General features: G+C 40.7%; 1 protein-coding gene, 1 long non-coding RNA gene and 1 pseudogene across 3 annotated transcripts; 1 reads left to right on the plus strand and 2 right to left on the minus strand.

Moving 5' to 3' along the window:
- Positions 1-3,248: 3,248 nt before the first annotated feature.
- Positions 3,249-40,542, minus strand: GRPR (gastrin releasing peptide receptor). Of its 2 annotated transcripts, XM_072815408.1 has the most exons (4): positions 38,995-40,542; positions 12,079-12,430; positions 9,638-10,017; positions 3,249-6,063 (listed from the first exon to the last, which is right to left on the minus strand). In XM_072815408.1, exons 1-4 carry the CDS (start codon positions 39,405-39,407, stop codon positions 6,024-6,026), a joined length of 1,185 nt encoding a protein of 394 aa, XP_072671509.1. In that variant the 5' UTR covers positions 39,408-40,542; the 3' UTR covers positions 3,249-6,023. The 2 variants fall into 2 exon arrangements, with proteins under 2 accessions (XP_072671509.1, XP_072671510.1); XM_072815409.1 differs by having other exon boundaries at positions 3,249-10,017.
- Positions 40,543-40,703: 161 nt separating this feature from the next.
- On the minus strand, positions 40,704-52,481 carry LOC140628286 (uncharacterized). Its single transcript, XR_012026596.1, has 3 exons — positions 52,250-52,481; positions 41,537-41,584; positions 40,704-41,266 (listed from the first exon to the last, which is right to left on the minus strand). It is a non-coding gene; the product is annotated as an uncharacterized lncRNA (long non-coding RNA).
- Positions 52,482-95,355: 42,874 nt separating this feature from the next.
- Positions 95,356-97,173, plus strand: LOC140627177 (alpha-enolase pseudogene; annotated as a pseudogene).
- Positions 97,174-128,638: the final 31,465 nt, after the last annotated feature.

Consider the following 128,638-nt stretch of genomic DNA (forward strand, 5'->3'; position numbering starts at 1 on the left):
CTGGCATAGCAAAAGTATCAAGCCCACTCTGGATTTCTTCACAGTAAATGATGTTATCTGTCAGTGGTCACAAATTTATTTATTTATTTTTTAAAAAGATTTTATTTGTTCATAAGAGACACACAGAAAGAGAGAGAGGCAGAGACAGAAGCAGGCTCTGTGTAAGGAGCCTCATGAGGGACTTGATCCTGGATCCTGGGATCACGCCCTGAGCCAACGGCAGACGCCCAACTGCTGAGCCACCCAGGCGTCCCAGTGGTCACAAATTTAATATGCATAGGATTCACTTGGGGATCTGTTAAAATTCTAATACAAGAGTTCTGGGGCAGGGACCAACAGCCTGCAGTTTTTTAAAAAAGATTTTATTTATTTATTTATTTATTTATTTATTTATTTATTTATTTATTTAAGAGAGTGAATGCTCACAGAGGGGCAGGGGCAGATGGAGAGAGACAATCTTAAGCAGACTCTGTGCTGAGCCCAGAGCCCGACAGGGAGCTTGATCTTACAAGCCCGAGATCATGACCTGAGCTGAAATCGAATCCGACACTTAACCCACTGACACCCAGGTGTTCCAAGAGCCTGCACTTTTAACCAGGTGATGTCCATATTGCTGGTCGACTGATGGTACTTTAAGTAGCAATATCCTGGAAACCTCCTCGAGAGTGGACCCATGCACATAGACCGTTCTAGCAAACCGCACGCTGGTGAGTCAGAGCTAGTCTAGTCCCTTGGAGAGGCTCTGAGAAGCTCTGGGCTGTCATGGAAGGTGGGAAGGGACACTGGGAAACATACTGGGTAGATGTCATAGTTAACAAGTGACCTGGAGCCAAATGCTTGACTTCCCTGCTCCCAGCTCTAGGAAGCAGGGTGGGGATGTGTTCTTAAGAATTCATTTTTATAACCTTGAACACAGTTCAGTCCACATTCAAAGGACCAGATGCCTGCTTTTGTGTCATTTTCTTGGTAAGATGTTACCCGATATCTCTTGTATTAGAAGCTAAAGTTTATCAGTGTTGAGCTCAGTGAACAGGAAGGTTCTCTGCCTGATGTATTACCAGGTAGCCCCGAATAGATTTACCTTCCCTCTAGCAGAAGAGCCTGATGAACCTCTCCTCGCCCATGTCATCTGCACGCCAATTGTTTTCATTATTTAAAAGTCTGATGACCATATGGAAACCCAAATCATGACACTTTACTTGACTTCCTCATTTGTGAGATGTGAGATTGTGTCTGGGCATTCTCTGGGGGTATTTTCTAACTTCAGAAATCCAAGACTTTAAAGAGAATATTAAATTCTCAATATTACAATCTGTGCATCAATGAAGCTTCTTTTCTGACATGGTAGGCAGCGTGCTTACAAAGAGTTTAGAGTTTCTGATAAGAAAATTCATCTGGGCTTTGGGTAGAGCTCTCAGCAAGTACCATGGACCAACCTTAAATGTCAATTGGATTTTTATACCCTGCGCGTCTCAGAGATTTTAGTCTGCTTATCTTCCATCTTATCCAGGAACGCTAGAGCTGCAAGGTCTACTGCAGGCACAATCATGAATCACCACTTTTAGCTGTTTAAAACCCTGACACTTTCAGGCACCATTTACAGTTTAACGGTGGGTTATACATCCAGAAAGCCTTCTCCCAAGATGACCCCATGGTGGTGGTTATATACACCCCTGCACTCTGGGGCTTCCTTGGCATGGCTATCAGTGTGCCCCTCAAGGAATTTGTTCACCGTATTTGATAGGCATGCCTGGTTACCTCTTCTCACCTTGAGTGCAGGGACCTTTGACAGCCCCCATTTGCAGCCAGTTGTGTGTTTTTTTTTTTTTAAGATTTTATTTATTTATTCATGAGAGACACAGAGAGAGGCAGAGACACAGGCAGAGGGAGGAGAAGCAGGCTCCATGCGGGAGCCGGATGCAGGACTCGATTCCAGAACTCCAGGATCACGTCCTGAGTCGAAAGCAGACGCTCAACTGCTGAGCCACCCAGGTGCCCCCAGTTGTGTTATTTCCTGCTCTCTGATGGCTATTATTCCAGAAAGCAGAGGTTCTCAAACTTTGGTACTTAAGCCTTAAAGAGAGCAATTTGGAACGACTGTCAAATGACAAAAGTATATGATCTTGGGGATCCCTGGGTGGCTCAGTGGTTTAGTGCCTGCCTTTGGCCCAGAGCACGATCCTGGAGTCCCGGGATCGAGTCCCACGTCAGGCTCCTGACATGGAGCCTGCTTCTCTCTGTCTTTCTCTCTCTCTCTATCATGAATAAATAAATAAATCTTAAAAAAAAGTTTCTATATTTGTTTAAAAAAAAAGTATATGATCTTGATTTCCACCAACTCCACATTTAAGACGTTTTCCTATAGCAACGCTTGCTCATGCAGGAGATTATGGATGTTAATCAGTGCAACACAATTCATTATAGCAAAATACCAGAAACAACCTAAATGTTCATCAACAGGGGACTGAATAAATAAAGTAGGAGATACTGTACAGATATAAGAAAGAATGAGAGAATTTTGTATGATGACACGGAAAGATCTCCAAGGAACGGTATGTAGTGAAGCAAGCAAGGGGCAGAACAATGCATATATGTTACCACTTCTGTAAAATGGTGGTGGGCTGCAGGAAAACACATATTTGTATTTATTTGCGAGAGCGTAAGAAGCGTCCGGTAGCTTTCGCATATAGGAGCGTAGCCACGGTGGTCACTCATGGGAGGGAGTGGTGATGGCTGCTGGGAACTGTGAGGTAGCCTCGTGACTTTTCACTGAATACCTTTTTTATGCTTTCAATTTTGAATCATGAGGAAAGGGAATCCTGGGTGGCGCAGCGGTTTAGCGCCTGCCTTTGGCCCAGCGAGCGATCCTGGAGTCCCGGGATCGAGTCCCACGTCGGGCTCCTGGCATGGAGCCTGCTTCTCCCTCCTCCTGTGTCTCTGCCTCTCTTTCTCTCTATGTCTATCATAAATAAATAAATAAATCTTAAAAAAAAATTGAATCATGAGGAAAGCTTACTTATTCAAAAGCTAAATATATATTTTAAAAGTATGAGACAAACCCCTTGTGTTCTGAGGAGTCACCTGGGGAGCTTGTTTTAAAGTGCCGATTTTTAGGCCAAACCCCTAGATGTTCCCAGTGGATTGGGAATTGGGAGAATCGGCATTTTGCAACAAGCAGCCTGGGTAATTCTAATATAGATGGTTCTGGAACAGAAGAAGAGCCCTGGAACAGATGGCCACCAACTACATCCATGCGACAGCTTTATTTTTATTGAACATTGAATACATGCATCTGTCCATTTAATAAATTATGCCTTATTATATTAAGAAATAAAACACATTTCTTATCTCCTATGACTTAAATATTCAGCTACACAGATTTGACTTAATGTCACACAGACCATGTACAATGTGACAGAAGCATTAGAAACCTCTTGAAAAACAAGAATACAACCAATGAGCACACTTCATAGATAGAATTTCACACGGTCACACAGTTAAGTTTGCACATTTAAAAAAACCTGAATCATTCATATTAATATTGTGAATTTCTTATAAATAATTCATTAGTCTAAGGAGTCTAGGCAAAGCCAAGGCATGACATTATTTATATTAAGTACCACACCTGGAACTTGTTCTGACTTATTTTAACACAGAGCACATTTCTGATGCAATAAATATTTACAGTTAATAGTAACAAGTACAATTATAATTTACAAAATATGAGTCTAATATTTAAAACAAAACAGAAAATGACATAAAGGAGTTTGTGCCAACTATTTTTACAACTCAGACCTTTTCAACCAATTTTATTACCCCAAATTCTGCTGACTTGGATGCAAGAAGGGCTGTGTTTGAGTCTGTTAACTCCAGATTACAGGGGAAAACATTTTTTTAAATCAGTTTCATTTTCTTAATGTCATACATTATTGATATATCAATAGCACTGGCTAAAACTGAAGCAAAGTGATGAAAAAAATTGGATTGACAACAGTCCTAAATTATGTACTGTACTTTGAACACTGAAATCCCGAGGTATACCAAAATTTTCAAGCTTGTCTGGGAATTAATGAGGTGTTGAATGTGTGAAGTTTTACTGTCCATTAAAACGATCCTTTTAAAAAACCATAACATTATGTGAGTCCTTCCATGTCATTATATGGTTCTGGGAATGAATTTTGAATTAGGAGGAAAAAAGGGAAATATCTTCTAGAATGTGAGCTCAGAACGAGCAGAGAGACGATGGTATGGGAGCTTGAAGCAGGGCACCTAGGGCTAGGCACTCAGATACCGGAGTCCACACCTGTGCTCAGAACTTAGTCCAGGACGTATTTTTCTGATAAAGGCTATTCATGTGACCTGGGTCTCCAGGCTTCTGGCTTCTGGAAAACCGCCTGTTCGGGGGCGAGGCTAATCCTAATTCAAAGAAGGCCGCCCGGATGGACTGTTCTCGCTTGGGTCCTCTGTATATGGTTGTTTGCCAGGGGTTCTTTTCTCCTCGGTTAGTCCCAGAACTGGGTGGGAAATTCTTCCCAGGGCTTCCAGTTGCAACTGAAGTGTGTCTCTGGGGGCAGCTGAACTAAGGCACTTCCTTGCCCACCTACTCTGTGCTATATTTCGGCCTCTGCTGCAGCAAGTCCTTCACTTATGTGCTTAGGAACATCATCCATCCCCTTGTGTATGTCCCTCAACCTCCTTGGGAGCTCGTGCCTTAGGGCAGAAGCCACAGTAGGGCATGGGACTGTCAGTTACCGTGAACCTAATTCCTCACATGCGCAGGGTTTGGGAAGCAATGCTGAGCAGTGGAATGGATGGGGTCTTAAGAGATCCGGGGCCACGTTCGGCTGTGCCATGTGACCTTGGGTGAAGTGACCTCCCTGAGCCTCAGCCTCACCAACTGAACTTTTCAAGGTGCTCGTGAACAAGAAGAGAAATGTGCTCAGCACTGCATTTGGCACGTCACTGGTGCTTGGTGAAGTCGGGCCCCTTCCTTTCCAACACTTCTAGAGCCACAGAACTGCACTGAGGTTTCCCACAGATACGATGTGTTCTGTAGCTTGTGTTTCTGCTCCCAAGGATCCCGCCCTTCTTCTCGTAGACTTCCACTTCAGTGTGACATGGACCACTGTTCCCGCTAATAGGCCTCTCTGGGGAAGCCAACAACCACTTGGTTCCCTGCCTTGGGCCGAGTTAAACAGACTCACTTTGTAGGCACAGACCATCCTATAAACTGGGAAAGTGATGACCACACCGTTCTTCAATATCACGGAACGGCCATGAATAGAAATGAAATCAGATTACGTTGGACCATATGAAACCCTTTTGTAGGTCAAATATGGTTCAACATCTGTAGTTTCGTGCTTCAGCCTCACGGTTCCCTGGGTCTCTTAATCTAATCGTAGATGGTCACTAGTAAACGTCATTTACAAATGTCCATAGTAAAGGATGTTAAGCAGCTCTTTGGCCAGCAGGGAAGGCTTGGATTAGACGAGACAATGATATAAAAGTGCTTTATAGACCATGAAGACTAGGTAATGGAAATTATTTTTGGAATTAATCGTGGACATGGAATATTTTAACCCAGGGGCTCTTAAACTTTTACAAAACTAGATAAATTCCACTGAGTGCATTTCTAACGTGATTTCACAAAAGAAAAGTCTGTTTTCAGTGTGCGATTTGTTGATTGCGCTGGATATATTCAGCTGGAGTTCACGCTTGGCCCTCCCTAAAAAAAGGGTGTCTTTGAAGGCCAAAGTCCCGGTAAGAGATTGCTTGATATTAAACTTACTGTATTTGTGTTGAGGGGGTAGGGGGCTGCCAAGGTGGGGGCCGAGAGGAATGACCGTCACATACAGAATAAACTAGAGCTTGTGAGAGCTTCGTTTCTTTGGATAGCTGACACAGCCTGGCCCCAGGAGGGTGAATATTTTCTTTGTTTTCAGCTGTTAATCCATTTTGTGAAAATTCAGCCAAACGTTAGACAAATGTGCAAAATGTGCTCCATTCCTCCCAGCAACCCAGGGTTAGTTCTGAGCCACTCTCCAACAACAGCTCCTCTGGGACCTGGATGTGAAGGGCAGAAATGGCAAGAACGTTTGCCTGTTTCCCATCTCACCACCACAGAAGTGAGTACTATTCATTCAACTCTCATATGGTCAGGGTCCCAGGGCGATCATTTCTATCTGGCTTTTGGGAAAGTGACTTAGCTCCCGTTTAGTCCACGGATTGAGGGTGTCATTCAACTTGTAGTCCCCAAACAAAGCTAATCTCTCTTAGTAGAAGACATCTGGGACATGAACAGACTCTGAAACCAATAACCACCTCGACTTTTGGCATAAACCAAGACTTAGTAACCTCGGTGTGCCTGTGTCCTGTGGACAAGTTCCTTTATTTCGGTCCCGTGTGCATTTTCCTAACAGGCTGAGTTCGGTTCATCTGAAGCAGCCTCTAAATGGTTTATTTACCTACGGGTTCTCCGTCCTTCAAGATGAAACCAAATTGTTTGTGTGGCAAAGAGGGAAATCTGGGGCTTGTTAATGAAGCAGAAGGCCAGGTTCGGTGGCGGAGTGAGGCAGCCAGAAGAACAGGGTTTAGCTATCCACATTTATGGGGACTCATCAAATCACCAACAAGGAGGGGCCTCATCTGCGCCAAGCAGGGAGGATCATCTTGCTGTGGAAGATCGCTCCTAACAGCAGCTGCGCCTTCCCTGCCAGCAGCAGCCGTTGGTGGGAAGACTGCCTGGTTTATTGCTTAATCTATCACTGTTGAGCTGCCTGCCTCAGGGAGGCTCAATTTAAGATAGATTGAAAGGTAGTGTCTGTCAATTGAATAAACACAGATGGTTTTCCACAGCAAAAATTGATTTTTTTTTCCTTGCCAAAGACATAAGCGCTAAACGTGATTATCTCTGGAAGCCAGGCGTGAAATGTCTTAGCTCCAGCCCCTGCCACGCTCTGCCCTAACAGGGAGGTGATCTCACATGGGGCATGGGGTGTCTCTCACTGTAATTTTAGGTTCCTGAGGTGGAATAAGAAGTTGACTTCCCTAGAGAAAGGCCAAGCTAAGTCCATCCCGATAAGAAGGTTTGAACCCATCCATCAGTTGATTCACAGAACAGTTTTACCAGTCCTGGGTCACCGGCTGGCAGTGGCCTTCTCCAATCCTTTCATTTAGGAGTCACAAAGAGGTGATAAGATTTGCCTCAGGACACACAGCTAGACCTAGGCTTCGATCCCCTCACTGTTTGTCCAGAAGCTACGAAGGAGACTGACACAGTCTACGCCGCGATGTTACCTGAAGGAGTCATTAAGATGAGTCCCACTGCCCAAATGTCTTTGAAAGCAGGTAGATCAGAGGTGCTCGAACAAGTCACACTAAGTACCCAGAATGCTAGACACTGTAGCCCCTAACTAGATATGAAGTCACTTACACTCAAGAGTCTTGAAGAAATCCAAGGGTAAAACTGTGGAGTAGGAGTTCAAGGTAACAGGTGCAGGGAGGTTGGAGGTGAGCAAGGAAAAGTACCCTTTGTATAAAGAGGAGATTGAGCAATATGTTTCCTTATGTGTCTTTCAGCTTTAATTCCAAAACATAATAAGCTAATGGGGCATTATTCATGTGGATTATTCCAGTGAGCCCCTGGAAGTGATAGAATCGTCCCTCTTCTTCCATTCCACTACCGTGACCGTGACTGTAGACTGTCCGTTGGAGGATTTCCCAAGAGGAGTTGTTACAAAGGTAGCAGAAGTGGGACAGCTGAGAGCGGGTGGGCTGTATAAACGCTTTAGAGACAGAACTAGAAACAATGACAAGGCTCAGAGGAATTTAGCAGTAGAGGGACCCTAGTCCTGTCCTCTCATTCTAGAGATGAAAAAAATGAGTCTAGAGAAGGGAAGTCGATAGCTAAGCTCACAGCTAGAGACAGAGTTGGGATGTCCAGTTAAAAATCTTGGTTCTTTCAGCTTCACTACCTGTCTTGCTTTTCAGACTGTCCCATGTCATCGTGGACTCCCAGGAAAGCAGGTGGGCACGGTACAGAAGTGCATGCAGCAGGGAGAAGCGAAGAGGTCTCACTCCGGCTAATACAACTGTAAACACGGATCTTTACAACCGTCTTCATCCTAACTTCTAAAGCTCTGTAGACAGAGAGCCCTTCCTTGTATCAAGAGATGAAAGGCCACGTGGAAAAAAGAGAGCTGACAGTTCCTTCTCACTTGGACAGAGAAAACCAGAACTAAAACCGTCTTTGGATGTAAGGGATACACATTAGGGCACGTTTGCAGAATTTGGATTTATCCGAAAGTGGCTTAACATGTTTGCAGTCTCTCAGAATTGGCCTATCCTAGAGTCAAGAAAAACTTGATTCAGGGTTTCTAAAGTAAGAGAAGTCAAATTCCTTTACTGAGAAAAATAAAAAGATTTCAGTCCAGTATTTTTCTGCACTTGGCTATTTCATAAATCCTCCTCTTTAGAAACTTAATGTATCTGTAGCTGTTTTACAGTCAGTTCCTAAAGCTAAGCCCTCTGTAAATTACTTCTACATTTTCAAACAGAAATACATATTACTGAAATTTTATTCATTTCCTCCCACAGACTTTAGGTAAACATATGTTAAATGTAAACATGTTTCTGTTTCCACTCAGATGTGATCTGGTTTTTGTTTTTTTTTCATATGAAATTACTGCTTTAACGTAGCAGACAGGAACAGCCAAATCTAAGTAAATACACTTGGCTGAAAACCTGTATACCAAAAATAAATACTATACTTTATGTACTTATAAGTGATGAATTGAAAACACAATCAGTTCTTCCCAAAAGAATTTCTCTTCTGTGGTAGAGCTAACTATACCATGGATGACTGAAATGGGGTAACACCAAGAAGGATCTCCGCCGAGTTAGAAGTCAGAGTGTGAGCTAATCAATCCACAGGCTCGCATGGATCTTGGTATATGTGTCTATGTGTTTGTTTGTGTTTTTGCCTTAAAATGATGTGTTGAGTGTTTCTCCTGTGTCCCCAGTAACATCTTTTAAAAACAATCAAGACTCAAGGATTTGTTTTAGACTGACTTCCGGTGTTATCAATTTGAGAATGGTCCCTCATACATGGGACTTTGTCATAGGGTTGGCTTTCATGTTTTGAGTGTAAAAACCAGTTTCTTGGTTTGTGATTATAAGTATTCCTAAAAAATGACTCAGATCATATTTTTAAAGCGCTAGTTTCTGCTTAAAGAAATAACAAGGTAGAGTCTTTCACAAAGTGGACATCTAATGTATAATTTTTCTGCTTTATAAATCTGGTTGTTCATATAGTTTCTGTGACTTAATTGGCCATCCTTGTATATCAGCCGCTTGGTGCTTAAAATGATAATTTCTTATTTGTTCCCTTTTCTAAAAAGGGGGAAATTGGCTCTACATCAGAAGAAGCATTCACAAGTTGAAATGGAAAACGTAAGCCTTGATGGGCCTTTCAAACATAAGAGCAATCCATTTGGGCTTCTCTGCAACCTGCCTACACACTCATAGCCTTCCAAGGGGTCGTTGGAGGGTATACAACAGATGTGAGGGTTCTTTACTAGCCAGAAAGTAAAACCAGGGACCCCCTAGGGCGACAGGGTCAAGGTCCCCCTAGACATACCCTTCATGACAGATGTTTCCATTGATGAGGCTGAAGGTGGCCACAGAGGGGTTGGTACTCTTGAAGGAGGTCATGCAGGTCGTGCTTCTGCCGGTGCTGTGAGAGCGGGTCATCAGGCCAGGCCGACAACAGAGGAGCTGGGTGTTGAATTGTTTCCTGAAACTCTTGCTCAGCAGGTAGAGGGCAAATGGGTTCACGCAGGAGTTGGTGAAGGCCAGGAGGCGGGCACAGATGCTGGTGATGAAGTGGAGCATGGAGGTGTCCACCTCGGAGTAGTGGTAGGAGCGGTACAGGTAGATGATGTGGTTGGGGAGCCAGCAGAAGGCAAAGAGGCCCACGAACACCAGCACTGTCTTGGCAAGGCGTTTCCGGGATTCAATCTAAGGAGAGAGTCACACACACAGAGACAGAGGGACCAAGGGACAGTGTGGGATGAATGCAGAGAGACAACGATTCAGACAGAGAAAAAGAAAACAGGGAGAAAGAATTGGGGGGAATAGATGAGCTCACAGAGCCACAGAAAAAGAGTTCAATGGGAGAAGGAGGACAAGAGAAAATCAAATAAAATGAGAGAACAACCGAAACAGATGGAAAAAAGGGGGGAAAGTCAGAAACACAGAAATGGAAAAGTCAGGAAGTAGAAATCCATGAAATGGAATATAGTTAGAACGTGCCACTGAGAACAGATCCTTAAACAAAGTTGATTACATGCTTGAATGGATTGCACAATGAAATTTTGGTAAGTGACCTCTTTTTTCCTCAGGAGAGCACTGGTGCAGTTTATCAGCCATATGACTCCATGTCTTTCTTGGCTCCACAGTTAATAATTTCTTATTTCCTCTGATGCTCAAAAAAAAAAAAAAACCAGCCAGCTTTGTTCTTTCTCATTGGCCAAACCAAAATAACTTCCTATTACTATTTTTTTAATCTCAAGTTCTTTCTGGGCTAAACTATGCAGGAAGCTTTTTAGACACAGTGGGCTGAGGATCTCCTTTCGCTTCCATCACCCTCTGCTACTACTGCAAGGGCAGATATCTTTCTTATTAAAGAATTTTAGGGGGCAGCCCGGTGGCTCAGCGGTTTGGCATCACCTTCAGCCCAGGGCCTGATCCTGGAGACCCGGGATCGAGTCCCACGTTGGGCTCCTTGCATGGAGCCTGCTTCTCCCTCGGCCTGTGTCTCTGCCTTTCTCTGTGTGTGTGTGTGTGTGTGCGTGTCTATCATGCAAAAATAATAAATAAAATCTTTATAAAAAAAGAATTTTAGGTACAATGGATGTTTACTATTGAGCGGTCTTTCAAATACAGAGACAGTTTCACTCAAAACTGCCCCTCTCTCCTCATAATTGAGGAAAGTAAAAAAAAAAACCAACCAATTTTTTTTTTTTTTTTTTTTTTTTACCAACCAACTTTAAAGGGTGAAGCCACCCACTGAATCGGCTGTACATTTAAACGGATGGGGCATCTTTCTGCTTTTTCCGTCATAAATACCACAGGATCTACATTTGGGCTAGAAAGCAAGAACTGACAAAATCGAGAAAGCTGGAGCCCCTGGTTTCTGCTATTCATATTTCAAGTTTGAAATTATGCAGGGGGGCAGCCCTGGTGGTTCAGCGGTTTAGCGCCGCTTGCAGCCCGGGGTGTGATCCTGGAGACCCAGGATCGAGTCCCACATCGGGCTCCCTGCGTGGAGCCTGCTTCTCCCTCTGCCTGCGTCTCTGCCTCTCTCTCTGTCTCTCTTTTAAAAAAAAAGAAATTTTGCAGGGTTATAGGGGATGGGGAAGGGAGTCTAATGCATTTGGAGGGCATTCTGCATAATGGGCACTCTAGGTCACGTATGTGCTCTGGCTTTTAACCTTACAACAGCCTTACAATATAGGGAGCGATCACCCTATATCATGGGTACGAGAACTGAGGCTCAGAAAGAGTAAACGAGTTAGTCATGAAGTCTGGATTTGAACTCAAATCAATGTAAGCCTATCTTAATTGAACTTTTCTGTTTCCTCAACCAGCCTCATTTTCTTGCTCCCTCTGCTTTGTCCTCGTGTGGTAGTCCTCCTCCTCTCCAAACAATGTGACTGGAGTTAAAAGAAGTCACATCCCATTGAGTCTCAACATTTTATTCTGTTAACAATGCTTGTTCAGATATTTCTTAAAAAAAAAAAAAAAAAAAAAAAACCAAAAAACCAAAACCGTACTTCAAATCTTCCAGATTCTCAACGCCTCCCTAGCTTAGGTCTTTAGTAAGAGAGCAAGATTATAAAGGATACCTGAATTCTTGGGCTTCTGTGGCTAGAAGTTTCCATTTCCCATCTGCCTGCAGATTACCCACCTCCTTTAATTGCAGAATCAGGTGACATGACCACCTAAATACTACCTGTCAGTGGGGTGCAAAAGGGATCAAATCCCTAAAGAGGAAACGAATCAATTCTAAGCACCCACCTGCTTCTTGACGTGTATATTCCCTTCCACAGGCAGATTGTAAGCACTCTGGATCAGATTTCGAGCAATGAAGTAGTAGTAGACAGAGATAATTGACAGTGGGATGATGTAGAAGACCAGGAAGGAAGCCATGGAGTGGATTTTGGGGTGCAGCTCGTTAGAGTGTGGGTATGGGGCACAGCTGATGAAGGTCTGGTTGGTGCTTTCCTCATGGAAGGGATGTAGATCAGAGAACACAGCCTCCGGGATGGCCAGAAGCATGGAGATAACCCAGATCAATGCAGCTTTGAGGCAGATCTTCATCAGAGCATGAGAGGCCTGGATATCCATTGGCCGGACGATGGCTTTGTACCTGGGGCAGGAAAAAGCGAATGTTGTGCGTAAATTGCCTAATATTATTATGGATGTCAGGGCAGGGACTAGGGTGAGGCAAGCCAGGCACCTGGGTACAATATTTGAGGAGGTGCTCACTCCCAGGTTCATGCAAGTGCGGACTCTACTTACACAACCATAACAGCGAGTGCCTCCCTAAATGTTATACCTGAGGGACGCCTGGGTGGCTCAGTGGTTGAGCATCTGCCTTTGGCTCAGGGCGTGATCCCAGAGTCCCGGGATCGAGTCCCAAGTCGGGCTCCCTGCATGGAGCCTGCTTCTCCCTCTGCCTGTGTCTCTGCCTCTCTATGTCTCTCATGAATAAATAAATAAAATCTTTAAAAAAAAAATGTTATACCTGAGTACCTCGCCCTCCTTATCCTAGTCCTGGCTCTGAAGGATGTCACGTGCTCCTGGTTCTTCACCCACAATCTCTCTTAATTGTAAGGATACTTCTCAGAAAAGCTAAAGTGCCTTTCATTTTTCTTCTTGGGCCATAGAAACTAATAACAAGCATGATTAAAGACGGACATGGTGGGTGGGTGGGGTGCCTGGGTGGCTTAGTGGGTTAAGCGTCAGATCCTTGGTTTTAGCAGGTCATGATCTCAGGGTCATGGTATCAAGTCCCATGTCAGGCTCTGTGCTCAGCACAAGGTCTGCTTGAGATTCTCTCTCTCTCTCTCTGCCCCCCCCCCCCCCGCCGTACTCTATCTTTCTCTAAAAGAAATAAATAAAAATCTTTTTTAAAAAAGGACACAGGGACAAGAGGGACAAGAAGGTTACCTTTTTAAAAAAGATTTTATTTATTTATTCATGAGAGACACAGAGAGAGAAAGAGGCAGGCAGAGACACCGGCAGAGGGAGAAGCAGGCTCCACGCAGGGAGCCCAACATGGGACTCAATCCCGGGTCTCCAGGATCAGACCCTGGGCTGAAGGTGGTGCTAAACTGCTGAGCCACCAGGGCGCCCTGTTTGTTTGTTTTTGGCAAAGCCTTCAATTTGGGTATTCAAATGCAGTTTAAGGAACCTGAAGTCATTGAGTATTTACATTTCCCTCTTCTCTTTTCCAAAGGGTGCAGAACAAATAGCCCACTGAAAAAGCATGCCTGTGATTGTCAAATTAGTTTTCCCCTGCCTTCCTTCTCTCCTTCAGCCTCATCTTCTCTTGCAGTATTTGGGTCCCTCCTGGATTCTGAGCATTATGCGCCCCTGTGTTGGGCTGAGTGCTCTAGGAAGCAGACACTGACATGAAACCAGGAGGACAAGAAGTCTATTGGGGAGTAATACCTGTGAAAGGCAAAAGGGAAGGAAGCAAGATTGGATGGAGGGGAGCTGTCACACGCTGATGCAGACCTGAAAGTGACAAAACCATCCTAATTTGTCTGGAGATTCCCCAACTTTAGCACTGAAGGTCCTCCATCCTAGGAAGTAGCTCAGTCCCAGCAAACCGGGACAGCTAGTCACCCTCTACCAGCCTAATGGGAGGCTTTGGTAATTTGTTACCAATCTTTGGTAACAAAGATTGCCCAACAGAGGAGTCCTGTCCTGGGTGGAAATAGTCAGGCCCTTCTATCACCAGCTGCAGGAACTGTCCAAGATGATCATGACCGTAGCTCGAAAGCTGAAGTGGACCCTGAAGGAACCTACAGCTGGAGGCTATCAGCTCACCACAGTCCCTGCAGCTGGATAGTGAATCTTTTCTTCAAGGGAGGTCTGAGCAGAGCATCCCAATGTCTGCCACAACTCCCCGTACAACACCTAGTGCAGTGGGGTGCACACCTGTTTTGTGTGTGTACTTGTCTGAGAACCCACTAGAGGATGGGCCTCTGGTAGACAAAGAGTGTCTTCCATCTTGGCATCTGCCAGCACTGTGATCTGCACACACTTGACAAATATTTGTTCAGTTGAACGTGAGCTGCGATAGTGTGGAAGTTGATGTGAGTTGGGACCAACTAAATGTGAGGGTGTTCATTGTTGAAATGCTCTGTTAAAACTGGCTCCACCATTGATACTCTTTTATACGATGGACTTCAGTGATGGGAGAACACTTATTCCCACTTGCTTCCATGTTGATTAAACTGCCACTGAATTACCACTCTTTGCTGCACCCCGATTCCTCACTCACTTTCTGCCTCTCTCCAGGGAAAGAGTGTGAGTTATTAAGAGGCGAGTTTGAGAAAAAGAACCCAGCGTGTGCACTGGGCTCACAGAAACCTATGGTTGTCTAATTGTCCCTGACTAGGGGACTAGCACATGTAATAGAGGAGATCAGGTGTTTGCAAGTTCATTATTGCTGTGGACCGAAGTCACATTTTCCAAATAGCTTTACCAGGCATAGAAGAAATCATTTTTTATTGTTCTAGATTTCTTTAATTAGCTGTTCCCAGCTCAGGTAGAGAAAGGAGGGCTCTTATTTAATGGACATTCCCAGCACTCCAGCACAATGCTATAGTCCGGCTTCAGTGTACTTCAGTTTGCTTTTCCATCCATAAACTATATTAGTTCATTTTAAACAATTACTGAAAAACATAAAAATTTCGAAGGCAGTGTTATTTTCTTCTGGCACTTTCTCTACGCACTAGTCGTCTCAAACATTTTCATTTCTAGTTTCGAATGTAGGCGAGGAATTTATATCTTTAATTAAAGGTATGTGAACATATATGGCCAAAGATGTATTTCTGATAGCCAAAGCTATCTCTGATAAATCGATTACAGATAAAGTAGTAATTATGACTTTTATCTGCGTTTTCTGGCAGAGAACAGTCATAAGTACCATTAACACTCCAAGTGAAGGTGATTCACTCCTGCATGAGTGACTCACTTCTGCGTGAGGCAGAAACCAGAGTGAATGGCTTACCTCCTTGTCTCTTGGGAATCTTGTACTCCTAAGTGCAAAATACCATGGGAACTGTTGAGCTGCTATTTCAAATTCACAACTTTTGAAATATTTAAGATAGTATGAAAACATTACTTTTATAGTCTTGCCAGAAAAATAATTTTAATCTAAATAAGCTTCTAGATCTATGTACCAGTTTTCAGGAAATGTGGGGAATAAAAGAATCTGCTAAATGATGCCAGGAAGATTCAGTCAAATCCTGAATTGGAAAATTCTACGGGAATGACTCCATTTTTTCCCAACAAATATATGGCATAAAAAAGGGAAAAGATATTTAAAAAAAAAAAAAAAAGGAGAATGGTTATAGACTTACTGAGATGTGTGACATACTAAGTGTAATGTGTAGGCTCCTTTTGGATTTTGATTCAAACCAAACAACCATAAAAAGATATTTTTGAGACTATTGAGGAAAATCAAATACATATTTAGAACTGGTGATATTAAGGAATTATTTTTAATATACTGGGTATGATTATGGTATTGTGGGTCTGTCTTTTTAAAAAGACTCTATTTATTAAAAACATGCCCTAAAATACTTACCATGAGTATATTTACAGTGAAATAATATAGTGTCCGGGAATTGCTTTTAAATATTCAGATACATTCATATATCACTTGTGCAATTAAAAAATAAGTGAAAATGCACTGCAAACAATTTTCTGTTATGGAATATTCATACAAAATCAAAGTAATTAAAGAAATCCCATTTACTAAGCTCTTGCTTTGTGCCAAGCAGAGAATTACATCTACATTATCTAATTTATGTTCCAGACAACAGATAGGTGCGATTATCCTCATTCTACAGGTGACAAATTGAAATTCAATTTCAGAGGTGGGGGGAATTAGCATGCAATTGAGGACCAACTCCTTTCAGGATATCATAGCTCAAAAGACAACTCTGGGTAAATCCTTCTTAGAAGCAGAGAAATAGGAGCACTTGGGTGGCTCAGTGGTTGAGCATCTGCCTTTGGCTCAAGTCATGATCCCAGGGTCCTAGGATCGAGCCTGCCTCTCCCTCTGCCTGTGTCTCTGCCTCTGTCTCTGTGTGTCTCATGAATAAATAAAATCTTAAAAAAAAAAAAAAGGGAGAGAGAGAGAAACAGACCAGAAGTTTCCCAAATGTGTCTGGAACACACCAAATGTCCCCTGGAAGTCTAGCGGTTCTACAGAGCATGGAACATGTCAGTCCATTTCTTCTTCTGGTTTAGACAGCTCTCCCTGGAGCTCCCAATGCAGGGGGTCGCCACTGGGGGTTCTTGTTTAGGAGTGATGGCTAGTTGGACTGGGGTGGATACCTGATCTGAGACCAGCCAGTGAACTGCCTGACCAGCAACTAAAGAGCTTACGCATTTAAACTGAAAAAATTGAGAGGATGTAGTTAGTTGATAACAGATGCTGGAAATAAGATTTTGATGTCAAAGAAGGGATTGGGCATATTTTAACCACGTACAAAATGAATAAGCAGAGTAGGTGGATTGAGAGAAAGAGAAAGAATGAGGCACACGTACAAGAGTAAGCTGATGGGGCGCCTGAGTGGCTCAGTTGATTAAGCATCTGACTCTTGATTTCGGCTCAGGTCATGATCTAAGGGTCATGAGATCAACCATGAGATCAAACGCTGCAGTTGCATCGGGCTCCATGCTCAGCATGGAGTCTGCCTGAGGCTCTCTCTCTGCCCCTCTCCCCTTTCTCCCTCTCTAAAAAAAGAAAAGAAAAAGAAAAAAAAAAAAAAAAAAGAGGATGAGATGATGTGGCCTTGAGTGAAACAGAGGGTCCTTGGTTCCTGGCCCACGAACTGCTTTTGAATGTACAAGAGGTCTCCTGTTACAATCTCACAGTTCTCCCATTCCCTTTTCACTTGAGTTCGAGTGGCTTCTGTTCTTTGTCAACAAAAGAGCCTTATCTAGAATAGTTAGACGAGATGGACATTTAAAGTTATCATCAGATTTATTTCCAGCATCATTCTGCATATGTCATCTCCTACTTGCTGCCCTCTGAAAGAATGAGCCATCGACTTTATTTATTTATTTTATTTATTTATTTTTTTCATCGACTTTAATTGTACTCAAGGGACAAAGAGTCTGTGGTCTGTTCCTAAATTCTCCATTACTTTCCTGCCTTCCTCCTTCCTTTCTGCCCAGTCCCAGAGTCTCCATTCACCTGAATCCCGTCCTTCCAAATTCTAGTTGATAAGTATCATCTTGATGAAGCATTTGCTGCCCAATCTAGGCTTCCGTGATTCCTGTTCTTTCTCCTAACCTGTCTAATTTTATGACAGGATTATCGATGCTTTTCATTTAATGTCTACTGTGCACCATCTTGAATTGTCTGCTAGCTTCCCATGGGTATGTCTTTTCTACCCGACTTCCTAATAAATGTCCTGAGGTTAGAAGCTTACATCTGTTCCTCTTCTCTTCTTTCTGTATCACTGAAACTGCTCCAAGTCTCTCGTTCTGCATGTCACTTACTTCAAAGTAGAGGCTCAGTGCATACTTGCTAATTAATTAATAATATGTGGCGTGCAGGTGTGTCTCTTACTCCCAACTTCTCAAAAATGAGAGTAAATTTTCTTTTACATATTTAGTAAGAATCATCCTTCCGTAGACTGACAAATTCACTCCTCTGATACTATGGGGCTCAAGACAATTGCCTCCCACTCCTGAAAACATCTGTGCTTCATTTTTCTTATGCAAACATTGGAAAGGTCAGAAACATTCTGTGTAATAAGATTAATGTCTCAAAGAGTTTTTTGGCAAATAGAAGTAGCAGACTCCCACTCTCAGGGTTGGAAAACTTTGCCCACAGAAAAGTATGTCTTTTATTCAAATATGGGCAGTTTGTTTTTAAGGATCCAGCATTTCGGCCCTCATTTGTCCATAATTACCTACTGAAGTCTGTAGGAACTGTTGAACCACAGTATTTTAAAAGCTCCTGATGCACACTACCTGGAGTGGGCTGAGGTGAAGAGAAAGTGAAAGGAATGAAACGGTCTCTAGGTAATTGGCACATTGTTGGCATTTAAATGAGAATCCTAACACCTAATCAGTTTTGACGAGGCTCTTAAACATCAGCTTGATTTTCCTCTGGAAATAACACCAGGAACTTTTCTGAAGAAACATGAGGGGATTATTAGCTGATTTGTAAAATGACTGTAATCCCGAGGAATGGGATCTTACTACCTCCCTTTGAGCTATTACTCTGCCAGTGGAGAATTCGGTGGTCCTTGGTACGAATCCGTTATCTTTAAGTGTGTAACAGATTACAGTTACTCTTTTCTGTTCTCTCCAGGCCAAATAACTCCAATGCTCCTTTTCACTCCTTCTTGATATACTCTGGTTTTCTCTGGGCTTTAATGTGGACTTGGGAGCAGAGATCTGGTTCCTAATGGTGATTCTACCCATTAGATTTATGGTCTTAGACATAAATCTAAGGGACTCTGCACTTCAGTATTCTCAACCCTCCAAAGCAGATAATAACTGCAGTCCTCGATGTAAGAAATGATTCTGGCAAGAATGATAAAACCACCGAGGGAGAGGTTTTAGGGGAACAGGATATTCATATAGTCTCAAAGAGTCTCCCCATAGACTACTATCTAATTGCAAAGAGGAAAAATGTACCTTTATGTTGGGGAGATCCAGAAGTCACCCCTTTAACCAGATGGTCAAACCCAGGGTGAACTTCTCCACTAGTTAGAGTAGGCACAAGGTCTATGGCCCATGATACTTTTAGGGATTTAGAAAAGGGTTTCAGTTTCTTTTAAAATGAGAAGAAAAAAATGAATATAATCCATCTTGGATTATATTTATCTTTATGCTGATATAATTATAAAATATAATTCTTAATTTTTTTTTAATGGAGAAAGGGTCCCATAAAGGTAAAAGTGCCAAGGGCCCATGAAACTCATAATTTGGCCCCGATTAAATTTAGCATCACCAATACTGGGACCATCTGAAATCATTTATGTGCCTCCTGATAAAATGCAGTGGGAAGAACACAACATTGCCTATGCAGTCGTCTTGCCCAAAAATTTTAACCTGAATCTATATATGAGGAAACAATCAGACAAATCCAATTCTGGAATATTCTATGAGATAACTGGCTTAGATTCATCAAAACAGTCAACATCATTTTTTAAGAAGAATATAGGAGAGCTACTGTTACACCTTAAAGGAGATAAAAGAGATGTAACAAGTAATCCTTTTCACAATATGTACATATAACAAATCATTATGTTATGCATCTTAAACTTATACAATGTTATGTATCACTTATAACTCAATAAAACTGGAAAAAAAAGAACCAAATCTAATGCATATGCCTTAATTTTATCCTGGATTTTTTTTTAAGTAATGAATTAAATTTTTTTTTGGAAAATGGGGGAAATGTGACTACATATCAGATGGTATTAAGGAATTATTGTGAATTTCATTAAGTGTGCTAATGATACTGGGGTTGTGCAGAAGAATGTCCATGTTCTTAGGGAATATACACTGAAATAGGAGTGAAAGGTTAAGATATTTGCACTTTACTTTGCAGAGTTCAACAAAATAAAACAAATGTGTATGTATATACACACATACACACACATACACACAGAGCAAGAACAAAGTCTAGGAAATGAATTGTTGAATGTGGGTGGGTATTATATAGAAGTTCATAAACAAGAGAGAAAACATGCTAAAATATAGAATTTTAAAAAGATAAACTAAAGAAAGAGATAAACTAACAGTAAAATAACATAAAATAATGTGTTAGGGGCACCTGGGTGGCCCAGCTCAGGTCTTGATCGCAGGGTTGTGAGTTCAAGCCTGCACTGGGCTCCATGCTGAGTGTGGAGCCTACTTATAAAAAGAATAAAATAAAAAATATGTTCTATAGTTTATTCTCTTTTATTAACTGTAAACCTGTTTGTCATCGGAAAAACTTTCTTATAATTCTAACATGATTGAATGTGTCATATCTGATTAGTGCCTATACCAGGAATGAGGGAACTTTGTTATAGTCACATTGTTCCCTTGGGCTTGCAATTTTAGTATCATTTACAATCTGTGGGGTTTTGTTTAGCTCTGTTTTGTAGGAATATTTTCAAGCCACTTGTCCACTTGGGGACATTAATTTAGTTAAAACTAGATCATACCAAAACACAGCATTCTGCAGAACCTCTCCAAAACCTGAAAAGTGGAGGGAAGAATGAGGTGCCATTGTTGAGTCTCCTTGAACATGATGAGGGATCCTCTGCTGTGGACTCAGGGAGAGACTGAGCTTCAATTTGGACACTGCATATTACTAACGTTTAATTCATCTTTATTTTTAAATAAAAATCAATATAAATAGAAATTTTTATATTTTCCTCCCTTACCTGTTAGACCAGGTTGCACCTCTTCGGGAGGGCATGAACCCCACTTTGCAGTCCTTACAGATGGAAATTTCCCTTGTAAATGGCTCTTACAAAAGGGCACCTTTGGTTAGGATTTTCAGAACTTGTCCTGTCTCTGCTGTTTCTTAAGAAATAACCAGCCTAAAATCATCCTTATGCCAAAGTGGCACATTTTGGGGTGGCAAATTCTGCCCCCCTTTGGCTGGCATTGAAATTAAGGGAGAAAAGCAAAAAAAGTATTAGATGTCTGTTTCCCACCTGCTCCATCCATCGTGAAAATGCTATGTTTCTAGGCAGACACAAAATTCACTTCTTTGACTCTGTTATACTGAATCTCCTGCCTTTTTTACTGCTGTATACACACCCTGAAGTTCCCTGTGGCCTGGGCCTAGAGTAAGGTCCGAGCTCTTTCATAAATTCAGAGGCGTCAGGGCCAAAAGAGGCCGTCCAAATGAGACATGGGAGCCAAGTTGAAAATGGCATCAGGGAAGATCTAGAGTCTGGCACGGGAGAAGGTTCAGAAGTGCAGGTGCTATTTCTGGGCTATGAGTGATGCAGAAGCCGGGCATAAGATGGAGAGAGATGCAAGCAATTGTTGGACATCTTATGGTGCCCTGGCAGAAGGAGTTGGGCAAACACTGACCTTTGGGCCCCAAATGGGTTTCAGCAGGGTGACCTTATTCCAAAGCTCAGAGCTAATCTGATAAGGGAATTTGTCAGAAGGAGTATAACCAGGAGGAAATACTACAGTTCCCAGTGGGTATGTTTAAAATGACAAAGGAGAGCAGAAACCCAGTTAAATTTCAGTAGGTGTGCACACATCCTGGTACAAGTTGTTCGTAGGCCATTCCTCAAAGATGTTATGGAGGGAAGAACATATATTTATAACTTGTTAGGCTTTTTTAGCAATTTATGAGCCAAAAAGTTTGAAGAACATTTATAAATCCCACTTGCAAGTTGTAGTTGGACGTGGCCTGCATTTACTCCACCGAGTAACACAGAAGATAGAGAATGGAGGAAAATCACAAAGACAGATAAAAATCACCCATGCTTTAGGGCGGAAGATAAAATAGACTCGGGGTAATAAATTGTCTTTATAAATTGTCATTCACCACCCAACAGACTCGGAGACAAGGATTTAGGTGCAAGTAGTTTGTTGGAGAGGAGATCCCAGGAAGCACAGGGCAGGAGGGTGTGGCGGAGCTTGCGTTTCAACATTGGCCCTGAGTCCAGATCTTAAACCGTGAGACCTTCAGATCTCCGTTTTCTTCATCTGTGAAAGGGAACTCATGGTATCACTCTTACTTGCTATAAGGAGGAGCTAAGTGAGGAGTCTCAAAAGTACTCTGAAAACTAGGAAGCACGATTTAAATAAAAAGCGATTGCATTTCATGAAAAGAAATGACTGTCCACTGAACAACACCTGGGTGAGATTTCAACAACATCCTCTTGGCTCCCTTATGGACATAAATAACAATCATGCTCAGGGTACACTCATTCTCTCTCTCTCTCTTTTTTTAAGATTTTATTTATTTACTTGCAAGAGAGAGAGAGAGCAAGCAAAACAGAGAGCACAAGGTGGGAGGAGAGGGGCAGAGGGAGAGGGAGAAGCAGGCTCTCTGCTGAGCAGGGAACCCGACCTAGGACTCAATCCCAGGACCCTGGGATCATGACCTGAGCTGAAGGCAGACACTTAACCAACTGAGCCACCCAGGAGCCCTGGTACACTCACTCTTGTGACTAGGAATTCTAACATTTCATAAAGAAGTTAATACATTATCTCATTTCATCATTACAAAAATTGTAATAGTCCTATGATATATTAAAAGTAAATACCACCAAGGGCAGCCTAGGTGGCTCAGCGGTTTAGCGCCTGCCTTGGGCCCAGGGCCTGATCCTGGAGTCCCGGGATGGAGTCCTGCGTCGGGCTCTCTGCATGGAGCCTGCTTCTCCCCCTGCCTGTGTTTCTGCCTCTCTCTTTCTTTGTTTCTCATGAATAAATAAAACCTTAAAAAAAAAGTAAATACCCTTATCCCCATTTTATCAGAAAACTGAGACCTAGACTCACACAGTTGACAATGCGAAGAACCAGGGCTCAAACTCAGACATGTATTCAAATTCAGTGCTTTTGAATTTGTCCTCACTATGAATAGCGCTCCACTAAATGTGACCTCTAGGCATTAACAATAAAAGAAAGAGAAAACAATACAATGAAAGAAAGGACAGTTACTGTTTAATAGGTAGGGAGTTTCAGTTTGGGAAGATGAAAAACCTTCTGGAGGTGGATGGTGGTGATGGTTGCACAACAATGGGAATGTACTTAATGCCATAGAACTGAGCACTTCAAAAATGATCAAAACAGGAAATTTTATGTTCTGTATATTTTATCACAATAAACTCAGGAAGGAAAGAGGAGGGGGGAGAGAGAGAGCGAGGAAAGAAAAGTTTGGAAGTTTGTCACCAGGCAACCTCGGGGGCGTCTTAATTAAGAACCATTGAAAAAGTTTGCTTTGAGTCAGCAAAGCTATCATCATGGAAAATGGTCTAGATAGTGCATTTGAATGACTTTTTTTCAGTTAAAAATTTTAGTATAAAAGTGCTAACAGCCTTTTCCCAAGACATCTCCCATGGCCCAAACACTTCCTATTTCTCTAACCATTTCAGGCCCACACAAATCCCTGAAGGTACTGAGGAAATGATTCTCCGGGAGCACAATTCCACCTTTTTGCAATTTTAAAGGGCCTTGCTTCCCTGAGAAGAACTTAGAGGAGGCAGTACTGTGCGTGCTGGTGAAACAGTTTGGAGGAGGCAGTGAGAAGCTCAGTGTGTGGTCACATCATTCCCCATGAGCAAAGGGAAGCTTCTGCTTGAGAAGCTTCTGCCCCCAAGCCCGCCACCCATGCAAACTGGAATCCGGGTGAGCCTTGAGCTAAAACTCTCTCCTTTTCTTCATTTAAACAATTGTTAGCATCACCGAGGACCCAGGGCACACTGGAAAAAGACACATATCTTAAAGATGTTGGGGTCTGACTCAGTTTTTAATTCGAAAGCAAATGCGCAGGACGACAGGGCCTCATACTTTTATTTTATTTTTTAAAGGATTTTATTTATTTATTCATGAGAGACATAGAGAGAGAGAGAGAGAGGCAGAGACAGGCAGAGGGAGAAGCAGGCTCCATGCAGGGAGCCCGATGTGGGACTTGATCCTGGGACTCTAGGATCATGCCCTGAGCCCAAGGCAGATGCTCAACCGCTGAGCCACCCAGGCGTCCCAGGGCCTCATACTTTAAGGCACCACACAGCTGTCTGATTCGTGTTGCATTGTTTTTATTATATCCCCCAGGAAGTCTGTCCTGGCTAACTGGACAAGGGTCGTGGATTCCCCTAGGTTCTACTCTGATATTATGATAGTGATGCAACGGACAGATGTAGCTGCACTTGTGATGAACGCCCCATAATGTCTAAGCGTGTCCAATCACGAGGCTGGACACCTGAAACTAATGTAACATTGTGGGTCAACTGTGCTCAGAAAAAAAAAAAACCAACACTTGCTACTAAGTGACTGCGTCAGCAAGCGTGCACACACTGCTACATCAGGGACGGCAGACTAAGGATCTACTGGCCAAAGCTGTCCCTCTGCCTGTTTTCATGTGGCCCACAAGCAAAGAAGAGTTTTTTACATTTTAAATGGTCGGGGAAAAAAGTAATCAAAAGATGAATCACATTTTGTGACATGTGAAAAGTACATGAAATTCAAATTTCAGGATCAATAAATAAGGCTTCACTGCAATGCAGCTATGCCCATTTTTTTTTAAAAGATTTTATTTATTTATTCATGAGAGACACACACAGAGAGAGGCAGGGACACAGGTAGAGGGAGAAGCAGGCTCCATGCAGGGAGCCCGACGCGGGACTCGATCCCGGGTCTCCAGGATCAGGCCCCAGGCCGAAGTTGGCACTAAACGGCTGAGCCACCCGGGCTGCCCCCACTTTCTTACATAATATCTGTGGCTGCTTTCGTGCTATAACGGCAGAGTTGAGTAGTTGCAAAGGAGACACTTTATGGCCCACGATGCTGAAAATATTTATTATATGGCCCTTGAGAAAAAAGGTTTCCTGGCCCCTGGCCTGTGTGCACTGAATGTGTGAACACGGCCAGCATTTCTGCTGCTCTCTGCCTGTCCATACCCAAATCGTCGGTTCCTTCTTTATTGGAGGAGAGAATCTGTCTTCCATGTCGCACAGCGCTCTGTCAGGCTTCTTAATTTGTGATAATGAAGACAATAGGCCACTGACCTTTAGCGTCGTCGGTCTTCCAGTGTTAAACACCCATTGTTCAGGATGCTTAGTCAATTTATTAGCACAGGTAGGTACTAATTCAGCATCTCAAGCTCTGCTTGGCACTATGGATATAAAAGTCCCTGACCACTAAGGATTTAAAATCTGCTCAGAGGGATCCCTGGGTGGCGCAGCGGTTTAGCGCCTGCCTTTGGCCCAGGGCGCGATCCTGGAGACCCAGGATCGAATCCCACGTCAGGCTCCCGGTGCATGGAGCCTGTTTCTCCCTCTGCCTATGTCTCTGCCTCTCTCTCTCTCTCTGTGTGACTATCATAAATAAATAAAAATTAAAAAAAAAAAATAAAATCTGCTCAGAGAAGCAAGCTATGCCCCCGGAAAGCCCTGATACAACAAGAGAAAGATACACACTAGGGTGCCCTTTGTGAGACATTCTTAGAACAGACGGTGCTGGGTCAGCATATGAAGTGCTTACCATGGTACAGACGTATGAGAACATGGTTTACGACAAACCTGCTTTCTATATAATTACGGAATAGAGAACTTAAGAGTCATCAAGTCCCATTTCCTGTACATTACAGAAGAGGAAACTAGTGCCCACAGAGGTCTCATGGTCGGTTAGATGAGAAGACTGGAACCTGGGTCTCTGGATTCCCAAGTTAGCTATATTTAACTGTAGCTCTTTAGAGTCTCAGGTCTTTTTAAAGCACCAGTAAAGAACGCTTGAAACTAAATATTTACTATACTTATCTTCATCCTGTAGTACATGTTTTCCTCAAACCATCATTTTAACCTTCAATTTCAACTCTGCTGACAACCTAGGAAAGAAAAGATGCCAAATTCTGATTTTTCTGTTCTTCTGTGGTGTTTCCAATCATTTAAAGTAGAAGGGAAGGGATGCCTGGGCGGTTCAGTCAGTTGAGCATCCGACTCTTAATTTTGGCTCAGGTCATGATCTCAGGGTCGTGGGATCGAGTCCCATGGGCTCTGTGCTCAGCAAGAAGACTGATCCTCTCTCTCTCCCTCTGCACCCTCCCTGCTCAAGCACATGCGCACATGCACGTGCTCTCTCTCTCTCCAACAAATAAATCTTAAAAAAAAAAAAAAAAGTGGAAGAGGAAAAAAAATACTGAAGTTCTTAAAAATCTGTTTTGATTGCTATTTATTTAAAAAGAAATAAGCATTTCCCATATGTTCTCATGGAGAAACCACTGTGGATTGTTTTTACATAATTTTGTATTGTTTTTTAATTATGTTTAACATGTCTCTCATAACAGAGGCCTGACCCTGGTATGAAACTGCCGATAACAAAACAAACAAAAAACAGCACCAAAGGGAAAAAAAGAAACCTTGAAAAGCTTGAGGTTGACCTGCAGTCATTCTATTTATATGTAGACAGCATAAAGAAATAAGTGAGTCACATGGACATATTATTATTGTTACAATAAGTTCTTCTCACACTGGAAATAAATTTCTTTATGTGCTGCACTTCGCATTTTCTTCCTGCTTCTTTCCTATGTTACCTGTAGCTATTCCCACTGGCCAATTGGTCTGAGTACAATACAAAAAAAGAAAAAAGTAATAAAGAAGTGAAGTTTAAAGAAATGTACATCAGGAACATTTTGGCTCTTTCTTTCCCACAAAATTTTAGCTGTTATCAATCACTGCATAACTAAATGCTGGCTCTAGCTCTTGCTTATTGGGGCTAAGAGTCCTGGCTTAGTTGAAAGATCCCAGAGGCTTTGATGTAGCTACAATATTTGGCAGTGTCCACTGCTGCAGGCCTCAGCTGAGACTCCTGACTTACTCACTTTGAAGTTAGCCAGAGCTCACTTCTCTGAATCGAAACTCCTGAGATAATGTGAGGCTATGAATGCTGATCCCCCAGGTCTAACTAGGGAGTTCTGTATTCTTCTTTAGAGGAACTGGGATATGGATAGCTTCTAGGGCAGTAGACCGGGTCTTTAAGAGAGGTGGGATGGGATTTTCCACTTCTGATAATGGCAAACCAGCTAGTTGCTGAGTAACTCTCCTAAAATGAAAAGTTAGAAAATCTCTTTGAAAACATCAGAGAAATACCAAGGCAGTAAGGATTTGAGGGGCCAAAATCCTGGAGAGAAGGGAAGTGAAAGAGATGACAGTGTTATTCAGTACCATTTTCCCTTAAGGCATTTACCAAGTTTCAAGCAGCAACAGAGAAATGAAGCTGAGCAGAGCTTCTAGAAGTTTTAGGAGCAAGGAGGACAATAAATAGAGTTTAAGGCCCACCAAGGAGAGGAGGCCAGGCAAACATCCCAGGCTTTCAGTTCAGATTCCCAAAGGGAGACACCCTAGTAGGAGTAGTGAACTATTTCTCAAAACGACCAAAGCCCAGTCTCCAATCTGCTCAGTCCCTGATTGGGTCAGATATACTACCCCCTGCTAATTATCTGTAAGAAGCAAGAGCTAATCTTTTCTGGAAGATGGTAACACTCAGAGCCTCAAATTATTTACAATTCTTCATATAAAATCAGGTAGTCAAACAAAATTGCCTCATACACCAGGGGGCAAAATAAAATGGCCAAAAAACAAGAGAAGAAAATCTATAATAGAAACCAGCTTATAGAGGTTCCACATGTTAGATTATCAGAGAGGGATTTTAAAATATATTGGGACTAATTCAAGAAATTGTATGACAAGATGGAACCAGATGGAAAGACTAGATACAGCTGAAGAGAGGATTAGTGAGCTGAAAATGGCCTGAGTGTAGTTCAGTGAGAAAAAAGGATGGAAAACACAACAAAAGGAGCAGGGAATTTATGGGTCTTGGTGAAATGAGATTGTGTTTAAAATGGTTCCTAGTAACAGAGGCGTGACCCAAGGATGAAATTTTCTTCCTCAATAAAAGCAAAAACAAGCAAACGAGGAAGAAAACTCAAAAAGCTTAAGTTAATCTGTAGTATTCTGTTGATATGTGGACAGTATAAGAAAGGAGAGGAAAAAAAGACTTGGACAGAAGCAATATTTGAAGTTGCAATGGTTGAGAACTTGACAAGACCGGTTAAAATTTACAACCACAGATTTAAGAAAAGCTATGAATCTCAAGCAGGAAAAATACAAAGAAAACCACAGCCAAGTGCATAATAGTAATGCTGCTGAAAACCAAAGATAAAGAAAAAAATCTTAAAATCAGTCAAAGAGAGACAACTCAATAATTTTAGAGAGGCAACAACAAAACTGACATCTGTCATCATAGTGTAAGTCAGAGTACAATAAATGGCAACTTCAAAGTGTGAAAGATCAGAACTGCTGGCTTAGAATTCTATGCGCAGTGAAAATATCCTCCCCGAATTCCATCAAATTAAAGCATTTTCATACACCCAAAACCAGAAAATGTATCCCCACTAGATTTACACTAAATGAAATAGTGAAGGGCATTCTTTGGGCAGAAGCAAAATGAAGTCAGAGTTGCAGGAAGAAATAGAGAACAACATAAAAGGTAAATACAGGAATAAATTTAAATCTAAAGGTAAATATGTGAGTGAATGTAAAGTATGTAAAAACAAGAAACATAACGAATTGTGAGTTTTAAAATACAGAGAATTAAAATGTAAAATAACAGTAGCCCCCCCTCCCTGAAAAGGCAGGAAAGAGTTAAAATAAAGTAATTAAAATAAAATAAAAGTGTCCTTGCATTGCAATCCTTGAATTGTCTGGGAGATGGGAAAGTACTAATTTATAGCAAATTCTAATAAGTCAAGGATACATGTTGTAAACTCTAGGGTAGCCCTTAAAAGAATACTCAGAAGAGCTCATATAATTAAACTCATGGGGAGGTTTAGAATAATTAAAACATTTCACTAATTAAAAGAAGGCAAGAAGAGGGGCACCTGGGTGGCTCAGTGGTTGAGTGTCTGCATTCGGCTCATATCATGATCCTGGGGTACTGGGATTGCATCCCGCATTGGGTTCCCCAGGGGGAGTCTGCTTCTCCCTCTGCCTATGTCTCTGCCTCTCTCTGTGTGTCTCTCATGAATAAATAAACGAATAAAATCTTTAAAAAAAAAAAAAAAAGGAAGGCAAGAAGGATGGGAGAAAGGATAAGGAGACAGGTGAAACCAATAATGACCAAATAATAATGTGATAGATTTAAATCCAAATATATCAGCAAAGTCAAGTTTATCAGAGTATCTGTGTTTATAGAACAGAAACCTGTAGCCAGATTATAAAGAGCAAAGACATTTGTATAAAATGACTCATGTTATGCATACTCACAAAACACCAACATTGATAAGGAAAGCTTAAAACTCATAATGCAAAGACATCCATGGCGCAGGTTAGTGGATGTCATCAATTTAATGAGTACTTAAGTTCACTCAAGGCATAAAGCTTCAAAAATTGTGAAATTGTATAGCTCATATAGGAAAAAAAATTGATAGTGGCTTTCTCAAATAACCTTAAACATTTTACAATAACCCTAAACATATATGATATAACCAGTAATGCATTATGGAGCTGAAAGAAATTTTTAAAAATCTTTTAAAAAATATTTTATTTATTAATTTATGAGACACACACAGAGAGAGAGAGAGAGAGAGAGAGCAAGGCAGAGACACAGGCAGAGGGAGAAGCAGGGTCCATGCAGGGAGCCCAATGTGGGACTTGATCCCAGGACTCCAGGATCACGTCCTGGGCCGAAGGCAGGCGCTACCCTGCTGAGCCACCCAGGGATCCTGAAATTTTTCTAACCTTTCCTTAATAATAAGCCAATTTTAATCAGCCATGCCACAAATCTGACAAGGCTTTCTCATTTCACTATAGAAAAGAATATCACCAAACCATAGTCATTTTAAGAGAACACAAATGAGGATGAAGCCAAAATATTTAAGAAAACAAGTGTGATGGACATGTGTCAGGCAGTTAATTAATAGTTACTATGTTATTTTTCTGGACTTTGTGATGTTTATAGAATTTATCAACTTATTTAAGTTGTGATTTCTAAATTTAATATATTTCTTAATCTTTCAAAACATTCATGTCTCTACCTAACTTTGCATTCATAATTTTACTTGTTTTTTCATTAAAAAGCATTCTCCAAATAGTTCCCATAAAACCTGGATAAGGTCTTGTCATCTACAGTTGGGATGACTACTGCAATCATTCTGTTAACCATCAAAGGAGATGAACATGATTCACAAACCATAATCCAGCCTTCCAGGCTCTCTTAGTAGGATCTACCAGAATTTACTCATTTTTTTACTCCCTCTTTCATGTTTCCATCCATTCATGTATTCAACAAACACTTATCAAGCCTCTCCTACAGGTTAGGGATGGTTTTAGTCTCAGAGAATATGCTAATGAATGAGATAGCCTCCCATTTTGGGAGGGTTATATTTTTAGTGGTTGAAGACAGATAATAAACAAGCAAATAGATGAACAAAATAATTCTCAAGAAAATAATACTGGGTGATATTTACCAAAGAGGAATGAAGACATACCTTCATACAAAACCCTATGTGAATGTTTATGACAACTTTATTCAAATCACCCAAACCCCAAAACAACCCTAATACCCACTGACTAAAGAAGGGATAAACAAACTGATCTATCCACACAGTGGAATACTACTCAGCAAAAAAAAAAAAAAAAAAAAAAGGAATGGGCTCCTGATAGATACAACAACATGAGTTGAGAGAAGCCAGACTTAAACAACTATATACTGCATAGTGTCATTCATATGATATTTTGGAAAAGATCAGTGGTTTCTAGGAGTTGAGGGTGGAGGAAGGGGACAGACTACACAAGGACATGATAGTATCTGGGGGTAATAGAAATGTTCTACATCTAGACTATAGTGGTGGTTACATACTGCATAAGTTTGACACAGTTCAGAGAAATGTACACCCAGAAGTTTACTATATGTAAGTTATACCTCAATCAACCTGAAAAAAGAAACTGGATGATGGAATAGTGTGGGTCATTCCTTTAGACTGAATAGCCAATAAAGACCTCCTATAGAAAGTGATATTTATTTTTAGGGCAGGGGCAGAGGGAGAGAGAGAATCTTAAGCAGCCTCCACACCCAGCCAAGAGCCCAACATGGGGCTCAATCTCACGACCCTGAGATCATGACCTGAACCTAAATCAAGAGTCAGACGCTTAACCGACTGAGCCACCCAGGCGCCCCGATAGAAAGTGATACTTAATGTGTAAAATGAACTGCAGCTTCTTAAGAGGCTCCTCGGCAAATCAGATCATTTCAAGTAGCAGCGAATATCAGATACTAATCAACAGAATTTCAAAATGACTGTAAGAAACAAAATCCCTTGTTCCATTACTGGGAGGTAGAAAGAGGAATGGAGAAATTTTTTTTCTTTTATTCTGCAAAACATGTGTTTTAATTGAGAGAATTCACGCAAACTGTACACACCAGGAGGATTTACAAGTGCAAAACTGCTAATTTAGTCTATTTTCAAAGGATATTATTGGCAAGCACAGTTCAAAAAACCTCACCAAGAAGCCCTTTCAGGCTATGCAGTATATTTCATGATCAAGTTTGTGCTTTTTTTTTTTTTCTTGCCTCCGTGCATATTGTCAGAAATTATAATTAATCACACAAAAGTCTAACACTTTAAAAGATAGTATGTGAGAGACAAGGTCAAAATGCTTTTCTGACCTTCTTTCCACAGCACTTTGGTTGAAAGAGCCTTGCTGGGAAACCCCACTTCCATTGCCCCCTGGGCACTCCAGAGTCTGCCAACAGCCGTGGCAGATCCATCACCATGGGGAAACACGAGTTGAGTTTCCTTCTAGAGAGGCAGTATGCTTCAGAAAAATCATACTATAGAGAAGTTATGAATTGGTGGCTCATGTAAACTCCTCCAACAGAGGGACTTTCTGGAAAAGATGATTTATAAGAAATTAAATTGTCTTCTCTCATGTGAAGGGCCAGTCTCCTTGGAATCAATGAAGCTGGGCCTCTAGAACATTAGAGGAGCCTTGGGAATCACTGGGGTGATCCCCTTAGAAGGGCACCACCTTGGAGTTACTCAGGTTATCCTACCTCAGAACAGCAGGGTTTAGGATCAGTAGCTTCCACTTTCCAGGAAGGGAAATGGAATCAGACTCTGTATCTTGATGGTTTTTGAAGAAATGTTTCCAGTTCCCCTGGAGGAACTAGGACTTAGAATGAGGAAAGCAGGATTATGGTCTGACTGTACTCTGAATTGACCAGGCCAAATTCCATCGTTTGTCTCTGTCAAAGAAGGGTTTGAACTTTAAGATGACTTCTACTTGTCACTGCTCAAACATCAACCAAGCTGTGGTTACTATCCTCTCACTAGGTGAGCCTGGTGTCGTAGAAGGCACAGACCCCATGGAGCTTCCCATATGATTAAGGAAGTAGAAAGTGTATTGTACAAAGGACCCAGTAATATGATGCGGGACAGATTTGGTATTTCATAGACAATACAGGCAAAAACATCTTGAGAAAGGGAAAAATCAGCAAAAGCAAAAGATCAGGGAATGCTTCATAGAGGAGAAGGGACCTGGACTGTGCCTTGAAGGATTCATAGGATTTGGATAGATGGAGGGAATAGAACCCAGCTATTAAGGAGAGGGAAATGAAGTCAGAGAGGGGAGAAGTCAGAAGGCACATGTGGAAGCAATGAGAAGAGTTTAGCTAGAGGGGCGCCTGGGTGGCTCATTCGGTTAAGCATCTGACCCTTGATTTCTGCTCAGGTCATGATCTCAGGGTTGTGGGATCGAGCCCTGAGTTGTTGGGCTCTGCACTGGGTGTGGAGCCTGCTTAAGATTCTCTCTCCCTCTCCCTCTGCCCCTTCCTGTCCCCCACTCCAATCGCATACTTGTGCTCTCTCTCTCTCTCTCTCTCAAAAGATAAAAAAGAGTTTAGCTAAACAGTGTTTGTTCTGGCAAGCCTTGGGATAGGAAGATAGAATGATAGAATGGCAGATGGAAGAGGGCCTGGCAAAAGAGAATGGAAGGATCAGAGAGGAGTTCATAATGCAGACCTGGAAAGTGAACCACACATGTATTTTTCAGGTCTCAAAACCTCCATCAGTAGGGCGCCCAAATTCCTCTAACCTGTGGCTGGTGATTGTACTGGGCTGTCTGGTTTCTTCCCTCTTCATTTTCGGGTATCTTCTATGAGAAGATATTTGACAGACAGGAACATCCCAGAGCTAGGAGGCATTTGATACTTGCCTATGTGAGGAATTTCTGATACCCTCAATGAGATCAATTAACGTGGATCTTGGAAAATAGATTTGGACCCCAAGACAGAGAGCAAACTCTCTTCTGTCTAATAGAACTCTCTGCAATGATGGAAATGTTCTGTACATTCACTGTCCAGTAGAGTCATGTGCCTACTGAGCCTTTGACATGTGGCCGGTGTGACTAGGGAGCTGAATTTTTACTTTTATTTGGTTAGTGCTAAGATGGTGGACCATGCAGCTTGAGATGTCAGGAAAGGCCAAAACTACATTATCTTATAAATTCCTTGCAATGAATTCAAACAGTCTATACTTCAAGAAGTTTGCATAAATGCAACTCTTTCCTGTTTTTTTACACATTCCAAATCACAAGGAAGGGGAAAACGTACGAATAGTCTTTTCCATGGAGTCAATGAAGGATCACAATTACAGTGGAACTCCTGTATATGTCTGCCTTTAGGATTCATGATGCCAGCTCCATTCTAGCAGAAATAGCACTGAATAATGATACTGAAGCAGGCACAATATAACCTGGGCATTATATGCTGTCAACATTACATCTAGCTTTAAACTTCACATTTACTGGAAAAAAAAAAAAAAAACAAAACTCTCCTTAACCCTTCTTCTGTGAAGGTCCCAATTCCCTTTTTTTTTTTTTTTTTTTTTAGATTTTATTTATTTATTCATGAGAGACACACAGAGAGAGAGAGGCAGAGACACAGGCAGAGGGAGAAGCAGGCTCCATGCAGGGAGCCCGACGTGGGACTCGATCCGGGGACTCCAGGACCACGCCCTGAGCCGAAGGCAGGCGCTAAACTGCTGAGCCACCCAGAGATCCCCCCAATTCCAGTCTTAAACTCCATTTACATAATACGGAGGCACCTGGTACAAAAATGGGCATCTAGTAGGAAAGACCAGTACATAAAAAGTAGAACACTGTCTGTCCATCTGCCTATCCACTCACCTATCTATCATTTCATCTATCCATCCATCCACCCATCTATTCATCCCCTGAATCTATTTACAGATTCAGAAAGAAAGGTTTTTCTCTTATTTACTCAAACAGTGAGAGCTTAACAGAAAGGAAGAGATAAGAAGCTGGTGACTGTATGAAACATTTTAGAGTATGCTTTCGGATGAATTCTGAAAAAGGAGCAGAAAAAGAATGAGAAGAAAAGTATGCAGGCTCTCTCTCTCTCTCTCTCTCTCTCTCAATAAATAAATAAATCTTTAAAAAAAGATTAAAAAAAGAAAAGTATGCATTAATTAACCATAATTTTAATTAATATTTATTGATCACCCATTTGGTCCAAGGAACCACATGAAGCACTGTGGGAGATATGAGAATATATAAGAAATCTCTGCCCTCAACATGCTTAATAATCTACTTGAAAAGTTAATACAATGAATATACCAGAGGCCAAAAATAGACAAATGAGTGAAATACTTCAAAAGAGCAAGATGAGAGAAGTCAAAGATAATTCATGTCTCAGATAATAAGCTGTATGTTTAGGGGAGGATTAGGAACTTGGGGCTAGAATGGTCCAACTTAGGGCTTTAAGGAGGAAGCTTGAACCATATTCAGAATGATAGGCAAGATGACAGACTAAAAAAAAATTTTTTTTAGAAATAATCTAGCTCAACTCTATTACTTTATAGATGATTCAACTAAGGCCAGAGAGTTAAGTGATTTCATCCAACTCCCTTAAATGGGCAGTAATGGCAGCAAAAGCCTAAAATGGAGGACCATCAATGCCCATTCCACCCATACATCACATGGGGAGTAGAGTCTTCTATGCTGGAAAGGAAAAAGCGTTCTGGAGAGTGGGCAGGACAGCATAAGCAAGGAAGCAGAGCCAGGAACCTGTCAGAATGACCACCACGGACGAGGACATCAGTGCGTGCATAAGAGGAAGAAGGCATGAAAGGAGAGGGCTCCAGGGACCAAGTGTGAAGGTGCTTGAATGCAAGTCTGCAATTGGTCAGCTGTGTGCAACCCAAAATTCTGGTTTCTGGGACTGCCTTGAAGTTTCTCTATGACACAGTGCAGCAGTATACACTTTTCCAGAAAACCATTACTCCTTTCATATTAACAAAGACTCAAGTTCGCCCTGGGGAAAGAAGGACTGCGGAAGGGAGATGGGGATGAGTCCTGGCATCGCTGGTGAACCACAGAGGGCAGGGATGGATGATTATCACTATGCCATTCCCACCTCAGAAACGCTGATTCAGGAGATTTTGGATAGGGGCTAAGAAGCTGTAGAGTTTTTGAGCTCCCCATTGGTTTGTGATGATCATCCAGTCTGAAGGGTCTTCTGGTTCATCCTTTTACCAACCTGTCAAATACAGACTAGCACTTTAGAAAACTCTTTGATTATCTTTACTAAATATATGCCCCCTGTGATCCAGGGATTCCATTCCCAGGCTTAAACGCAAGAGAAATAAACATGTATGCTCCCCTAAAAGGCATGAATAAGAATATCCAGAGTAGGTTATTAGAAACCCTAAACTGGAAACAACCCAATGTCCATCAGTATTAGAATGGATACATAAACTGGGGTATGTTCATACACTGAAATACTGCACAAGAATTAAAAAGAACAGGGCAGCCCGGGTGGCTTAGCGGTTTAGCGCCACCTTCAGCCTGGGGTGTGATCCTGGAGACCCTGGATCCAGTCCCACGTCGTCGGGCTTCCTGTATGGAGCCTGCTTCTCCCTCGGCCTGTGTCTCTGCCTCCCTCTCTCTGTGTGTCTCTCATGAACAAATAAATAAAATCTTAAAAAAAAAAAGAATTAAAAAGAACAAACCTTTCCTATGTGCACCAACACAGATGACTCTCACAGACATGATAAGCATAAGAAATGTGATTCCCTTAATATGAGATTAAAGAACTGGCAAAAATAATCTATGTTAATTGAACTCAGAACAGTGATTGCCTCTCTGTGAGAGTGGATATTAACTGGAACGAGGCCTAAAAGAAACTCCTGGGGTGCTGGAACTATTCTCTATCTCCATCTGGGTGGTGGTTATGTTGTTATGAAGACATAAGTAAAAATATATTGAGCTCCACACTTGTTCACTTTCCTGTACCTAGATCATACCTTATTGAGAAAAAAATATAGATAGAATGTGTGGGTATTTGCCCTACCATGAGGGTTATTATAACTCATGAGGTTATTATAAGACAACAATAGCTTTTTAAAATGAGATAAATAGGGGTGCCTGGGTGGCTCAGTCAGTTAAGCGGCTGCCTTTGGCCCAGGTCATGATCCCAGGGTCCTGAGCCCCGCGTCGGGGACTCCCCACTCAGTGGGAGTCTGCTTCTCCTTCTCCTTCTGCTGCTCCTGCTGCTTGTGCTCTCTTGCTCTCCCTCAAATTAAAAAAAAAAAAAAAAATCTTTTTACAAATGAGATAAAGAGGGCAGCCGGGGTGGCTCAGCAGTTTAGCGCCACCTTCAGCCCAGGGCGTGATCCTGGAGACCCGGGATCGAGTCCCACGTTGGGCTCCTCGTGTGGGGTCTGCTTCTCCCTCTGCCTGTGTCTCTGCCTCTCTCTCTCTCTGTGTCTCTATGAATAAATACATAAAATCTTTTTAAAACAAATGAGATAAAGAGATAAGTACAGTTTTCTATTATTTAATTAGCTCAATACTTATTCTTGTCAAAATTGGTTAGATGCACTACCTATGATTCAGGAGATCCATCAGCCCCTTGAAGCCTTAGCAAAGCATGAAAAGTTAGTTACATGGGAGCTAATAGTAGGGAAGGACACACAGTAACTATAAACTTGCTGAGAACACACCAGAGCTGCCAAAGGCTGTAACCCGGCTTTTGAAAGAGTCTTTCTGCTGATGGGGAATTTGGTCTACTCTGCAACTCTGGAAGGAGTCCCCTGCAGCTGCATCTTTATATTCCACACCCTCGCTCTCCTCTCTGCCCCCCCACCCCCACCCCAAGAAGAAGGTCAACACCCTCTATACCACTGCACCCCCAACCCGGAATCCAAACTCTTATCTTCCCATCAGGAAAACTAGCCTCCTTCCTGAGATGCCTTTGGTCATTAGTAATGAGCCACGGACTTTGTGCCAGCCCCACAGTTGCCTGTCCTGGGTCAACACGGGAAACCGCCCGTGGCCACTAGTACCTGGTGGGCTAATGTCCAGGTTAGAGCAAGCTGGAGGTGAGAGAAACCCTGGCCGGCCGGTACGATGTGCAAACCTTGTCTCCAGGCTATTATTTTTCCATCTTTGAAAATGAACAGTGTACTTCAGGCAGCTAAGTATAAACACATGTCTACAAATACTGATAACACTATCTTTATTTGTCTATTACTTGACAAAGCCAGATCACCTGGGGACTGTTTGTTCCTCTATAAAATGAAAATCCACCACCATATGTATTAAAATGTGGGACATTTTCTTCAGAGTATAAACTTTCAAGAGCTGCTTCTATGCCCCTCCTGGTACACTGTCAAATCCTTATGTATCTTCAACAGCATAACATACAGTGCATTTTAAGATAAAAACTTATAGGGGATCCCAGGGTGGCTCAGCCATTTAGCGCCTGCCTTCGGCCCAGGGCATGATCCTAGAGTCCCAGGATCGAGTCCCGCGTCGGGCTCCCTGCATGGGGCCTGCTTCTCCCTCTGCCTGTGTCTCTGCCTCTCTCTCTCTGTCTGTCTCTCATGAATAAATAAATAAAATCTTAAAAAAAAAAAAAACTTATAGTCTCTGGTTCATTGTTCCAGTTTTTCTTAATTTGACCATATCCTCCACGATGCTTCTGGAATCTATCCACTGCTACATCAAATTTCTAGAGCTCAGAAGTATATGATATAGCAGCATTGTGTGTGTGTGAACAACCTGCAGATATTTTCTGACTGGCTCCTTCAAGCAAGTGTTTTCTTACATAATAGATGCTTGGTAAATGTTCAAAGAAGGAATATGAATCTTTAAGACAGAATAAATGAATTTTTAAGCAACATGTTCACACAGGAAATGCAGTTCACAAATATGAGAATTTCCCAGAATAAAACGCCGGACTCCCTCCCCCCACCAAAAACCCCCAAAGGCACTGTATATGGAAGTACATCAATAAAGATATTAAAATTCAAAATCAAACTTGAATGGAACTTTCTCGAGGAAAGAAAAAAAAAAATCCAAGCAATGCTTGATTTCACTGAAGAGACACTTAGAAAAACCAGCTCTCTGGTTACACAGAGCCAAATACAAAATCAGCTGTGAGAAAAGTTAAATGGCCTGAGAAAAATAAACTTCAAGGAGATGTTGCTTATTTTCTCGTCTTGTTTATTTCTGAAAGAATATTTTGAGGAAGAAATTCAGTGGGACTTTTCTGTTGTCTGAAGACTTGGAATTGGTTCTAAGAAACATTTGCCTGGGGTGTAAACTCTATTAGGTGTGATATTTTTTTTCTCACCAGTCAATTAATTTTGCAGGGAGGGAGAAGTTAGGAAAAAGCAATGCTAAATCGATCTGTCTCCAGAAAATACACGTCAATCTTATGCTCAGAGATTTTTTTTTTTTTCTCATTTGTCCCCTTTCATCCCATCACCCACTCTGTTTTCTTACTTAAACCAATACGTCAAACTCAAGAAGTAATTCCCAGAAGAAAAACGTGCCTGGAAGGGAATCTGTGTTTGAGTAAAACTTCTGGTGCAAACAGCTCCATCTGCCCCAAGCTGGTGGCTCATTTACCAAGGGGTCTACTACCACCCTAGAGAGAATGGGACTTTCCTCCAGAACTTACCTGTCCGCCGAGAGAGCCGTGAGGGTGAAGACAGACACCCCCACGGAGGTGAGCTGTATAAAGGGGATCAGTTTGCAGCCGATCCTGCCAAATAGCCATCTGTCGGCCAGGTACCTGCTGGCGTCCACGGGGGCGCATGTTACCAGGAGGAGCAGATCTCCCAAGGCCAGACTGGAGATGAACAGGTTCGGCACGTTTCTCATGGCCTTCACTGTACAGAAGATCTTGATCAGGGTGATGTTGCCGACGAGGCCTATCAGAATGATGACCCCGTAGATGGCAGGGATGACATAGAAGATCCCTGGGTGGAACCAGTCGTCGTTCATGGGGAGATCTGCACTGTGATTGGAGACGTTGCAGTGCAAAAAGTGGTCCACTTCCAAGTTCAAAAGCAAACAGTCATTCAGAGCCATCCTCTAGGTTCTTTCCCACCTAAAAAGTGCTCTTAGATGCTGTTGCTTAACTTTGATTTTGTAGTTGGGTGAAAATGAGGATAAAAATCTATGCTGGGCTCTTGATCTTCTTTAACAAAAATACTCTGAGTACGTATAATACTATGGCATTCAGAGAGGTCTGGCGCTATTTTGATGCTGGTGCTGCTCTGGTCTTCACCTGACCAATGTGATACATAGCTAAATTCACTAAGTTAACAACAAAACAACAAAAAAGTCAGCCAGAAAGGGCTTAGAATTAAACCCACTCTGTAGCAACTCTTTCTACCCCCATTCTAGTCTGAGTCTCCCTGGCTGCAGTTTACTAAGAACTTTTAGCCGGCTATTTTCACACGGCATTTCCTATCTTTCCTGATAGTTAGAACCTGAAGGTTTAAAGTGGGTAGAAAAAAAACTGCACTGAGAAAGCCTCAAATCCTATAGGCAGGATGCTATGCGCGTCACCGACTTAACCAGCAAACGGCAGCTCTGCGGAGCTGAGGCTCTGCAGAGGAAGCAGGGCGACTTACAGAGAATGCCAGCCCCCTGCTGGACACTTCAATCACTGCCCAGGAGGCTGCTCTCCCCAGATGAGAATCGACCCCGCAGACTCACAGGTGCCCTGGGCCTCTCACTTCCCATGCGGCACCTGTGGCAGGTATTTAATAGGCATTACCAGCCCTCGGCCAAGGCACCGCTAATCTTGCTGATACTGTGCCCACGAATCCAGATAAAACTCACAGCCCAATTTCTCATCTTTTCCAATACGTTAAAGTTGCTATCAAATGAGGTCTGGATCTGAATTAAATGCACACGGATGCACGCGGGATGTCCATGTGTGAGCTGTCCCACCTGCCTTCCCAATGCCTCTTTGAACGCAGCTACTGAGGAAAAACAGGCGGGGGATTTGTGCCTTAAACCTTCAGTGACTGACATCTGGGAAAAGCCCAAGCAGAACACGCACACGCGCTCTTCCCCATAGACTTGCCGGGCCATCATTATTCCCTTTGCCAGGGAGAAATAAAATCGAGAGCCAGCTGCATTCTCAAATCTCAAAGATCAGTAGTCTTTTTCAGAAAAATGGGATTGTTCTCATTGGCTCTAAAAATTACACAAACTGGCATTGTGATGCAGTTATTTGCAGTTTTTTATGGAATGCTCGCCATGTTTTAGAGCGACTTTCCTCTTAAGCCCTAAGTGGGCAATGAACTGAAAGGACTTAGAGTTAGAATACCAAGGAATTGGGGAGTGGAAAGAAAGAACTTAGAGTTGATTGGGTGCCGGAAAAGGCTTTCTGGAGGAGGTACTACAAGTTTTGAGTTTGGACCCTTAGCCAACAACTTAAAAATATAGGACACGGGTTTATCTTCAAGACTTATGTGGAGCCTGCTCTTCCAGCGGCATCACCAGAAGTCAGTTACTGACAGGTACAGCCATTGAAGCTTTGGTTTTTCAGGATCCATAAGGAGTAAAGTAGCTTGCACTTGTCACCAGGCCAGAACCCACCAAAAAAGACTCCAAGTGCATTATGATAATTCCCATTGGCAGGTGACAACACTGAGATGGCCGCCACGCCCTGCCCTTCCACAAATCCAGAGGGCTTGTGCTCCCCTCAGCCAGTAAGAGAGAGTCTGATGCTGCACACCTGGAGTGGGAAGAGCTGCTCTGTCACTGGGTAAGGAGTCAATAACCATGAGCCTAGTGGTGTTGATCAGTTGCTAGCAGTAATACCTTAATAATGCAGTACATGGCTTCTGTGCTTCCGTCTTGACTCCTTCACGTACTGCCTTGGCAAATTGGGTAGGCAAATTACTTGGTGTCTTAAACTTCAAGCTCCTAATCTGTAAAATGGGCATAATTTGTGAAGTTAACTGAAATTGTCCCTGTTAAGCCTTCACAGCACTGGGCACATAGTGAATGCTCAATTAATATTAGCTGCTCTTACGATAGCTGTTACTACTGTTGTGGTTGAGAGAGATTAGTGTTTTTACTTTGGTTTTACTAGCGGTTTTACTTTGGAAAAGTCCAATGAAGTCAGAAGAGGGATTGACCTTGGATCAACTGGCAAAAGGTCCTACTCATACAGGTAAATCAGCAACTCCTCCACTTACTTGAAATACATTGATCACGTCGGCCAGTTTTCAGCACTGTGCAAGAGCCTGAGAAAAAGAATACGAAGATACATGTTATTACAAGATCCGTCACAATCCCAGCTACTCTAGCTCATAGTCAGAGGACCTGGTTTCAAAGAATAATGCAAGAAGCATTTTCATGTAAATTCTGCACACACTTGTTTGTTTTATACCAGATTAATAATTTTGCTTTTTGAAATTGCTATGGTGGCTTTCTTCTCTGACCATTTACCTTTCTTCCTCTCAACGATGATGATTGCTTCTAGCATTGTTTTTGGTCACCAGTATTGGAGGGATTGCCTCATATGAATGATGCCAAAACTCAGAGGAATTCACCACTTGTGGACTAGGAGAGTTAGTGAGGCATCAAACCACCCAGGGTTGTCCTGAAGATTTCTAAACTGCCTGGCTATAATATCATATTAAACCCACCATCTTTGGCCCTTTTGATCTTCTGAAAAATCCCTTGAGTATTGTTTGAATAGAAATAAACTCTGGCTTCTTAAAAAAAAAAAAAAAGTGGCACCAGTTTAGACCCCACTCCCTCCCTAGAATGAAGCAACTACCTTTTCTCCAGAGGTGGCATTTGATCTTAAAGGTTGAGTGAGTGTGTGGCAGGACCTTTGAACAAAGAAAATAGTATGTGCCTAGAATAGAGGCATAAAAGAAAGAGCACAGCAGTGAGCAGGGTACAGCTTTAGGTCCAGAAAGGTCCTGGATCTGAAGAGAGAGGTCGGGGAATGAGCTAGAGGCAGGTTTGGGGGACATCACAATGGATCCTGTACTCTTGTTAGGTTTGGTCCAGGGAACACATTTTTGGTTAACAAAGAAGACTTGTGGATGTTGTTTCCCTTTCTTTCTTTAGACACCCCCCTGGGTGCTGAGTCATTTCTTAATTCCTGGGTGCTGAGCCTCATTTCTTAATTCCAACTGAGCCATAAGTGTTTTTCTAACCATGTAAATTAAGCTGATGCTGATAGATCCTGATTTTTCATGGCTGGCGTTAGCCTTATGTGTTCCACGCCACTGTAGACTGTTCTAATCATATTTTAGGAGTACGGATATATTGAGGTTCAACACCTAATATTTTCTTGGAGGAAGGATGTTTTAAAAAGCTAATTAGAAAATTTTGATGTCATTTCAGCTAATAAGCTATAATGACCCTTTCCATCCCTACCGTTATGTGTCACCTTCTGGGAGATCATTAAACATATTCAGACGTTTGTTTAGCATTTCATTTAATGGTGAACAGGAGATGTTTTTGACTTATGAAAATGACATAGAACAAATATAATACAAAGCCCCTATCCTCAAAGACTTGTTTCCAGATAGGATTGAAGTGTGACTCAGCATCCTTTCTTATGTGTCAGGGCAGGGTGTCATTTCTATTTTGGTCAAGAGAGTCACATTTTCCATTCTTCCAGAAAAGTTGGTTTCCCATGAGACTTGAATATGGGGGTGGGGGCAATGACTTGGTAGAACTTGGGAGATGGTTGGACTTGACAAAAGTAAAGAGAGTGGAGACAAAGTCTCTTCCTACCACCTGTGTGCATGGCACTTTGTCTTCCAGTAGCTGGTATTCTTGGTGGAGTGACGATGAACATACACAGATATGATAAAGTAATTATAGAGTGGGTAGGGTTTGTAGGTGGAGCCAGAGTAAAGAGTAGGGAATGCTTTGGGTCTTTTTAAGAGACAGTCTGCTTGGAACAAAGGCTTGGAGGGGAGTAATAAATGAGAAATAAAGGAGACTGGATCTCTTGGGGGAGACTATATTTAAGGTTTCAGTTTGGATTTTAGCCTGTAACACACTGGTCCTTAAAAAAAAATAATCAAAACTGCCTGGGGTGCTTTTTAAAAATACAGATTCTGAGGTCCTACCCCAGACCTATTGAGTCAGAATCTCCAGGGGTGAAACCCAAGAATCAGTGTTATTCATGATGTCCCCAGGGGATTTGAGCAATCTCCTATGCTGGGGACCAATGATGGTGGCAACCAATGATGCTGGCGGTGTGAGATTCAGAAAGCCTGGCAATGTGACAGCACTAGTGTTTTTCCCTTTGTGGAGGGAGAAGGTGAGCAAGGAAGCAAATTTAGGAAACTGTTGCTAGGAGCCCTTGCTACCAAGTGTGGTCCTTGAGCTAGCAGCATGTGTATCAACCAAGAGTTCCTTGGAAATACAGAATCTCAGGCCCCACCCCAGACCTCCTGAATCATAATCTGCATTTTGACAAAATCCCCAGAGATTCATGTGCACATTATAATAGTCTGAAAAGTGACAATCTAGGTGTTAGGGAGATATGGCAGAAAGGGTTAAGAAACCAGGGCAGGAAGTGGGAGCAGATGGGAAATGAATCTCAAGTTCAGAATGGAACCAGTAATTGGACCAATCTGAAGCTGAATGAAGAACCACGAATTGAGGCTTTTTGCCATCCCTGATAATGGCTGGGAAGTGTCCCAGACTGAGAGACAGATAAGCACTTTTTGCCACAATACAGGGGCAAGAAGCTCATTACAAACATAGGGAATATAGGCAATTAAGAAGCCCAAGATGGTGAATTTTTCTTTTTAGGCTCGTGACTCAGAGAATAAAGAGCAAGGGCAAGGAAGAAGCCACTGTGGAGAAAAATGCTGAATCTGGTTTTAGGTATACTGAGCTCACTATTTGACAAAGAGAAAATAAGGAGGTCAACAGAAATGAGAGCTGAAATCTGAAGTCAAAGAGGTAAATAATTAAGAACACTACCTGAGAACTAGCACACTGAATGCCACATCATAGAAATGTATAGAAAAAGACTTGCCAGGAATCAAGTACAGTCAGGCTTCAAGGACAAAGCGATGTGGTGAAAGTCAATGGGTACTGAACACAACTTCAATGTTACATGGTGGCAGCACCATGGAGAAGCTGCTGAAGGCTGCAGCAGCCCTTGCTTGAGAAGAATCAGAGATGTCACATTTTAGTGCTGCAGCAAGAACAAAAGAGACAGATGACTATATCCAGATCCTGAAAGGTTGGGAGCATTTCAAATTCCCTTCTCTTTTCTTAACATTCTGTGACTTTCATGGGACTTGGAAACTTAGAGGAGAGATCAGGGAAGTCTTCTGAAAAAAAGTCAGGTTTCACTTTGAGCTACACAAAGCTGTGGAAGGAAACGTGGCTGCTCAGAGAAAGCCTAACATAGAAGATCAAACTCTCAGTCAGAGCCAAGGCCAAGAGAACACTGGGCATGGTGGTTTGAAAATATACCCACCAGGTCTTGGTACTCTTCCCCTTAAGAGGTGAAGATTAATTTCCTTCCCCCTGAGTGTGAGCTGCACTTAGTGACTGGCTTCTAACAAATAGGACGAGGCAGCTGTGACAGTGTACAGCTTCCAAAATTAGATGACAAAGGATGTTGCAGTTTCCTTTTTGCACTCTTTCTGAATCACTTGCTCTGAAGGAGGTCAGACACCATACATGAGGACAGTCAAGTGGCCCTTGGATGGTGAGGAACTGAGGCCTCCTGTATATGGCTATGTGAGTCTTGGAAGTGGATCCTCCAGCCCCAGTCGAGCCTTCAGATGACTGCAGCCCTGACCAACATCTTGACTGCAACCTCAAGAGACACTCAAGAGTCAGAGCCACCCAGTCAAGCTACACCCAAATTCTTGATCCATGGAGATCGTGAGTTAACGAATGTTTTTCATTTTAATCCACAGTTTTATAGTAATTTGTTATGCAGCAATAGGTAACATCAGGTACTGGTAAGTAGAATGGATGGAGAAGGTGAGAAAAGAAAACCACCAAAAAGATACACTAAGACAGCAAAGAAATATCAGAAAAGGCAGGTGTTAGAAACCTGAATTGAACCTTGAGTGGTCAGGCAGGGTATGAGGGGGAGAAAAAGGATGGTCAAATCTAGAAAAGTTATGGAGACTAAAATCCATTTGTTGTTCAGTAACACCAAACCTTTTTTTCTAGATAAAACATGTATTTTAAAAATATTGTAAATGGGTTGAACTTTCTTATCCAGACACCATATACCTGGAAATTAGACAACTTATCTTCCATTCCCCTCTTTGCTCAGTGAGCTTGGGCAAATCAAATTAATTCAGTGAACATTAGTTGCCATTAATTCTCCCTCCATAAAACACAGGGGCATTTTCCCCTTGCCTATGCTCTAGGATGACCTGTGGCGTGCCTCGTGCGATGGAGAGTGGCAGCCTCCCTCCGCCCTCAGTCACCTCTCTTTCCAGCTGTTTCTTCCTTTCATCCGGAGAATCCAATCAGTACTGCCCTGGAATCCCTAAAACACATCCCTGTATTATTTCCCCCTCCAATAACAGATCTGACAAGATAAATGTTACTGGGAGGGATTCCTTTTTAAACATTTTATTTTGGGGATCCCTGGGTGGCTCAGAGGTTAAGTGCCTGCCTTTGGCCCAGGGCGTGATTCTGGAGACCCAGGATTGAGTCCTACATTGGGCTCCCTGCGTGGAGCCTGCTTCTCCCTCTGCCTGTATTTCTGCCTCTCTCTCTCTCTCTCTCTCTCTCTCTCTCTGCCTCTCTCTCTCTCTCCTCTCTCTCTTTCTCTCCCTCCGTGTCTCTCATGAATAAATAAATACAATCTTTTAAAAAACCCATTTTATTTTGAAATAACTTTAGGTTTACAGAAATTTGCAACAATAGTACAAAGAGTTCCCATATACCCTTCCCCCAGTTTCCTCTATTGTCAGCATCCACAAAGCTAAGAAATTAGCATGGGTACAATAGGACTATCTGAACTACAGATTTTATTCAGATTGCACCAGTCTTTCTATTACTGTCATTCTCTGTTCCAGGATCCAGTCCAAGATACCACACTCCATTCAGTCCTTATGATTCCTTAGTTTCCTCTTATCTGCAACACTTTCTCAGACTTTCCTGTTTGTCATGACCTTGAAACTTTTGAAGAGTACTAGTCAGGTATTTTGTAGAGCATCCTTCCATTTGGGTTTGTCTGAGGTCTTTTCATTATAAGACAGGGGAGAGAAACCACAGAGGCAAGGTGCTCTTCTCATCACTTCTATCTCAGAGTATGCCTTAGCTGCTGCTGTAATAAATTACCATGAATTTAGTGGCTGAAAATGACAGAAATGTATTCTCTTATAATTCTGAAGGCCAGAGGTCTGAAATGAGTCTTAACGGGATAAAATCAATGTTGGCAGCCCTGCTTCCTTCGGGAGGCTCCAGGGAGAATGGTTCTTTGCTTCTTTCAGCTTCTGGAAGCTCCCAGCATTCCTTGGCAGGTGACTACAATACTCCAATCTCTGCTTTGGTCATCACATTGCCTTCTCTTCTTCCATAGTCAAATCTCTCTCTGCCTCCCTCTTAAGATTACATTAGGCCCACGCAGATAACCCAGGATAATTTCTCCATCTCAATTGCAACTGCAGAGTTCCTTTTGTCACATAAGATGTGCCATATAACATAGACACAGGATCCAGGGATCAGGACCTGGATATCATTTGGGGCCATTACTTGGCCTACCAGAGGCTATGTGATTCATCAGTGGTGGTGATAACCTTGATCACTTGGTTAAGGTGGTATCTATCAGGGTTCTCCACTGTAGAGTTATTATTTGGGGGGATGGGTTCCTTTTAATGATCATTAGTATGACTGTGCTCATCCTAAAGTAATGATGTTGACACTGTGTAGCCACTCAACACCACTTATAATAAGTGTCATACTCTGCCAGACCCAGTTCTAGGCCCCACAATGGTCCCTACTCTTGGAGAGCTAATTGCCTAACTAGGACAACATTTTCAATTTCTTCAAGAAAGCTAGTTTATAAACATAAACAAGCTCTCATTTTAAATAATTAGACACTACCTGGGTGATGACCTTTGATTATATAGAGAGTTTCAGGTCATGTAAAAATGGAAACGAAATTTCTTATGGTTTCTGAAGTACAATTGGACTTTCTGTGACTATTTCCCACTATTATAAGCCCTCTTGGATTTTCTTCCCAAAGGTGGAATATTACCTCACAAGCAAACCAATAGAAATGCCATCGGGTTTCTCATGAGAAAGTCTGTTTTTTTTATTATGTTTCCAGCCAGCTTTATGGGACAGAAAAGGCTGGGATGCACCACTGGACTCTGGGTGCTCGTGTAACCAAAGTGAATTTCCACACCTCACATTTCACCCTTTTCCTTTGGTCTGTAAAATCTACACCATGCTCTTCTCTAAGGAAGATGCTAGGAAACAGGATTACCCATAGGTTTTTCTCCAGATGCCACTGTAGGACTTCAAACCCAGACTGGTTCCATGGGAACTCACACTCGGCATAAAAACTCTGTTATTTTTACTCCTTCAAGGAGGCTCACCTTAAATTAACTCCAATTGTGTCTGAAATATATATTCCACCCCAGGTTCTTCAAGTCACATACTCATGAAATGGAATCGAGAAGTGCACAGGGTGTTTATCATTCACATGCTGCAGAATTCAAACTTTCCCTGGCCCTACCACAATATGTCAGAGGCAGAGTCTTATCCAAACTGCTTATTAGCTGCCCAGCTTTGATGAAATCACTTCTAAATTCTCTATGCTTACATCTTTCTTCATATATAAAAGGGATTTAAATGACATTAAAAATTTCCAGCTTCATCTCAGAGTTGCTGCAGATTCAAATGAGGTAACAAATATGAAGGCACTTAAAAAAGTATAAAGTCCTAAATAATTTCAAGTTACTATGTAGTAAATTATTGATAATTTTTGAGGTGTGATAATACTATTCTAGTTATGTTTTTTAAAGTCCTTATCTTTTAGAGCAGAGGTGGGGGTGGGTTATCAAACTTTTTCCTAAAGGGCCAAATAGTAAATATTTTAGGCTTTACGGCCCATAGGGTCTCTGGAAAAGCAGGCAATGGACAATAATGAATGAGCATGGCTGCATTCCACTAAACCTTAATGATAAAATAGGAGGTTGATCCATGGGCCAGAGTTTGCCAAGCTCTGTTTCAGAGAAATTTACTCAAAATACTTAGGGATGAAATGATATGATAGCCAGGATTTGCTTCAAAATCATTAAGTGGAGAAGTGGGTTGGGGTAAAAATGAAACAGGACGAGTCCTGAGATAATAATGACAGATGAAGGGTATAGGGCAGCTCATGTTATATGTGTCTGTTTTGTATAGGTTTTTAAAATATATATATATAGGTTTTAAATCCTCCACTGATAAAAGCTTGTACAATATCTAAAAGAGAATCTAGTATTAACGGGATTAATAATGTCAACCAAGTAACTATGCACATATCTTTGAGGCCTTGGCTTGTGGCATACATTGGAGCTTCCCATAAGGGTTGCAGGATAATTCTGGCCATTCAGAATAAGCCTTTCTTCTGGTCTACATCAATCTGGAGGCCCAAGATTGAGATGCCACGGAGCACGTATGATTTGGGATAGCACTGACTTCAGATTGGCCAGCAGATGGTCAGCCTAGGAAAATGCCTCTTCGATGCAGTGGGGAAATGGACTGATTTGCTTTTTTTTGCTACTCTCTCTCTCTCTCTCATCCTTTCCCATTCTTCCCCACAGCTGTATTAATGTATTTTTTTTAAAAGATTTTATTTATTTATTCATGAGAGACACAGAGAGAGAAAGAGGCAGAGACACAGGCAGAGGGAGAAACAGGCTCCATGCAGGAAGCCTGATGTGGGATTTGATCCCGGGTCTCCAAGATCATGCCCTGGACTGAAGGCAACCCTAAACCACTGAACCACCCGGGCTGCCCTGTATTAATGTATTTTAAATTCTGCTTGTGTCCTACAGAAGCCAAAAGAGTGAGATCAATTTTTAGTTCAAATTCTTTTCTAAGTAGGCATGCTAAAATGGGACTCTCTATCATGGGGTCAGAGAAACTAGATATGGCTTTGCATATATCCCTGTTTTTCTATATGAGTTATATGGGCTCAAATGATTATTCTAGACCCTTATGCAATAATTCTAGAGAGTGCTTTCTCATACTTCAATGACAGCTAACACTCCATTTCCCATCCCCCCCCACTTGGAAGCTACTATACCAGCATTCACCTTTCTGTTTCTTTTAGCCAGTTTTCCCTTCCTTTTCCTCTAAATTGCTAGTGAATGAGTGATACCGGTTTAAGGGAAGGAGTGAGGACAGTGCACAGGGTGTTTATCATTCACAGCTGGGGCGCCTGGATGGCTCAGTCGGTTAAGCATCTGCCTTCAGCTCAGGTCATGATCTCAGGGTCCTAGGATGGGAGCCCTGCATTGGACTCTCTACTCAGTGGGGAGTCTGCTTCTCCTCCTCACTCTCCCTCTGTTCTTTCTCTCTCTCTTTCTCTCGAATAAATAACTAAAGTCTTAAAGTAAAAATAGAGGAGCTAACAGTGATTTAGATGCTTTATATGGGTGCCCCCATGGAGTCCTTACCCCCACACTATGACATAAGACTATTTACATCCTTTTTACAGATGAGGACACAAGGTATGAGGAGGGGAAGCAATTTGCCTGAACTTACATGGCTAGGAAGTGTGTTCTGATAACTGGGTACTTAAGCATCAGACTCTGTGCCTCTCAGGGGACAAAGCATAGAAGAGACCTCGGGGTTCTCCTGGGAGGTGAAATGGACAGATAGGAAGGAGGAAAAAAGTGTGCTGAAACACAAGTAAGTAGAAACTAGGGATAAATAATTGGGGAGCTGAAAAACAAATGGGAAAAAACACAGAGTCCAGCATCTGTTGTTTCTATTTCTTCCTCAGCAATGGCATCCTGTATTTTTTGTTTTTCTGTTTTTGGGTGGGTTTTTTTTTTTTTCTTTTTTCCTCTAGGGAAATAAACAGGATGCTTAGTTCCTGTCTCATGTCTACAGTTACATTTCTTTAATAGCAAAGTAATTAAGATGTAAAGTGGAGAGAAGCTCACTGGTTCCCAGTGGTGACAGGACCTCAAGTCTTCTCCCTCTTTTGATAAGATGAAACATCTTTATGTTTCCATAAAGCAAATTATGCACCATTTTTCTGAAGGTACTACTGTACTTCCGGGTAACTTTTTTTTTTTTTTTTTTAAGATTTTATTTTTAAGTGATCTCTACACTCAACGTGTGGCTCAAACTTACAATCCTGAGATCAAGAGTCACGTGCTCTACTAACGACTGAGCCAGCCAGGCACCCCCTGGTTGACTCTTAACAACAATGAACATTCCCCATTTCTGATCACATGACAGAGAGGCTACTTGTAGGATCAGAGCAAGACTTGATGTGTTGTTTTCTATTTACCCCTCACACATCCTCCTCCCTGTCCTAATTCCACCTCTGCATCCCTTGTCCAACAGTGAGGATACCACCTTTCAAAATGAACAGCTCAGCCATTCTACTGGGATTAGAAAGAGCTCACTCCAATCATCTAAAAATCCACTCCTTTTCATTCACTTGTGAACTCCACGTTTGATGGTTATGATTGACTATAGTCTCAATTTTCAGGGTCTGTATCATTGGAAGCAATTTCTGAAGCACATTCTCTTTCCCTAATCAAAGGCCTGAAAATATAGGAACCTTGCTTTTTTTTTTTTTTCCAATTTTTGACGTTTCTTTTTTTTCTTGTATATTTTTTGTATATTTTTTATTGGAGTTTAATTTGCCAACATATAGCATAACACCCAGTGCTCATCCTATCAAGTGCCCTCCTCAGTGCCCATCACCCAATCACCCCATCCCCCACCCACCTCCCTTTCCACTACCCCTTGAGGAACCTTGCTTTTAATAGGAGATTGGCCAGACCCCCTTCTGCCCTGCCCCAGGCTGTGAGGCTGAATCACAGGTGATGCGTCATTATGGCTATAGCAAAGAAAGCCTGGTTGTCAAGCATCCAAAAAATAAAAGAATAGAAAGTTAAGAACTCTGAGCAGGTTGTAACAGATGATGTTTATGGGCTTCTGAAGCATTTTGTTTGAGACTCGGTGACTTCAAATGGTCAGAGGAGCAGCACTCAATTAACAATTTTTAAAAACCTTCAATTAAAAAATCATTGAGGTGACAACCCTCAGATCAGAAGACGAATGAGCAGAGGCAATCCGAGCAACACAAACTGTACTCTGGAATAAAAATGCTTTCTGCCCTTTTTCAGAAACGAGGATATTAAAAAAGCAGGGCTAAAGTTCTTCTTTAGATGCAGCTGCTGCTGAGCCTAACCTGGATGCATTTGCCCCTTAAATTCCCACTCTAAACTTTGGGTCTTTTCAAGAGTATTTGTATATGGGAACATGTGCAGTTAGGGGATGGGAGTTACAACTAGCATTTGCTAAGTATTCACTATGTGCCAGGTGCTATTCTAAATGCTTCCTTCACTTTTGATTTTCACCCCATTAGGTAAGTATGTACTATTATTAGTCCCATTTTAAAGAGCAGGAAACCAAAATCCAGAGCAATTTTTATAATTTACCCAAGATTAGCGCTAAAGCCAGATTTTTAACTCAGGCTATCTGCAAGCGTCCACTCTCTTAATACCATGTTAGTTCCATCAGATTTCTAGATAAGAATTCATGCTATCTGGAATCAAATATTTCTTAGATTTCAAAAAGAACCTCCCACCCCCCCCCCGCCCCCTTTACTATCTGAGGAAACTGAGACCCAGAGAAGTTAAGAGCTGGCTACTGTAAACTAATGTTGAGTGGTGGTCAATCAGAAATCAAGTCTCCTGTGAGCTTACCTCTTTCTCTTCTTCCATCTCCCATCCATAGTATTCTCCTAGGAGGCATTTCATTGGAAGAACCTGGAATTCAAGGAGAAGCACTTCTCAGATCTTCCTTCCAGACAAAATGTGTTGTTCAGCTACAGGGAGTATGGTTAGCTGAGAACTTCCAGGTGTTCAGTTCCTTCAAGATCCACGTTAACTTTTGAGCTGAGGCCATGGAATGAAGTCTGATCAATATACTCAACAGGCCTAGTGGGGGAAAGAGAGACAGGGAAAGATTCTTTGCTTCTGCCATTGATAAAGTTAATTCTGCAGCTTTCCCAGGGCCCTATTGTCTTCCAGTCCCTTTATTTTCCTCTCTCCTAAGTTTCTTTTCCTTTCTACTCCTTGATTCTCTGAAATGTGAAGTGGACAACTATAATTGTTATGGCTCCTGGATTCCAGCCTTTGATGTTATTCGTAAGGTCTGCAGGTTGGGGAGTGGAGGACAAACCTAAGCCAGTTTTTCCTCTGTTTAAAGCTTTCTTCCTAGTTCTCACTGCTGGGTGTCCATGTATGCACCCCGACATGGCGAGGAGCCAAAAGCATGGGTCTGAGCCGTGTTAAATGGATAACAACTGTGCAGCTCTCAATACCGTTTCCCCATATATGAAATGGCAACCTTGGGCTAGATTCACAACTTCTATATATTTCAATTTCATCATTTAGAAAATCGAATTAATAATCTCTAATTCACAAGGTAGTTGTGAAAATTAAATGGCACATAATGATGTTCAATGAATAGTAGTTCCCTTTCCCAAGATCACTGTCAAATTTTGTGTTTGATCTTCATAATCCACTCCATTATAGTCTATACAGTTACAAACATAATTGTATAAAATTAGCTAATTCCCACATTTTATGGGAAGACCTGATTTTCCTCTATAAGCACGCTGCCTTTATGTGACTAGAATACAAAATATACATAATAAAAATTATATGTTGTAATCAATATACTAATTTTTTTGGACAGACAAATCAAATGATTTGATAAGGAAGCTGAAGTGTAAAATTGGGAGAAGTTGGGACGCCTGGGTGGCTCAGCGGTTTGGTGCCTGCCTGTGGCCAAGAGCATGATCCTGGAGACCTGGGATCGAGTACCATATTGGGCTCCCTGCATGGAGCCTGCTTCTTCCTCTGCCAGTGTCTCTGCCTCTCTCTCTCTGCATCTCTCATGAATAAATAAATAAATAAATAAATAAATAAATAAATAAATAAATAAATCTTTTTTAAAAAATTGGGAGAAGTAGATCCTATTGACGAGTAGGAGATTTTGTTCTAATTCATGATATGATGAGAAGGGATGTTAGAGTTCTAATAAGGCAGGAATGGTAAAAGGATTGTTAATTGGATGTAAGCTCTCAGTAATTTATGCCTATGAGGGACTAAAATATGAGGAAAAAATGGGTTTTCAAACTGCTGTAACATTTATTCACACATCCACTCACTCATTCATGTACGTGTTCATATACCCATCTGTTAGTCACCCCATCCTCCATCCATGCATTGATGCTTTTACCTATCTACCAGTTTATTATCCAGCCATTCATCTACCCATGAATCCATCCTGTCATTCACCAATCCATTCCAATGATCCACTCAAGGTAGTAGCATTGCAATGCATAGAAACACATGTAAAAAATGGTCCTTATCATATGGGAACTTTCCATTTAATAAGGAGAAAAGAAAGGAAGAGGAAATATGAGATAAATGTTCCGAAGAGTTGTATAATAAGTCTACAGATGTTCCAAGCATGAGGAATCACATCTGACAGAAGAGAAAGACACATTTCTTCAGTGGAAGATACAGAATTTATTTTTGATTTTCAAGGTTCCTGAAGAACTAGTAGGATACCATAAACAGAAAAGAGTGCATTTTGGATAAAGAAGGTGGTAGAGAGGGCAAGTCATAACTCTGGGAATGGTGAATATTTTGGGTTAGCCAGATGATAGTGATAGAAGATTAAGCCTAAAAGGTACATTGGGTGGGTGGGTGGGGAACATGGAAGGTCTACAATAATGGTCTGAGACATTTGGTGTTTTCTTGTAAGCATGCAAAGACACCAAGATTTGTAAGTAGTAGTCTGGGGCTGGACTTAAAAAATGACTGAGGGAGGGCAGTGCTTTTCCACATGGGTGAGTCAGAATTCCTGGAAGGCATGTACAGTTTGTAGAACCATACTTGATAGAAGATGATTTTATATTTAGAAAATTAAAAAAAAATTTTTGCCTTTATCTCTTTGGTTGGTGAATATATACAGAAGACGTTAATTTTCAAGAGAGTTCAGCATAAAAGTACAGCATTGAGACAGATGAGTCTCAGAAATGTCTTCTGGTTTAAAATGTTTGAGAAGGGCTAAGCCAGATCCCTCATGGCAAAGTGGTACCTACGGAGGAAAGCATTTGCTAATGTGGGCTTTCCATTTTGTTTTTCTAGCCAAAGGGAAACAAGGTACAGATGTCTCAACTGAAACAGAAAGTTGAGATTTATTTATTTTTTTTTTAATTTTTATTTTATTTATTTATGATAGGCACACAGTGAGAGAGAGAGAGAGAGAGAGAGGCAGAGACACAGGCAGAGGGAGAAGCAGGCTCCATGTACCGGGAGCCCGACGTGGGATTCGATCCCGGGTCTCCAGGATCGCGCCCTGGGCCAAAGGCAGGCGCTAAACCGCTGCGCCACCCAGGGATCCCGAAAGTTGAGATTTAAATCCCCATTTTATCTACATCTTTAGGGCCATGTTGAGAATTTATCTCAACAGAGAAAACACGACCTTTGGGAATATGCACATGCATTTAGTAAAAAGACTCAGTTTCTAAATGCATTCTCAGCAAAATTAAATGGGTTTGCCATGTTCCAATTCAACTTAACTATGCCCCATGAAACTGAGAAATTTTCTATAAATTGCATTTTCGAAGCCATTTAAAAATGTCACGTAATAATCTCTAAGGGGAAAAAAAATAAGAGAACTACAAAGCAAGTCACTAAAATCAGCTATTTATCATTAATTTCCCTTTCCTAATGGAAATGACTGACTCACATCTTTGCTGAATTCCATTATGGGCAACAATTTTTTTATGCTAATCTGTACGTTCATTCTTCAAACAAAATATATGAAAACAATCTTAGTTTAGGCCTTAACTGTGGTTCAGATACATCTGATGAATTTATATCTATAAACTGATTCACATAAACACCCTTGGCAGAAGGAAGAGGAAGTTGTACCTAGGGAAGAGTCAAAATTGGTCTTTTGAATATAAGTTCCTGGCCTGGCCCTGTATACTCATGTCTGAACTATCTGGGGAAATGGGATAACAGGAAAAACTTAGAAACCCATTTTCATGAGAAATTCTGAATATGCCAGTCCAGGATGCATTGTACTATAGTTCTGCTAAGGATGTGAAAGAAGGCTGCAGGGAACACAGTGTCACTTGGGCAGCTCAAAGGTTCACAGTTCTGGGGCACCTGGGTGTCCCAGAGAGGCTGGCTGTAATGATGAATAGCACTAAGTAGCAGATGTTCTTGAGGGGTTCAAGGGGAAGAAGAGAAGGCTTCTGAGCCACCAGAAAGGATTTTGCAAAACCAGTGAAATCTGAACTCATGACCACTTTGGTACCCATAGGCTGGAGAAACTTGGGTTGACATCGAATGAAAAGAGTACCATGCATCCAATGTCATATGCCTTTGCAGATAATAATTATGGGAATGAATGAATGAATGTATGTGAACAGAAAACAGAAAAATCTATATAAAATAAATGTAACCATTTGTGCAGTGTTGTATCATCTTGATAATTTACATTTCCAGAGAGATATTTTCTTTTTTAATTTTTTAAAAAAATATTGTATTTATTTATTTGAGAGAGAGCATGAGCAGAGTGGAGGGACAGAGGGAGAGGGAGAAGCAGACTCCCCACTGAGCAGGGAGACTGATGCAGGGACCCAAAACCCTGGGACCATGACCTGAGCCAAAAGCAGATGCTTAACTGACTGAGCAACCCAGATGCCCCTCCAGAGAGATTTTTTTTTTAAGATTTTATTTATTTATTCATGAGAAACACACACACACACACACACACACACACAGAGAGAGAGAGAGATAGAGAGAGAGAGGCAGAGACACAGGCGGAGGGAGAAGCAGGCTCTGCAGGGAGCCCGATAAGGGACTCGATCCCGGATCCCAGGATCACAGACCTGAGCCGAAGGCAGATGTCCAACTGCTGAGCCACCCACGTGTCCCTGTACTCATTTTTTATAACAAATTCTTGACTATACCATATGATTTCTTCACAGGGCAAAATAACAGTATTCAACCTCTTTCTATATAGAAAGCTCTTTTCTCTTTGTTTTTCTTCCTTTTCTTTGCTGCATTAGAAGAATCTATAAAAACCTACTCAACCACCAACACTGCTACTACAGGTAGAATGCAAACAGAGCTCTCCAGGGCCCTCTATCATTTATATAATAAGTTTTAAGTTGCGGAAGATTTGGTTTATCAAGCTCTATTAAGGAAAAAAAGAGAGAAAGAGGTGTGTGTGTGTGTGTGTGTGTGTGTGTGTGTATGCAATAAATAGATAAATAGGGTGTAGAGCTGAGCTGAACCGTGGAAGAACTAAGGGTGGAACAAGATATTGGGTGTGGTAGGCTAAAAATGTTTCCCCAAAATATATCAGGTCCTAATCTATGAAACTTATAAACGTACCTTATACAGAAATAAGATCTTTTGCAGATGTGGTTAAGAATCTTGAGATGGAGAGATTATCCAGGATTATCAGGGTGGGCATTGAATGCAATCATATGTATCCTTATAAGAGAGAGGTAGAGGGAAATTTGGCAGACAAAAAACAAGAAGGCAATGTAGCCATTGAGGCAGAGATTGGAGTGACACAGCCACAAACCATGGAAGCCAGCAGCCATAGAAGCTGGAAGAGCAGCAATGGACCATCCCTAGAGCCTCTTAAGGGAGCCTACACCCTGCCGGCACCTTGGTTTCATTCTAGTGATACTGTCAAGATCTTTAGCTCAATCATATCTGCAAAGATCCTGCTTCCATATAAAGTAACATCTCTGTCTCTCTCCACCCCCCCCCCCACCAACCTCCTGCTGTCCAAACAGATGCTAAATTGGGGAATGAGGGGATCCCTAGGTGGCTCAGCAGTTTAGCGCCTGCCTCTGGCCCAGGGTGTGATACTGGAGTCTTGGGATCGAGTCCCATATTGGGCTCCCTGCGTGGAGCCTGCATCTCCCTCTGCCTGTGTCTCTGCCTCTCTCTCTCTCTCTCTCTCTATGTCTATCATGAATAAATAAACAAAATCTTTAAAAAAAATAAATTGGGGAATGAGATAATGGCTTCTCCTCATGATAGGTTCCCCATTCTCTAGAAACGGTTTTATTCCTCCCATGGCTTCCCATGTGAAAGAAAAAAATAATTTTATATATTTATATAATATATATTAAACAGAGAACAATACATATAGTCTATAATCTATATTTTATAGATACTTAATAAGTCATATTTTCTAAAACAAGTTTAAGAATATAGGCACGTATTTCATTAACAAGTGGAACTTTTTGTTTTAAAGATTTTATTTATATATTCATGAGAGACATGGAGAGAGAGGCAGAGACACAGGCAGAGGGAGAAGCAGGCTCCACGCAGGGAGCCTGACGTGGGACTCAACCCCAGGTCTCCAGGATCAGGCCCTGGGAGGAAGGCAGATGCTCAACTACTGAGCCATCCAGGTGCCCCAACACGTGGAACTTTCAAATGCAAAGATATATTGATACTTCTCCTTTTTTGGAGAACCATTACTCATGTCCTAGCCTAGAGACACTCAGGAAATGCAGTGTAATCTTACTTTTCTCTTTGTCCCCATGGCTCTGAACACTGCCCAGAAGCCAATTCAGTTCTTTCTGGTTTGTGCAAGGAAGATTAGAGTTCAGGCTGATCTTCTTTATCTCCCTAATTGTTAGAAGGCACAGAGAGTCCTGAGGCTGTCCCCAGATCTAGCAGTCTGCTTGATAATCACTCCTCTTTGGCTTCTAAGCACTTCTGAGAAAGAGCAGTCTCTGACAGAACCAGCTACTGTGTTATGGATTTATTATCTTAGCCTCCTTTAAGCACTCAAATAGACCTTGGATGCAAAGAAGACTTGTCAGGGGTTACAGAGAAAGCTCTATAAGCTATAAGTTGTCAATAAAACTCTATTGAAGTCACTTTCTCATTCTTTTTCTGTTTGTCTTTAAAATCCCCAATTGATTTTTTTTTTTTTTTCACAATTCACAGTGTCAACCAGCTAGGGCTGTTTCTAGTTGTAAGCAGGGTGTTCTCAATGAAATAGCAATTATTTGGTGCTGCTTTTGCAAATTCAGCAAGTGTATCACACAAAAAAGGCACACACCTCCTCTTCTGGGGAGGCATGTGTGTGTTTTCTTGGCCAAATTCATTTCTCCTGCTCACCTTCTTTTGGTTGTGCACCTGCAATCTGATCATGCCCTATAATAACTCAATTTTACTTAATCTGACTATACTTGACTGAAAATGAAAAGCACTGTTTATATGATATATTGAAGGATCTGTAAGGGGAAACTTTAAATTTTTAGTAGACTGTAATAGTTTAAATGCAGAGTTTCTTTGCCTTCTCACTGTTGACATTTGGGGCTGAATAATTCTTTGTTGTGGGGAGAATGTCCTGTGCATCATAGAATGTGTAGCAGCAACCCTGGCTTCTACTCACTAGATACCAGTAGCACTCCCCTCTCCCATTTGGGACAACCAAAAATGTCTCTAGACATTGTCAAATGTCCCCAGGGAGTGGGGATTAAGAACCACTAGTTTAAATTATAAATCCATTTTGAGAAGATACTTGGAACAGAGAGATTGTGTTGAAAATACAATGATCCTGCTTCCTAGTATGCATACCCTTAGGTTTCCTGTCCCACACCAAATAGAACTGACCCGTGTAACTAATTGGATATTGTGAAACTGACAGAGTGTGATCTTTTTAACTAGGTCATAAGAAACCTTGCCTTCTTAGATTGATTACTTGCTCTAGAGAATCTAGATGCCATGCCATGAGGACACTCAGCAGCCTTATGGGGAGGTTTACATGGCAGGAGACCCATGAGAAAGCCACCTTGGAAGTGGATCCTCCAACTCCCGTCAAGCCATCAGATGACTTCATCCCTGGATAACATCTTGACTGTAACCTCATGACATGCTGAGCCAGAAGCACTCAGCAAGCCACTGCTGAATTCCTAATGTACTGAAATTGCTTATTGTTTGTTACTGTATGTTATCATTTTAAGCCTCTAAATTTTGGGGTAATTTGTTAGCAATAGATAACTAATAGAATTTAGAACACATATCAGTTTCAAGCAAAGATAAACTTTCTCTAGTTTATCTTTGTGTTTTTTAATCAGAGTGGCTTTCTTTGGTCTAAACAAAATTTTAAAGAGTAGAGTACTATTGATCATAGCATAACTAACAGAAGAAGGATAGAAGCAGATCAGAACAATAAAGCTAAAGGTTTTGTTAGGAAGGAATAGAAAGCCTACTTTAACTGGCTATGATTAGGATACACATGTTTAGGAAGATGCCTAATTCCTGAAATAATGGGAGTAAGCAAATATATGCTTAATTTAATGGATAATAATATGTCTTTGTAAATCTTGGCTTATTTCTTAATAAGTTGGGTTCCACTTAGAATGTCATTATTGGTCACTACAGTCCTAATCTTTGTTTTTTGAAAAAAATGAAAATAACCATAGTTTATTTTGTAAAATTAAGCTTTCAAGGTTGTCAGTTAATATCAGTTAGCTATTGTATATGAATGCTGCATAACAAACCACCTCAAAAACCCAGTGATGTACATTAACAAATATTTATTTCTTACTTAGGCATCCGGGGGTCAGCTACAGTTTGGCTGATCTTGGCTGGGCATGGCTCCAGGCTATGGGTTCAGTTCATCTCTGCTTCACATGTCTCTCATCCTCCTTAGACCAGCAGCTAACCCAAGGCATGTTCTTTGTATGGCTAAGGCAGAAGTATAAGAGTGTAACACAGGATATTTCTTAAGACCTAGATTATGGCTGTCACTTCTGCCCACACCCCATGGGCCAAAGCTAGTCTCATGGCCAAGCCCAACATTAGTGGGGAAGGGAAATATACTCCTCCAAAGTCTTGGGGAAATGGGGCAAAAGGAATGAATATAGGCTGAACAATAGTCTAATCTACAGGCTGTTTTTTGGTTTTCTTTTTGTCTGTTTGTATACATTTATCCTTCTTATACCACTGTAGACAAATACAAACTTATGCATCACAATTTGCAAGCATGACTTATGCTTTACAATTTACACAGTTGATTACATGTATTACAAGGCTTCACTTTCTATCACTTTGCTGACAGGTACAATATTTTTTCCTTTTGGTCCATCAGGCTATCATATTAAAACATTATGGGGGGTGGTGAGGCTTATACCAAGGAGGGGGTGTCACTTGGGAATCCATTCAACTGTAAATAACTGAAATTCAACTTATAGTTGCTGAAGTAAATAAGAATTTATTTTCTCGTGACAAACTGTTCAAAGGCAGATAATCTTGGGTGAATGATATCATCAGACATCCAGTTCTTTCTGCTCCATGGATGAAATAAGTTACATTGGCTTTTGCATTCGTGGTTGTAAGATGTTTGGTGCAACTCTACATGTCAAGTCTACATTCCAAGCAGAGAGAAAGGACAGAGGACCATGGCAGCTGGCAGTCTCCCCTTATATTCAGGAAGTAAAACTTTCCCAGGACCACCTCAGTAGATGCTCACTTACCTCTCATTAGAAAAAAAGGTTTCAAGCTTTATAGCCTTTAAAACAAAGAAGGCAAAAAAAGGGGGGGGGGGGCAAAAAAATTTAAAAAAATAAAATAAAATAAAACAAAGAAGGCAAAGGTGGAAGCCGTAGGAAGGGAGTGTTGAGATAATCTATAGTACATACCACAAAAAGACACACATGATCCCCATACCCAACCATCCCTACCTACCTCTAAGCAAGCCTTAGCTTCATGTATCCACTTGTAACAAGTACAAAATGTAGATCTCATGGTTACCCCCTGACTAAACAATAACCTAGCCCCTGGGCCTCTGTTCCACTTAAGATCTTGCCCATCTGAGCTTTTCATCAGGCCACAGAGAAATTGATCCTGAGTTTTCTGGATTTATTTAGAAGTTTTTATATTCTCAAGCAATGCTATATCTTTTACTGATTTGAAAAATTCTAGGAAAAGCTATTATTTTAATATTGTGCCCTTACACAAGTTACTTAACTACTGTGGTTTTTTTTTAAATAACTATTTTTCAGGGTTGCAAGATAATTATGTTTGAAAAAAGGGTGGCTCAGTCAGTTAAGCATCTGCCTTCCGCTCAGGTCGTTATCCTAAGGTCCTGGGATGAGCCTCGCATCAGACTCCCTGCTCAGTGGGGAGTGTGCTTCTCCCTCTGCCCTTCGCCTCCCTTTGTGCTCTCTCTCTGGCTCTCTTTCTTGAACAAATAAATAAAATAAGAAAAGAACTTCACACTTTGCCTGGCATTTAGAAGTTGAGTTTTGTTACAGCCAAACACATTCCTAATTGGTATACTCACTATGCTTTCAGCATCACCATCTATCACAGTGTTTTGATATAATACTCTGATGAACTAAAGGGGTAAAATGTACTTGCCAAAAAGGGAATACACTGTGAAGTCTTATAATTAGCAGCTGATACCATTACCATTATTTGTTCTGGGATACTTCAACTCATTCTGATTGGACAATTCATCCTCATTTAAATATCTGGTAACTTTTTAGTTTCAAAGCATGAAAAGGCTACCAATAGTAGGTCTGGAACCTGTACCCAGTATTACTTTCATCAGGCTGCTAAATCTTCGCCATCATTATGTACCAGGCTTCTAAAATGGTCAGATGGTAAGAGGATGAGTGGGTGGGACTCTTTAAAATATGAAGGGAAATGGAGAGTGATATAAAAATATCTTGCCTGAGATACAACCTGTAGGCCACATAGAAATTGTTTTTCTCTTTCCCTTCCTGTCTCCTCATCACTAAAGCTCATCTCCACTCCTCCTTAGGATGGAGGAAGGGCATTGGGAAAGAGCAAGACCGTTTCTGCCTACGCTCTTTTTTCCTAGAGAGAAAAGCATTTGCTCTTATCTTTCCTTCTTATTCCTCAAATTCACTGGTTATAACACTTACATTTATGTTATTTTCCACTCACTGCTCTAATTGGAATTCAGGTCCAACCACTCAGCTAAAAAGTTAACTAGATCAATTATCAATTAGACTATTCTGTCATTAATTGCACATGACATTAACCCAGATGAATAAATACATGGCCTGTTACAAACTCATTGGTTGGATGAGTGTTCATATTAAATTTCTCTCAACTTCACACACTAGAAGTAATCATAGGTCCTCTCCCTTTATTCATCAAAGATTAACCCCAGTAATGTGGGGGTAAAGGGAAAGCAACCATCAATATTGTTAAAAGGAAGTATTTCTCCCTGTTGTTTAATACCTAGTGGTCACTTTGAATGTGAGAGGATTTAACTTTAATAACAACCCTCAAGTTAAAGGTGTCATTTAAAATTTCTCATTCTGCACATACTTCGATGTTTAGATTAATTTTTGTTAATTCCAGTAAATAGGAGTGTGGATACCTGTTGTGTTTTTTGGCCAACCGAGAAGAAAGCAGTGGTGGTGGTGTCTTCTAGGTGACATTAGCCCCTCAACAAGAGAAAGGACAATTTTGACACTTCAGTAAGGTTTACCTAGACCCTGGATTTATTTAAATAATCATAAGAGATCAGGGCTTAAAGGTTCCTTAACATTTATACCTTCATTATACAGATGGTTGTTTGTTTGTTTGATGTTTGTATATAGGTTACACCATATGGCAGAGTCAATATGTGTGCAACACCTACACCGACAGGTCTGGTGCAATAAGAATGCTTATATAGAGGAGATTTGCCTAAATCAGTCCTAAAAAGTGACAGAGACGTTGTGTCCTATTCCACAAGCAGGGATATGTCCAAATACCAATTACACTGGAAAAGATAAGATATCACCTTAATGCCATGCTAATGTTTGATATAAAAATTTCTTAAGAGCAATGTCTGATAGAGGAGCATCGGAGGGGCATGAGGATGTTGGGTTCATGAAGTGAAATGCGTAATGAGAAGAGGAAGGAAAGGGGCAAAGATAGGGCAGCTGCAGGGAGATGAAGTCAATGAAGCCATGTTACCACTCTGTCTCAATGTTCCTCAATCCTGATGCAGAAATATCCTCGAGATGAAACCAATGGTTCTCAAAGTGTCATTTCCAGACCAGCAGTATCAGCATCATGGAAGAATTTGTCTGGGCCCTACAACAGACGTGCTGAATCAGAAACAACCCCTGTAGGGGATGCTGATGTACACTTGGGTTTGAGATCCACTGTGCACTAAATGTTATCAGTGGTGTCTACCTGGGTGTGAATGAGTTCCCATTAGATCACGGGCATCTCAAGAGCAAAGACCAGGGATCACCAATCCATCACCAGTACTGGAGCAGGCTGACATGGAGCCACTTAGTATATATTGCTTGAATCAACAAATTATTATTGTTTGAGAATAGGTAAGTCTTTTTCATGACAGCACAGTTTAATATAGTAATTCCAAGTTGGAAAGAATAAAGAAGGAAGTGTTGAAAATGGGGTGTGTGAGAGGAACACCAATTTCACAGTTTGGGCCAGCATGGTCTCTTCCTATTTTGTTCTGTTTTGTTTAAAAAAAAAAACAACAAAACATACTCAAAAATATTACTTTATTTTTATTTTTTTTTAATGATAGTCATACAGAGAGAGAGAGAGAGAGGCAGAGACAGAGGCAGAGGGAGAAGCAGGCTCCATGCACCGGGAGCCCGACGTGGGATTCGATCCCGGGTCTCCAGGATCGCGCCCTGGGCCAAAGGCAGGCGCCAAACCACTGCGCCACCCAGGGATCCCTCAAAAATATTACTTTAAAAGTAGGTCCCAATGGTTACCAGAAGGGAGGTGGGTGGGGGATGGCTGAAGTACGTGATGGGGCTGAAGGAGGGCACTTGTCCATGATGAGCACAGGCTGATGTGTGGAAGTGCTGAATCACTATATTGTACACCTGAAACTAACCTTACACTATCTATTAACTAACTGGAATTTATTTTTCCCTCCCCTCCCCCCTTAATTAACTGGAATTTGAATAAGAACTTAAAAAAAAAAGTAGGTTCCAAGCATTACAGAAATAATTTTAATATCCACTCTCCTTTTTGTTTTCCACTTGGGCAACAGGTTAAAATAGCAATCCATACAATTTGTAACCTGTCATGAAGTTGTGGACAACATTTCAGATTTAATACCCTTTCTGTAGGGGGTATTCTCTTCACAGAAAATATTAATTCACATGGAAAACAATAATTCTTCCTGACAACTTTTTGAAATAAATATTTTCCCATTGAAATCTTTGCCTTAAATAGTGTTCTGGAGATTGTCATATTAAGAATTCAAAAAAAGGGGGAAGCAAATGAAAGTATTCTTGGTTGGTTATATTTTGGAGTTATGTAGCAGCCTGGTACAGTCTGGCCAATTATTTTCAGGGTCATTGTCTAGGGCAGAGATTCTCAACCAAGGTGATTATCCTTCCCAAGGGACATTTGGCAATGTCTGGAAGCAGTTTGGCTGTCACAACTGCGAGTGGGGCTGCTATTCGCCTCTAGTGGGATGCTACTAAACATCCTTCAATGCACTGGACTCAGCTCCCCGTCCCCCTAGATGAAGAGTTACCCAGCACCAGATGTCCATAGTGCCACAATGTAGAACTACTGGTCTGAGTTGGGAGGCCCTGCTCCCTATAGTAGGGGAACTTGAGATCAAGAGGGTATGCTATTAGTAGGTATGCCAGGACAATACACATAACCAGGGATAGTCCCAGGCAAAGCCCCTAGTGTCAGCACCCACGGGTTATGTGAACCTGGGCAAACAACATCCTCATCTGTAAAATAAGGTGATAAAATTAGCCCCAGGTCCTTTCATGGTCTAGCATTCTCGTTTCAGGGATGTAAGGCTTTAGTGTCTCAAACATGTTGTTTTTTATGTTTCACCTCTATCAGGTCATAAACTCTTCCAAAAGAGGCCTCTGTCCTATTCATTTTTCTGTCTCTTTTATTCTCTTAACACAAGCCCTGCAGAAACAATGTTTGTTGAATCGTATTCTTTCCAGCAGATTTACAACTTCCCACACCAGCAAAATGTTAACATGAAAGATTTTAATAACAGTCATATTTTGGTCATACTTTTCCATGGGGAATGCAGATGGGGCTTGACTTTCTCTTCTTGAGTTACTACCATGGCCATATATAATTTATCTTCTAACCTAGCACACTTTTGAAAGCAAAAGGGAATGCTATTAATAACTACACCAGGATGATAGGCGTGACCTGGCAAGTACAATTGCCCTACCCAGTTTGAATGTCACTAGATTTCAGATCATTCACCAAACAGATGTGTGTGGCTGGCAGACATACTATACCCACCCTTTATGATTGCTGCCCCCAATTATATAGCCTCTTTGAAGATAAGACACACCTAGTTCCTTTTATTCACCTTGGATATTATCTGACTCTTCCCTTCACTCTTGCAAAACCCAAAGCTCATCTTTCCCCACATGTATTCCACATTAGCCTAGCTGACCTTTTAAAGCAAATGGAAAAAGTCCAGGAGTCTCGCTCACATTAATCCAACCAAGCTTTATCTCATTCCTTAGCCTATGTGTTCAGACAGCATATCCTTTGGAGAACGCTGGGGCCCTTCATGATCCATTTGGGCAGGTGAGGAAAGGGAAGGCTCTGACCCTATATTCTCCCTCCTTCTGATGAAAATGGCAGAGCATTTATCTCAGGGCTGGGAGGTTGTACAGCAAAACCAGGCTCCTCCCTCTGATCTGCATTTGTTTTTTGACCTGTTTCTCTCAGAGTGTTAGTGAGTATTATTTACCTCTCTGTCCCAAGATCTTGCCCAAAGTGGATGATTAATACATATTTATTAAATGGATGGATGGATGGATGGATGGATGGATGGATGGATGAGCCACAGAGAAATTCCACTTGTCCCCAGTATGGACAGAAATGGATGACCCCATGCTATACCCCATAACAGTCTTGGCACTAAAGAATACTTGAACTGGAAAGTCTCTTTCTCTCCTTCCCTCCCCTGTCCTGACTTCCTTCACCAACTGTTCTACACAAGACATTGGAGCACTCCAGCACTATGAGGCTTGTTGGAGACAGAGAAATCAACTTGATGAAAGTCAATAGGACTTTTAGCCCAATAGGAACCAAATAAAGGAAACGTAAATAGAACTACCATGATCCAGCAATTCCACTCGCAGATATGTATCCGAAGAAAACAAAAGCATGAACTCAAAAAGAGATCTACACCTCCAAGTTCATTGCAGCATTATTTACCACAGCTAAGACGTGGAAACAACCTAAGTGTTTGACAAAAAAAACAAAATGCAGTGGAGTAAATTTTAAGGTCTAAGTAGCTTTATTAAATGATTCATAAATAGGACAGCATCCCATCTAGCAAAGTAGAGGAGAGCTCTGATGAACTGCACAAAAATGGAAGGTTTTTATTAAAAAGAGGGCAGGGCACACTACTAAGAAAGTTGTCAGTAAAAGAGAAGGATTGTTCTAGGCAAGGTGGCTTTCCCTTAGGGGCAAGAGAAGGGGGTCTTATCATGCAGATGATCTCATCTTCCTTTGGGGGATAGAGAGGGCCCATGGGGCAGACTCTTGGGCACTGATTAGAAAATTCCTAACTGACCAGTTATGATTACATTTGTGGGGGGGAGGTTGAAACCACAATTAGATTAGGTTTTAAACCCTAGTTTGGGGACTCAGCCTAAGTGATGCCATCTTAGGCTTGTGGTTTTCTTTTTAACACTGTCCATTGATGGGTAAATGGATAAAGAAGATGTGGTATATATAGCGGAATATTATCCAGCCATTAAAAACAATGAAATCTTGCCATTTGCGACAACATAGATGGACCTAGAGGGTTTTATGCTAAGCGAAATAAGTCAAGAGAGAAAAAGAAAAATACCATATGATATCACTTACATGTGGAATCAAAAAAAAAAAAAAAAAAAAAAAACCTCAAGCTCATAGATACAGAGAACAGATCAATGGTTGCCAGAGTCGGGTGGCATACTGGGTGGGCAAAATGGATACAGGCAGTCAAAAGGTACAAAAGTAAACGTGCAGTTATAATATCAATAAGTCCACGATGTCATATTGACTATAGTTAACAATATTTTATTGTGTATTTGAAAGTTGCTAAAAGAATAGATCTTAAGATTCTCATCACAAGAAAAGGAACTGTAACTGTGTGGTGATGGATAGTAACTAAACTTATGGTGATCCTTTCACAATATATATAAATATAGAATCATTATGTTATACATCTGAAACTAATATAATGTTATATGCCAATTATACCTCAATTAAAAAAAAAAAAAAAAGAAAAGTAGGGAAATGCCACACTCCTCATCCAGGATTATAATGAGCTGATGTCTCTACAGGGGTTTGTCAGCTGTAAAATACCATGATCGCAATTATCGTCATTAAAAATATTTCAGTTTGTTGGCATCAGGTAACTTGCAGAATGCTATTTTCTGAGCAGAGGAGACAAGGCTGAAAGGTTGGAAAGTTCTGTGCATGGCACCGATGATCTGTGCCCCTAAGACTTTTGGGCACAGCCTCTCACAAGGCATTGCCTCTTCATTCTCCAGACACAGACTGAGGACTTTGACTTCATATATTCTGGGCACTGTGGAAAGGGCAAGGATTAAAAAGTGACTAGGTGGTCAGGACCCTATCTTTCATAAGTCATAGTATTCAAATTTTAACTGCTGGTCACTTAAAAGAAGTTTAAAAACTCAACTAACTTTCTCACCCATTTTTAAGTTGACATCTCAAATTTTTCATCATGGATTAAATATTTGTAAAGGTTGGAATTACCAATGCATTATAAATATGAACATTTAAAAGTACCCAACAGGGGTGCCCAGCTGGCTCAGTTGGAAGAGCGTGCAACTCTTGACCTCGGGGTTGCGAGTTCAAGCCTTATGTTGGGTGTAGAGATTACTTAAAAATAAAATATTTAAAAATACCTCCCTCCAGCTACCATATTGTGTCCCCATGTGTGTGCACCTAGTCTCAGCTGGTATGACCAACAACCCCCACCCCCCGGGCTCCCCGCCTCCCAAGCACCAACCCTAGTCCCTAGTCCCCCTCGTGGTCCCATTTCCGCTCCAACAAGATGAAAGAAACTATCAGGAACCAGGAAAAACTCCCCAAACTGCAAGCACAAGTGCACATTGGTGGGGAAGGAACTGCTCACCGAAAGAAGAAGGTGGTTCATAGGACAGCTACAGCAGATGATAAAAAAAGCTTCAGTTCTCCTGAAAGAAGTTGGGGGTAGACAACACCTCTGGTACTGGAGACGTGAACATGTTCACAAACTGGGGAACAGTGACCCACTGTAACAACCCTACAGTTCAGGCATAGCTGGCAGCGAACACTGTCACCATTCCAGGCTGTGCTGAGACAGCAGCCCACAGAAATGCTCCCCAGGATCCTACACCAGCTGGGTGCAGACGCTCTGGCTAGTTTAAGAAGACTGGCTGAAGCTCTGCCCACACACCCTGTGGATGGGAAAGCACCACTCGCTGCCTACCGGGGAGGAGGAGGATGGAGTTCCAGATCTTGGGGAGAATTTTGATGAAGCTTTCAAGAATGAAGCCAACTGAATTGAGTTACCTTCTGAAGATAAAACTTGAAGAAGTTACTGGGAGCTGCTATTTTGTATTATGACTGCTTTTTAAAATTTGGTTCATGGATGTGATAAAATCTAGATTTCTAACATTGTTTAAACTTTAAAAAAATATTTATTTGAGAGAGAGACAGCGCAAGCAGGGGGAGGGGCAAAGGGAGAGGGAGAAGCAGGCTCCCCGCTGAGCAGGGAACCCGAAGTAGGGCTTGATCCCAGGACCCCGGGATTGTGACCTGAGCCAAAGGCAGACACTTAACTGACTGAGCCACCCAGGTACCCCTAGATCTCTAATATTTTTAAGCCCAAGCTCATTGGACACTGCAGCTCTTTTCAGCTTTTGCTTAGACATAATTCATTCTTTGCAGCTAATTAAGCTGAATAAGCCTGGGAATAAAGTTTGAAACAAGATTGGGATGCCCAGGTCCGGGGATTGAGTCCCGCATCGGGCTCCCTTTGGGGTGCCTGCTCCTCCCTCTGCCTGTGTCTCTGCCTCTCTCTCTGTTTCTCATGAATAAATAAAATCTTTAAAGAAAAAAAAGTTTGAAACAAGGTTAATAAAGTCCTTTGCCTAGGAGATTTTTTTTTTAAATTTCATTGATACTGATTTGTACACAGAAAGCAAAGTTGTTTATAGAAAGCTAATTGTGGTATGTAATATGGCTGGTAATCTTTGATGAAATTTGATTAAATATTTTAAATGGGCATATAATGTTAAAAAAATCTTTAAAAATAAATAAATAAAAGTATCCAACAGAATCAAAATACCATTTGATACCTATCATCATCCATTTTTTAAATATAGAAATTTTACAGGATTTCTTTTCCTCCTCCATCTCATATTTCCTTCTACTTCTCCCACAGAATTTTATCCTAATGAAACTTATTTTTATGTTTGAAAGACCCTGTCATCCTGTAACACACACATACACATACACACACACATATATACATACACAAACACACTTTTTTCCATGTGACCATCCAGTTCAACTTTCTCACCAAAGTATAGTTGAGACGTGGCACTGTTGGGTTCGAATCCTACCTCTATTGAATAATAACTGTGTCTTTGGGAAACTTATTTAACCTCTATAAACTTCAGTTTTCTCTTCTGTAATGTTGGGAACTTAATGTTGCTTATTTTGTGTAAGGTCATTGCAAGGATTAAATGAATCAATATATTAACTTATTACTTAGTTCAGTGCCCGGTGTATAGTAAGCATTTAATAAATGATGACAAATTATTAATCTACTCTGCATAATACCTCTTCAGTGTATAAGAGAGACACCCTATGGAAGATTTTCCATACATACTAGATCCGTAATATTTTGTCCAACCCTTATTTTTTTTAAATTTTTATTTATTTATGATAGTCACACAGAGAGAGAGAGAGAGAGAGAGAGAGAGGCAGAGACATAGGCAGAGGGAGAAGCAGGCTCCATGTACCGGGAGCCTGACATGGGATTCGATCCCGGGTCTCCAGGATCGCGCCCTGGGCCAAAGGCAGGCGCCAAACCACTGTGCCACCCAGGGATTCCCCAACCCTTATTTTTTATTGATGAGTAATTGACGTACAATATTGTATTAGTTTTAAGTGTACAACATAGTGATTAAATATTTACATACATTAGGAAATAAATGGTCATTGCAATAAGTCTAGTTAACCATCTGTTGCTTTACAAAATTGATACAATACTATTCATTGTATATCTGTGTCTTATTTATTTTATAGCTGGAAGGTTGTACCTCTTAGTCCCCTTCACTTATTTTGTCCATCCAACCCTGTCTTTTATTCCTAGAGTCCCTAACACAAACTACCAGTTGCCAAGGATTCTTTTTCCAAAAGTACTTCAAAATATGATGGATGAGCAAATCACTGCTTTCCTCCTGACTGCCTGCCCACTGTCAGGACAAACTGCCAAAGTTTTTCATGTAAAAACACCAGAAACTAGAGCTTTCTGGCCATTTTAAAGAGCTATGAGGAAATGATAAACTATCATGTGTTTTTCCCTACATAGTTCTTTGTAAATCACACTGTAGCTTAAAGTTACTTTAAGATGATTTATGGCTAATCCTTTTATTTTTTATTTTTATTTTTATTTTTATTTTTTAATCCTTTTATTTTTTAATGTAGGCTCCAAGCCCAGCGTGGAGCCCAACATAGGGCCCAAATTCACGACCCCAAGTTCAAGACCCAAGCTGAAATCAAGAGTTGGATGCCTAACCAACTGAGCCACCCAGGTGCCCTATGGCTAATCCTTAATCAAGAGTCATCTCGAATGTGATCAATGCATTCTGTTTTTTGGTAATCCTATTAACTTAGGGTAGCTTGTCAAGTGAACCTTTGCTAATAACAGTGCTCATCTCTTTGGTTTCCTTAGGAACACATTCAAGGGAAATGAATGCGTGTGATGAAAAGAAAACCAGAGTGGCCAGGATGTGGAGCACATGAGACTCTCATATATGGTACAATTACTTCGGAAAACTTGATAGTTCCATATAAAATTAAAATCCACCTATCCTATGACCAAACAATGCTACTCCTATGTATTTATTTAAGAGGAACAAAACCGTATGTCCACTGAAAATTTGCATAAGAATATTTATTCTGCTTTATTTGTACTAGCCAAAACTCAAACATCCAACAACAAGAGAATGAATAAAAAATTTGTGGGTCGAAATGACAAATACCCACCATTTGCTTCAACGTGGATGGAACTGGAGGGTATTATGCTGAGTGAAATAAGTCAATCAGAGAAGGACAAACATTATATGGTCCCATTCATTTGGGGAATATAAATAATAGTGAAAGGGAATAGAAGGGAAGGGAGAAGAAATGGGTAGGAAATATCAGAAAGGGAGACAGAACATGAAGATTCCTAACTCTGGGAAATGAACTAGGGGTGGTGGAAGGGGAGGAGGGCAGGGGGTGGGGGTGAATGGGTGACGGGCACTGAGGGGGGCACTTGATGGGACGAGCACTGGGTGTTATTCTGTATGTTGGCAAATTGAACACCAATAAAAAAATAAATTTATTATTTAAAAAAAGAAAAGAAAAAAATTTGTGGTCTATGTGTATAATGGATTATAATTCAGCAACAAAACAGGATGAAGCACTGATACACACGACAACATGGATGAATCTCAAAAACATTATGTCAAGTGAAAGAAGTCAGATATAAATAGGTACATATTACAGAGGTCCATTTATATGAAGATCTAGGATCTGTGTCAATAGACATCAGAAGAGTGATTACCTATGGATAGGGGACATTGATTGTAAAAGGTTACAAAGAACTTTATGGAGTGATGGAAATGTTCTATGTCTTGAATGGGGAAAGAGGTACATGGGGGTATATCTTTGTCAAAATTCATCAAACACTACACTTATTATCTGTGTGTTTCATTAGAGGTATGTTACACTTTAGTTTTTTTTTTAAAAAAAGAATATTGATAAAAAGAAGAAAACATAGCAGCATCCAAACTTAAAATTGTTAAGGATCTTAAAGATCATTTCACCTTAATTTCCTCCATTTTGATGCAAGAGAATTCTATACAACAGCAAAAGTAGATGACTACTAAACTTCAACTAGAGAAAACACAAAACTATAGCCCAGTCTTTTTCATTTTCCAGAATTCTCAGCTGAATCACATTGCTGGCTCATGTTGGGCTTGTAGTTTAACTACACTTTTTCCTCCCACTAGGGGGGATTTATCGCAGAGCTCTTGTCAACCTCAGGTGCTCTTATCTAGTTGTTCATCCTAACATAATCAGTATTTACACTAAGCAACAACATTCTCCAGGGTCTTAAGAATTCCTTTTCTAGGTGCCACCCATGGCCCCTGAAGTTGTCATTATAAGTAGATTATCTTAGACAATTTTAGGATATTTGGAGTGAAATTACCCCAAGACCCTTGAAAGATTAGTTTCAGATAAACACATTCTGTGAATTTGCCAAGAAAGAATTGCATTGTAGCACAAGAACTGGAAAGCAGGGGGAGAATCTTGGTTGCCTACATATCTTGTGTAGGAAGCCTTATAATTAGGCTGTCATACTTGAAACCACAGTTGGGAACACAGCACAAATCGTGACTGATGTGGATGTTTCTTTCCTCTCTAATGCAACATCACAGCACCCAGACTGCTGCTACCGGAAAGAGCAGTGACCTCCCCATGGCTGGACTTGAAGGTCCAGGAAGTCAAAGAATCCCATGAAGGGGGTGGGGGTGAGGGAGCACTGTTGTCCACAAGGAAAAAAAGGGGAAAAATAATACAAATACACTCCTGAGAAATAATGTAATTTTATCAGTCCTCCTTCAGAAGTATGAAATGTGGGACACCTGGGTGGCTCAGCAGTTAAGTGTCTGCCTTCCAGCTCAGGGTATGATCCTGGAGTCCCGGGATCAAGTTCCACATCTGGCTCCCTGCATGGAGCCTGCTTCTGTCTCTGCCTATGTCTCTGCCTCTCTCTCTCTCTCTCTCATGAATAAATAAATAAAATCCTTAAGAATTTAAAAAAAAAGAAATATGAAATGTTTCACTTTTCGAATTTTCCTTTTTTGTTTTGCTTTCAAAGAGGATGGCAATAACTTCATTGATACACACAAATAAATATTAAAATCCTAAGTTCTAAGTTCTAAGACTATGGTGCCACTGGATAAGGAGGAATAAGGGGGAAGTGGTTAAAGAGATACCCCAAAGGTGAACCATGTACAAATGGGAAAGATTTGCACAGGTACATGTCCCCTACCCCTAAAATAATCACAGCAGCCACTTACTGAATGCTTACTATTTGCCAGTCACTATGCCAAGTGCCACACAGGATATACTGTCTGATTGGCAATAGCAACGCTGGGATTGGAACCCAGACAGTTTACCCAATGAGCTTGAACTTTCCATCACCACATTATACTCCCCCCAGGCCCCAGACCCCAACATATCTCCAACACACCAATGTCTCTTCCAAAGGTTTGCAAAGAAAAATATAGCCAAAAATTGTCAAATCTCTCAGAGCAAAAGAAAGTAGTATCTGAATTTTTCATCCTTTACACATGCCCCAAGGCTGCACAGCAAACAATAAAAGGAATCAAGAGGATTGTTAGAAGTTACAAGTTCTACTAAAAATAGAACAAAAGAGCCATAGCATTTTCATTTTAATCCCTTTTCCTGGGTTTCTGTTAGGTTAGAAGAATTATCAAGTAATAGTTTATTTTAAAATTCAAAACTGACACAGACTTTAAAGTTAAATGAAACCAAACTAAGGTGAAAAAAAGAGCCACCAGGTGATTCACTGAGTTGAGATCTTTGTCATGCGTTGTTTTATTGCTGTGCATGTTTCTGATTTACCACATTCACATTATCCCAAGCGGCACTATCTGGACTCACTGTCTCTCATTAGCAACTAAGTATTCCTGCTGTTTACCTTGGATTCTTCCAAATTTGCTAAGTCAGAAAGACTTTCACACTGAGTTTTATTTTTAAAATTCTTTCTCAAAGGCCTTAATATTTCTCCATAAAGATTCTGACTTCCATATCAGGGTTTATCAAAGTATAATATTTTAAATGTTGAAAACACGACTCTCCTGCAAATATAAAGTGAGCACGAATCACCAACTTATTTATCTCATGAAATTGGAGAATAGTAAGGTAGTAAAGCTGGTTCAAAGGAGAATTTGAGACACTGAGTATATATAGGCATTGAAAGAAGGAATGGAGAAGATTACTAAATAGATAAAAAAGGAATGTCCTCCAGAGCACCAAAACGTCATCTTTGGAATCATCTATTTTACTGGACAGAAATTATTTACATCTCAACGAGAGGAAAAAAAGGTTCAAGTTATCACATAACCTCTCAGAGGCTGGGTCCTAAGAGCAAATAATATATCAAATAAAGGTATGCTTTATGCTTTAGAATTAAATAATCCTGGGATGAACCTGTTAGGAAAAGCTCCTGTATGTCACTTAAATTTTGCCTTATGTCCAAGTTTTTGATAATTTTTCCAAGCAAATTTTATATCTAAAAAGTATTTCATTAATGATAGGCATGGAATTTCAGTCTTCAAAATTCTCACCAGCAAAATATTCTTGGGAGAACCTACTTTGATTTATGACTCTGGACTTCCAACCCAACTCCTGGCAATCAACTTATTCTAGATGGTGTCAGCTAAACTCACTCCAATCCTGTGATTCTGTCATCAAATTTGGTATTAACTAAATCCAGGCCAACCCCAAGCCCCCTCCCCTCTCTTTCCTGCCACCAAATCCAAAGCTTGAAGGACACAGTGGAAACACTACAGCCATGTGTCTTCAGAGGGAGGATACGATCTCCCTTAGAGTCACCCTGCCTTAACTTCGTCTGTGTTCATTGTTGATGTCTTGTCATCTGTTCTTCCTGAAAGGACAACTGACCTTGGGGGCTGTAGAAGGTTGTACATTTTCTGCTTGCATAGTGCCTTCTCCCAATTCACCTTCATACCCTAAGCAGGTTTCTGTGGTTCAGAAATACTTCATGGAGGAGGCCAAACTTGACCTGGCTCTTGGAGTATGTGTAGGACTTAGAAGCATGGAAAGAAGAGTTGAGGGCATTCCATGCAGGAATAATAAAGTGAGCAAAGGCATACGTGAGAACAAGGATGCCATTACTATGGTTTGACTAGAACCAAGGTTTTGGGATGTGAGAATTAAGAGTGACAAGTAAGGGGCTGGGGTTATATGATGTAAGTAGAAGGTGACATTTGTTAAGTACCTACTATGTGTTGGACACTTTTGAGACTCATTTTGCAATGCCAATTTCAAATATTATTCCTTGGGGATCCCTGGGTGGCTCAGCGGTTTAGCACTTGCCATTGGCCCAGGGCGTGATCCTGGAGTCCCGGGATCGAGTCCCGCATTGGGATCCCTGCATGGAGCCTGCTTCTCCCTCTGCCTGTGTCTCTGCCTCTGTGTGTGTGTGTGTGTGTGTGTGTGTGTGTGTGTCTCATGGATAAATAAATAAAATCTTAAAAAAACAAACAAATATTATTCCTTATTCCCCAAGTCAACATGTTAGAGACCTTCAAAAATTAAAATATTGAGGTAGAGTATTCCTTCTCTTAAAACTATATGCCTTCCATTTTCCTTATCAATAAGCCACCATCGGATGGCAGATTTTCTAGAAAAATTGAGAGTAGCATCAGCTGAAAATAAAATATAACCTATTCTGATGCTTGGGTCTTACATGACAGATCATGCCCCAAACTCATATAGCCACCACAATACTCACAATCCTAACTGATGTTTACTAAGCAATTATTATGTGCCAGGCATATTCTAAATAGTTTATGTGTATTGCCCCCTTCAGTCCCTAAGACAGCCCTGTGAGGTAAGCACTACAGTTTATTTCCATTTGTAGAAAAGGAGTCTGTGAAATGAAGAGATAAGCAACAAAGAAAGGGTCACAGAGTTTGGAAGTGGAGGCACCAGGATTTGGATGCAGGCCTCTGACTCCATATGGAAGAGAAATCTAGAAGGAAAACCTGTTGTGATGACCACATGACCGTGGCTCTTCCAGGACTTCACTTTTAACATGTGTCTCTCCCAGCACAATCTCACTACCTTACCTCCACCCTTCCATTCTGGCCAGAAGCCAAGAGCCAACATGCAGATGAACCGGCTCTAACTAAAATAGTAAACTAATGACAGTGTTATGAAAGGCAGACTGGCTCAATCAAGTGAGTCAGTGAGAAAGACAGTAAAGGAATGAAGAGACAAGAAAAGGAGAATGGACACAGCGTGTAGGCTCGGACCCTAGAACTAGACTTCCTGAGCTCGAATCCTGCCTTCAGAACCTACTAGGTGTGACCTTGAGAAAGTTACTTAACCTCCCTGTAAAATGCAAATAAAGAGAGACACCCCACCTGAAGGTTCTTATAAGGATTAAATGAGCAGATATTTGTAAAGCATGCAGAAAAAGTGGCCGACATAGATGAGGTGTATAATAAAATGAACTGAATCAGGGAAGTTGCAGGTGAGTCAATCATCGTCCTTGTTCATGACTAGACCCACACTGAGATGTTTTAAAATGGGATAAAAAAATGGAGAAATAAGCTGGAGGCTGGATTAGCTGCTCCTCTTCAGGCGAACAGATAGGGTTTCAAAGGCAGTCAACAACTTTGCAAAGCTACACTAAGGGTAGCAATTGGCATGTGTTGGGAGTAGGCATAATTAACTTGCTTTGGTTCTAGCACAGCTGCACTGACATGTATCATAGTGTGTGTCTTTAAGTTCAATAACAGAAAGCTTGTGAGTACAAGTGTTCAATAAAGAGTGCTGAGTATCTTCCGAAAGTAATTCAATTTTCCTAGTGGGTGATCCATTCATTGTGCTGACTAAAAATGGCCAGTCAGCCACATAAGATAATATTTCCCAGGAATAGGAATTATCTCTATTTGGGTAACATCTCACCAAAAGTATGTAGTGGAAGTCAAAATTGCTGGCTTTTATATATATATATATCTTAGTAAGTAATTGGAGGGAGACAAGATTTGTAGGCTGAGTCTTGCCACCCTAGCCATATTCTTTTTTTTTTTTTCTCCTGAAGATTTTTGCCTTCTGTACCAGCTAGATCCTGCCCTTTTCCAAGACCCTCTCTTTCATAAGCCTCACTATGGCATCATTTTATCAAGGAACAGACTTCATGACACATAATGACTTGCATAGCTGGGTGCTCATGTGAGTCCCTTAATTGTGTGTTATAAAAGCATGTATCCTCAGACACCCTGCATAGCTGCTCTGTTGCTCTGCTACCATTATTTATCTTTTATTTCCTTTTCAATGGCTGCTCTGCTTTTCTTCATTAATTCCTTTCTTAGATCATAGCTAAATGCCAGTGTTCCCACCCACGCAATGAAATAGGTCCTAACAGGTGTAGCTGTTGTAGAATATTGGAGAAAGCAGGTTGATAGAAACCAAATTAGTTTTAGTTCCATGAAGTTTGTCTAGATTCCATTTAACATTTAACTGTTGTACTAAATGAGCAAAATACTCTAGCAGTAGTTGAAATTTATAGAACTATTAATAATTTATCAAGTTACTCTTTTTTTCCCTAAAACACAAATTTTGCTGTTAAATTTTTTTCTACATCTTTTAATGTGATATTCTTATATCTTAGAGCCAAAATCTTCTTAGTTGTTTTAATTTTAAAATGTATCAATTGACATGGCAGGTTCATCTTTCAGACTTGTTACCTATTAGGAATGCATCCACTTCTTCCACAGACTTCTTTAGATTTTTTTCCCTGGATTTCTTTTCCCTTTCCCTTTATGGACGGGATATTTCCTTCTTGCCAAGGACCCTCACTTCTCAACACACATAAAACACAAAGATGTTTTATGTAAAAGAAAGCATTTAGTTTGATTATAAGCAAAGAATCCCAATAGGAAATTACATATAATTTCATGTTACTGCAGATGAACACCAGGTGTTGCTTGTCTTTTGTTAAGGGATTATTTGTATCTTCCGTTGCTAAGTCCCCATATGCCAGAAATATCCAAGACAGGGACACCTGGGTAGCTCAGTCGGCTAAGCATCTGACTCTTGATCTCAGCTCAGGTCATGATCTCAGGGTTTTCAGATTGAGCCCCACACGGGGTTTCCCCCCATCAGCAGAGAATCTGCTTTGGATTCTCTCCTTCTCCCCTTTGCCCCTCTCCCTGCTCACTCTCTCTCTCCAAGATAAATAAAATCTTTTAAAAAAAATCCAAGACAGCTAACTATAGCCCCTACAAAAGATGCAATTGGTTTTCAATACCATGTTATTGATTCCCCATCAATACGTATATATAATACATATATATTGTCCTGCCAAATAGTACCATTCTGATAAACAGATGTGCCTGTTAGCCAGCTGACACCAAAGGAGCAGGCTGTGTCCATTTGCTGTCTTCAAGAAAAGATAAGTGATCTATAAAACTTTCTACCATAGAACTTTTCTTTGCCTTTTCTAATAAGTAGACTTAACTCAGTGATTCTTAGTCCTTGATTTTTGAATCTTTCTATTTTTCTCCAACTGCTTCGAGGTGTGTCATGAAAGCTTTTAAGAAATTAGCAAATGGAATTAACTTCGGTTCAACCTACACTTGGTTGGATGTGTTTATTTTGAAGGTAGTGCATCCATCAAATTAAATTAAAATATGGTAGGGGTGCCTGGGTGGCTCAGTCAATTAACCATCTGCCTTCAGCTCAGGTCATGATCCTGAGGTCCTGGGATCAAGTCCCATGTTCAGCTCCCTGCTCAGTGGGGAGTCTGCTTCTCCCTTTGTCTCTGCCTCTCTCTCTCTCTCTCTCCCCCCCCCGCTCTGTCTCTCATGAATAAATAAACAAAATCTGTTTTAAAAAATTAAAATATGGGCAGCCCGGGTGGCTCAGTGGTTTGGTGCCTGCCTTCGGCCCAGGGTGTGATCCTGGGGACCCAGGATCGAGTCCCACATCGGGCTCCCTGCATGGAGCCTGCTTCTCCCTCTGCCTGTGTCTGTGCCTCTCTCTGTCTCTCTCATGAATAAAGAAAATCTTTTTTAAAAAAATTAAAATATGGTAGAAAAGAAAAAGGTAGGGAAAAAATCCTACCTTTTCCTCTGTAGTAGGAATAGATACTGATTTATTCAAGATCTTGTAGACTAAAAAGAAAACAAAAGCAAAAACAAAAAACAAATTCAATATATATGTAATTGGGTGTTGAAAGTTCTAACACTGTTCTACCCTCTGTGGACTGAAATCCCTAAAACTGAGGCATGATGTTATAATCACATTGACTATCTGGAGGAAATGAACTGACAATGAGATTGCAATTGTCAAAAAATAATTAGGAATAGAAATAGGGTTTTAATATTAAATAATATTCCAAATGTTAAATATCAGAATAATAGGCAGGCATGGTAGGTCTCCTTTAATCTCCCAAGTTCTGATATAAATGGGGACTTGCCTTAGCTTCAAGCAATCTTTGCTTTTACCCAGAGATGTAAAAATGCCAAAATTAAATAGTCACTTTTATTTTCCATTGTATATGATATCAAATACTCCTAAGGCTTTCCTACAGACCTAAGGTATATAGAAAGATAATTCACAGATGAAATAGACTTACCATAGCATCCCATGGTACCCCTGGCTTAAAAGAAAAATATATACATGTATATATGATACATATGACATATATACATCTCCCAAGAAGAACTTGGTTTCTGCTAAATTTTGCTTCTTGTAAGATTTCATACTACTAATTCTTATTTTTTAAAAAAAGATTTTATTTATTTATTTATTTATTTATTTATTTATTCATGAGAGACACAGAGAGGGAGGCAGAGACACAGGCAGAGGGAGAAGCAGGCTCCATGCAGGGAGCCCGATGTGGGACTCGATGCCGGATCTCCAGGATCACTCCCTGAGCCAGAAGGCAGACGCTTAACTGCTGAGCCACCCAGGCGTCCCACTACTAATTCTTAAATCAACACTTCTACTAAATAGTTATTTTCTGGTCTTCTTCTGGTGAATATTGTGGTGTACTAAGAGAGGAAAAATGGTTTTTGCACAATTAAAAACTGGACATTTTTCTTTTTTTAATATTTTATTTATTTATTCATGAGACACACACACAGAGTGGCAGAGATACAGGCAGAGGGAGAAACAGGCTCCATGCAGGGAGCCTGATGTGGGACTCGATCCCAGCAACCCGGGATCATGACCTGAGCCAAAGGCAGACGCTCAACCACTGAGTCACTCAGGTGCCCCAAAAATGGACATTTTTCAATCAAATAAAAGGTGATATAATTTTCATTAGTTATTATTTACAAAATGACCAATATTTGTGTGAACTCAGCAAGGATCTTAAACCAAAATAAGATAATTACCCAGCCAACAAATATAAGCTCAGTAGGGTCTCATCATGGACTCATAATGGCTCTGGAAATGTGATTCAGGCCTCATATGTCCAAACAATAACTGACAGATGATGCGTCAAATTCACAATGGACATGCATTCTTTCTACCACTTCCATCTAGAAGCAGAGCTTATTTTGCCACCCTCTGGATCTGCACTGGGCCAGAACTGCTTTACCAACAGAATAACAGAGTATCACAGAAATGATGCTGTACCCATTCCAGACTTAAACATTTAAGACACTTGGCAGCTTCACCATCTCTCTTGAAAGCTAGCTGCCATGTAAGAAGTACGACCACCCTGAGCCCATCATGCTCTGATAATCCCCAGCCACACAGAGAAACCCCAAAGGATGAGACACTATATAAAAAAGGGGCCAAATGAGCCCCAATGTACCAGATATGTGAATGATGCGGCTCTCTTGGAAGTAGACTCTCTATCCTCCACCCCTTCTCTCCTCTCCACAACTTTCTGTCTCATTCACTGGACCCCAAAAGCACAAAGGAGTTGTCCTGTTAAACCCTTTCTCGGGATCCCTGGGTGGCGCAGCGGTTTAGCGCCTGCCTTTGGCTCAGGGCGTGATCCTGGAGACCGGGGATCGAGTTCCATGTTGGGCTCCCGGTGCACGGAGCCTGCTTCTCCCTCTGCCGTGTCTCTGCCTCTCTCTCTCTCTCTGTGTGACTATCATAAATAAATAAAAATTAAAAAAAAAAATAAACCCTTTCTCAATTCCTGACTCATAAAATCATCATCAAAATCAAATGGTTGTTTTAAACCTCTAAGTTTTAGAGTGGTTTGCTAAAACAAATGGATAAACTAAAAGATGATTCCTTTTACATTATTGAAAGCTCAGCTTTAAATTAACTTTTAAAGTGAGGGGAAATTAAGCATAAATTGGATTTTTTTTTCCTGTAGACTAGTGCATTAATATTATGAGAATTATTGCCTTTTTTTTTTTTGAGAATTATTGCCTTTTTACCTAAATTTGACTTCACTTTTCCTTATCTTCTCTAATCTAGTAAATGAAGACACTAGATTTTAGCCCCTAGCAGAGAACATATTATCATAGCTCTGCTGCAGGGCTGGTTGACAGCAGCACTGGCAAGAAAGGCACAGCCCCAAGAGCCCTTATTAGGTTTCACTGACAAAAAGAAGAGGGCGTGTGTTGAAGTGTCAGAATTATATAACTTCAGAGATGGCCTAAGGAAAAAAAAAAAAAACACAACCCTGTGGAAGGTTGGCATAGACAGAGCCATTGATATGTTTAATGATATTTATTGGGTCTAGACCTTGTGCCAGAAAATTAGAGATACACACCAAAAAGACTCCCACTCCTGCCTTCAAGGAGTTTGTTTACCTGCTAGGTGAAGAGACAGGCAGGTAACAATTACATTACTATGTAATAAATCCAAAAATCAAAGTGTGGGCCCAGTAAAGCAAGATGAAAGAACAGAGAGTCTACTGTCCATTAAATTGGGTCGAATGATAGGAAGTTGCCAGTGTTCAACTGGCTTTGATCTACAAATATGGTCATTTCTTACAGTTTCACCTAATAGTTTGGTATATCTAGGACACAGTGTGAACGGGGAGAATGTTGGACAATAAGGTTGGAAAGATAAAGGGGGCCATTTCAGATTCAAAAACAAAATCCATGACATCCATGATGTCAAGCTAATTCGGTTGCTTTTCATACTGGAGGAGACGTTAAGTCTTGTAAGAAGAATAATAGTGGGAAACTCTTGGAAAAACCACCTTTTCTTGTGGCTCACTTAAAACGAAAAGAGTCTTTGTCTTTTAGAGAGAGATTCTCAAATATTTATGGATGAAATGATACAATGTCTATAATCTTCTTCAACATAAGGCCACGGATAGGGGCAATTGATGGAAGCAGAGATGAAATGAGACTGGCAATGAGTCTGACCACTGTTGAAGCTGGGGCCATGGGTACATGGGGTTCATTAGACATGCTGTCTTCTTTTGTATATGTTTTTAACTTGCCATAATAAAAAATAAAAATAAACACATACAGAAAAGGCAACTATAAAAAGGAAGGAGGAAAATAAAGAAAAAAAAAGAAAGAAAATACCCTTGTTGCAGTATGGATCAATTTTGTGCATGTTCGGGGTTGTATTAGTTTCCTAGGGCTGCCATAAAAAAATTAGCACTAACTTCACAACTTAAAACAACACACATCTATTCTCTCGTGGTTCTTGAGGCCACAAGTCCAAACCAAGGTACCAGCAGGGCCACACTCACTCCAAAGGCTTTAGAAAAAAATCCTTCCTTGCCTCTTCCAGTTCCCAGTGACTCCAGATATTCCTTGGCTTGTGGACACATCACTCCAGTCTCTACCTCTGTCTCTTATCATCTTGCCCACTGTTTTTGCCCTCTTCTCTTCTTATAAGGACACCAGTCATTAGACTTAGGGCTCACTTCAAATCTAGTACGAGGTTATCTCAAGATCCTCAACCCTATTTCCAAGAAAGGTCACATTCTGAGGTTCCAGATGAACATGAATTGACGGGGTTGGGGGGGCACACATTTCAACCCATTACAGGGGTATATATTGAAAGTAAAACTCAAACTGGAGATAGGAGGGAGAATTAGAAAACCAATGAGTAATAAAGTTCAGAAATAAGGCAAGCCAGAACTAAGATATTGCCCCTGGGGATTCATTTAAGTTTTACATGCACATACATACACCATAGTTGTCAATACAGGTAGTAAGTTAATGACTGAGATAAGTTCATGAAGCAGCAGGAGGCCAAAGGGAATCCCAGAGTGGACTGGAGGAGGGGGTTAGGTTGGTTAGAGAAGGTTTCCAAGGGATCAAGTGTAGACAGGCAAGGGAGGAGGAGGAGGCTTCACTCCAGAGAACAGCTAGAATAAAGACATAGAAGGGGAAATCAGGGCAATGCCATGTGGAGAAAACTATAAGCAATTTGGCGGTGTTGGACTGTAAAATGCAAGGCAAGGGGAAGCAAAAGCAGAGGCTAAAGCAGTAGGCAGGGGCTAGATCAAGGACAGCTATGAAAGCCATCCCAGTGAATCGGGCCTTTTCTTGTTGGTTCTGTGGAGCCATTTCAGGGTTTAAGCAGGGGAGTCACATGGCCACATTTTCCTCTTAGAACAACTCACCCGGCGAGCAGAATTAAGGGCGTTTTGGAGGCAGAAAGCTTACTTAGGATGCATTTGTGATCCAGGCAAGAACAATTAGGTCTTGAACTAGGACAGTCATCATAGATTGAGAGAGGAGAGTATGGGATCAAGGAATAAAAGAGGCAGAATGTGACAATTCATGGAATACTGGGAATTAGGTAAGGGAAGAATCAAGGCCATCTACCAGAATGTGTGATGAATGATGGTAATGTCACCCATTGAAACAGAGAATATAGGAGCTGGTTTGCAGTACAGATGATTGTGAGTTTATTTTATAATATTTTGAGTTTGTGGTACCTGTGGTACATGTAGGAGAGGTAGCCAGCAGGCAGGTATAAATACACAAGCATGAAATTTGAAGAAAGGATCAAGGTTAGAAATACAGATGTATTACACATCAGGATATTAAAAGGAGTCAAAACTGTAGGAGTAGCTAAGATTTCCAAGGTAGAAATTTCAGAATGAGAAGGAAAATGGGCGGGGGTGCCTGGGTGGCTCAGTTAGTTAAGCATCTGCCTTTGACTCAGGTCGTGATCCCAGGGTCCTGGGATCGAGCCCTGCATCAGGCTCCCTGCTGAGCAGGGAGCCTGCTTCTCCTTCTCCCACTTGTCCTACTTATGTTCTCTCTCTGTCAAATAAATAAAATATTTTTAAAAAGAAGGAAAATAGGCTAAGGATGGAATATAATATTCAACAGAGACATATATAAAGACAATATACAATAAAGATGGCACCACAAGTAAATGGGAAACTGAAAGCTGTTTAATGATGATATTAGGGGGAAAATGGCTCACTGATGAAGAAAACTAAAACTGTACTAATACATACACAAAGATTGATACATAAACATGAAATGTTCAACTATAAACTTAATAGATGAAAAAGTAAGAGGAAATCTCTATGAATTAAGAGTAGAGAGCTTCTTTTTTTTTTTTTTTTTTTTTTTATTCATTTATGATAGTCACAGAAAGAGGGAGAGAGGCAGAGACATAGGCAGAGGGAGAAGCAGGCTCCATGCACCAGGAACCTGATGTGGGATTCGATCCCGGGTCTCCAGGATCACGCCCTGGGCCAAAGGCAGGTGCCAAACCGCTGCACCACCCAGGGATCCCTTGAGTAGAGAGCTTCTTAAAGAAAACCTCAAAAGCATAAACCATAAGACAAAGCGAGTTGATTAATTTCATTTAAGGGCATCTATCCAATGAAGAACAGCATGAACAACATCAATGAGCAAATAACAAAATGGAAGATATGTGCAGTGTTGAAAACTGACAGAGAAGGAATATCCAACATTTTCAAGAACCTCCCAAAAATGAATTAGAAAAAGGCAATAGCTTATAGAAATCAAAAGCCAAGGCCCAATTAATAATATGAAGAGATGTATAAACCCATTAGTAACCAGAGAAATGCAAATCAATACAACATTGCTCTAAGGCTTGACAATCATTGGCAACAATAAAAAAGCTGGATAATGCCCAGAAAAGTAGGATACAGAGACACAGGGATCCTCATGCACCACCGATAGCGTGACCTGGTGAACCTATTTTCTATGGCCATCCAGCAGAACTTTGCCAAATTATACAATTTAGTCAACTTGTATAAGACTACTCAACTAATCAAGACTACTATGAAGTGCATACTATTTGACTCATACATTACTCTTCAGGAATAATCTGTGGAGGAAGTAAGAACCTAACAAGTGGGGGATCCCTGGGTGGTGCAGCGGTTTGGCGCCTGCCTTTGGCCCAGGGCGCGATCCTGGAGACCGGGGATTGAGTTCCATGTTGGGCTCCCGGTGCATGGAGCCTGCTTCTCCCTCTGCCTATGTCTCTGCCTCTCTCTCTCTCTCTGTGTGACTATCATAAATAAATTTTTAAAAAATTAAAAAAAAAGAACCTTACAAGTGTTAAAAGTTGTGATTTAAGAATAGTCACTACAGCATCATTTATAATAGAAATTTAGTAAAGCCTTAAATGTCCATCAACGGGCACCTGTTAATTATAAAGTACTCGTAAACAAAAAATACATTTAGCTTGAATGTGAAAGCACAACTTAGTCAAAGCAATTTGACCAGTCCAGGTTCCCACATTTTAGTTATGGTAGAACTGTGGCAGGAGTCACCAAATTTTTTTTGTAAAGAAACAGAAAATACATATTCTAGGCTTTGCAGGCATATGGTCTCTATCACAAGCACTCAACTTTGCCATTGTAGTTTGAAAGCAGCCACAAATAATACATGAATAAATAGACATTTATTTCCAATAAAACATTATTTATAAAAAAAACAGGTAGAGGGGGATCCCTGGGTGGCTCAGCGGTTTAGCACCTGCCTTTGGCCCAGGGCGTGATTCTGGAGTCCCGGGATCGAGTTCAGCGTCGGGCTCCTGGCATGGAGCCTGCTTCTCCCTCTGCCTGTGTCTCTGCCTCTCTCTCTCTCTCTATCATGAATAAATAAATAAATAAATAAATAAATAAATAAATACTAAAAAAAAAAACAGGTAGCAGGCTGGATATGGCCCATGGCTATGGTTTGTCTACCCTTAATTCTGGAGGAGAAGGAGATCTTTATAAGTTCTGGTTCTGCAATCAGTTACTTAGTCTTGGATAACTTATTTCTTCTATCCTATTTCATCTTATTATCGTGAGGATTAAATAGCATATGTGAGTACAAATTAGCCACTAAATGGCATAAAAATATAGCTTGCTTTTATCATTTCCAAGTGTTCCTATCATTACATTTACTTCACTCCATCCTTGTGACCTGCCTCTGAAGGTGTTTGATATGCTTTTATCTGCCTGAGAAGTGTGTTAAACATTCACAAATCATTCTACTCAGTGCTGGTCTCTGTTCAGTCTTGTGGCCATGAGTTTAATCAAAGTCTTATTTAAAAGTCATCCTCAAAAAAAAAAAAAAAAGTCATCCTCTTCAGATCATTCCTGGAGTATTCCCATTTTTATAATTTGTAGAGCTATGCAATCATACAGATCCTTATGCTTAGAAGGACCCAATCATGTCTGGTATGGGAGAGGAAAAATAATTTTTTCTCTACCCTCCAGGTTCTTTGTCCAGATCCCCCGAATTAAAAGACAGATTAACAAGAGAAAAACAAATAGAAATTTAATACCATGTATACTTCCTGTATATATGAGACCCAGAAAAACTGAGTAACTCCCCAAAATGGCTCAAGTCACCACTTTAAACATCATCTCCAGCTAAAGACAAAGGGAAAGGGAGGCTGGTTTCAGGAGGTAACCAGGCAAAGGATGGTCATCAAAGGTAAGGTCATTATGCAGATCTAAATCCTGGCCTTCTCCATTGATAAGAGTTTCTAGAGATTAGGTCATCTTCTTCTTCCTGGTACAGGCAGAGAGATACCCTTACAAATGGAAATTTGCCTTATAAATGTAAATATATCTTACAAAAGGGTAACTTTTACTCAGTTTCAGAGCTTCTCCTGAATTTTTGTTTGTTGAAAATAATCAGCTGAAGATAATCTTTATGCCAAAGAGGCATATTTGCAGGTGGCAAATTCTACACCCTTCACTGGTTTAATGTTGTATTGTTTCTGTCTTTAAATTCTTGGTTTTGGGGACGCCCGGTGGCTCAGCGGTTTAGCGCCTGCCTTCGGCCCAGGATGTGATCCTGGAGTCCCGGGATCAAGTCCCGGGATCGAGTCCCACATCAGGCTCCCTGCAAGGGGCCTGCTTCTCCCTCTGACTGTGTCTCTGCCTCTCTCTGTGTGTCTCTCATGAATGGATGAATAAAATCTTAAAAAAAAATAAATCAATCCTTGGTTTTTGAACAAGGGGCCCTGCATTTTCACAAACTATGTAGCTAGTCCTGCTCATACACCCCAGGAAGAAAAACTAACTTCCCATTCCACATTTGTAACACCTTCAAAGGATGCCTGGGTGGCTCAGAGGTTTAGTGCCTGCCTTTAGCCCTGGGCGTGTTCCTGGAGTCTCAGGACCGAGTCCCACATCAGGCTCTCTTCATGGAGCCTGCTTCTCCCTCTGCCTGTCTCTGCCTCTCTCTGTGTGTCTCTCATGAATAAATAAGTAAAATAAAAAAAACTTTCAAGCCACAAAATGTTTGATGATAAGAAAACTTAAATGACCTCTATACCTATGTATATAACTCTACAGAAATATTTCCTGTATTCTTTTATCTCTTGAGTCTAATCTGCCTCAAAGAAAAGAAGGAAAACTCTTTAAATTATGTTAGGTATATGGAACTCACCAAATTGGCAGAAATAAAATAATAGATTACAGATGCTTAGCTATAAATATTAAAGGTTATTTTTGTTTTCTTACTGGAAATATAAAAATACTTGATCCATGAAAGTAATCTTAATAAATATTTTTTACTGTTATGATAGTATTTGAATTTAAAATCAAGTCATAATTATATAATATTTGCATAGCTATAAATAACTTAGCTATTTTGTGGTCAAAATGCAAATACATACTTTTAAAATACTAAATTAAACTTTTCCTAGGAACTCACTTTGCTATTAAGATAGAAAACAAGAGGGTGCTGGTTTGAATGTGAGAGGCAGCAAAATACGTGTAGGGGTTCAGAACAGACTGCTCTCCCAAAATGTGCCACGTTGGCATGTGGATTATCTTGAAGTCGGAAGACACTTAAGACTCTACAGGCTCAAGAGAAACTTTTGCACTCTCTTAACCACACAGAAGCTAGATTGTTTTTTTTTTTTCTCAGAATAAGGGTTATTAACAGAGATCAATTTTATCTGAGTGACCCATCTGTATGATTGGGCAAACATCTAACTACCAAACATCTGCCTTTTTTTTTTTTTTTTATCATCCTATGAGGTGCATTCCTTTCCTTTGAAATCCCAGGCCCTATCCCCTTCTCCTTGGTTCAGAATGACATACGTACCTCATTTTGCCTGTCTTTGGAATTTCCATGTCTAGGTAGATTCCTCAACAATACACCTATTAAATTTGATTTTTCTCCTGTTAATCTGTCTCATGTCAATTTGTTTCTTAGTCCAGCCAGAAGGACCTTTGAGGGTACAAGAATTCTTGCTTCCCAACATACGTAACCCTAAAATATGCCATTTTGGCATGTGGATTATATTAAGTTTAAGGCAATCAAAATCCAGAAGACTCAAGAAACTTTTACCTCTTCCTTAGCTACCTAAAAGAATTTAGATAGGGGGTCTGCCCTGGAAAGAGCTATCACCAGAGAGAACTTTTTACCTGAAAGATCTGTATGGCAGGGCAAACACTTAACAAACATCTGCTCTTATTGGTCTTTGAATTATCCTCCTCCCCTTTGAAGCTCCAGGCCTCTATGCCATTCTTTAGCTCACCTGACTGAGCCTCATTCTAAACCTCAACAACATTCATTTATTCATCAAACTAATATTTAATCAGCGTGTACTATGTAGCAAATGTCATGCTAGGTACTAGAAGACTTTGCTAAAAAAGACATAGCTCCTGCCTGAAACATTTAATACTCAAGGTGCTGACTTGTCCTTGTGATGGGGGAACAGAGGACTAGCTGAGGACAAAGCACATTGACAAGTCCTTGAAACAGGAGAGTGACATTCCTCTACAGACTCAACTGCCTCAATGTTCATACTTTGCTAAGGGCAGGAGGCAATCTTAGCCCGACCTCCAGGATCCTGTAAGTCTACTTTAACATATAAAAATTCCTTTACAGATTTCCTTTATGTCTACCCCTCAAGATACATGTTGGCAATCATCCTCCAAGCACATGGCCCACCAAAACACATCTGAAGGGTCTCATGACTCAGGTTTTATTAGATGGTAATAAGGGGGGGGTTTCCCCCTCAAGGTCCTGGAAACCTTGCTTTCAAAATTCCTTAGAGAGTAAACTATTCTCAAACTCCTCCCAACTCCCAGGAATATAATCAGCCACCCCTCACAGGCCCGGGGCAGCAGCCCTTCCGGCCCACAGGTCCTGTCCCCGTGCTTTAATAAAACCACCACCATTTTGCACCAAAGACATCTCAAGAATTCTTTCTTGGTCGTCGTGGGCTCCAGAGCTCACCTATATTCCAAAACTTCATCACTTGGCTCTCATATTCTTATGGAGCTCTTATACATATGCAATTAGTTTTTCTCCTGCTAATCTGTTTTACACCAATATACCAGACAAAAAATCTAGGAGGGTAAGGGAAAAATTTTTCCTCCCCAACAAAGCTTCAGTATTTTACTCATACTGTCTGGTACACAGAGGAGCATCAGTTGATTATGTTTGCCCAGAAAGTAAGTGTGAACAATGACTGGTTCTATTTTAGAAGAGAGGAAGCTGCTAGTGGGGGACATAGGCATTGCCTAAGAGTAGCAGCACGGTCTCAGCGATCTGCCTTTGGTTTCCAAATCACACTGATTCCAGCACTCTACAATTAGATATTCAAAGTAAATGGAGAAGACCAGCATTGTTTCTTTTAAAGGAGGGCTACTTCTTAGGGATCCCTGGGTGGCTCAGCAGTTTGGTACCTGCCTTCAGCCCAGGGCATGATCCTGGAGTCCCGGGATCGAGTTCCATGTCAAGCTCCCTGCATGGGGCCTGCTTCTCTCTCTGCCTCTCTCTCTCTCTTTCATGAATAAATAAAATCTTAAAAAAAAAAAATAAAGGAGGAATACTTCTTTATTTATTTATAATGGGGATAAAACGTTCTTTCTTCAAAGGAAGCATATTTAGATACAATGAGCCAATCCACTTTTTGTAAGTAGCTCACAAGTCAAAGGAAGACAAAACAATATGACTTCAATAGTGTTCTAGCCAATAACAAAAGTTGTTTAAAATTAAGTTTCTACAGTTAGGTAAGCCAATATTTGCTTGTGATGTAGCCCCAGAAACATTAACCCAAGATTCACTCTGGGTTATTTATGAGAAGAATGATCTAACTTAATTACAGCCCTTGTATATAAATATGTACATACGCATAAATGCACATGTATACACACACATTCATAAAATATACACACACAGATGCACACATATAGTAGCTGTGAATATTTTAATTTTTCCTGACCATGTTATATAAAAAGCATTTCTCAGTTATGGCTGTTTCTTTACAATTCATAATATTTCTGCTGCTTGCCATATGCATATCCATAAGTAGCATTTCTAAAATTTATATGGGTGTTTCTCTTCTTCCTATTCCAGAATTTTTACCATTTACCTTAAAATGTTAATTCTTTGTGAAAGCACAAATAATGCCCACTTAACTAATTAAAAGCCTTAGCTGATGAAAGGTAATTAGTCTAGAATTTCCTTTTGTATAGCTTTGGATATGGAGGAAGACTCTCAGCAAATGGATTTAAATCAGTTGGCTTTGAATATTTAAAATTTTAGAAAATATTGGAGCATTTAGACCTTGAGATGGATTTGTCCCATCATTTATTTTAGAAATCCAAGTTTCTATGTATCTCATGGTTGGCCATCCTAACGAAATTTTATCTTTCAGGAAAGAAGCTAGTAAGAATGAGTAGCTTTTATCCTGAGTCTGACTTGAGCAGGGAGTCCCTGCTTTCTGAAAAGTCATTTTTATCTGGCATTTTCTTATTTAAACTTTCCATTAACATCTACAGTGTATCATGCTCATTACAAAGACACATAGCTTCTGAGTCTTCAAAAAAATTTTTAATTTTACTGTGTTAGATGTTTAGTGTTCTATTGGATTCTAGGCTTTGAAAATTACTATTCTATGTATACCAGAATTCTTGATAATGATAATGTGGCACACATTTGCTAATCATGCCAGATAATAAAGGAATGTTCTATTCCCATAAGAAATTACACAAGACAGCACTCATTTCCATCATATATGATCAAGGGTAATTTATACAGACTAAATTTTTTTTTTTTACTCTGGCTCAAAATTAGTTTTAGTGGATGAGGAGCTGATCCATTTCTTTAAATATAGTTTTAACTTATATGTAGTACAGAGTCTATATGAAGAAAACTTTAAAACTACACTGCAGAGCACAAAAAAAGAGAAAATTGGAATCAACTTTAAAATATATGTTTTTTTCAATGGAAAGAGTCAATATGGGGGTGCCTGCATGGCTCAGTCAGTTGAGTCTCTGCCTTCTGCTGGGGTCATGATCCCTGGGGTCCTGGGATCCAGCCTTGCTTCAGGCTCCCTGCACAGTGGGGAGTCTGCTTCTCCCTTTCCCTCTGTCCTCTCCCCCCTCATGCACTCTCTTTCTTTCTCTCTCAAATCTTTTAAAAAATCAATATCTTAAAAATATCAGTTCTCTACTACTTCTACCAGAAATTAAAGCATGACAAAATTACTATAATGAAAACAGTTTGATTCTGGCACTTAATAGAAAGATCAATGTAACAAAATAGAATATGGAAATAGAATAAAGCAATTCACAGATTTACTAAACCATAGAAGTAATATTTTATATCAGTGGAGAGAATATGGATTATTCAATAAGTATTAGAACAGCAAAATACCTGTCTGGGGAAAAAATAAAATGAATTCATTTCTCATTTCCTACAACAAATATAAATCCAAGATACATTAAAGATACATAAAGATACATTAAATTTAATAAAAATTTTTAAAAATATACATAAAAACTCAAAGTTGTCTTTTTAAAAATCATAATCGTGAGTAGGAATGGATTTTCTAATTAAGATGCAAAAACCTAGATGTCAAAAAACAGTGGCTCTCAACCTCGGCTGCACATTAAAATCGACTAAGGAACTTGTAAAAAATCCTTGAACTTCATCCCAGAAAAAAATGATTCAGGACCTCTGGGGATGGGGCCTAAATCTCTGTTTTTCTTTTGTTTTTTTGTTTGGTTGATTGATTAATTTTTTTTTAATGTTCTGCGGGTGATTCTGATACACGGTTAGACTTGAGAAAATTGCCACAAAATAAAACCTTCAGATTATTCCCATATCACTCTGGAAACTATCTCAGATATTCTTTGCCAAGAGTGGCTCAATTGCCATTTTTATTTTGCAGCTGCCACCCTCTTCTCTCAGAGGCTTGCTGCCTTCTTGGCTTTCACCCACAAACAAAAGGACAGATCCTTTCCATTTTCAGAATGTTGAAAATCTTTTAAGGGTCCCTCAGCAGGGATGCTGGCAGAAAACAGAAGGCATTTTCAAATTGGGTAATGAGAAAAGTTTAATAAAGAGGTTGTATACAGATGGAACCATTCATATCTTGGTTGCAGTGGTGATTACATGAGAATCTACATATGTGATAGAATTTTGTAGGACTATATAAAAAAAGCAGTGAATTTGAAAACTGATGTAATCCCAGTAAGGTATATAGTCCAGTCAATAGTATAATATCAATGTAAATTTTCTTATGTTGATACTCTTTCCTTTGTAAAATGTTATTGATGTGGGAAACAAAGGCAGAAGAAAAATTATTATTTTTTTAAGATTTTATGTATTTATTCATGAGAGAAAGAGAGAGAGAGAGAGAGGCAGAGACACAGGCAGAGGGAGAAGCAGGCTGTATGAAGGAAGCCCTATGTGGGACTCAATCCTGGGACCCCAGAATCACGCCCTGAGCCGAAGGCAGACGCACTCAATCGCTGAGCCACCCAGGCGTCCCAAAAAATTAAATCTCCTTATTACCTACAGCCCATTGACAAGTTCTTGAAACAGGCAGAGTGACCTTCCTCTAGGGACTTAACTGCCTCAATGTTAATACTTTGCCAAGGGCAAAAGGCAATCTTAGCCCAATCCTCATGATTCTGTAAGCCTACTTTAACATATACAAATTCCTTTAGAAATTTCCTTTATCTCTAAACCCCTTAAGATATGTGTTGACAATCATCCCCCAAGCATATGGCCCACTGATACACATCTGAAGGATCTCATGACTAAGATTTTATTAGACGGTAATAAATGACCCTTTCCCAACAATAGCTAGCCCCCTCAAGGTCCTGGAATCCAAAATTCCTTATGACTTATGCTGTCCCTAACCTCCTCCCAACTTGAAAGGATATAATGAGCCACTCCTCATGACCCCAGTGCAGCTCTTTCTGCCCACAGGTCCTGTCCCTGTGCTTTAATAAAATCATCTTTTTTGCACCAAAGTTGTCTCAAGAATTCTTTTTTGAAGGGGTAAGAAATATCAGAAAGGGAGACAGAACATGAAGACTCCTAACTCTGGGAAACAAACTAGGGGTGGTGGAAGGGCAGGAGGGTGGGGGGTGGGGGTGACTGGGTGATGGGCACTGAGGGGGGCACTTGACAGGATGAGCACTGGGTGTTATTCTGTATGATGGCAAATTGAACACCAATAAAAAATAAATTTATTATTAAAAAAAATTCTTTCTCGGCCATTGGCTTCGAATCCTAATGTCTTTTCCTACATCATTATTGTTGGGGAAAGCTGGGTGAAGGTACACAGAATCTCTCTGTATTATTTTTGCAAGTTCTTGTGAGTCCTAATTTTTCCAAAATAAAGTGTTAAAAAGAGAGACCGTTTATGAAGATGTGAGTGAGGAGCAGGAAAATCACACAAGGGATGTTGTAGCAACTCAGAATTCAACAATTGGGCCCAGTTTCCCACTCCCAGGCCTGAAATAAGAGTTGCTAGGGTTGGGAGGGGGGAGAGGGAGGGAGGAAGGGAGGGAGAGAGAGAGAGAGAGAGAGAATGAAAAGAAGCTGTATGAAAAGAGCTATCTGAGGGCGCTGTGACCTTGAGACAAGGGATGCCAAGTGGTCTAAGATACGGAATTCATTGAAAGTGGGCCTTGGCTCATTGTCTGAAATTGAGCAAAATTAGTCTGAGGGCATGAGAGGAATTGTAAAGTTTGGAGTAGCCACTGGAAGGAAATTTATGAGGCAGGGTAAGATTTTACAAGGAGTCCAATCTGGGAAAAGTAAATAATTACCAAAAACATTTGTTATCATCTTTTAAGTAATAATGAATCTCACAAACATTATATGATTGTATTAGCTGGGACTTTTCAGAGAAACAGATTCAATAGGATATATGCACATATAGAAAGATTTCTTATAGGGAATTGGCTCATGTGATTCTGGAGTTTGAGAAGTCCCAAGATCTGTAGTTGGCAAACTGGAGACCAATGTCTTGGTTCCAGTCTAAGTTTGAAAGCCTGAGAACAGGAGGAGCTTCGGGTCCTCGGAGCGTCCGGACCGCGCAGCTTGACGTTCGTCCCTGGTGCCTGCAGCATCCTCTGCTTTTTTCCCGGGCAGCGCTATGGGCGGCCAGAAAGTCACCATGTCTATTCTCAAGATCCACGCCAGGGAGATCTTTGACTCTGGTGGGAACCCCACTGTTGAGGTTGACCTCTACACCTCCAAAGGTCTCTTCAGAGCTGCTGTGCCCACTGGTGCCTCCACTGGTATCTACGAGGCCCTCGAGCTCCGGGACAATGACAAGACATGCTACATGGGGAAAGGTGTCTCAAAGGCTGTTGAGCACATCAATAAAACTATTGCACCTGCCCTGGTTAGCAAGACAGTGAACGTTGTGGAGCAGGAAAAGATTGACAAACTGATGATCGAGATGGACGGGACAGAGAATAAATCTAAATTTGGTGCAAATGCCATTCTGGAGTGTCCCTGGCTGTCTGCAAGGCGAGGGCTGTCGAGAAGGGGGTGCCCCTGTACCGCCACATTGCTGATTTGGCTGGCAATTCTGAAGTTATCCTGCCAGTTCCGGCTTTCAATGTCATCAAGGTGGTTCCCATGCTGGCAACAAGCTGGCCATGTAGGAGTTCATGATCCTTCCCGTTGGTGCAGCGAACTTCAAGGAGGCCATGCGCATCGGAGCAGAGGTTTATCACAACCTGAAGAATGTCATCAAGGAGAAATATGGAAAAGATGCCACCAATGTGGGCGATGAAGGTGGATTTGCTCCTAATATCCTGGAGAACAAAGAAGCTCTGGAACTGCTGAAGAATGCCATCGGGAAGGCTGGCTACACCGATAAGGTGGTCATCGGCATGGACGTAGCTGCTTCCGAGTTCTTCAGGTCTGGAAGTATGACCTGGACTTCAAGTCCCCTGATGACCCCAGCAGGTACATCACGCCTGACCAGCTGGCTGACCTCTACAAGTCCTTCATCAGGAACTACCCAGTGGTGTCTTTTGAAGACCCCTTCAACCAGGATGACTGGGAAGCTTGGCAGAACTTCACTGCCAGCGCTGGAATCCAAGTGGTGGGGGACGATCTCACCGTGACCAACCCGAAGCAGATTTCCAAGGCTGTGGGCAAGAAATCATGCAACTGCCTCCTGCTTAAAGTGAACCAGATTGGCTCTGTGACCGAGTCTCTTCAGGCGTGCAAGCTGGCCCAGTCCAATGGGTGGGGCGTCATGGTGTCGCATCGCTCCGGGGAGACCGAAGATACCTTCATCGCTGACCTGGTGGTGGGACTCTGCACTGGGCAGGTCAAGACAGGTGCACCATGCAGATCCGAGCGCTTGGCCAAGTACAACCAGATCCTCAGAATTGAAGAGGAACTGGGTAGCAAGGCCAAGTTCGTCGGCAGAAGCTTCAGAAACCCCCTTGCCAAGTAAGGTCCAGGTGGCGCACCCTGTGGTCCTGAGTCAGCTCGTTAGACCTCTGCTCCCCCGGCCAGCTCGAGGCCCCCAGCCCAAAGTGGCAGGGCCCTGTGCTAGTTAGCTGCTCTCTCCTTTCCCCGTGATGTTCTCAAAGCTTCCTTAGAGTTGCTACAGAAGCCAGACTTGACCATCTGGAACCCTGCTGGGAACCCTAGCTCTGTAAACATGTGATTGGTCCAAATCATTGCTTTCTCACCTCACTTCCACCAAGCGTCTGGAGCCAGGTCTGTCTATGTAATAATCTCAAGGTGTCCACAGGCAAGATCCCCAGTGGTTTTATGTGCAGAATAAAAAGGCCTCAGTGACCCATAAAAAAAAAAAAGAAAGAAAGAAAGAAAGAAAGAAAGAAAGAAAGAAAGAAAGAAAGAAAGCCTGAGAACCAGTACAGTTGATGGTATAAATTGCAGTCTGAAAGCTGACATACTCAAGAGCCCAAAAAACTGGATGTTTTCATTCAAGTCCAAAGGCCAGAAGGAACTTCCCAGCTCAAAACAGTTGGTTGGCATTTCCTCTTACTTGTGTGAGAGTCAGCCTCTTTGTTCTATTCAGATCTTCAGCTGATTGGATGAGGCCCACTCACATCTGAAGCACAATCTGCTTCAGTCAGTCTGCCAATTCAAAAGTCAATCTCATCAAGAAGTTTCTTCACAGACACACCCAAATATCTGGGCACCTTGTAGCCCAAAGTGACACATACAATTAACCATCACAATTATGAACATACAAATCTTTCTTACCAAGGAGTAACTCACCAGAATAGATAGTTGAAGGCCCCATTACTTTGTTTCACTCATAGTGAGATACTATGAGTAATAAAACTCTTGGATACAGTCACTGACAGAGTCTGATGATAACATTTTTTTTCTTTCATTCACGTTGGCCATCCTTTCCACAAAGGCTAAAAATTAATTGAATTCAAATATATTTTGCCTTGAGTAATAACTTGGAAATGTGCTCACCGGCCTAAGAGGTTCATCTATGTTTTCAGGTGGCCCCAGCAGGAGTGTACTCATACGTGCATGTTATATTCCAACAGCAATCAACCTGATATAAACCACACAGAGCTCTTAATCTAAGAAGTGGCGACTCAGAGAGGTAACATTCTGGGCACTTATGTTGCCTATGCTTTTGTAAGCCAAATGTTACCTTTTTTAGAAGAGTAGGTAGTTGACCTTGAATCCCACTATGCATGCCACAGACTACAACTAAGATATGATTCTTGATGCTACTGCCACTTTTGCACTCAAGGGGCTATTGCCTTTCTCTTGGATCCTCTATCACCAGGGATGGTAAGCCGAGAGCACACACTTAAGATATTTTGGGCATATATAAAAAAAAAAAGGCCAGGTATCTACTATATGCATGGAAAATGTTCTTTTTCATGTATTTATTCATTTAGTCAACCTGTATTTACTGAGCACCTATGATGCACCTGGAATCATGCCATGTTGATTCCAGAAAGTACAGAAAGTACCAGGAAGCCACAGCATGTAGGGCCTCCTTCCAGTCCATGGGTATTCAGAGTGGGATAAGAGGCCATATTCAATTACCTTTTTACAAAAAAAAAAAAAAAAAAAAAAAAATCTTATTTTAAAGGTAAAACATAAAATGATTATTTTTAAGATAATAATGTTTAGACAAAGTTTTAAATGAACTGAAGAAATCCACAGTATTTTTCATCTGTGTCCACACACCCCAAGGTGACTCCCAATGAGTCGCACCCTTGGGTATAATCCCTTTACCACCACCCCACTGAGTATGAGTGGGAACTGTCTCTTGCTTCTAATAAACTGAGTATGATGAATGTGCTGGGATGTCACTCTTATGACTACTTTTTGTTACCTAAGAGCCCATCTCAGCAGACTGGAGAGAGAGACTCTCCTGTTGGCCTTGAAGAAGCAGTCACCTTGTAAACTGCCTGTGGAGAGGGCACGGGGCAGGGAACTGCACGAGGCCTGAAGGAACTGAAGCCAGTCCCCAGCTGATAGTCAGGAAGAAGCTGAGGGTCTCAGTCCTACAACCACAAGGATCTGAATTCTGCCAACAATACATGAGCTTGGAACAGGACCCCAAACTCCAGGGGTTTTTCTTACCAAGGAGTTCTGCAGCAACTGACACCTGAATTGCAGCCTAGTAAGACTCTGAGCAGAAAAACTAGTTAGGACCTGGACTACTGACTCTTAGGAACTGAGATAATAAATGTGACTTGTTTTAAGTCCCTATGTTTGTGGTATTTTGCTACAGCAATAGAAAGTGAATATACACTCTAACCTTGGTTTTCTCCTTAAGTTTAAATAAAACTGTTTTCCAACCTTCCTGGAGCTAGTTCTTTCTTGGGGCCTGTTCATGAGCTCAGGAACGTTAACCAGCTCGGCATCAAAAACCCTCTTGGCTTCTCATAACTTCCAGTTTTCTAGTGAATATTCCTACTGCCACAGAGGTATTGTCATCAAGGAACACTGATGATAAAAATGGGAGACAGTATCTACCTTTCAGCATTCTTCTATGCAAATATTCTTTTTTTCTTTCTTATCTTCATGCTCTCTGCTTTAATGGCTTTCCTGGTTTTCTTAAAGGAAATCATGTCTGAAATCACTTATGTTGACACTAGGTAAACAGGCCAGTGTTATTCATTTTCAATGAAGACTAGAGTTTATCTGATACACTGTTTGACACAGAACAGGCATATAATACCCCCAGTATGAAGCGCAGAGTTTTCTAAGAAATAAAACAATGAGATAAATCAGATTGCCCATAAATCATGTGCTGAAGTAATAATCCAGCCAAAGACAGAACTTTTAGAGGATCAAGATTGTAATAACACGAGGGGGCATGAAGCTATGGAGTGGGCACTATTAGTGCCCTGCCCAGATCCTGGGTACTGGCTGAGGCATCAGTCTTCCAGCAGTTATGACTGTCAGGTGCTAATTGGTCATAGCCTCCCTCTAGAAGGCTAGAATTGGTTTTGGTCAAAATGAAGCTAACTTACTCAGGACATTTTACACATACACATAGTCACACAGACACAGACACATCAGACACAGATAAACACACACACACACACACACACACACACACACACACACACATAAAGGAGAGGCAGCTCACAGCCAATGATAGTCACTGACATGGATCTATTTTTAAAAAGGCAAGCTCTTCACTACCATATGGGTATGCAGGGCCACACTGTACTACTCATGTTCCAGAGGTCCCCACTGGGTCAGGCTAAGGCTGGTCCTCAGCTGAGACCCCAGTTAGTTTTTTCCTGCTTTCTCCACTTATCTTTTTTCTAAGAGCACTCCTTCAGGAAATTGCTTGCACAAGAATCACCTCAGGTTCTGTTTCCAGGAAACCTAATCTAAGACAGAAGAGCTTTACTTTATTTTATTTTTTTTTATTTATTCACAAAAGACACACACAGAGAGAGGCAGGGACACAGGAAGAGGGAGAAGAAGGCTCCATGCAGGAAGCCTGATGTGAGACTCCAGGATCACGCCCTGAGCCAAAGGCAGATGCTCAACCGCTGAGCCACCCAGGCATCCCAGAAGAGCTTTTTGAATGTTGGTAATGTTCTATTCACCTTTTTTCTCATTTAACAGCTTTCTGAGATATAATTTAAGTACCATACAATTCATGTATGTGAAGTGTATAATTGAGTATTTTTTAGCATTTTCAGAGAGTTGTGCAGCCATCATCAGCATTTCCCTTTGAAACATTTTCTTCCCCCCTAAAAGAAACCTGGTACCCATTAGCTGTCACTCCTCATTCCCAAACACCCCTCCTTCAGTCAGCCCTAAGCAACCACTAATCTCTTTGTATCTCTACTGATTTGCCTATTCTGGACATTTTATGTAAGTGTCATTATAATATGTCATCTTTTGTGACTGCCTTCTTCCACAGAGCATAATGGCTACAATAAAAAAAAAAGTGGATAATGATGTTGTTGACAATAACAATTGTCAAGGTTCATCTATGCTGTAGCACATATCAGCACTTCATTTCTTTTTATTAATATTCTATTCTATTCATATACCATATTTTATTTATCCATTCATCTGATATTAGACATCTGGGTTGTTTTTAGTTTTTAGTTATTAGAAATGATGCTGCTCTAAACATTCATGTACAAGCCCCTTATGTGGACACATGTTTTCATTTCTCATGGGTATATACCTAAGAATGGAATTGCTGTGTCACATGGTAACTTACTTTAAATTTTTTGAGGAACTCTCAAACTTTTTTTCCAAAATGGCTGTACCGGGATCCCTGGGTGGCGCAGCGGTTTAGTGCCTGCCTTTGGCCCAGGGCGCGATCCTGGAGACTCGGGATCGAATCCCACATCGGGCTCCCGGTGCATGGAGCCTGCTTCTCCCTCTGCCTGTGTCTCTGCACCTCTCTCTCTCTCTGTGACTGTCATAAAAAAAAAAAAAAAAAAAAAAAGCCACAAAATGGCTGTACCAATTTACATTCCCAGCAGCCACGTGTTGGGGCTCTGATTTCCCCACATTCTTACCAACACTTGTTATTGTTCACTTTTTAAATTATTATAACCATCCTAGTGGGAGTGAAGTAGTATCTGACTGTGTTTTGATGTGCACTTAGCTAATGACTAATGCTGTTAAACATCTTTTGTGTTATTATTGGCCATTTGTTTATCTTCTTTGGAGAAATGTCTATACAAATCCTTTGCCCATATTTTAATTGTACTTTTTATTATTGTTGTGTTCTTTATATATTCCTTATATATAAATATATATGTATATTCTTTATATATTCTACATACAAGTTCCTTATCAGATAAGTGATTTGCTATTTTTCACCATTCTGTGGGTTGTCTTTTCACTTTCTCAATGATATTGTTTAATGTTCTATTTCTCGACTTGGATGTGGTTACATGAGTGTATGCACCTTGTAATAATTTATAAAACTGTGCACTTCCTTTTTCTTTTAAAGATTTTATTTATTTATTCATGAGAGACACAGAGAGAGGCAGTGACATAGGCAGAGGGAGAAGCAGGCTCCCTGTGAGGAGCCTGATATGGAGCTTGATACCAGGACCCTGGGATCATGACCTGAGCCATAGGCAGACGCTCAACCACTTAGCCACCCAGGCACCCCAAAACTGTCCACTTTTCTCCCAAATCTCTGCTCAGGTCCAGTCAAAGTGAGGGCAGCAAGAGCCTCTCCATTTCTTTTCTAGAAGAGATTTTTCCAAAATTCAGATTTACAAGGGAAAATTTGGGGTTAGAACTAGTTCTTTGGATATTGTGACTCTTTTTTTTTTTTTTAAGATTTTATTTATTTATTTGTGAGAGACACAGAGAGAAAGAGAGGCAGAGACACAGGCAGAGGGAGAAGCAGGCTCCATGCAGGGAGCCCGATGCGGGACTCAATCCCAGGTCTCCAGGATCATGCCCTGGGCTGAAGACAGCACTAAACCGCTGAACCACCCAGGCTGCCCATGGATATTGTGACTTTTATAAATAGCTGTTGTGTCCTGTCTTCAGTAAGATCTGTCTGTCTGCACTTTGGAGAACAGCCTGGAGGGAAGCAAAAATGAGAGAGTAGTGACCATGCTCTCTCTCCAACTCAGGACATGTGGAGAAGCTCTATATCTCTGAGACTCTGAGACATAAAGTCTCCTCAGGGCCTTGGATCTTTAGGAAAGACCATGAAGATCACAGACATCTAAGGTTGCCTTTGTGATGCACACCCTAACTTATCACCAAGGTCTTTGAATCTTCAAACACTTAGTGATGCCCACTTGTCTGTACTTGTTACTACACTACCCCTCATTGATCTAGTCTAGTTGTATTCAAACTTTTGTTTAATATTAGACTCCAACAAAACCAAACTGCTCTGGTTGAAACTGGGGGATTTGGAGCCCAGTTTGAAAACCACTACAATATAGTAAATATTTACAGTTAGCATGGCCATGATCTGTAGCAGTAGCCCATACAAAGTTACCGCAGATGATCACAAATCATCACAAGACATTGTCTAAAATATTTAGAGGAAAGATGCAGGTTAGAAGCAGTGTTAGTTCAGCAGAAATATCAAGGATGCTGGGTCCTAGCTCTCCCTCCATCTGGGCTGGCTCCAGATTTTTAAGGGCATCTACTAAACATATTTAGTACAGTAAAATTACAAACATCCAAAATGTCTAACAACAGAGATTTAAAAATGTTCACTATAGATCTGCATATTAACTATTATTTCTAAAATGTACAATAGAAGGTTAAATAAAAAAAGGTAGATATGCAAATTTCAAGTGCATTCCAAAGGACTGTGTAAATATGTGTGTATAAATATGAACACAACAAAAACAAAAATTCACAAAGGTGAGCCAGACTGTTTTGTTACTATGGTGATTTATAAGGAGTTTCTTAAATTTTCAACAACATTCCTTTTAATAGTATATTATTTTTTAATTTAAAAAGCCTTATTCTTTTCTGAGAGGGCAATTATAAAAATTAAAAGATAAAATGTAAAGAAAATATATATGCAATAAAAAAGAAAATATTTTCTGAGGTGCCAAGCAGAAGAAAAGGTTTTTTTCCCTCATTGTACTGTCAGAGCCAAAGGTAGGCCACCCTAGGATGAACCACTTTGGCATGAAGATTTTGAGTTAAAAGCAATCCAAGGGGGCGCCCGGGTGGTTCAGTGGTTTGGTGCCTGCCTTTGGCCCAGGGCATGATCCTGGGGACACGGGAGTCCCACGTCGGGCTCCCTGCATGGAGCCTGCTTCTCCCTCTGCCTGTGTCTCTGCCTCTCTCTCTGTATCTCTCATGAGTAAATAAATAAAATCTTAAAAAAAAATGCAATCCAGGGACACCTGGGTGGCTCAGTGGTTGAGCATCTGCTTTCGGCTCAGGTCGTGATCCTGGGGTCCCGGGTTGGAGTCCTACATTGAGCTCCCTGTGAGGAGCCATGCCCTCTGCCTATGTCTCTGCCTCTCTCTCTCTCTCTCTCTCTGTGTCTCTCATGAATAAGTAAGTAAAAATCTTAAAAAAAAAAAAAAAGGCAATCCAAACCCAACAGATTCAGAAAAAGCTCTTAACCTCCCTCTCCATAGCCAGCTTGTACCAAGAAGACAGCTACTCACAAAGAGAGATTCCTCTTCAACAAGGGAACTCATATGCAAAACAGGGCAACCTTTGTTTTTCAAACATCTCCTTTCACCTTCCTGACCACGGATTTTCTCTCCTTGCAATCCTCAAACTCTCACCCTTCTTTTTAGCCCAGATAAGCCTCTTGCTGCCTCAGTGTCTTTAGAATTTCATTTCTGTGTGGGTTCTGCATACTTATGGAAGGAAATTTTATTTTCTCCTGTTAATGTGTTTCATATCAATTCAATTGTTAGTCCAGCTAGAAGGATCTTGAAAGGCAGAGGAAATTCTTCCTCCTTAACAGTACCATCAGTATCATTAAGATGGATAATCAAAAGTTGTTCCCGGAACAACTGCTGGAACCATGGGGATCCCAGTTGGAAATTTCATAACTGCTTTCTCAAGACATTATACAGAGGAATTGTGAGTATAAAAGACAACTTTGCAAGTGATATGTTCTACATGTTTCAGAATACCCATAAAGTTGGTTCCTTAAATTACTATAGTTTATATGAGAATTCTCTGTACTCAAATAATCATGTTATTTTCTAGCACAGATTTTTGTTTAAGCTTCATTTTGAAATATTCTTAATTGGCTTACTGATTCTCCTGAGTATCTCTTATATATATCACTTGCTGGGAATCTAGCCAACGTTTAAGAATTTTATTTTTTTCTTTTTTGGCTAATGTGGGGAAGGAAAAATAATTTTCCCTTCACCCTTCTGGGTTCTTGGCTGAGACATCTCTGTAATAAAAAGACAAATTAACAGGAAAAAACCAAAAGTTTAACAACATATATACCTCCCGTATACATGGGAAACACCCAGGAAAAGTGAGTGTCTCCCCAAAATGTCCCAAGCTGTCACCTTAAATATCATCGCCAGCTAAAGACAAAGAAGACATTGGGGGTGAGGCAGCCTGTTAAGGGAGGTTATCAGGTAAAGCACAGTAAACAAGGGTATGTTTGTTATTCAAATTTAATTCCTTACTTTCTCCATTGATAAGAGTTTCAGGAGATTCAAAGTCAACCTTCTCTTCCTGGTACAGAGAGGGAAACACCTCACAAATAAGGATTTGTCTTACCAATGTCAATGTCTTTTACAAAAGAGTAACATCTACTGCTTTCAGAGCTTGTCCTATGTCAGGTGTTTCTTAAATATAATCAGCCTAAAATAATTCTTATGCCAAAAGGCATATTTTGGGGTGGTATATTTTGCTCCCCTTCACTAATAAGCAATATCCTTAAACTCAAGAAGCTTTAGCAAAGTGGGTAGCCTATCAGGTTTCCAAAACATACAGCCACCAGATTGGCACTATTCTGCTTAATTTAGGAAGAGTTAGGAGAGAGCCTTGGGAGGGATTTGAAAGATCAAAAGAACTAATATGACAATCTGAAATTACTAACACCTTCTGTTTTGAAAGTGAAAGGCTGTTTGTTTTTAACCAATGGATCAATGGATTAACATCTGAATTAATTTGGGAGAAGAAAAGAACATTTACAAACCACCTCCTTCCACAAAGTTCTACAACCAATGTTTTTTGGGTTTTGTTTTCTTTTTACCTCACAGAAAACTGAAAGACCAATTTAGGATCTTTCAACTCTGTTGAACGTGTTTGAGATCTTTTTTTTTTTTTTTTCCCTTAACTGAAGTACAGTTGACACGCAATGTTACATTAGTTTCAGGTGTTATGTTTGAGATCTTTTATTCAGGTTTTGCAACTCTCTTTAAAAAGCTTCTACATTGACCCCCCCCCCCCACGGCGCGCACACACCCACCCACCCACACACCCCGCCCCCGCCCCCTTTAAAAAAAAAAAAAAGCTTCTACATTGGAAAAAAATTCCATAATTAAGAATCTCATATTCAAGAGCCTTCCCTCCATCCCCAAGTAAAAGATGCCATGTCTTACCTGAACTCATTTTACAGACAGGTTTACTTTCTACTTTTTTCCTCATTGTTTATCTCACCACCTATCTGTCCATTTTTACTTTGGCCCTGAGTCAGGGCATTTATGGGCCAGAAATAAGGTCACCTTCAGCATGGGAACAGAAAAATATAAGATGTTGAAGGAATCAGAAGCCAGGCTGAATTCTTGGGTGAAAAGACAGCATAAGAGAGTAGATAAATGGTCTCATGGCGTGATCTTAAGGATTACTTAATATTTTCTGGAAGGCCAGAGAAAGTTAATTTAGGCTAGTAAAGTCCAATCCAATAAGGTACCATCCCTTCTACTGTTAGATGACCCTCCTCTAGTGCAATGGCTAATGGAAAGGGAGACGTTTCTTATCTATTATGAGGCTAGTAGGCGAGGTAAATGTCAGTTTCAGTCTAGAGAAACATGTCCAGAATAATTTGTCAAAGCCAGGATACCAAAAGCAAGAACTCAGGAAGCAGGGATGTTGAAAATATGAGGAAAAGTTCCTCCCATCAGGCGAACAAGAAGAGTCTGGAAGTCCAGAAAGAGGAGTAGAATGCCATAGTTGAGCCCTTCTATTTGAATGGGTAGAACAGCTCCATTAGATGGATAAATGGAAAACCTAAGGGAACTTTGAAAGTCTATGTGGATAATTGCTCATTCTAGTTGGGTTCAAAAGATGACATAAAAAACCATGGAACTTAAGGAATTGAGAGTATCAACAATATCAAGAGACTGTTACAAAACAGAATTCAAATGAGTAAACTTTAAAGATCTTATTGGCTTTATTCAGTGATTCATGAATCATGCAGCCTCCAATCTAATAGAAAGGAACACTGAAGAGCTAAACAAAATGGAAAACTTATAGGCAGAGGAGGGTACAGACAAGGAAAGATTGGATAACCTCTTCTTTCTTTGGAGGATGAAAGGGATCCATCAGGTGAATTACATCACCAGGAAATTCCAAATTTACTGATTTAAGATTACATTCCTGAAAAAGTTTGAAACTGTAGTTAGGTTAGATACTAAGTCTTGCCTTGGTGATATGACCTTAGCATAAGTTGACTCCATTTTGGGCCTGTTGTCCCTTTTATAACAACCTGTATTCATGAATCAATCTAGGAACAAGGTCCCTCCCCGCTCTTTATTTCCCAAACATGATGATGAGGTAATTTCATGAATACATGAGAAGCTATGTAGCAATGGCTAAACAAACTAGTCTCCTAATTAGTAGCTCATAAAAAAGTTTCAGTTGTTCCAAGACCATTTATGCATCCATATTGGGTACTAGTCAAAACTCCCTTTACTGCAAAAAAACAAAATCCAAATCAAACTGTTATAAACAAAGAAAGGGATTTATTAGCTCACCTAGCTAAGAAAGTTCTGAAGATAGGTCACAGAACTGAATGAAGGGATACAAAAGCCAAGGTGGGCTGTCACACACAGGGAATGTAAAACAAGGATTGAGAGTTACAAAGTCAAAGAACCAGGGATGATGAAATGAAAAGGAACATGATCCAACAGGCAGTAAGAATCTGGAAGGAGTCCAGAATCAGGGGCTAGAATGAGGAACTCAATGCCCTCTAGCTTTCCATCTATCCCTCATCTCTGTTGATCTCTGCTTCTACTTGTGTATTCTCATTCTCTGTTAGAAACAATCTTGCTATATGTGGTAAACTAAACACCTTTCAACAGTTCCTGGCATACATCCCAACACAAAATCCAAGAAGAGGAGTCATCTCCCATGCACATGCACTATGAATCTAGAGAATTCTAAAACAACATCAAAACAACTCTAATTGGCCTAGTTTGGGTCACATGGTTATCCCCTGGACCAATCACTGTGGCCACTGTGTCAAGTGCCCATTCCTGTGGCAAGGGAAAACAAGGCACTGTAATTGAAAATCCTACCAGAATACATGGAATGGAAGTGGTGGGTGTGGAGGAGAAATCTCCCAAAGGGAAGAGAATGCTGAACCAGAAGGGAATATGAAAGGATCATGGGCAGATGAGAATAACAGCTGAGTCCTTATACATCTTCCAGTCTCTGTATCATCAAAGGATGATTATTCCTGAGGGCAAGCTACATTCAACCGTTGACAGCAATACTATGAAACCATTTATCTAGTGAGGTCTTTTATTTACAATTACAAACAAAAATATTTTTTAATTTTTTAGTGTGTTTATTTACTTATGAGAGACACAGAGAGAGCGAGAGCGAGAGCGAGAGAGAGAGGGAGGGAGGGACACAAGCAGAGGGAGAAGCAGGCTCCATGCAGGGAGCCCGACGTGGGACTCGATCCCGGGTCCCCAGGATCACGCCCTGGGCCGAAGGCTGCGCTAAACCACTCAGCCACCTGAGCTGCCCCCAAATATAATTTTTTAAACAGGAAAGCTGAGGATATTAGTAAAAGTGTAATAAAACTTAGTATTTTCATGTTTTAGTCAGAGCTACAGTGGTGGTGTGAAATATAGAATCACAGAGTTTCAAAGCTAATTAAGACCTCTTTTCCAACCCCTCAGAGTACAGGAGAAGAAACTTGGCTGTGGGGAGTTTTGTGTCCAGATCATTCCCAGGGCTTGTAAGGAAAGAGGCCATGATCAGAACACAGATCTATCATACAACCCAATGTTCTTTCCACTGGAAAGAGCAGTATCTAAATGCAAACAGCAGCCCATTTTTCTAGTTTTAAAATGGAAGAATATAGCATATTGCCTTTTTCCATGAAGAATGTCTGCTTATTTGTGGAAAATTTTATTTTCTACCCAACATAACTCCTTCAACATGACACTGATTGCATATTCCTTCAAAGTTAAGTGCACCAATGGAATTCCCTTCAATCATCAAAATGTACTTCATTAAAAATAAGAGAATTGAACTAAAAAATATTACTGTCAGAAGACCACACACACATACAAATGTTTTGAAGGACAAGGGTATAATATAGGGATCTTTGCATGATTTTAAATAAACTGGAATTATAAAATTTCCAAAAAACAATGCTTTATTTATATTTAAACTTTCTCATGATTTTTATAAGGCAAATACATAACAAATTTAAATCACACAACCAAGTCTACACATTGAAAAAGAAGAGTCTAATAAAATACTGCTCTTCTGTGACAAGGAAGAACAGAATATAATAGGCAAAATATTTGTTTTCCTGGAAACTTGAGTAAGAGTCTACTCATTTAATGTAATTTTTTAGATAAGGCTATTTTTTAAAAGGGACTTTTTAATATTTCAGGCATTATTTATGACATAGTAGAATTAGCTTAAAGTTAATAATGGTCCAATTTATACTCACATCAATCACAAGGCCTCTTTAATTCAATTTAATACATTTTTTTTTTGACTCTCCTCTATGTGTGAGGTCTTTTAAGGGATAAAAAGATAAGGCACCCAGTCATGCATCCGATCAACATATATTGTCTCTGTGCCAGGCACTGAGATAGGAATAAAAGGTGAAAAAAAGGAGTATGTGTAATCTGCTGTAGAAAGGTAACAATTCTGGGTGCCTGAGTGGCTCAGTTGGTTAAGCATCTGCCTTCAGCTCAGATCATGATCCCAGGGTCCTGGGATCAAGCCCTGCATTGGGCTTCCTGCTCTGCAGGGAGTCTGTTTGTCCCTCTCTCTCTCTCTGCCTGCTGCTCCCTCTGCTCATTCTTTCTCCGTCAAAAAAATAAATAAAATCCTAAAAAAAGAAAGAAAGAAAGAAAAGAAAAGGAAAAATTCTTCTTACTATCACCCGCCTAGGTTCTCTGGCTCAGGCTCTATAAACTGGACTGACAAAAGACAGATTAACAAAAGAAAAATACATAAATTTATATAATAAAAGTTTTATATGACATGAGAACCTTCATAAGAAATAAAGACAGGAAGAAACAGTTAAAGCTGAGTGTTTTTGTACTAGGTTTGATGAAGAGTGGAAAGTTGTGAGAAAATGTGATAGGACAAAAGGGCATGAGCTAAGGGTAGTGATCGGGGGTGGGGGCGGGGAACTTAGCAAGGCCTCTTCATTCAGATTCTCTTACTGTCCTTCCATCTTGGAGATAAGGATGCTCCTTTTCTCCAGGTATTGGGAGGGCTCCTCTCACTTGAGTCTTATTGCCTGCCTCAGAGTACAAGGGAGAGATCAGACGGTCCTCCTTACACTCACCATTTCTCAAATTCTTTCAATTTAAAATATTTAATATGCCAAGGAACCATATTTTGTGGTAGTATGTTCTGAATCCCATCCCTACTCTCAAGGAACTGTTAAATCAAGTCCAAGGAGGCAAAGGGATAGAAACTTAGTAAAATGCACTTAAGAGGATAGGGAGGCAGAGAAGAGAGACTCTAACTCTGCCTTTGTGTCAGGGGTAGCTTTCCAAGATTTGAGACCAAACAGGGATTCCTGAAGCAGTTATCGTGGTACCCCACCCACATCCATTGGTCATCATCCTATGCAGATGGTTTCTTTGTGCAAGTACCTGGACTTTCTGCTTCAGGGCCCTCTCAATCCACAAGGGCAAGCTTGTCCCTCACACCAGATAGGTGCAGGAGAACATGGGAGTTACAACTGTGAGAAGCAGTCCTTAACCAGTGGGATCTTGTGGATAAATATCCCAACTTCTTCACCCTTGGATGGCATAATAATGCCTTGGGAGCCCCCTGAGGCATACAGCCCAGTTGTCCATGGGAATAACCTGCTCATCAATACACGCCATATTAGCTCCCTTCCTTTCCTATACCCCTACCAATACTTCCTAGTATTCTCCCAAATAAACCACTTGTACTCAAATCTTTACCTCATAGCCTACTTCTGGGGAGCCTGACCTAAGAAAATATACAAAGCAACTGGGAGATCTATACACATAAGCTAAATAAATAATGACGGTTTTAAGTCACTAAGTTTTGGAGTGTTATTGTTATGCAACAAAAGCTAATTGATATAATCCAAAAAAACAAAAAGAACCAAAAAAAAAAAAAACCCTATAATTGAAGTATGTAGAAAATCAATAAAGCAGTGGTTCCCAAACTTTACCTTGGATCAGAATCACCTGGAGGACTTGTTAAAACACATATTGCTGAGCCCTACCCCAAGCTTCTAATTCTGTTGATCTGGGTTAAGGTTTAAGAATTTTCATTTCTAACAAGTTCTCAAATAATGCTATTGCTGCTGGTCTAGGGACTGCACCTTGAGACTCACTGGAGTTCACAGAAGCCAAAAGACAAATTATTTCTAGAATTGAGCACTATTCAACTCTCTGAAGCGCTACTGTGAGATCTACTCAAATGAAGACCAAACAATAACTATAGGATTTCATAAATTATGACCAATGGTGACATTGACAATAGCAATTTCAAGGGGTTGTGGGTTTGGCAGCCAGTTTCGAGTAAGCTGGGAAGAGAATGGGAGGTGAGAAAATGAAGACAGCATAGAGACAGCTCTTACACAAAAATGTTGGAGGAGTAAAGGGAGATTACAGGGTTGAGAACATTCTAATTTGGGGAAGTTGGGGATACTAGGGTGGGTTTGTATGCTTATTGTAGAAATCTAGTGGAGAAGAAAAAACTGATGTACAAGAGAAAGGATAAAGGAGGTAGCAGTCCTTGGGGATGGAGAGAGAGCACCTTTGATAGAAGAAGCCATATAATTTCCAACACAGGGTGAAGAATGACAAATATGGAAAAGACAGCTTTCTGTCTAGTGACTTTAGTTTTGTCAATTAAGTATGAGATGTCACAAGCTGAGAGTATGGGGAGGAAAAGGGGAATAGCAGCATTAGGGGAAAAGATAGGAAATTCTAATCCCTTGAAAACAAATCTACTTGCTTCTTGAAATGTAAGTGTCAACATGAATGTCACTTAGGGATGCAGATATAGGACATTGACATAGGTTGTTTATTTCATGCAAATAATTTGCACAGTTGGTACCTAGATGAAAATGGAATTAAGTATGCATGTTAGTGGATCAGAACTCAATAATTTTCTAGTTTTGCTTTGCTTTGAAAAGATTCTGGATATTTTCTAGGAATGCGTGAGAATTATAACAACCAAGGATAGCTGGGAATTACTTACAATGGTATGGGATGATTTCTGGAATATGTGAAGGTGAAATTGCATTCTACTGTGTCCAGTGCCTGCACTAGCACCCTGATTGCAACTGCACTATGAATTCTCATTTCAGGAAAAACAGGCTTTCGGCTTGGGATTTAATGCAATTTTAAGACCTAATTTTTAGTGATTCATGAAATATGACTATTAGAAAGATAGCCTTATAAAAATTGTCCATCCAAAACTGCATGTGAGAGCTGCTTAAATGTAATGTCTGGTATATTTTCACTGGTTGATCTTTATATTTATATTTATATTTGCTTTAGTTTTTTTATTACTTAAAAAATATTGTGTTTTCTGGTTGTCTCTGATTGACTTTTTTAGTTTGCTGATGATTTTAAGAGTGTTAGGGGTGAGGTACTATATATATATATATATATATTAAAGATTTTATTTATTCATTCATGAGAGACACAGAGAGAGAGGCAGAGACACAGGCAGAGGGCGAAGCAGGCTCCATGCAGGGAGCCCGATGTGGGACTCGATCCCAGGTCTCCAGGGTCATGCCCTGGGCCGAAGGCAGAGGCTTAACCACTGGGCCACCCAGGTGCCCCCTATATATATATTTAAAGCTACTGATGAGATTAACATCAAGTTAGAAATTAATCAATGTATACTCAGACTCATGAAAAAGTTCCTTTTGTCAGTGGTCTGGCCTAAGTGGTTTGGCTATTTCTAAAGATGAGTAGGACAGAAGTCTATCATTTGGCACTGGAGACCTCCTATGAAACCAACATTTTTTTTTAATGTCCCATTCCATGCAGTAGAGCCTTTACATCTTGCCTTCCAAAAGCAATCCAGGGCTTCTGTGAAGTGAACTGGTACCAAGTCCTGTGTGTGGTGCAGAAGATGGGGTTTGTAGAGAGAGAGATACCAGAGGAGCCCCTCATGACAACCACCACAGTTTCCAAATGGCCCTTCAAAGGAGATATATGAGAACAATATACAACAGGTCATTCGAGAATGAAAAAGTAAGAATGAGAGTTAGGCATACTCTCACAACCTCACCTTTTTTTTTTTTATTTATTTTTTTATTTTTTTTTTTACAACTTCACCTTTGAAGCACTTATCCCAAATGGAATCAATGAAGTGATTATGCAATTATATGTTTAATATTTGTCATGTCCCTCTGACTAAAAGTTCTATGATGACAGGACAATGTCTGATCTGCTCACCACAGTATTTCTGGGACATAGGACAGTGTCCAGCATACAGTAGACATGCAATAAACTTGATGAAAGAGTCAGCAGTGAAGGCCTTCTGGTATAAAGAAGGACAGAAGATGGCCAAGCAGACCATCAAATGAAAAACAGTGTTTCTTGGAAGGAAAAGGTTGGAATGCACAAACTGTATTGAGCTGTTCAAACTCAAATATCTAGAGCAAGAGTTTTACAATTCTTAGAACTAATATTTTCCCCAACTATCATAATTGTCATTCTCAATTTATGGGGATTTGTTCTGTTATCCAGGGTGATTTGGCCTTTGGGTATCTTTGTGCTCTTCTTTGGAGGAAAGCCCATTTTCCCTTTTTCAGAATCCATGCTATGGAGTGAGAAGTGACCAAAAGGTTTTAAATAGGAGAATGGCCCGCTCAGATTTGGATTAAGAAATCACCCTGGGTAATACATGAAGTATCGAGGAAAAACCTGGAACAGAATTTTCACTCTTCTTTTCACCTGGCTCCTGTTTTCATAGTTCTGAGCTTTTGTTCATATTATTCCCTATACCTAAAATGCCTGTATTGCTTAGTAGATAGGTTTGGATGCATGTAGTGGCTTATGCAATAGTTTTTTCTCTCGTCATGAAATAGTCCAGAGGTAGGCAGGAGGTCCAAGGAGAGTGTAGCAGATGTAATCCATGAGGGCATCCAACAACCAGGCCTCTTCCAGCTATCATCTCTGACACTCTATGCTGTCCTTATCATCATGATATAAGATGGTTTGATACCATAATCACATTCTAATCAATAAGATGAAGAAAGGTGGATAGGGCCATGGATAAAGGCATGCCTCCCTCCTTTTATGGATGGGTTGCCTAAGTTTCTGTCTTTTTGGCCACCTCATTGGCCCAAGTGTAATCATGTGACCACAACTAGCAATTAGGAAGGCTGGGACAAATGTAGTTTTCATTCTGGGAGGTCACGTGATGGGCTAAATGCCAGGGGCAGATTCTATTCATTTGGAAGGAAAGACTGAATATTGACTGACAAGTACCTATCTCTGTCACACTACCTTTTTTCCTTCCCCTCTCTATCAAAATCCTTTCTATCCTTCAGAGTCTGGTTTAATTTAAATTTCACACTCTCCATGAAGCAATAAGTGTGTGTGTGTGTGTGTGTGTGTGTGTGTGTGTGTGTGTAAAGATCAGGGAGTAGAGAGCCAGTGAGTAATGAGTTTGTTTTCACTGAGTTTAAGGCATTGGGGGACATGATTAAGAGATCTAAAATCAAGTAACAAATTTTGAACTCCTTTAAACATAATGTGTAACCTTAAGTTTTTTGAGATGTCTTTCCCTACTTCTAGAGATGAATGATAGCACAAACATATGGCTTTGCCTAACACATGCTCTCAAAGTTCCCTCCAGCTCCCAAATTCCATAAGCCTCAGTTTAGTAAATAGGGCAAACTCAGAGAACTCTGATCTAAAACAGATCAAAATGTATTGGTCATTACCAAAAATTCCACCAACCCTAGGTGTCACCTGTTCTATTTTCTTGCCAAGAATTGGGAATGAGTCCTTTGACTCTCTGCTACTTGTGGTTTTCCTTTTGTTCCTAAGATTGGAAACCAGCTGTTACTTCTCATTTGGCTTCTGGTTCCCACGTTCCATTTACCAGTCCTCCAGAAGTACTTTGGAGAAGCCAAGCATTCTCCTGGATATTTGTAAATTCCAGGTGGACAGATAGACAAACCACATGGGGACCCTCAGATCAGTTGCTTTAGGTATATTTATTTTATTTTAATTTTTTGAAAGATTTTATTTATTTATTTGAGAGAGAGAGAGCAAGAGAGCACACACAGGGGGAGGGGCAAAGGGAGAGGGAGAAGCAGACTCCACATTGAGCAGGAAGCCTGATGTGGGGCTCGATCCTAAGACCCTGGGATTATGACCTGAGCTGAAGGCAGATGTTTAACCAACTGAGCCACCCAGGCGCCTCTATTTTAATATTTTTTAAGATTTATTTTTATTTATTTTAGAGAGAGCTAGTGGGGGGGGGCAGAGGAAAAGAGAGACTTAAGCAGACTCCGCACTGAGCACAGAGCCCAACACAAGGCTCAATCTTGTGACCCTGAGATCAGGACCTGAGCCAAAAACACGAGTTGGATGTTCAACTGACTGCACAACCCAGGTGCCCCTCTTTTTTTAAGATTTATTGATTGATTTATTATGAGAGAGAGAGAGAGCAGGGGGAGATGCAGAGAAGAGGGAGAACCTAAGCAGAATATGCACTCAGCATAGAGCCCAATGCAGGGCTCAATCTCACGACTGCAAGATCATGACCTGAGCTGAAACCAAGAGGCAGATGCTTAACTGACTGAGCTACCCAGGTGCCTCTAGGTATATTTACTTAGGGCTGATTTGAAATATCATTAAATAACCTTTTAGCTAATCAACATCATGAAAAATCTTTATTAGTCATTAGGATCAAATAACATTTAGTGAATTAGTTACTTAGTTAGAAAGGATTTTAAAAAAACTAAAATGTTCCCCATGTTTCTTCAAAGTCAGATAGAAATTGATAATGCAATATTCTCACAAAATTCATATTATTTTAAATACACAATTATTTTTAAAATAATGACTTGTTTGATATAGTTATAGAAAAGAATAAGGGCCAAGTAAAAAGAGACAAACCATGGAGTGAACTGCAAACAGGTGGTCCAGCTAAGTTTATGAGGGGAAATGGCAGAGAGAATGGGGTTGGACATAAAAAATATCCCAGTTTGTTTGCGAGCAATTAGAGGCTATGATGGTGGATTTTATTTTTTTTAAGATTTTGTTTATTTATTCATGAGAGACAGAGAGAGAGAGAGAGAGAGAGAGGCAGAGACACAGTCAGAGGGAGAAGCAGGCCCCTTGCAGGGAGCCTGATGTGGGACTCGATCCCAGGTCTCCAGGATTGTGCCCTAGGCCCAAGGCAGGCACTAAACCACCAAGCCACCCAGGGATCCCCAATGGTGGATTTTAATATAAAAATAGGATCATGGTAAACTGTCTCCTCTGAGCCTGTCCCCAAAACAAACGCAAATGCTTGTAGTCCTGTCTCTAGAGTCTAGATAGCAGCCTTGCCTGAGTAATAAGGGGAGATGTCAACTAAAACTGCACTGGGGGGGGGGGGGGGGGTGTGGCAGGCAGAGTCTGATGGAGTTGTGGGCTAAGAATTCCAGAATGAAAATCAAATCAGAATGAGATGATTCAAGTAGGAACAAGTGAAATATAGGTAGGTGTCAGGGCTCATAAAATAAGCAATCTGAAAAAAATCAAAATCACAAAAAAATGGAGACTACTGTTAAATAGCTTTATCTCAGAAATATACTTGTTGCTGATCTGGGCAACAAGAGTGATTATCCTTGTTTAATAACAATGGAGGTTGAGTTTTGGACAGTGACTACAGGTTAATTAATAAGAGAAGACATCTCAGAAAAAAAGATGGTACACAGTATATCTCACTCTTTTAGAACTGAGGAGAATTTACTTATCCAAATGTCTATATTTTGGGAGAGGGGGCATCTTCCTAAGTGCCACAATTAAAGATACAGGGTCTTATGCAAGGGCATAACATTTAACTTTTAGTGCTAAATAATATTCCTTCTAGTCTAGAACAACCCATAGAGATGAGATTCATAGTTTCTTCAAGTGAGGAAGGACCTTAGAGATTTTTCAAATCAACTTCACCATCACCATTGCCCTTTTACAATGTACTACTTTTATCACTCAACTTTTATTTGTGATAGGAGACATGACAAAGAGGTAGTCTTTTCTAACTTGTTATACAATTAATAGACCTCACACTAGAGAATACAGTAAAAATATTAGAAATCCGCAAAACAAAACAAAAAACACTGTAAAAGACTGTTCAGTCTCACAAGATGTGCTGAGTGACTGACAAGGAAGAGAATTATTTTTTTTTTGGAAGAGAATTATTAATAAGGCCGCATTATGCTCATTTTAGCAAAAAAAAAAAAAGAAGAAGAAGAAGAAGAAGACCCTCATAGTTTAAACTTTTTCCCTTCATCTCTGAGGAAAGAAAATTTAATATATTCAGGGATATTTTGTTCCATCTGTGTGCTGAAGATTGTAACTTAAGGCGAAAGGTATTCTATAGAGGAAAAAGTTAATACATACCATTGAAAAGTGATTCACTTAGAGTAATACTCTTTAGCGCCATCCACATTGTTGCAAATGGTCATCAGAGGGGAGGAGGATGGGGGATGGGTGAAATAGCTGATGAGGGGTAGGGAGTGCACCTGTGATGAGCACCAGGTGTTGTACATAAGCGCTGAATCACAAAATTGTACACCTGCCACATCATTGTCCAATTCTATCAACTCCCCCAACTGCCAGAGCCTCCTAACTCATTTTTCCACTTTCTCTTCCTGTAGCCCCCTGGTCCGTTCTCCATAGATCAACTATAAGAACTTTGTAAAACCAAATCAAACACGTCAGTTCTCCTGCTCATAATCCTTGAATGGCTACCCTGTCATACTCAGAATAAACTCCTTCCCAAGCCTGAACAATTTTATGTAATTTGGTCCATGTTTTTCTCTGACTCTCTCATGCTGCTCTGGCTACTCTACACCCACCTAATCCTCATCGTGGTCTCTTTAAGTGTCAAATATTGTGCCTTCAGAGATGCTGTCCCTGGCTACCTCACCAAGAACAGCTTACCAGATGCCCACTCAGGGTCCATCTCTTCCTGCCTCTTTTTAAAATAATACTTGTCATTCACTTTATATATTTATGGTGGGTTTTCTTCTCATGAATATACTACTATATTCTCTTTTTAAGAAAAAGGTTTTATTTATATATTCATGATAGACACACACACAGAGAGAGAGAGAGAGAGAGAGAAAGAGAGAGAAGCAGAGACACAGGCAGAGGGAGAAGCAGGCTCCATGCAGGGAGCCTGATGTGGGTCTCGACCCTGGGACTCCAGGATCACACCCTGAGCCAAAGGCAGATACTCAACTGCTGAGCCACCCAGGCATCCCTATTACTATGTTCTTGATTATAAAGGTTACTAATTGTATGACAGCTTAGAAAAGTCTATTTATAGTGTTTTCTAAAACACAAATAAAAGTGTAATGGTTCCAATAAGAGTTTAAAGCAAAAAAATGGGTTTTAGTTTGGGGTGCCTGACTGGCTCAGTTGGTAGAGCATGCAACTCTTGATCTCGGGGTTGTGAGTTTAGGCCCCACGTTGGATGCAGAGATTATTTAGAAAAAAAAGAAATTGTGGAAGAAAAAATAATAGGTCTCAGTTTTCTTTTATCTTCAAAATGGCAGTGGTGGTGGTGAGGTTAGTTTGAAAATCTTCATTGTCTATCTTTCCTCACTAGAATACAAGTTCTGGGATCCCTGGGTGGTGCAGCAGTTTAGCGCCTGCCTTTGGCCCAGGGCGTGATCCTGGAGACCCGGGATCGAGTCCCACATCGGGCTCCCTGCATGGAGCCTGCTTCTCCCTCTGCCTGTGTCTCTGTCTCTCTCTCTCTCTCTCTCTCTGTGTGACTATCATAAATAAATAAAAAATTTTAAAAATTGTTTAAAAAAAGAATACAAGTTCTATGAGGACACAAACTTTGTCTGTCTTGTTCACTTCTATATCCTCCATATATGTAATAGTGTCCAGCGTTAAGATAATGCTTAATAGAGGCACCTGGGTGGCTCAGTCAGTTAAGCATCTGCCTTTGGCTCAGGTCATGATCTTGAGGTCCTGGAATCGAGTCCCACATCAGGCTCCCTGCTCAGTGGGGAGTCTGCTTCTTCCTTTCCTCCCCCCGCTAATGCTCTCTCTCAAATAAATAATAAATAAAAAATCTTTTAAAAAAAGATAATGTGTGACACCTGGGTGGCTCAGTGGTTGAGCGTCAGCCTTCAGCTCAGGGCGTGATCCTGGGGTCCTGGGATCAAGTCCCACATTAGGCTCCCCACAGGGAGCCTGCGTCTCCCTCTGCCTGTGTTTCTGCCTCTCTCTCTCTGTGTCTATGAATAAATAAATGAAATCTTTAAAAAAAAGATTTTATTTATTCACGAGAGACACAGAGAGAGAGGCAGAGACACAGGCAGAGGGAGACGCAGGCTCCATGCAGGGAGCCCGACATGGGACTCGACCCCGGGTCTCCAGGATCACACCCCAGGCTGCAGGCGGGCCAAACCGCTGCACCACCGGGGCTGCCCAATAAAACCCTTTAAAAAAAGATAATGCTTAGTAAGTATTAACAAATTTAATTAATTGATTAATAAGTGAATGTGTATATATTTACATATGCACTGACCCCGGGGCACCTAGAAAGCCTGAGTTCACTACCTCTGGCCACATCCTTTTACCCAAGTTCCATATAAATATTATCATTTCCTAGTTTTCCATGATGTGAAAATGAACTCTTCCCAAATAAAGAAACCATTAAAACATAGTGGCCTAAGACATATCGGAATCCGTGGGAATACTTGTTGCAGTACAGAACCCAAACTGGCACTGCTGTGGAAAAAAGAGATGGGATCAGGGAATCTTCTGAGAGGTGGTGGTACTTCAGTAAACCAGGTAAAGCAAAGTGGAAAGCAAATTCTAGCATAGAATAGAGAGAGCCGACCAGTTGACAACCAAGTTGGTCAGCTGGGTGGTGATGTTGCTCTCTGAACCGAGAGTACATGACGGGAAACGGGTTTGAAGGGAGAGATAGGGAGTTCAATTTTGATCCTTTTTCCTGCCTTGGTACAATGTACCGGTCAATGGTACTGATCAGTGCTCTAGCTAATAACAGCTCTGGAAAACCAAACCCCCCAAAATATTTCTTTGTTCTTTTTTTTTTTCTAAGATTTTATTTATTTGAGAGAGAGAGAGCATGACCAAGAGGAGGGGCAGAGGGAGGGAGAAAATCTCAAGCAGACTTCCCCCCTGAGTGCTGAGCCTGACACTGGACTCGATCTCACAATCCTGAGATTGTGACCTGAGCCAAAACCACGAATGGGACGCTTCACAAACTGAACCACACAGGTGCCCCTATTTCTCTGTTCTTCATGTGGTGGGCCCATTAGTTATTCATCTTGTAACCTCTTTAGATTGGTACAATGCCTGCCACATAATAACTGCTTAATTTCTTTAATTGAATCACATTGAATCTTCAGATACATGCATTTTCACAGGCTTTTTGGTAAAGTTTTAATTAATTCCAAGTTGACAAATTTCTCTCTTTCTCTTTAGAAGTCTCTAATAACATTCTGAGATCCTCTTCATGAGTTTCTACACATTTTCTACACATTTTTACCCTCCCTGTCAACAAGCACCTTCTTTGTGTAGAGTATGCTTCATAAATAGGTATTCTTATAGGAATATTTATTCCCTTCTGAATCAAATATGTGTCAAGTACAAAGATCCAGCTTTAGAATAGGGATCAGTAAATGTTTTTCTATAAAGGGCCGTGTAGTCTCTGTCAAAACTACTCAACTCTGTCAGTGTAGCACAAAAGCAGCCACAGACAATACATAAATATGTAAAAAGCACATGGTCATGTTTCAATAAAACCTTATTACAATAACAGGAAGCAGGCTATATTTGACCCTCAGGGCATAGTTTGCCAACTTCTGCTAGAGAGTCATATAAGTATGTATATATATATATATATATATATATATATATATATATATATACACAAATATACACATGTGAATAACATATAGGTATGTACAAGTTATAAAACTCACTTTCAGCATTTTTGAGGAAGGAAAAAGAGATCATAGATCATATTCTAACAAGATTGACTGAAATAAAACCTTTTCTAAACTATGCTACATTCGTTTCTCTTTTATATTTAACAACATCAGATTCAAAGCACACCCTGTAAGAAAAGACCAGGGGATCATTTCTGACTTTCCTCATTGCCAGCATTCTCTGATGTTATTGACAAGTATTCTCTTTTCAAAAGGCTGCAGCCCAAATAATTCCTTTCATCCTCATTTGCACAGAGCACGGTAATACCTAATTAAAATGCCAACTCAATTAAAGATGAAAATCTTGAGTTAGTATTAACACCATTGAAGAAAAAAGGCTAACCTCTCAGATTTGAATGATTTTTTTTTATATAGCTTTTAAAGAAACCCAAATCTAATATTGTTTGTGATGTTGCCCACCGACGGAGGAGGTAGGACTGAGTCCCTTGGATCCATTTCTCTCTGTGCTGTAAAAATAAGCTTAATGTTCTGGTCAGGAACCACTGAAACTTAGTATTGATTTTCTGTGCTCAATTTCTCTTCTAAGTCCTGGTCTTTTGCTTGAAGATAATTTCATTACTATCAGGAAGCTTGGGCAACATGGAATGAACAGTAGGAAACTAAGTTCTGTAAATGGATTTGGCCTCTTACTTCCATCTGCTAGCTTAGCCAGGCTGGTTCCCTCAGTTAAAACATGGTACTTTACCTCCTCTAAAGGAATATCCTTTTGAACATATATAGTGCTTTTTGAAGAACTTAAAATTACCTCTCATAGCAAATAATTAACTGAACATCCATGGGCAAACCGATGAAATTTCAGATCTTGCTTTCTAGCCTTCTCTCTGTATATTTGATTTGTTGATATCTCAGGCTCTTGCCAGTTATTGGCAGAAACTAATTGGTTCAATGACAATTCAATCCCCTGTTTTTTGGTGTGGTAGCAACTCTTGAGCAACCATGCTCTTAATCATATCTCTCCTATAATAAGGTTGAAAAAAAAAGATTTCTGTAAAAGTTGGTCTTCGAAGGGAAAAAATGAAAATAATGAAAATGTCCAGCAATAGGGAAATTTTTAGATAACTTATGGCAAATTCATATGGAATATTCATTCATTATTCTGTCAACAAATGTTTATTGGCACTTGCTATGTGCCAAGCACTTTCCAGATACTAGGGAAAACAAAAGTGAACAAGACCAAAAGGATCCCTGATCCCTGCCCTCTTGGAACTTATATTCCAAAGGAGAAAAACAGCAAAAGCCATGGAAATTGGCAATTGAATAAAGATAATTTCACAAAGTGCTAAGTGCTAAGAAGGAGAAAATGTGATGCATTGGAAGCATTAGAAAGCAAAGAAATGTCTTCTCATAATTTGTTTAGACTTTATTTTTTTTACTATTTTATTTATTCATGACAGAGAGAGAGAGAGAGAGAGAGAGAGAGAGGCAGAGACATAGGCAGAGGGAGAAGCAGGCTCCATGCAGGGACCCTGACATGGGACTCTATTCAGGGTCTCCAGGATCACACCCTGGGCTGAAGGTGGCGCTAAACCGCTGGGCCACCGGGGCTGCCCTCATAATTTGTTTAGTGGTAAAAGTTAGACTTTAAAATATTAAGATCCCAACTATATACAATATCCTTGAAGAAAATGTTTTAATATTAATAAAAAATATTTTTTAGTTGTAGGATTATGGATATTATTTCAGGTAGGACAGGCTAGGTCTTGCTGCAGTAACAAATAACTGTAGTATCTCAAGGGCTTTAAACAGCAAAGGTTTCCTCTTAATCTTCCAGGATCTGTTGATGGTTGTAGGTGACTCTCTTAGACACCTGTCCTCTATCTGAAGGCTCACTGTTATATAGCCATACCAGTGTGGGTTTCCATGATCACTGAGGCAGGGATAGAGAGAGGTGGGGACAATTAAATGCTCTTACTCATCAGTGACACATGAACTTCCACTCATACTTCATTGGCCATTGCAAATCACATGACTGTGCCTAACTTCAAGGGGGTGGGAAAATGCTACCCAACATGTGCCTGGAAGGGAAGGAAAAGCAGTGACTGGTACACAGGGTAACATAGGCCCACAAGTATTTCTTACTTTCTTTATTATACAGTACTCTATTTTTCATATCGTTTTAGTGAACATGTATTTGCTTGTGACTGAGAAAAAAAGGGATTTTCTATGGAAGAGAACGGACTCAAATTAAAAGCAAATTATTCTGTGATTAGGTAATTCCTTATGGAACACTGTTCTCAAACTTTGATATACCACTTGTACCCCTAAACAAGAAGAGGTAGTCTGTGGCTTTCTGACCAATTCATCAAGTTCTTTAAAAAAAAAAAAAAAAAAAAAAAAAAGATTTATTTATGTATTTATTCATGAGAGACACAGAGAGAAACAGAGAGGCAGAGACACAGGCAGAGGGAGAAGCAGACTCCACACAAGGAGACTGACGTGGGACTCGATCCCGGGTCTCCAGGATCATGCCCTGGGCTGAAGGCAGACACTAAATCGCTAAGCCACCCAGGGATCCCGATCAAGTTCTTAGAAGTGATAGAAATTAAACATTTATTGGGTGCCCCTTTCCTTTAAAAACTTAAATATTCCTGTAGTTATTCAGTATAATATGGTTTTAATAACAGGATTGGAAAAGGTCACAACGTGGTAATTTCTAAATTTGGGGTCCTGTCCTCTCTAGGTGGGCATTTGTAGGTTAGTCTTGACTATCCCGTTAAACATTCTGGCAGAAGAGAAAAAAGAAGCTAAAACAGCTCTGGCCTGCAGTTAGTCAGTTCTAGGTGAGAAAGATATGAGGGCAGAACCTCTTCCCAGCATGCAGTACACTTCTGTGCACTTGTTCATGGCAAGTGCTCAATCCATTTTGGTTAAATTGACTTTAGAAAATTAAAGCATCATAAGAAACAGACATTGGACAAAAAACTAAGTGATTTTGTCAGTGATTCTCAACTGGAAGTGATTTTTGTCCTGAGGCCACATGTGCTAAAGTCCAGAGACATTTGTGTTTGTCACAACTTCGAGAGGGTGGGGGCCAGGAAGGGTGCTGTTGGCATCTAGTGAGTACAGGCCAGTGACGGTGCTGAACATCTCGCAATGCACAGGACAGTATCCCCTGCCACATACCCAACAAAGAATTATTCTGTTCCAAATGTGAACAGCGCCAAGGTTGAGAAAGCCTGCTTTAGATCAGGTTCAGAGCTGTTGCCTAAGGGCATCTCTGAGATCCAAAATCACCCCAGAAACTGAAATTTTCTGCTCATTTGTCCATCAACCAACATAGAATCCTTTCAGCCTCCTAGATTCCCACTATATTCTTACTGACTTTCTGGAATAGGGTGAGGTGGCTTTGTCTTCCCCTCTTCCCTCAGCATTAAGAAATCTATACACATTGATGTCATAACGTCCTTTTACATGGAAGCCCGGTGTTGATATACAGCATTAGTCACTGAATCTTACAGAAGCTCATCAGTGTCTCCAGCCAAATATTCCTCTTTGTTCTGATTTAAATAAAGCCTTTTTTTTTTTTTTTTTGAAAATAAAGCCTTTTTAAAAGGGCTCTTCTAAAAGCAATCCAATAAGATGCTACAAAGTATGCCAAATCCAATTACTTTCTGCATTCTTCCTATTGTTTGGAAAAACCAGTCCTCCCTAAGCCACTGAGGTCATTCAAAAAACATGCCAAGGTGACCACATTAAAGGAAGTGGAATCTTAATGAAGGCCCTGACACCCACAAAGTACTAATGAGAGGGCAGGATTGGCCTCTTACACAAGAGTCTCGAGCGTGCCCAGAATATTAACAGACAGTTTTTATTCCAAGGCAAATGGCTTTCTCACAACAGAGATGATCCACTAATGTCTGATTCAGATGCTTTGTCACAGAATGCATCAGCAGAGCTGTTAATAAGTACTGCAATAGTACACAGCATGAACAATACTGGCTTTCAATGTGTTCTCTATTTTTACAAAGGCAGTTTTCTTTTGGTTCAGAAGCTGATATGTGGCCCACTGTATTGATGTTTTCTATCTCTCACTAAGCAAAGTGCATTAACCTGGTGGGCAAGGAGCAGAAAGGATGCTATGGAAGCCACAGGTGAGGAGTGGAGGAGCGAGTCTTGATAGATGGTGCTTTCTCCCTGTGTAGTCCAACTCTCCTATCCAATATATTGAAGGTAAAATGCTGAAGACAAGTGCATTTATTTTTTATGATGCAGAACAAATTACCACAAGCTAAGTGGCTTAGAACAACGTACATTTATTATCCCACAGTTTCCATGGGTCCTTAACTGGGTCCCCTGCAATGGAAGTGTTGATGGGAAGAGGGGTCTCATCTGAGACTCGTGGACTTCTTCCAGGCTCATTCAGGTTGTTGGCAGAATTCAGATCCTTGAAGTTGGAGGACAGAGGCTCTCAGCTCCTAGAGGCCATCCCTTTCCATGGGTTGTTCACAATATGGCTATCTGCTTCTTCAAGGCTAGAAGGAGAGCATCTCGCCTGCTTCAAGTCTCCTTTTTTAGGGGAGGTCTGGACTCTCGTTTGTAGAGCTCCCCTGGTTAGATCAAGCCTACCCTGGATTTTCTCCCTTCTGATTAACTCAAAGGTAACTGCTTCGGGACCTTCATTACATCTGCAAAATCCCTTCACCTTTGCCATATTATATTGGTTCCAAGAAAGTCACAGGCTCTACCCACACTCAAAGGAGAGGATTACACCAAGGTATGGATTCCAGGGGGGTGGGAATCATGGGAATCATCTAAGAACACTGCCTCTCACAACAAACTTGTGCATATTGAAGCTGACTGCACTGACTGAAAAAGAGGATATATGTTGGATGTCAGAATTCATATCCTATCCAAAAGGATGACAGCTTAGAATAATAAGTCAAAAGTAGCAGAAAGAAACCTGAGACCCACACTTAGCTTTTAACACAGGAGAACTAGCTTAGAAGCAGTTCCTGGAAAAAAGACTTGGGTTTTAATTGTTTATAAGCACAATAAGTAATGTTTGTATAATGCAATTAAAAAAATCAAAATGTAATTTACAGAGCAATAATAAATATATAGCATCCAGATTGAGAAAGAAAACGTAAACAGTGAGCTTGGTATCATACGTGCCAAACTGCATCTGGAAAATTTTTTTGGCAGTTCCGGGTTTGACATTTTAAGCTGAACATTACTCAAAGGAAACCTTGAAATCAAATCATATGAAAAATGGTTGAAGGAACTATGGATGTTTATAAAAGAAACTGAAGAGGAAACAGAATTGCAACTGTGTACAAGTTGAGGAACAGAAATAAGACTCATAGATGAGAGTTACAAGAAAACATATTTCTCCTCAGTATAAGAAATATAGTTCTAATATGTAGAGGTGTATGCAAAGGAAATAGCCTGTGGGAAAGAGAACTAATATTCAAAGCTAATCCTATCCATGGATGCTCTTGATTCCTTTTCTACCTCCATTAATTATGTCCTTTCTCACTTTTACCTTTGCCTAACCCATCTTCTCATTGGTGATCGTGCATAGGTTTTTCCCATCATGTACATGAAGTAAACTTCCTTGGCCTCACATACCACCAAACTACCGCCTCTTTCTCCCATCCTCTTTGAAGCCTGGCCTTCTGAGAGAGTGGTATGTGCTTGTGATCTACCTGCCATAGCCTTCACTCCCCTGTCGGTCCACCCAGCCTGGCTTTTGCCCCACCCCAAGCCACCCAAACAAATCTTTGTAATGTCACTGTGGACAAATGCTCTTTGCAATTTCTCTTGCATGACACTATTGACCACATCCTCCTTTTTGAAATAATCTTTCCTTGGTTTCTCCAGTATTACACTTTCTTGACACCTTTTAGACTCCTCCAGTCACTCTTCTAAGCCTCCCTGTGGTCTCCCTCACATCTAACACACATTGATGTTCACTGACATTCCACCAGGCTCTGTCCTGGGTCTACTCTGTCCTTTTTTTACATGGTATCCTTTGCTCTTTCTATGACTTCTAGTGTTCTAAATGCCACTTATGCATTGTGACACCTTACTTCCAGGGTAACTTTCTTTCTTCTGAAATCTAAGTCTCTATCTGCAAAAACCAACTGGAAGGCTTCACTGGAAACCCCCAGAGTCACCTGAAATTCAATGTGGCCAAGCTTGAAATCATAAAATCATAATCCCCCACCATGGCCCTCCCCCAACCCAAACCTTCCTCCTTCAGGTTCCCCATTTCAGAGAATGGCTGGCAAGATGTCATCCTGGTCCTCTCCCTCATCCTTACCATTTCTCCCTAGCCCGTCAGTCTGCAAGTCCTGAGGACACTCTCCAGATCCATCTAATTTTTTCCATTCCCACTGATACTACCTTATTTCAAACCATCAATTTCTGCTTCAATTACATCGTTAACATCAACCTTAACTTCACTAACATTTATGGAAATATTACCATGTACTGGGAACTATTCTAGAACTATACACACACACACACACACATATATTCCTCAAAACAACTCTATGAGATTAGGTACTCTAATTTCTCCCATTTTATATAGGTGGAAATTGGGAAAGTAAGGCCCAGAAAGATTAAGAACCCTCCCCATGTTCACACACCCAGTAAATAAAAAACCAGGATATGGACATGCAAGCTCAACCAGTTCACAACTTGTTGTAAGGGCTAAATGAATCTTTTTTGAATTAATAAACTAAATGAATTAGGTAAATTCTAGTTGATTGAATGCAAAAGGCATTTTGGTTGTGGGTGATAGATTGGACTATAAAAGTATTTCTCAGTTGTCTTTGACTAGAACTTTAAAAAATTTCCTATCAATTGTAATCTCACATTTTTGTCTAATACAATACCACATACTTGGCTTTCACAGCAATATCAAATACAATAAAAGTTTCTAAGCATTTACTCCCCATTTCTGTACTCAATCGTTATGGCCCAGTAAGAGATAGTGGACTGGCACCAGTCTGTGGATCACACTTTGAGTTCTACTGGATTACATGATCCATGAGGTCCCTTCCAATTTTAAGATTATGTATTCTGTAGCATTATAAGTAGGACCCAAGGGGGAAAAGTCTTCTCCCTTGAGAGTTAATAATGAGCCAGTGGAAGTCATCTATTCTAAATGTACAAATCAGAAGAGTAGTGTGTGTTAAATGCTATGGTGAGGAACCACACATACATTTAAAAAGATGCAGAATACATGTTCCTCAATCTTAGCATAAATCTAGTAGGGTGGACTTGACCAATACCTTCAAAATGAGGAAGAGAGAAGAGTATGGTTCAGAATGTGTCCTATAAGAATATATAAACAGAAGACCTCATTCAGGTGGCAATTATTAGGGGATATTTTAAATATGGAAAGCTATTCGGCAGTTTTTTTAAAAAATTGAGACTTGTGGGGCACCTGAGTGGTGCAAGTTGGTTAAATGCCCAACTCTTGGTTGGTTGTGATCTCAAGGTCATGATGTCAGGATCGTGAGATCAAGCCCTTTATCAGGTTCCACACTCAATGTGGAGTCTGCTTAACGTTCTCCCTCTCCCCTTGCCCCTCCCCACTCCCATTTGTACATGCGATCTCTCTAAAAAAATAAAAAATAAAATAAGAATTGAGGCTTCCTCACATATACTGAAATTGAAATATATCCAAGGGATTTTAGGTGAAAAAAAAGCAGCCAAATATGGTCAACCTGTGTAAATTGCTATTGCCAATTTTATATCCAATGAGTAATTTGTATTTGGAATATACAAAGAAGTCTTACAACTCATTTA

This window comes from Canis lupus, chromosome X (assembly GCF_048164855.1).
Source record: "Canis lupus baileyi chromosome X, mCanLup2.hap1, whole genome shotgun sequence".
NCBI classification, from domain to species: Eukaryota; Metazoa; Chordata; class Mammalia; order Carnivora; family Canidae; genus Canis; species Canis lupus.

Bases quoted from the DNA above. Each gene is read 5' to 3' on its own strand.
- GRPR (XM_072815408.1), bottom strand. From the start codon at position 39,407: ATGGCTCTGAATGACTGTTTGCTTTTGAACTTGGAAGTGGACCACTTT. The intron at 10,018-12,078 runs GTGGGTGCTTAG...CTCTCTCCTTAG, and splicing joins ATATACACGTCAAGAAGCAG to ATTGAATCCCGGAAACGCCT. The intron at 6,064-9,637 runs GTATGTCTAGGG...CTTCACATCCAG, and splicing joins GGAAACATCTGTCATGAAGG to GTCCCAGAGGAGCTGTTGTT.